Genomic DNA, 144,179 nt, shown 5'->3' with positions numbered 1-144,179 from the left:
AGGCTAGCACAATCACCGACTTGCCCAGTGACAGCTTGCACAGTCACAGGATTTTACAATCACAGTCTTGCACATTCACATCTTGCACAGTCACAGGCTAGCACAATCACAGACTAGCGCAATTACAGATGGTGTCTTTTTTTTTTTCTTTACCAAATAAAATTTTACAATTTGTTTTAAATTTATTCATATCTGACGACAGAATGGGCATCAAACTGTTCCAAATTATACAGCATTGCTAAGCAGCTGCAATGCTTGAGAAAAGTAAATAATTACCATTTGCTTTAAAAATAGAAAATGACATCTGTTTGTCAGAAACAAATAGGAAAACGATTTTTTTTCTAGTTGAAATTAGTTATTTGTTCTAGTTGAAATTAGGCATTTTAAAAGATACTACCATTTTTTGGTTTAGTGTATCTGTAATGAGTAAACCTCAAAGTTTTACAGGTACAGTGTATTCCTTAAAGAGCAACTTTAAGCGATACTCTTCCTGTTGTTTACATTCAATTTTGATAGAATTTTCTGTTTTGGTCATCACATCCTGGTGCCCTTTGAAACATTCTGATGTTTAAAGCACCCCTTTGATCTGGAAAGAGCTCTCAAAATCATGTCTACCACCAAGAGTGCAATCATTTACCTGCCCCCCCCCTGCAACACTGCCCCTAGTGGACTTAATTAAAACATTTATAGGAAATACCACATAAAACAAATGCAGTATTTCTTAGAGTGTTGTGGGTTAATAGTGTACCGTACCAGATGGACCAGCTGTATTGCGTCTGTATTTAGAATTTAAAAAGTTGGTATTACAAGTTGCCGTTCTTTGCTGGGGGGCAAAATTGTCAGGGACTGTTTCTCCTCACCGCGCTACAGCGAACCCAACAGGTCTATGACAATTGATCACGAACCATTCATCACCAGCAGTTCATCACGAAGTACAATTAATCACCAGCGACAATTCATCATGGAGGGTACATTATCATATCACAGCTGTTTAAAACGCTACAGGTGAAAATGACCGGTGCGGCGCTTGTAGGTAGTTCGAAATTTCGGCGCTTCTAGTGTTAAAATAAAAGTTTCAGAAGCAAACTTGTTATTTTTGTTTTGTTTATTTGCTTGTTTGTTTGTTAGTTGGGTGGTCATGAACTAGTAAAAGTTAGTACATTTTGGGTTTTATTTATGTAATTTGTAAGTGAATACGTACTGTATCTGTTATTTATGATTTGTTGTAGCTTTATTTGTTTTTAGCACAGCTGTTGTGATATATTGTGGCCTTAATCGGTGAGTTATTGTCTGTGATGAATTGTCGCTGGTGATTAATTGTTGGTGATGAAAAGTGCATGACAAATTGACGGGATACCGAACCCTACTGGCCAGGTGCCTGGTGAGCTGAAAGCAGACGCTTGTAAGGCTGACATCTAGAGACCGGTAGAGCACATCCAGACTCGAGCTCTTGGGTGTTAAGGTAATGACTTGGTCATGGGATTGGAGGACGCCCGCTGACCTTCTCTTGAGCTGCGCTGCGGTGATAGAGTGCAATTGAACATTTTAAATTGGGGAGAAAATACAAATTTCAAGTGTGATATTCATGAAACGGTTCTCCAAGGTTTTTAAAAGAAGCCAGTAGCAGTTTTAAGATATCACTGTGTTTTACTCTAGTGGATAGATGCTTATTAATGGATTGACTATTCTAATTTTTTTTTTCTAGAAATGGAAGATGAAAGGTCCGTCTATCCAGCACCAAGTCAGCGGGCTGTGTCTGGACAGCCAATCGGGTCTGGTGGCGATTAACCAGTGTCGCTCCGAGCTGGCCAGTCAGAAGTGGGAGATCCAGCAGGTCACGTGATACTGACTGAGGAGGGGGCCCACCTGAGGCTGTCTGGGGGAATAAGGGGGGCATGGAGCCACAATAAGGATATTGATTTATTTTGCATGGGACTTTAGTCTAACTACCCAGGTGAAAATGTGTTTCCAGCTTAAATAGTATGTGTTTTTTTAAATTGTGTAAATATTTTAATAACATTGAATAAACAGGCTGGGGTCAGAACCCGCTGGTTTGGACTGAATTAGCTGAATATCTCAAATAAAAGGACTTGATGAAACCCTGTTTTTTTTTTTTTTGGACTAGTTGTGTTTTTATTTTTATATAAATAAATTATTTACCATGTTTTATCCTCCATATTAAGCCTCCTCCCCACTATAACCCAACATACTGGTGACCATTGTTGTTGCTGTCAAGCCAATGATTTCTTTTCACCCTCCAAACCCAGATACTGAACCCTGGAGGTTACCCTGGATGGGTTAGTTATCAAGCTACTGAACCCTGGAGGTTACCCTGGATGGGTTAGTTATCAAGCTACTGAACCCTGGAGGTTACCCTGGATGGGTTAGTTATCAAGCTACTGAACCCTGGAGGTTACCCTGGATGGGTAAGTGTGGCAAAGTGGTTGCTGATAGTGAACAGGTGTATAACAGGTGCAGTGCTGGTACAATAATACAGAGAAACCAACAGACAACAAAGTACGGGTGAAATGGTTTGTTTATTATTTGTTTATAATCCAAGGGTCTGATGACTAGACAGTAAATAATAACGAGCTTGTAATACACAACTATGTGTACTGCACAGTATTGAAAAAGGGTTGCAGTCCCTTAAATAATATGCACAGTACTTACACACACAATCACCAGTCCAAAACGAGTGATCTCAGTGCTTGTTGTGCAGCACAATATAATACGTGCTTTATTTGTGAACAACAGTGATAACAATGTTAATCGTGACTGTAGTGCAGTGTTGATCCGGTTTGTGCTGCCCTTGGCGACAGCTCTGGATTTGTGTTTAGCCATCTAGTGCTATAATCAGAAAACACAGACAGTTACTAAACAGACAAGGAACAAACAAACAAAAAACACTCACGAATATTTCCAATACGCTTTCTCTGCGTCTGTTTCGGTCCTTCCAGTTTCTAACTATATTACTGACAGTATAACCTGTTTAACATAACAGTGAAGAACGGAGCAAGCCTGCGCTCAGGTCTTGTCCATTTCAAAGCAGTCAGAGGAGGGTAGAACAGTTAAACTAGGATTATAACAGATAAAAGCCAACTACATATTTGATATGTTATTGTCAATATTTGGAACAAGAAATACATTACATATGAAGCAACAAAGAGCATATTTTTATTTTTATAGTCCCTTTAAAGGGAGTGGACCAAAGTTTTGCACTACGCTACAATACATACACTGGTATGTAAACCATTACAAGTATCACATCAAGTCCTTAGCAACAGTAACATTTCAATGCAGAGTGATGTAATTCTGCCTGCAAAACCCAGCCAATGTTTATTGATTGAACCAGTCTGTTTCGTTTTGTTTACAATACAATTTTATCGAGGGTTTAGAAAGATACCATTGTGTTACCATTATAATAATAGTGTGGTGAGACAACTCTAGCAGAACCATTAGCAGGCCATAGCTCTACCAGCAAGGACAACACAGAGATTGGGAGCTTGCATTGAAACTTGTAGCACACGGCCTGGTAGCAGTATGCTATCGTCATCCTGCAGCTGGCACTGCGTATCAGTTCATATAGCATTAGTATGTCAAAAATGTGCCCACTGTGGTAGTCTTCTTGTGGCCCCCATTGTGCCCCTCTTCTTTTCAGGGTGGTTTGTATGATATATTTGGGGTCTTCGTGGTTTAACATTTAAACTGCTAATATTTTTTAAGTTTAAACATTGACAAAGATACGTATGTCTCCTTTGGTGTTTTTACACTAGGGTGTTCACAGTGTGAGGTTATTTATTCAAAGTCTATTTACACATAACTGTTGTACACATATAGGCTTATCCACGTTAATGTATGTGCATTCTAAAAAGGTGAAATAGATTTTAAGAGGGATCACTGAACACAGTTATATAAAACAGGCCAGGATGAATTGAATTTGTCCTTTTGTAAGTGTTTCCCATAGTAAAAGCCTTGCAAAGTGTTATACAGCACAGTGAAAGCAGGGTAAAGCATAGGTAAGCACTGTAAAGCCCAGTGATGTATGGTAAAGCATATTAAAATGTGTGGTAAATACATAGTATAACCATGGGAAAAATGGTAAATGACTGCTAAACTTTTATAAGAGGTCTGCCATTTCTCAAACAGGTCTTCAGCTCCCCTATTGTGCAGTAAATGGGGTCCAGGACACCCCATTAAACAAGGAGTTACATCACAGCAGAAATATCTTCCACTGTGTGATTTAAAAAAGCACTCAATCAGACATAGACCCAAAAGTCCTGCCAGTGATTAGTCCAGCCCGTTCCAGAAACTCAGCAGTGACTGTGCCAAGTATTGCTTCATAACATGAATAATGCATTGCAGATCCTGTCAAAACATAACTGAGCCACAGAAGAGTGATCAAGAAGTGAAATGGAGAATAGGGGGATTTCACTGGAGTAAACAGGCAACATTGCGATACATGCAAATTATGCTGAGAACACAAGAAACCTTTTCCTTGGTAGAATCTGCATTGGTCCCAGCAGTGTCAGCATCAGTCTTATCAGTCCCAGCTGTGTCAGCACCAGTCTTACCAGTGTCAGCAGTGTCAGATCCAGTCTCACCAGTCCCAGCAGTGTGAGCAGTGCATTTAGTAACAGTGAAGCAAACACACGTCTCTCAATGAAGGTATAAACCCATCTACTTATTAGTATGTATGAGTTCTATTCTTGTTCTTTTAACAGCACATATTCTGACAGTGAATAGGGTGATTTTAGGTTGCTGTTTTTGCTGGGAGATGAAATTTCAAATATCGTACAAGGTGGGCCACTTGGTAAAAAGAGTGAGCTGCTTATATTGCTTTGTAGTTTGCATTAATAGCCTCCAGGCTTAATAAGGCTTAATCACCTTCGTAACACAAGCAGTCTATTCAGGGTTTATTTTAGACGCAAATTAGATTTTTCCCTGTGTAAAAAACCTATTCCTATCTATGCCCCTGATACTATATATACACCTGGCGAGGCTGTCCAAAAGCAAAGAGATCGGTCTTTCAAATGAAAAAACTATATATGTTTTAAGTAAACTGTTAATATGGAAAGAATGAACTAAGTTAGGTTACTGTCAATTTCGTTATGCATTTGCTTCCTATTGATTAATGAAGGAGTTTCCAATGCCAGTTTTCGAATGTCATTCTTTCTTTTATTCCCACACTGTGTTAGGATCTCATTCTTTCTTCCATTCCTGCACTGTTAGGATGTCTGCAACCATTTGGAGCAGGTCTGGGTTCTGTTGCTCCAATCCTGCGGTACAGTAATCCTTCAGTAGAACGCGCTAAAAGGTGTCGGAAAATAAGTGTTATACTGGGGGGGGGTCTTATACTAAAAGCATATGCTTTTCATGCAGAAATAAAACACATTGTACATTACTGTACTTAAAATGTATTTCCTGATTACATTTATTGAACACTGCAGCGAATAGCTTGCACATAAACTAAAACAAAAAGAAAGTACTTTATAATAAAACTTCAATATTAAATGCAAAATATAATGCTAGTGCAGAGTCCCCTGTCCTAACCATTGTGTGTGTGTGTCTGTGTCTGTCCATGTACTAGCCCATGTCTGTGTGCTTGTCCATGTCCTAGCCCGTGTCTGTTCATGTCCTAGCCTCTGTGTCTGTATTTGTCCATGTCCTAGCCCCTGTGTCTGTGTGTGTGTCCATGTCCTAGCATCTGTGTCTGTCCATGTCCAAGCCCCTGTGTCTGTGTGTCTCTCCTCTCTCAGGTGCATCAATCAATGTCCTAACCCATGTCTGTCCATGTCCAAGCCTCTGTCTGTGTCTCCTCTCTGAGGTGTATCCGTATTAACCGCAGTCAGCCCTGTGATGAGAGCCTGCAGATAGACTGAGCTGCAGCCCTTTGAATTGGGGCTGGCCAGGGAGCTCACACTGTAGATCAATCCTACAGAGATCAGCACCCAGTGAGAAGAAGAGAAAGGGGCAAAGCCTTGCCAGACTGAACATTCCTGGGAGCAGTGGAGGGGATTTCTTAGACAATGCTGCCATCAAGTGGCAAAATAATGAAATGACAACCTAGTAATTTTTTTTTTTTTAGTAATAATAATATCTTTATTTTTATATAGCATTTCATACTGGACCATCATCACAAAGCACTTTACAGAGTAGGCTGTGAACAGTGTATTATATGCAAAGTCACTTAGAATAGAACATTGATTTAACATCTCATCTGCAGGAGGGAGCACAAGGAGGTTAAATGACTTGATTAGTGAGTGGCAGGGTGGGATTTGAACTGATGACCTTCTAGTTATAAGCCCTGGACTTAACCACTAGACTACACTGCCTCCTACCTTAAAAGAGTGCTTGCCAGGGTTTCAAAATCTGTTTTCTTACCTTGTATTAACACTATGAGGGTGACACGGGACAGCATGGTTAGGTAACTTGCTCAGAAAGGGGATTTTATTCATCCTTTCCCCGACAGATGTCAGGTAGGGCTTGCAGTCACCGTCTATGTGACCCTTGTCTCACCTTTTTTACTCTGTATAGATGGGATGGACTGCATTTAAATAACAAGGGAACCAGTCTACTTGGAGAAAAGATCCTCGAGCAGGTTCGGAAGCATTTAAACTAGAAAGGAAGGGGGGAGAAATCAACAAAAAAACAGAAGGGAGACCGCATCAAAACAAGAACAACAACTCAGGTAAGACAACCATTAAATGTATTTATCTAAATGCTAGAAGTATCAGAAACAAAATTCTAGAACTTGAAGCTACTGCACTAACAGGTAACTATGATGTGATAGGTGTTACAGAAACGTGGTTGTCTGAGAGTGATGGGGACGAATATAATATTTGTGGGTATACACTGTATAGGAAAGACAGGCAGGACAGAAGAGGTGGAGGGGTAGCGCTATACATAAGAAACAGTCTTGAAGCCCAGGTGTTAAACCTGGACAAAGAAAATAAAACCGAATCAATATGGGTCAGAATAACAGACAAAAATTCAAAAGGCATAATAATAGGAGCATGCTATAGACCGCCAGATTCAGATGGTGAGCACAATAATCTGTTATACAATGACATTAGAAATGTGTGTAGCAAAGGAGAAGCCATACTAATGGGGGATTTCAACTTCCCCCAAATAAAATGGGAAAACCCGGTGGGTAGCACGAAGGATGAAATAGAAATGGTGGAAATGACAAATGACTGCTTCCTAACACAATTTGTCAAGGCACCGACTAGAGGGGAGGCATGCCTTGATTTAGTCTTTTCAAATAACGAAGATAGAATAACTAAAACAGAGGTCAGAGAACCACTGGCAAACTCAGACCACAACATGGTCTCATTTGAAGTGTTTTTTAAATCCCCAAAAGTAAAGACTAAAGCTAAGGTTTACAATTTTAGAAAAGCAAACTATGAAGGCATGAAACAGAGACTAACAGAAGTAGATTGGAGTAAAATAGAGAAAACACCCACAGAAGAAGGATGGTTGTTCTTCAAAAATGTAGTACTAGAGGCGCAAAACAATTATATCCCTAAAGTAGACAAATCTAAATGTAAAACTAAATTGCCAAAATGGTTTAATACATCAATTAAAAAAAATATTCAGCGAAAAAAGGCACTTTACAGAGCATTAAAAAAGGACCAAAAAGAAAGTACGCAGAAAGAGTACACAGAACTGCAAACGCAAGTCAAAAAGGAAGTTAGAAAGGCCAAGAGAGAAATAGAAATGAACATTGCTAAGGGAGCTAAAACCAATTCCAAAATGTTTTTCCAATATTACAACAGCAAGAGAACATTCAAAGAGGAGATTAAATGTTTAAGAGATACAAATGGCAAAATCGTAGAGGAAGAAAAAAAAATAGCAAATATGTTAAATGATTACTTTTCACAAGTTTTTACAAAGGAAGATACTGACAACATGCCCCACATGTCATCCAGTTCCTATCCAGTTTTAAATAACTTTAGCATAACTGAGGCAGAAGTGTTAAAGGGACTAGGAGCTCTTAAAATAAACAAATCCCCTGGGCCGGATGAGATCCTCCCAGTAGTACTCAAAGAAATGAAAGAAGTAATTTACAAACCGCTAACCAAGATCATGCAGCAGTCTCTTGACACAGGGGTGGTACCGACAGACTGGAAAATTGCAAACGTAATACCGATCCACAAAAAGGGAAACAAAACTGAACCAGGTAACTACAGACCAGTAAGCCTGACTTCTATTATATGCAAACTTATGGAAACTATAATAAGATCCAAAATGGAAAATTACCTTTATGGTAACAGGGTACTGGGGGACAGTCAACATGGTTTTAGGAAAGGGAGATCGTGTCTAACTAACTTGCTTGATTTTTTTGAGGATGCAACATCGATAATGGATAATTGCAAAGCATATGACATGGTTTATTTAGATTTCCAGAAAGCTTTTGACAAAGTCCCGCACAAAAGATTAATTCTCAAACTGAACGCAGTTGGGATTCAAGGAAACGCATGTACATGGATTAGGGAGTGGTTAACATGTAGAAAACAGAAAGTACTGATTAGAGGAAAAACCTCAGAATGGAGTGTGGTAACCAGCGGTGTACCACAGGGATCAGTATTAGGTCCTCTGCTATTCCTAATCTACATTAATGATTTAGATTCTGGTATAGTAAGCAAACTTGTTAAATTTGCAGACGACACAAAAGTAGGAGGAGTGGCAAACACTGTTGCAGCAGCAAAGGTCATTCAAAATGATCTAGACAAGATTCAGAACTGGGCAGACACATGGCAAATGACATTTAATAGAGAAAAGTGTAAGGTACTGCACGCAGGAAATAAAAATGTACATTATAAATATCATATGGGAGATACTGAAATTGGAGAAGGAATCTATGAAAAAGACCTAGGAGTTTTTGTTGACTCAGAAATGTCTTCATCTAGACAATGTGGGGAAGCTATAAAAAAAGGCTAACAAGATGCTCGGATACATTGTGAAAAGTGTTGAATTTAAATCAAGGGAAGTAATGTTAAAACTGTACAATGCATTAGTAAGACCTCATCTTGAATATTGTGTGCAGTTCTGGTCACCTCGCTATAAAAAAGATATTGCTGCTCTAGAAAGAGTGCAAAGAAGAGCGACCAGAATTATTCCGGGCTTAAAAGGCATGTCATATGCAGACAGGCTAAAAGAATTGAATCTGTTCAGTCTTGAACAAAGAAGACTACGTGGCGACCTAATTCAAGCATTCAAAATTCTAAAAGGTATTGACAGTGTCGACCCAAGGGACTTTTTCAGCCTGAAAAAAGAAACAAGGACCAGGGGTCACAAATGGAGTTTAGAAAAAGGGGCATTCAGAACAGAAAATAGGAGACACTTTTTTACACAGAGAATTGTGAGGGTCTGGAATCAACTCCCCAGTAATGTTGTTGAAGCTGACACCCTGGGATCCTTCAAGAAGCTGCTTGATGAGATTTTGGGATCAATAAGCTACTAACAACCAAACGAGCAAGATGGGCCGAATGGCCTCCTCTCGTTTGTAAACTTTCTTATGTTCTTATGTCTCAATTGTGTCAAGGCTTAAAAATCATTCTTTAACTTGTCTACCCTTCATCTACACTGATTGAAGTGGATTTAACAGGTTACATCAATAAGGGATCATAGCTTTCACCTGGTCAGTCATTTCATGGAAAGAGCAGGTGTTCCTAATGTTTTATACACTCAGTGTGTATATATATATATATATATATATATATACTCTATATATAACTTCGCGCCCTGGACCAAGCAATAATGCGGTCGTTACTCCTACATTATGGTGTATTGAATAACATTTTATTTTTTCCACTCTAATAGCCCCTCGCTCTCCTGGCTCCTCCCCCAAACCCCCTGGCACCCTCAGAGTCATTCTCCTATCCCTGGGCCAGAATCACCTGCGGGAAACGCTCATTGGACCTCTGGGCTGGCAATCATCTCAGTAGCACAAGTCATTATTGTCCAGGACTGCAGGGGGGCTAGCACGCTACACCAGACCCTGTACCCCCCTGGACTAGAGGCAATCGTCCGTGAAGGTACTGGAAATAAATCTTTGAGCTGAATCGAAAAGTTCCCAAAAACTAAAATTACCCTGGGACTCCTGAGGTCTCCCACATTAAACTTGGATATACTGAAAAATTTAACATTGTACAGTCTCAGGACAGGCTGGAACGACAGCGTTGGCTTCTTTGGACACTGTGGAAACTCTGTGTCCTTACGACAGGAATGCTTCTCTTGACTACGGCCCCTCTGATGCTGGAGCTCTTCAGACGTTGAGTCTGCAACATGGGCCGAACGTCTGACAGGCTTGGGTACTCACTGGGACCTTCTATCCCCCAGTTGCATCTTGAGTAATCTCTGACCTGTGCACCCAAGGGTCACCACTGGACAAGGGGTTCCCAGCTTCATTCTACCGGGTCAAGGGCAGAAGGTGTTGTGACCTCTTCCTCCCGGTGCTCCCAAGGGCCACCGTACATCCTGGGCACAAGGGTCCTCCTGTTCCCCTGATCAGTATGGGACATCCTGTCCTGGTGCAGAAAGTTTCAATGGGCAACCCGTATTCATAACTCTGTAAACCACATCAGAGAGGACCTACAGGACTGTGAGGGAGGACTCATCAAAGGACTCCCCGTGAATGTTGGGCAGACGTCCCACATTGTCTGCAGGGGAATAAAATCCAGCCCTTATCCCCCGGTTGATAACGCTTCCCAGGGCTCAGACATCATACTGGCGCTTCTGTCTGTCAGATTCCTTCCGAATGTGCTCCCGGGTGAACTAATGCACTTTATCCAGATGATCTTGGAGCTGGTGTATATTCCGGGCCCTGGGCCCCGGGAGGGGACCTCCGACGGGAGGCGCGCCCATACAGCAGCTCGGGTAGGTGTGCGCGCTCCCGCCAAAAGGATTATGGCAGCAGGAGTACATCCTGTTGTCTGGTGCACTGCGCTCCGGTAAGCCATTAGTCAACAGCTGCAGACTGAGGTCCCAGTCTCTCTGATGTTCCTGCATAAACAGGACAGTTGGACCTCCAGCGTGCGATAATACCTTTCGACCGATACCATCGCTCTGGGGGACACAAAGCTGAAGGTTACTTGTCTTCGAATGTTTAGCAGAAGTTGGCAAATCTCTTAAAACACCTGAGCTGGGAGTTACGACCCTGATCGCTGTGTAATTGCGGTTGGAACGCCAACTTGTAAAGAAACTGATTTTTTGAACTAAAAATCTTGGCTACAGGAGTAGTTCCTATCGGGATAGCAAGTCCTGTCAGACATTTCGCAATTGACCCCTAGATCGGTGCAGCCAATGTCATTGGGGCCCAAGGAGAAGACATCTTGATACTCTTTAACAAGTTGTTGCAGTGCCACCTGTTGTTGTTCCATGAGATGTTCACTGCCCCGCCTACACATCTCTTCCAATACTGCTGGCATGGGGTCTTCTAGGGTAGAGAGGTGGGACATAAGGACCCCTACACTTGGCTGCTTCTGCACTAGCCCCATGCGAAACTGCTGCCCATGTGGACCCAGCATCAGTCTGTCTTCATCAAGATCTAGTCAGCTCTTTGATGCGCGTAGAAAATAGAGCCCCAGAATCAGGTCATCCTGTATTGGGGCTACCCAGGTGTCTTGGTCCACACTTACATTTCCTAGCTGTATTTGGAGTTTAATTCTCCCAGCCACTTCCGCGCGAATAACTGTAACCGAGGCTCCTGTGTCTAGAAGGCCCTGACAGTAAATGCCTTCAACACAGCAGCCAACGTAGAGATGATCGCTGTGCCCCCGCTGGGAACCACAGCGTCCTCCCCCTTTGTCAAGCGAGTTGCGAGGTGGGGGGTGTGGTAGGTAAACGTCGTATCCACCAAAACCCCCCTTGCGGAGTCAGTCTCAAGATATAAGGACACAGAGATCCCTATTCCATCATAGGGGTGTGGTAGGTACACACCACCATGCGCCCGCTGGATTATACCCCGGACGACCTCTTCTGGTCATGCTCCACCCCACCAGGTTTGCGAGGGTGGGGTAGCCAAACATTAACGGCCATTGCGGACGGTAACGTGGACATTCAATATGCACATAAACGCAATCAAATTTTGAATGGGTTGAAAGCCCTAAGCATTCGTCTGATTATACCAATATCTGTGCGATAATTCCGATGCGCTAGTTCCCACTGCGCACTGCTGGCTCAAATAGTGTCGGAGTAACAGTCCACTCTGGAGTTGGGTACGATAGTACAAACGTACAATAGTACAGAACCCCAACCTTTCGGAAAAAAAAAAAATGAACTTTTTTGTCTGTCAATATGTCATAGTCAACTGGCCTTTAAAGAATTTAAAGAAACCTATATAGTATTTCCTTGTGATACAATACTGTCCGTATTCAATAAAACAGTGGCGTTATCAGTTAATTAATTTGAAAACTCGGCGCCTAGCTATGGAGCCAATTGTGTATTTGAATGGTCCTTATGTATGTGTGCAGGATATATTGTGTGGTCTCGTCTGTTGTCATATCGGTACATACTGTGGCAACACCAATGATAGCAGCTTGTCGGGGTAATGCCATTTACTAATGGTGACTGTCCATCATTCTGCATTCTCGCTTGGCTGTTGTGTGCAGTTGCTATATTGGTAGTGAATGCGCAGATGGTTTTGCGAGGCACAAACAGATTTGCGAATTGCTCAAAAAACTGCTATATTCCAATGTCTCGCAACTGCTTTGTGCCATTTTGGAATATCTCTCATTTTGTGCCAAAGCACAAATTTAGCGAGGGGATTGCGCAAAGATCGAAGATCAGGCCCCAAATATAATGTGCCTTGGCTAATGCAATAATAAACAAATGTTTGTATTACACAATGTACAGGAAAAGTTTTGCATGTAGATAGAGCATGCGTGATCAACTGTGATGAAACTTTGAACGTTTGTCGGGAGAAAGCTCTGGAGACCAACACGTTGTGGAGACCCTCAGATAGAGGAAGCCTGTTTATTTAAATGATCAGGGGTCCCCAAACCTTTGGAAAAAATCGATTTTATGTGACGGCACAGGGTCTCAGAGCCGGTGGCCATGCAAGTTGCGATTAGTATGCATACGTTGCTCCAGAAGATTTCCGGCCTGCAGTCCCAGGTCCTGGACCGGAGTCCAGGCCTCTAGGTGTCCAGATCACCAAGCGTGGCTTCTGTCGGCACTGACAGTTTCCGTGCTGACCAGGACTACGACTGTTCCGGGGTGCGCCCAATCTACGCGGCCAGTGGTCACGGTGTGGAGGAGATCCTGCAGCACCTCTCCAGGAACTAGGAGGTCGTCGAGAGAGGTAGTGCGCGTTCCTCCTCTCACCAATGCGCAAGGAGGGATGGGGACGAGGTTCAGCCAAGTGGCGCCGCGACCCCAATACGAACATGTCACACAGACGGTCTGCCACGGTCAAAGGTGTCGTTCAAGGAGCTCTCGGTGTTGTGACAAAGTGCCCACCCCTGTGTATATTATCTGTTATGTGTTGCGTGTGGTGTGTTTAAATGTTGGTGTATAGACATTGGTACACGGGATATAAACGGGTCTGTGTAACACGAGTGTTTAAAAATGTATATGTGTATTTAGGCACGAGGATTGCACAGCACTTCACGTGCAAGTAAAATGTAATAATATGTGAGCACGGGGAATTGCACTTTTTAATTCACGTGCTGGGATTCAAGTGAATAATTAATTGGTAATTGAATCCCAGCACAACAGTATATATAGATGCACGTTGTCACATACTCGCGGTTGGGTGTTCGATGAGTGGAGAACGGGAGAGAGAGAGAGGAGTAACTTAAATATATCAATTGCTATTGCGTGCTGGTGGGACCAGCACGATACTTGTTTATTTAAAACTCACCGTGTTTGTCAGTGTGTCTGTCCGTGCACCGTTTTGTTAAGTTTAGTCTGTTTTTGTTTGTCTATTTATTTTGGCGTAGAGTGCCGTGTCCTGTGTTTTCGTGTTTGTTTAAACCTTTTATTTTGTAATAAACCGGCGCCAACAGGCGTCTTCATCATTTCATTTCACATCGTCGTGTTTTGTGTATTTCATTCCTTTTCCTGGTTCTGACGCCGCCCACTTCGGCCGTCTCTGTGACAGTGCTCCAGACCGAAGTGGCAGCCTTGCTGTGACGCGCGATTGTCTCGCAGACGCATTCGGAGAGTGGTTCTACTCGAGATGAGCTTATGGTAAAAGACCATGGTTTCTCCCGCCCACCTGGAAAACGGGGTTTCTCACCTGGTTTCTGAAAGAAAGGGTCAAAGACTTGTGACTCCATGTCACGTACGACGGTAGGAGTTGTATGGTGCCACCTTAACTCTCTTCAGTTCACAGCACAAGTGTAAGGGTAATCAAGTGTTGTTCCGTCGCACATGTTCAAAAAGGCTCGACGACAAGCCAGAGAAGTACGCTAGAGACATGCGATAGGAGTGGGGAGGAGTCGACGTTCCTCAGTCTCACTACTTAATGGACCTGCTGACCAATTAGTTAAGGGTAGTACCCAGTCGCACCGGGTGTGGGACCCGGAGGGTAGTCACACGGTTCTCAAGCCACGTCACGTATTAGCATACACCCCGATGACGACCTGAGCAGATGCTACACGCGTATGGACAGGACTCCTCTAGATGTGCAACCGGGGAACAAAACACCGGTCGTTGGTGACACAGACTACCGTCGTCACCATAGTCGGTAGCTGACACAACTGGTAACGTCTACACCGGGCGATATCCGCACCGAGTAATGAAAGGCCAATAGGTAGGCACCGTAAATGCATTCCGGTTACATCCCAAACGCAACAGGCACTATTGGCTGACAGTGTGCCCCGTGTGTACGGCGGCCCTGCGATGGTGGAGGATTCCCTCTCACCTGTGCCAAGGAGTGCGAATGGGAGTGGTCTACAACCGCAGGGTGGTGACGAGGTTGGGGCACAGTCTGCGAAGGCATAGGAGTCAACGGGACCTGCTCGAGCCGTTGGACGTCCCTGCATGTAAATATGCTGGAGCTGCAAGCAGTGTTCCTTGCCCTCCAGCACTTCCTACCCATGGTGCAGAACAGACATGTGCTGATCCACACGGACAATACTTCAGTGGTGGCATATGTCAACCACCAGGGTGGCCTTCGGTCCCCGGGGTTGCATCACCTAGCCTTCAGGTCTCTGATTTAGGCTCAACGGAACCTACTGTCCCTTCGGGCGATGCATGTTCCGGGGGTGGAGAATCAGGCGGTGGACCTCCTCTTGAGGGAGGGCCTACATCCTTCAGAGTGGTGGCTCCATCCTCAGGTGGTGGAGCGCATTTGGGAACGGTTCGGGAAGGTGCAGGTCGATCTCTTCACCTAGAGCGCTCCTTTATGTGTTCCTGCCTCTGCCATTACTCCCGGCCTTTCTCGAAAAGGCCCGGCCAGAGAAGGAGTCAGTTCTCCTAGTGGCCCCCAGGTGGCCCAGGAGAATCTGGTTTTCTTCCCAGTGCCAGCTATTGAACAGTCCACCCTGGGAGATCCCGCTTTGCCAAGATCTCCTCAGCCAGACAAGAGGCACACTATGGCACCCGGAGCAGGGCGGGTTAGAATGCCAAGTTTTTAATTTATTGGAATACTTACTTTTGCTTTTTTTCATTTCTTTAATTAACCATTGGTGTCCGATTCAGATTCATTCAATATCTCACGTATACTTCGGTTTCCCAAAAGTTCAACATTTACATAAATCTTGTCGGTCATGTTTATTGCGATAAATTCCAATATGCCTGCCGTTTTTGTTTTTAAATTCTAGTGATATGAATATCTTCCAGTGATTTGCCTGTTTTTGATAATGTAATAGCAACACCCCCATGTGACCTGTTTTGACCAATCAGGATAGAGTATTTAAAATACCCATTTTATAATTAAATACAGTGTAGTTTTCAGTAAGTGCAAATAATACTACTAGAAAACAATATAAACTAGGATGCAACAAGTTAAGATTATGATGCATGGTGTTTTGTATTGTATATTGTCACCTCATGCAGTTTTTGATAGATAATTGCATTGGGTTTTACGAGCTGTCAAGGTGGTCATGCATGCACGGTCACTGCAGTTTGTAATGGCTTCTTTCTAAACGATGTATGTATAGCACTGGCATGAACATAAAACACTACAGAATGAAACTAGGGGTTAACAAATAAAATACAAACACAAAATATGACACAGTCCAACCTTTTCACACAAGAATCCGCTACACAGGCAATATTTAAAGAGCTCTTTTGCTGAGCCCTGCCACATGCTTTTTTTATTTAGACCATGTTTTAAAGGAATGCCTGTCAATGTTAGACAGTAAATAGTTGTAGATATTGGCAAAGAAATGGACGTAGAATCATTTTGACGCAAACTTGAGAAATATCTTCCTTTCACCTTTAGCCTTTAATGGAAAAGTATGTTCTTCAGATCTCCTCTCTTACTGTTGAGAAATGTTTTAAAAGTTATTCTAGCTTTAGAAATGAGCTGTGGTGCACCTGTCTGTTCATTGTGTAGCTCTCAAGTGTTTTGGAAGAAGCGTGAAACATTTCAAATTGCACACATGGAATGGAAGCGCTCAACAGGGAACCTTTATGGAATGATTTCATTTGCTCCACCCCTTGTATACAGTACAGGATCTAATGACAGACAAAGCCCTTGCCTACACACTGTGCAAATCTTTCTAGCACGCCTGTCACAGTCCATTACCCTACCATCGCTATCTGTAAAGTAACAGACACAAGCAGAGGGGCTGCAGTTCACTATTTTGCCACACTTTATAAATCCAGAAAATAATGGCAGAGTAATTATAAGGAAATTATCTGTCACAGTTACACTGTTGCTACCTGATGTATAAGAGGTCCAGGTGCTGTTAAACTAGAACACTGAAGACACACAACACACACATATCCAGGTCGACGACAATTATATCTACATATATATATATACACATATAATATACACACACACACACACACACACACAGTACTGTGCAAAAGTTTTAGGCAGGTGTGAAAAAATGCTGTAAAGTAAGAATGCTTTCAAAAATAGATATGTTAATAGTTTATAATTATCAATTAACTAAATGCAAAGTGAGTGAACAGAAGAAAAATCTAAATCAAATCCATATTTAGTGTGACTACTCCTTGCCTTCAAAACAGCATCAATTCTTCTAGGTACACTTGCACAAAGTCAGGGATTTTGTAGGCATATAGTCAGGTGTATGATTAAACAATTATACCAAACAGGTGCTAATGATCATCAATTCAATATGTAGGTTGAAACACAATCATTAACTGAAACAGAAACAGCTGTGTAGGAGGAATAAAACTGGGTGAGGAACAGCCAAACTCAGCTAACAAAATGAGGTTGCTGAAGACAGTTTATTGTCAAAAGTCATACACCATGGCAAGACTGAGCACAGCAACAAGACACAAGGTAGTTATACTGCATCAGCAAGGTCTCTCCCAGGCAGAAATTTCAAGGCAGACAGGGGTTTCCAGATGTGCTGTCCAAGCTCTTTTGAAGAAGCACAAAGAAACAGGCAATGTTGAGGACCATAGACACAGTGGTCGGCCAAGGAAACTTACTGCAGCATATAAAAGACACATCATGCTTACTTCCCTTCGCAATCGGAAGATGTCCAGCAATGCCATCAGCTCAGATTTGGCAGAAAACAGTGGGACCCCGGTACACCCATCTACTACTGTCTGGAGAAGTCTGGTCAGAAGTGGCCTACATGGAAGACTTGAGGCCAAAAAGCCATACCTCCGACGTGGAAACAAGGCCAAGCGACTCAACTGTGCCTGAAAACACAGGAAATGGGGTGTAGAAAAATGGCAGCAGGTGCTCTGGACTGATGAGTCAAAAATTGAAATATTTGGCTGTGGCAGAAGGCAGTTTGTTCGCCGAAGGGCTGGAGAGCGGTACACAAATGAGTGTCTGCAGGCAACAGTGAAGTATGGTGGAGGTTCCTTACAAGTTTGAACATAAGAACATAAGAAAGTTTACAAACGAGAGGAGGCCATTCAGCCCATCTTCCTTGTTTGGTTGTTAGTAGCTTATTGATCCCAAAATCTCATCAAGCAGCTTCTTGAAGGATCCCAGGGTGTCAGCTTCAACAACATTACTGGGGAGTTGATTCCAGACCCTCACAATTCTCTGTGTAAAAAAGTGTCTCCTATTTTGTTCTGAATGCCCCTTTGTCTAAACTCCATTTGTGACCCCTGGTCCTTGTTTCTTTTTTCAGGCTGAAAAAGTCCCTTGGGTCGACACTGTCAATACCTTTTAGAATTTTGAATGCTTGAATTAGGTCGCCACGTAGTCTTCTTTGTTCAAGACTGAACAGATTCAATTCTTTTAGCCTGTCTGCATATGACATGCCTTTTAAGCCCGGAATAATTCTAGTCGCTCTTCTTTGCACTCTTTCTAGAGCAGCAGTATCTTTTTTATAGCGAGGTGACCAGAACTGCCCACAATATTCAAGATGAGGTCTTACTAGTGCATTGTACAGTTTTAACATTACTTCCCTTGATTTAAATTCAACACTTTTCACAATGTATCCGAGCATCTTGTTAGCCTTTTTTCCCCACATTGCCTAGATGAAGACATTTCTGAGTCAACAAAAACTCCTAGGTCTTTTTCATAGATTCCTTCTCCAATTTCAGTATCTCCCATATGATATTTATAATGTACATTTTTATTTCCTGCGTGCAGTACCTTACACTTTTCTCTATTAAATGTCATTTGCCATGTGTCTGCCCAGTTCTGAATCTTGTCTAGATCATTTTGAATGACCTTTGCTGCTGCAACAGTGTTTGCCACTCCTCCTACTTTTGTGTCGTCTGCAAATTTAACAAGTTTGCTTACTATACCAGAATCTAAATCATTAATGTAGATTAGGAATAGCAGAGGACCTAATACTGATCCCTGTGGTACACCGCTGGTTACCACACTCCATTCTGAGGTTTTTCCTCTAATCAGTACTTTCTGTTTTCTACATGTTAACCACTCCCTAATCCATGTACATGTGTTTCCTTGAATCCCAACTGCGTTCAGTTTGAGAATTAATCTTTTGTGCGGGACTTTGTCAAAAGCTTTCTGGAAATCTAAATAAACCATGTCATATGCTTTGCAATTATCCATTATCGATGCTGCATCCTCAAAAAAAATAAGCAAGTTAGTTAGACACAATCTCCCTTTCCTAAAACCATGTTGACTGTCTCCCAGGACCCTGTTACCATATAGGTAATTTTCCATTTTGGATCTTATTATAGTTTGCATATAATAGAAGTCAGGCTTACTGGTCTGTAGTTACCTGGTTCAGTTTTGTTTCCCTTTTTGTGGATCGGTATTACGTTTGCAATTTTCCAGTCTGTCGGTACCACCCCTGTGTCAAGAGACTGCTGCATGATCTTGGTTAGCGGTTTGTAAATTACTTCTTTCATTTCTTTGAGTACTACTGGGAGGATCTCATCCGGCCCAGGGGATTTGTTTATTTTAAGAGCTCCTAGTCCCTTTAACACTTCTGCCTCAGTTATGCTAAAGTTATTTAAAACTGGATAGGAACTGGATGACATGTGGGGCATGTTGTCAGTATCTTCCTTTGTAAAAACTTGTGAAAAGTAATCATTTAATATATTTGCTATTTTTTTTTTCTTCATCTACGATTTTGCCATTTGTATCTCTTAAACATTTAATCTCCTCTTTGAATGTTCTCTTGCTGTTGTAATATTGGCAAAAACATTTTGGAATTGGTTTTAGCTCCCTTAGCAATGTTCATTTCTATTTCTCTCTTGGCTTTTCTAACTTCCTTTTTGACTTGTGTTTGCAGTTCTGTGTACTCTTTCTGCGTACTTTCTTTTTGGTCCTTTTTTAATGCTCTGTAAAGTGCCTTTTTTCGTTGAATATTTTTTTTTAATTGATCTATTAAACCATTTTGGCAATTTAGTTTTACATTTAGATTTGTCTACTTTAGGATATAATTGTTTTGCGCCTCTAGTACTACATTTTTGAAGAACAACCATCCTTCTTCTGTGGGTGTTTTCTCTATTTTACTCCAATCTACTTCTGTTAGTCTCTGTTTCATACCTTCATAGTTTGCTTTTCTAAAATTGTAAACCTTAGCTTTAGTCATTACTTTTGGGGATTTAAAAAACACTTCAAATGAGATCATGTTGTGGTCTGAGTTTGCCAGTGGTTCTCTGACCTCTGCTTTAGTTATTCTATCTTCGTTATTTGAAAAGACTAAATCAAGGCATGCCTCCCCTCTAGTGGGTGCCTTGACAAATTGTGTTAGGAAGCAGTCATTTGTCATTTCCACCATTTCTATTTCATCCTTCGCGCTACCCACCGGGTTTTCCCATTTTATTTGGGGGAAGTTGAAATCCCCCATTAGTATGGCTTCTCCTTTGCTACACGCATTTCTAATGTCATTGTATAACAGATTATTTTGCTCACCGTCTGAATCTGGCGGTCTATAGCATGCTCCTATTATTATGCCTTTTGAATTTTTGTCCGTTATTCTGACCCATATTGATTCGGTTTTATTTTCTTTGTCCAGGTTTAACACCTGGGCTTCAAGACTGTTTCTTATGTATAGCGCTACCCCTCCTCCTCTTCTGTCCTGCCTGTCTTTCCTATACAGTGTATACCCACAAATATTATATTCGTCCCCATCACTCTCAGACAACCAAGTTTCTGTAACACCTATCACATCATAGTTACTTGTTAGTGCAGTAGCTTCAAGTTCTAGAATTTTGTTTCTGATACTTCTAGCATTTAGATAAATACATTTAATGGTTGTCTTACCTGAGTTGTTGTTCTTGTTTTGATGTGGTCTCCCTTCTGTTTTTTTGTTGATTTCTCCCCCCTTCCTTTCTAGTTTAAATGCTTCTGAACCTGCTCGAGGATCTTTTCTCCAAGTAGACTAGTTCCCTTGTTATTTAAATGCAGTCCATCCCGTCTATACAGATAGTCCTCGTTGTAGAATGTGGTCCAATGATCAAGATAGGTGAAGCCTTCCCGTGTGCACCACGTCTTCAGCCATGCGTTTTGATTAATTATTTCCAGCTGTCCATATGGTCCTTTGCAAGGTGCCGGTAGTATACCAGAAAATACCACAGTTTTGGTTTTCTCTTTTAATTTCCTTCCTAGCTCTCTGAATTTGTTTTGCAGGGATTTTGGTCTGTCTCTTCCAATGTTGTTTGTACCGATGTGGACGACTACTACCGGGTCGTCTCCTGTTCATTCTAGGAGCCTGTCCACGTTCTCAGTGATGTGCTTGACCGAGGCTCCCGGAAGGCAGCACACTGTTGTAGTAAGGGGGTCCAAACTGCGAATTGAACTTGCTGTGTTTCTCAATATGGAGTCCCCAACAATCATGACCTCCCTTCTTTTTGCTGTCTGGTCACCACTGTCAATGGGATCCTGGATGTTGTTCCTTTCATTCTCTTGTTGTTGGTTCTGCTCATCAAAATTCTGAAGTGACTCAAATCTGTTGGTTGTTTTGATTTCTGGTGGTTGTGTTTGATGAAGTTTCTTTTTTTCCCTGCTTCTGCCTACCTGAACCCAGCTGTTCTGACCTTCTATCTCCCTGGTGGCTTTCATTCTGTTAGGGGTGATGCAGACTTCCATGAATTGTGGGTGTGCCAGTTCCTCCTGTTGCTGTCTCACTTCTTCCAGCTCCATTTCTAGCATACTTACTAGTTTATGCAAGTTCTGGATCGCGCGGCACTTTACGCACACTTGGTTTAGCTCCGCTGGGTTTTCTCTGATTTCCCACATCAAGCAGGTGTCACAGATTACTGGCTTGAAGACCATGTTGAGGGTTTTTTTTTTTGAAGTTTAGTTTCTTCTGCAGCCGTCAACCTGCTTTCAAACTGCTTCTATACTGCTCTGTACTTTTCCACGCCTGTACTTCTCCCACTTGCTGTCGCTTCCACTCGCTGTCGCTGGGAAGACTGCCTCATTTAACTGCATTGTTCTGCTGTGCTGTCGGCTCCTCCCCTCGCCCGTGTCTCAGAACGGCGCTGAATTTGAATCAGCTGCTCCGAGTTTCAGCTTGTTTGTTATCAGAAAAACACACGTGGCTGTTTGACTTTGAGCTGCTGCTGTGTTTCCCCAATGTCCTCTGTTTTCTGATTAAAGCAATTCAAGATGCAATTTCTCCTTTCTGCTTCTAAACTGTTCTATACTTTTCCATGCCTGTAGTTCTCCCACTCGCTGTCGCTGGGGCTACATTTCTACAAATGGAGATGGGGATTTGGTCAGAATTAATGGTCTCCTCAGTGCTGAGAAGTACAGGCAGATCATTATCCATCATGCAATACCAGGCATCTGATAGGTCCCAAATTTATTCTGCAGCATGACAATGACCCCAAACATTATAGCGAAAGTCATTAAGAACTATCTTCAGCGTAAAGAAGAACAAGGAGTCCTGGAAGTGATGGTATGGCCCCCCACAGAGCCCTGATCTCAACATCATCGAGTCTGTCTGGGATTACATGAAGAGAGAGAAGCAACTGAGGCTGCCTAAATCCACAGAAGAACTGTGGTTAGTTCTCCAAGATGTTTGGGCCAACCTACCTGCCGAGTTCCTTCAAAAACTGTGTGCAAGTGTACCTAGAAGAACTGATGCTGTTTTGAAGGCAAAGGGTGGTCACACCAAATATTGATTTGATGTAGATTTTTCTTCTGTTCAATCACTTTGCATTTTGTTAAATGATAAATATAAACTATTAACATGTCTATTTTTGAAAACATTCTTACTTTACAGCATTTTTTCACACCTCCCTAAAACTTTTAAACAGTACTATATATATATATATATATATATATATATATATATATATATATATATATATAAAATTAACCTCTTACTGGGCACTCAGCATGTCTATAACGTCCTAGACAAGGTTTACACCAAAGAGATTTGTTTTTTTATTATTATGTATTGAAGTTTCAAGCTTTAAGGTGACATAACTGGTCTACTGTTCAGCCAGGTGAGAGCCCTACTCTGGTATTTAGTGTGTGAGAACACTGACCTCCAGAGTCCACGCCAGTGTCCTCTTGTGGGAGGTATGTAAAGTAATTTAGTAAATACAGGAACCTCTGATCAGATCAGTACTTGTTGTTTCGTAAACCAAGAGGCACGGCCTGCTATTAAGTTTTTCAAGTTACATGATGCGCTTTCCATATACAAACGCGACCACTATCAGCAAGGCTGACAAAACATTTGCTGTTTCCCACCTGAATCATGTAACTATTTTATAAACATGCGCACAACACGCATCACCTCACGCAACACTTTGAAACCAAACCTCTCCAAGCACATAAAGTGCTTGAGTAGCACAAAAATGAAGCAATTGTGTTATGAGTACTGTACTGTACGGTCCAATCAGCACTCCCAAAACGGGTATGATCTGCCGGTGCACCACTAGTATGGCCCGCCCCCTGCGGAACGTCTCGCGTTCAATGATCAGCAGGACCAATGGCCGTCCAACGTTCTGGGGCTCCTTCAACGGAGGCGGGCCGTTGCTAGGGGCGAGGTTAGGTTGAACTTGCCCCTGGCATTTAGTGCGTGAAAGAAATTGCTGTTGTTTCCCAGTGGAATGTAAGTTAGGTTATCTGTTTTTCAGATTGTAAAAAAAAAAAAAAAAAGGAAACCTGTTTTAATTTATTTTTTAACATCCCTCTGGGGCCAGAGCTGAAGTTAAGGTAATTTCGTTTTCTTGTTTATTGCCTGTGTAATCATATTTTTAAAAATGTAATCTTTATATTTCTGGTGCTAGAGGAGGCGTAGATTGCTCAGAGTTGGACTGTAAAAATGAAATAAAATTATCTGTCTCATATTCGGCATTGGGGGAGTAGCAGCGGGATTGCCGGTTTAAAGCGCCTAATGTGCATATTTCTGATCGTTTTTTTTTACTCAACTGAGCCTTTGCTTTTCCGTGCGTTTACTGTAGTTAACGTTCCGAAGTAGTCGCGTACCCTGTACACCGACGACTTAGCTGAATGAAATCTTGACTGTACAGTACTTTCTACCCTTTGGTTTCGGTATATGTGTTCAATTTAAGATTAGTTTTATAAAAAAAAGCATGGATGTACCTTCTTTAAATGCGCTTTCTGCTTCAGTTCAGGGTGTACGTTGACGAGACTGGGTGTAGAATAAGCAAACAAGCAAGATTTACAAAACAATGCGGTACAACTCGCCTGAACATTGGGTCAAGACTTGGTCCCGGACTTGGTCTCTATACTGGGGAGGATGCCTCCTTTGTCTTCATCGTGAGTGCTATGTTACTGCAGAATTGTACATTAATCTTGTTGGTAGTCTGAAAGCAATCTGTGATCCTACTAGTTTAATAAAAAGCTTCTCATCTCGGAACAATGTGAGGTATCCATCTGTATGTATAGTCTTAAAAGTAATGCCACTCTCCTGAACCCAGTGAAGGTAAACCAGCATATTCTAAAAGCACAACATACACTCCATTCAGTAATTTGTGATGTATAATAGAGTAAATGTATTGGCCTGTATTCAGTTATTTGACTTCACCTTTTGTCAACAGCAGAGTGTACCATCGCGGTGTGTAGGCATTCATTTTCCATTTAGTCTAGGTCCTTCTCAAACACAAATGTCAGTTGGTGATTTTAATGGGGTCTTTTGGCCTTTGTGCCAGTCTAGGTTGAGACCATTTAACTATACACTGTGATCTGAACAGCATTGATTCAGGTATATGCTATTTGTCAAATACAGGATCATGAATACAAACAATCTGATAGGTACCGGATCAATGGCAAAAACCCCATTAAACAACTGAAGCCAAATCACAGCGCAAATAAATGCTGCACTGACCATGCCAAACTCTGAACTGATAAAACTGAATGATTGATCAGCTGAGTAGGAAATCTGCAGTCAGTCTCCACAAGCAGGTGTGTCTGGTGTGTATGTATTCCCTTACTCTACATCATGTAGTAAGGCTATGTCTGTATAATATGTGGATCATTTTATTCAGACATATTATTTTTAAAGGATGCAGGGGACTCCATGCTGAAGAGGGTAGCTGAAAGCATTGTCAGCACATTTCTGTATAATGACATTTCAGATATTAATGTTTACAAATACCTTTTATGCTACTTGAAAGTGCAGTCATTCAAAACACAAATATAAAGGCTTCAGTCTGGGCTCCAATGTAGAATTTGAAGCTCCAGTTCCAAGTCTTGTTGTGCTCCCCGCTCCACCAACAGCATCCTCCAGTGTACAGATTTTAAACTGTATTAATAACTTGGCAGACAGACGCATAGCCACCTGTTTCGTCCTTGAGCTGACGTCTTCATACCTTCAAACAGGTCATACCCGAGGGATGACATTAACCAACACAGCTGTGCTTCCTATCAAAGAACAGGGGAAGCAGTGCGTTTATTTTACTGTGCTTTCAGGATGCACAAAGTTCTGTCTTTCCTCTTTTGAGCAAATGCTGGGGATCCAGGTTATTGGAGATGAGAATGATAATGTCTTGGTCGGATCATTACTGTGCAAATGCAGGCCTGGAGAAATTAATCTCAATGCTACTTTGGCAATACAGCAGGATATTGATTATCTTTTTATATCAAGTACTGGGAGATGAGTGAGAGCTGTTTTCTAACCCTTTCTCTCTTTTCTGGCAACCCATAATAGTTTTCTTTACTAACCCACAATTACATCTGTTGTGTGGATGGAAACTGTGCATTTTTGTGGGCTACTTTTTAGAACAGTTTGGGTTTATACATGACGTGTAATAACTTGATACCTTGCACAGCATCCACAGCAGAAGCTGCACCTGGTTTTCTAAAAGTATTTTCCAGAATCTGGAGGCGCATATCTAGCAAGAGACAATGCAGGTATGCAAAAAAAAAGTAAGATACAACCTAAGAATGTCCAATATTTGAGAACCACATTGCATTATTTACAAAAAAAGAATATACAAAGTTGTATACTGCAAGTATACTTGTGCCAAAGTAGGACAGTATAATGGTACCAATAGTATACTAAAACCAGACAATTTTGGCACAAGTATACTTGCAGTATGTTACTTTTTTGTAAGGGGTGATATTGGATTCTGATCCAAACTTATTTATACCCTCTGTTAAATGCTGAACACTATGTGAGGTGAAAAATAACAAAAAAGAAATAATAAATGTGCACGCATTATATATTAAAATGTGCAAGTGTTGTTTATTAAACATATAAGTCAAATACTAAATACAGTACACCCTCACCATAACAACCCTGTTTGGGTCCAAAGCCCTTTGTTGGCTAAAAATAAAATAAATAAATCAATCAGTGTTGCTTTGCCATGCCGGTTGCATAGAGTTGACGAGCCAACATCAGCAGCAGTTTTTTTTTTTTTTTTTTTTTTTTTTTTAAATCGGTATTTAATTGTATAATGAAGGCCATATAGCGAGGATGTAGTTTATCTACATTGGGCTGACGGTTTGGACCCGAGGCTGTTGCTGCACTCGGTACTGTAAGTTACAAGCAAACACCATACAGTTCCAGTCAAAAGTTTGAGTACACTTGCTGGAAACTAGGTTTTTTTCATAATTGACAATGTTTTACGTCGTGTACGTTTCTGTAAATAATTGAAAATGAAAACATGTTACAATATACAAAACAAAACATAAGGAGTATCAAAGCAGTGTTCAAGAAAATTGAAAATTGTCTCTAAATCTTGGATTCCTCAAAATAGCCACCCTTTGCCTTAATAACAGCCTCACAAACACAAGGCATTTGGTTAACAAGTTTCAGCAGGAAACCACCCAACATGTCTTCCCAGCTTTTCTGCAGCAATTCCCAGAGATGTAGGGCACTTGTGGGTAGCTTTGCTTCGACTCTTCTGTCCAGTTTGTCCCATACAAGTTCTATGGTATTGAGGTCTGGAGACTGGGCAGGCCAGGTCATTAGATTGAGTTGTCCTTCACTTTCCTTCTTTGCCAGATAGTTCTTGCACAACTTTGAGGTGTGTTTCGGGTCATTATCTTGCTGAAGAATGAAGGACTGCCCAACTAGCTGTAATCCTGATGGAATGGCATGCCTCTGAAGTATGCTATGATAGCCATGCTGGTTGAGCTTGCCATGGACTTGGTAAAGATCACCAACTCTGTCACCAGCAAAGCAACCCCAGACCATGACACTGCCTCCTCCATGCTTGACAGTGGGAAGCACACATGCAGAACTCATGTGCTCACCCTCTCTGCGTCTTACAAATACTCTGCGGTTGGACCCAAATATTTCAAATTTGGACTCATCCACTCCTCAAATGTCCAGTTTCTATGTTTTTTGGTGGGTGACAGAGTTGGTGATCTTTACCAAGTCTCTTCCTCTTATTCTGCTCTCTTAACAATGGTTTCATTGCAGCAATTCTTAGGCCAGCTTCACTCAATCTCCTCTGAACAGTTGATGTTGAAACATCTGTTTTTCTAGTAGCATTTAGCTGAGCTTGTATTTCAGGGGCAGTTAATCGCTGGTTTCGCAGACTTGTGAACTTGTTCTCTGATTCTGAGGTCACCCTTGGCCGGCTTGACCTTGTTCAGTCGTCATGAGTGCCAGTTTCTTCAAATCGTTTGATGGTCTTGGCCACAGCAGTTACAGACACTTGCGAAGTTCTTGCGATTTGTCTTGAAGATTGACCTTCATTTCTTAAAGTAATTACATTTTTCTTTGGCAAAATAAGCTCAGTTAAGCATTTTCTGCTCCTTTACATTCAGGAATGACAAAATTGTGCCTATGCTACCATATTTATAGTAATCATGGACCCTCACCTGTTAACAATAATTGGTGACAAAAGGGTAATTAGGTAACATGCTAGTTAACTCAGAGAACATCTAACAAAGACACTTTTATACTTAGGCCAGTGTTCTAACACAGTGTTATACACATTTCAGACTTTTAACTGACTTGGGCTTCAGACTGAAATCCCCTTGCTTTAGGTGACCATTTCATTGAAATTGACAAGATTTGCATTTTCATTTAAAAATTACATTTTTGAATGCAATTCGCTTATGATTATCAGCTTATATAAGTAAATGTATCATATAATGAAATATTAATTGTTTATAGGTAAGTTTATATAGTTAAAAGCATAGATAATCATGAAAAACCTGGTTCCAAGCAGGTGTACTCAAACTTTTGACTGGTACTGTACATTTAAAATAATATTACCGGTACATTTTATTAATCGCATAAAAGAAATGAAAAAAGCAATGTCAACATGCTACGTGCTAAATCTAAGTCAGTGATAATAACTATCTTATTCGATTTTTTTTTTTCTTTTTTTTTTTCCCTGGGTTGGGAAATAACATTAACAATTTAATAAAGGTAACAACAAGATAACAGAATGTGAATCTTGGTGAACAGTGTACTGTAGTTTGTTATTCCAGTTTGTAACTTTGTTAAAAAATAAATAAATAAAAAATGGCCTTCAATATAAAAGTATATATTTTGGCTGTTGTAGTGTCCATTTTAACCTTCTCTTACTTGGAGCAGACGCAGTCATGTCAAGAACATAAGAAAGTTTACAAACGAGAGGAGGCCATTCGGCCCATCTTGCTCGTTTGGTTGTTATTAGCTTATTGATCCCAAAATCTCATCAAGCAGCTTCTTGAAGGATCCCAGGGTGTCAGCTTCAACAACATTACTGGGGAGTTGATTCCAGACCCTCACAATTCTCTGTGTAAAAAAGTGTCTCCTATTTTCTGTTCTGAATGCCCCTTTTTCTAAACTCCATTTGTGACCCCTGGTCCTTGTTTCTTTTTTCAGGCTGAAAAAGTCCCTTGGGTCGACACTGTCAATAACTTTTAGAATTTTGAATGCTTGAATTAGGTCGCCACGTAGTCTTCTTTGTTCAAGACTGAACAGATTCAATTCTTTTACCCTGTCTGCATATGACATGCCTTTTAAGCCCGGAATAATTCTGGTCGCTCTTCTTTGCACTCTTTCTAGAGCAGCAATATCTTTTTTATAGCGAGGTGACCAGAACTGCACACAATATTCAAGATGAGGTCTTACAAGTGCATTGTACAGTTTTAACATTACTTCCCTTGATTTAAATTCAACACTTTTCACAATGTATCCGAGCATCTTGTTAGCCTTTTTTATAGCTTCCCCACATTGCCTAGATGAAGACATTTCTGAGTCAACAAAAACTCCTAGGTCTTTTTCATAGATTCCTTCTCCAATTTCAATATCTCCCATATGATATTTATAATGTACATTTTTATTTCCTGCGTGCAGTACCTTACACTTTTCTCTATTAAATGTCATTTGCCATGTGTCTGCCCAGTTCTGAATCTTGTCTAGATCATTTTGAATGACCTTTGCTGCTGCAACAGTGTTTGCCACTCCTCCTACTTTTGTGTCGTCTGCAAATTTAACAAGTTTGCTTACTATACCAGAATCTAAATCATTAATGTAGATTAGGAATAGCAGAGGACCTAATACTGATCCCTGTGGTACACCGCTGGTTACCACACTCCATTCTGAGGTTTTTCCTCTAATCAGTACTTTCTGTTTTCTACATGTTAACCACTCCCTAATCCATGTACATGCGTTTCCTTGAATCCCAACTGCGTTCAGTTTGAGAATTAATCTTTTGTGCGGGACTTTGTCAAAAGCTTTCTGGAAATCTAAATAAACCATGTCATATGCTTTGCAATTATCCATTATCGATGTTGCATCCTCAAAAAAATCAAGCAAGTTAGTTAGGCACGATCTCCCTTTCCTAAAACCATGTTGACTGTCTCCCAGTACCCTGTTACCATATAGGTAATTTTCCATTTTGGATCTTATTATAGTTTCCATAAGTTTGCATATAATAGAAGTCAGGCTTACTGGTCTGTAGTTACCTGGTTCAGTTTTGTTTCCCTTTTTGTGGATCGGTATTACGTTTGCAATTTTCCAGTCTGTCGGTACCACCCCTGTGTCAAGAGACTGCTGCATGATCTTGGTTAGCGGTTTGTAAATTACTTCTTTCATTTCTTTGAGTACTACTGGGAGGATCTCATCCGGCCCAGGGGATTTGTTTATTTTAAGAGCTCCTAGTCCCTTTAACACTTCTGCCTCAGTTATGCTAAAGTTATTTAAAACTGGATAGGAACTGGATGACATGTGGGGCATGTTGTCAGTATCTTCCTTTGTAAAAACTTGTGAAAAGTAATCATTTAATATATTTGCTATTTTTTTTCTTCATCTACGATTTTGCCATTTGTATCTCTTAAACATTTAATCTCCTCTTTGAATGTTCTCTTGCTGTTGTAATATTGGAAAAACATTTTGGAATTGGTTTTAGCTCCCTTAGCAATGTTCATTTCTATTTCTCTCTTGGCCTTTCTAACTTCCTTTTTGACTTGCGTTTGCAGTTCTGTGTACTCTTTCTGCGTACTTTCTTTTTGGTCCTTTTTTAATGCTCTGTAAAGTGCCTTTTTTCGCTGAATATTTTTTTTAATTGATCTATTAAACCATTTTGGCAATTTAGTTTTACATTTAGATTTGTCTACTTTAGGGATATAATTGTTTTGCGCCTCTAGTACTACATTTTTGAAGAACAACCATCCTTCTTCTGTGGGTGTTTTCTCTATTTTACTCCAATCTACTTCTGTTAGTCTCTGTTTCATGCCTTCATAGTTTGCTTTTCTAAAATTGTAAACCTTAGCTTTAGTCTTTACTTTTGGGGATTTAAAAAACACTTCAAATGAGACCATGTTGTGGTCTGAGTTTGCCAGTGGTTCTCTGACCTCTGTTTTAGTTATTCTATCTTCGTTATTTGAAAAGACTAAATCAAGGCATGCCTCCCCTCTAGTGGGTGCCTTGACAAATTGTGTTAGGAAGCAGTCATTTGTCATTTCCACCATTTCTATTTCATCCTTCGCGCTACCCACCGGGTTTTCCCATTTTATTTGGGGGAAGTTGAAATCCCCCATTAGTATGGCTTCTCCTTTGCTACATGCATTTCTAATGTCATTGTATAACAGATTATTGTGCTCACCGTCTGAATCTGGCGGTCTATAGCATGCTCCTATTATTATGCCTTTTGAATTTTTGTCTGTTATTCTGACCCATATTGATTCGGTTTTATTTTCTTTGTCCAGGTTTAACACCTGGGCTTCAAGACTGTTTCTTATGTATAGCGCTACCCCTCCTCCTCTTCTGTCCTGCCTGTCTTTCCTATACAGTGTATACCCACAAATATTATATTCGTCCCCATCACTCTCAGATAACCACGTTTCTGTAACACCTATCACATCATAGTTACCTGTTAGTGCAGTAGCTTCAAGTTCTAGAATTTTGTTTCTGATACTTCTAGCATTTAGATAAATACATTTAATGGTTGTCTTACCTGAGTTGTTGTTCTTGTTTTGATGCGGTCTCCCTTCTGTTTTTTTGTTGATTTCTCCCCCCTTCCTTTCTAGTTTAAATGCTTCCGAACCTGCTCGAGGATCTTTTCTCCGAGTAGACTAGTTCCCTTGTTATTTAAATGCAGTCCATCCCGTCTATACAGATAGTCCTCGTTGTAGAATGTGGTCCAATGATCAAGATAGGTGAAGCCTTCCCGTGTGCACCACGTCTTCAGCCATGCATTTTGATTAATTATTTCCAGCTGTCCATATGGTCCTTTGCAAGGTGCGGGTAGTATACCAGAAAATACCACAGTTTTGGTTTTCTCTTTTAATTTCCTTCCTAGCTCTCTGAATTTGTTTTGCAGGGATTTTGGTCTGTCTCTTCCAATGTTGTTTGTACCGATGTGGACGACTACTACCGGGTCGTCTCCTGTTCGTTCTAGGAGCCTGTCCACGTTCTCAGTGATGTGCTTGACCGAGGCTCCCGGAAGGCAGCACACTGTTGTAGTAAGGGGGTCCAAACTGCAAACTGAACTTGCTGTGTTTCTCAATATGGAGTCCCCAACAATCATGACCTCCCTTCTTTTTGCTGTCTGGTCACCACTGTCAATAGGGTCCTGGATGTTGTTCCTTTCATTCTCTTGTTGTTGGTTCTGCTCATCAAAATTCTGAAGTGACTCAAATCTGTTGGTTGTTTTGATTTCTGGTGGTGGTGTTTGACGAAGTTTCTTTTTTTCCCTGCTTCTGCCTACCTGGACCCAGCTGTTCTGACCTTCTATCTCCCTGGTGGCTTTCAGTCTGTTAGGGGTGATGCAGACTTCCATGAATTGTGGGTGTGCCAGTTCCTCAAGATCCTGTTGCTGTCTCACTTCTTCCAGCTCCATTTCTAGCATACTTACTAGTTTATGCAAATCCTGGATCGCGCGGCACTTTACGCACACTTGGTTTAGCTCTGCTGGGTTTTCTCGGATTTCCCACATCAAGCAGGTGTCACAGATTACTGGTTTGAAGACCATGTTGAGGTTTTTTTTTTTTTTTGAAGTTTAGTTTCTTCTGCAGCCATCAACCTGCTTTCAAACTGCTTCGAAACTGCTCTGTACTTCTCCCACTCGTTTTCGCTTCCACTCGCTGTCGCTCCTCAGATCGCTCCTCAGATCGCTCCTCTCCAATTGAAACTGGTGCCTGAGGTAACCTTCACAGTTGCCAAGTCCGCTTATAATAAGCAGAATTGGGCTTGTTTTTGAGAGTTGCTGGTTGGAACTTGCATAAACACCCATACTCTAATATGGGTTCGCTTGTTTTGAAAGGCAGTGTAGCTTTATTTTGCTTGGCAACACTGGTAACCTTCCCCATCTGTCTCACAGCAGGTAGCGCCAATTTTGGGAAAGAACTAATACTGCACTTCAGTCCGTTTCATCAGTATCTGCCACCTCCCTTTCAAGTGCCTTAGCAGCTGTCATCCGTCTGAACAGGTAGAGTTTCTAAGCCAGGGTAGTATACACAGCATCACCTGATCCCCTATATGGTTTATTATCTGAAACGTCTCCACCGGTTTTCAGCCATGGTGATCTGCAATACCTGTTGGTCAGTTTCATTTTATACCTCTGAGAAAGGTGTACAGTACTACAGTAGAAACTGCTCACATGTGCACAAAACTAGGGAGTGATAGTATTTAGCAGTCAAAGTGCTGTCACTTTCAGATTTCAGTGAGACTGCAGTTTTGTGTTGAATTCATAAAGTAGCTTAGCAATATTTTTGTGGAATGCAACTGTGAAGGCAAAATCAGTGAAACAGATGAAGACGTCTATTGCATATGTTTAAGATGTTTCAGGTTGAGTTAGAGCTTAATTAACCACACCTGAGCTTAGACGTATATCGTAGACACTGCATAGTTCCTCCAGAAAAAAACCAAGAAACCAAAAAATCAAACAAAACATTTACCAAATATCATTTACTGCAGACAACTGCTTTATTGTCCCAAATTGCAGGGTTGTGTATGGGAAATGTACGAGTGGGGATATTTACTACGTTAGTGCAGAAATTAATTCTAGCCTCTCAAAAGAAAATATTATCTAATACTCATCAGTTAAAGTAAGTAAATTAAAATACCATAATTAATATCTTCAGTATTTCCATTTGTTCTGTCTATTGTATATAGCTAATTTAATATTTTAAACAATGTTCCCCATTAACTTAATAGGTGTCATATCTTAACAGTATTTTCAACGTCCAAAACAAATTGGATTATTCAGTTTAAAAGTAAAATTACTCTAGTTTTATTTCAATGTTACAAAAGTTCCGTGCACCAGAAAATTCAATAAGTCGTCAAATAGTTACCAAACTTTAGTTTAGAAATAGTTTGAGTCTCGTACCAAAGTTGTTCACTATCGGTGGTTCCAAAGATTTTGCAAAGTTCATAGATTTTGTTTCCAATGGTTTAAAAGATGGTTTCCTTTTTTCCTTGTGACTTCTTCAAATAACTTTATTCATGGCAATGGCTTTGTGAGATTGTTGGTAAAAATGTCCATCAGGATACAAGCATAAAGCTTTCTTTTTGTAGGAAGTTGGACACAAGCACGGGTTCCTCAAAACAGGTCAGATGGCAGTCTGGAAGCTTTCAAAGGTCTTTCATCCTTATTGCTTGTAGGTGTGCAGAGCAGATGTTAAGATGATTAATGAGAGAATTGAAACTAAGGGAAAAGCACACATACCTTCAAAAAACAAGCAGTTCTCCAGTCGCATAGTTATATCCAATTTATTGGTTACTTTGAACATAAACAGAATTGATCATTAGCTGTTACAACACCACTATAAAAACAAGCAGTTTTCCAATCGCATAGCTACATCCAGTTTATTGGTTACTATGAAAATAATCAAAATTGATCATTAGCTGTTATAATACCACAAGTAAACCAGTCTTTGAAGTGTCCTCCAAAGACTAATTGTTATAAGCAGACCATGTTTGTTTATTCCAAACAATAAAATGAAGCTTCCTACCTCCTTGAAGTCCTTAAAGCTAAAAACGCCATTTTGTTTAGGAAAAGACAGCAATCTGTCATGAAAAAAGGCTTGCAAAATATCCTGATGAATGTAAGGTTTAAAATATTAAGATTGTTTTCAGGTATTATCATTCAGTCAATTTTTTTTGTCGTATTATTGTACTGTAAGGTGATGAACATAATAGATATACAAATGCACCAAAAAAAAAAAAAAAAAAAAAGCATATTCCTTTTGTTGTGATATCGTAAAAATATGTACCGAGATGCTTGTGAGAGATGTTGGGGGTTCATATATAGAGGCTGTACACTTTTAAGAAGAAAGGCACAATGGGATATCAGCCGAAAACAAATGCTTAACTCTTTGCAGTCCTTTTATTCAGCACTTGTCAGGTGTGTCAGGTCCAATTTATTTTCACATGCGCTGTTTACTTTACACGATGTGAAAGGGTGGTGGGTGATTCAGTGACACAGGAGACAGACAGGTGTAAACACCACACAGGTGCTCAGTTTTACTGACAGGGTGCTTTCACTTTTTAGCCCACAGAAGGCGCTGTTGACCGTGGTCTGCCTACCAGCGATAGTAAAAACAAACCATGGGAATATCAAAGGCAGTACAGTTCAAGTGCGAACGACACTTCCAGGAGCTCAAAACAATAATTAAAAGCCAAAGGCGAAAGAAAAAAGGAAAAGAAAACACAGTAATCAAAACTACAAATAAAAGGTGCTGCACTCAGCAGCGTTACCCCAACCGCCGCTATCCGCACGACCCGGGTCTCCGTCCTACTCTACTGTGGTCCCTCCACCTATACACGTTCGGCGTCTGCCCAAAGATTCCCTGATCTCTACAATCCTTCTCGTTTCAATTTATTATTTATTTCGCTTATTTTTGTTTTGCCGGCTGTGCTCGGTCCGGCAGCCCAGCTTCCGCCAGCTTGCTCGTTTCCTCTTAGAGGGGGCAGCCTGAGGGAACACAGAGCGTAATCTTTATAGGGCCTGCCTCTCAGCCACTCAGAGAGAGGGAAAGCCACACACCCTCTCTCCCACCTCACCGTGACACTGCCATGACCGACAGGCGGATATTGTAAGGCTGCTGCTCTCTTCCTGCAGCACTATGAGTACATCAGAAGAGTCGGCACAGGTCTCCCCTGTTACACACTTGCTGTTTAAAAAATGTTTTTTTCAGAGTACAACAGGTTAAAAAGGCACTGCATGGCAAAAGAACATCAGCACTGCATCTCCAGACAAGCCCCACCCCTTATTTTTCACATACCTCTTTATAGACGTGCATACTGAAATCCTCTCCTGATCGCTCGTTTTATCATCAAACTCCTCATTAATGCAATCCAAGTCATTATTTTATTACTATAACTCAAAAAGCTCTGCAGATGTCTATGATATTCTTTGAGTGCTGGATGCGGAAGCAGCTGTCTCCTTTGTTTGTGTCTGTGTTATCTATGTGGTGCATGGGGCTACCTTTATTGCTCAGATACACCCCTTTTTTTTTGGCTTCATTCGGCCATTTTCTCTGCTTTTTTCTGAGAAAATACGACTAGAGACCTGTGCTTTGTCTTTTTGATGATGTCGAACAGGGTCCAACGTCAGACTGGAAAGGGAAAATTGTAATGTCGGACCTGGTCCATAGGACTGCAAAGGGTTAAGTGCAGAGGTGCTGGATTGTTACACTCTGGGTTCATGCAACAGTTATGATGGTGACCAAACGTGTGCGAGTGCTGTGTTAAAAATAAATTTAAAAAAAGGTTAAAATGAACAGTAGCATTCAAAAAATGTAGAAAAGCAAAAAACAAAAAGATATGTCTTAACAAAATACCCTGGAAACGAAAACAATTTAAATGAAGCAATAAGCTCAATAATTAAGCTAAAAAGGAAGTGGAAAAGGTTACTGTTTTATTTTATTTTTTTAACTGCAATAACCCTACGTTATCTTTCCCCAGTCAAATCGTAGAGTACCTAAATAAGCACAGTAATTTACCATTAGAAAAACAGTAATGAAAAAGAAAATGTAGAACATAAAGAGCAACCAGATATAGTCAACGAAAGACAACACATTATTGAAATTCTTTGTCGTATTATATGTTTAAGGTAAGGCAAGGTTTATTTTTCCGTTAAAAGTGCTCCTGGATATAATGTTCTGCCGCCCGGCTGTACAGAATTCCTGTAGAGAACCCTTTATTTATATATATATATATATATATATATATATATATATATATATATATATATATATATATATATATATATATATATATAACAGTTACCACAGAAATGCTGATTAAGACATTTTGCTGCCTATTTGTGGGGACTACATACAGTTTTAAGTTGAATTAGGTTTGCTGTAAAATGTGAAATTGCTTCAAATGGTAATCTTTTCTTTTACCTGTCTGAATGTTGGATTTCAAAACCAGTCTAATTCCATTTGAACTTGTTTTGCTACATCTGTAGTGTTTAACCTGGGGGGAGGGGGGTGTCTGTGTTACTGGTACAGTTGCTTAGAGACAAGTGCAAAGGTTTACAACCTGAGGAGTTCCATGAAAATGTGTGAGGTGGATAGAGAGATGTGTGACATTAGTAGCCACTGCAGCCTTGCAGAGGCTTGAAAACTGATTGATTCATAATTTGGGTGATGCAGCAAGTAGCATAAAACAGGGTTAACTGGATTACAGTTCTCATGAAACCTACCTGGATATTACTCCTCTGTAGGGGGGAGCTGCTGTCTGCTGGCTGGTTTATCTGAGAAAACACCCACTCCTCCACCTCTTCTGTCTGTTCTATAGTATTGTCACTGATGTTTCTCTGTGGCTAATTGGGGCACAGGATGCTGCTGTCTTTCTTTAGAATCCCTAACTGCTCCCAAACAGCTCCCAGCTCCCAGCTTCATCACTGCAGTGTGCAATTTGGAACATTCTTTCTTTCTTTCTTTCTTTCTTTCTTTCTTTTTTTCTAGCATAGAGAATGAATGCTGTCATCCACCCCCCACCCCACCCCCCAAATCCAAACAGATCACTACCTTCACTATCAGCTTGTACCAAGTTCATTAGTATTTCAATTCAAAATTAGGAAGCATTTCTGTTTTGTCCTTCACCACTGTACTGTACTGACTAGGGCAATGTTAATTATTTCAACATGAACAAACCATTAATACATTTTAAACTAGATTCATATTTTAGGTTTAGGATTAGGTTGTTGACCTAATTTCCTTTCAGTTAAAACTACTTCATTGAATGTATATTTTTTCCATGATAGTTGAAAATCTGTGGCATAGACAGTTTACACTAAATAAACACGTTTGTTGCGTGGGGGGGGGGGGGTGTATTTATTATTATTATTATTATTATTATTATTATTATTATTATTATTATTAATCTTGGTCTTTTTTAAGGTTAAATGGATTTCATTGTGAAAATAGTCTAGCAAACGCCCATTGTGTGAGTTTGAAGTATGTACAGTAACAAATGTTTTGAGGGTAAGTACAGGGCTCTCCAAAACTTTTTCCCATTGAGGGTCCAGGACTCTCAACTGAAGAAACTGATGGTCCCAGAGGAAATGTTGGGGGTCCCAATAAAGTACAAAGTAGGATTACCAGATTTCCAGAGTGAAAAATCAGGCCAGTTTTTTCTTCAGTTCATTGATGTCATAGCAACTCGGAAGCAGTTAAAATAACTGTACAGTCAACTCTCAATTATCCAGGTTGCGGATTAACTGTGCTGCAAAAACGGAAAAATACAGATGTACTGTACACATTCCATTATTAGGGCAGCAACTTTGAGCCACTGTGACTGCAAACAAGTCGGCAAGTAAACACATGGTTTTAACAATTAAACAACAACTTGACATAGTTGAGAAGCTGGAAAAAATGTGTCCTGTAAAACAACTTTCAATAGAATATGGAATTGTTTCTAATCTACCATACTAGCACTAAAAGAAGCGCACTCTCACACATTCAAGGTTTTAATGCTAACTGGCAAAAGGACACTTGAAACTGGGTTCTAGTTTGATGCATCAATTCACCAATGTGTAATCGAAGCTCGGGAAATTTAAGCACAGGTGGTCAATAATCTATGCATTGATTAATTGTTGCACTCCTAGTGAACAGACGGTTGATTTAAAATAAATAAATAAATAAATAAACAGGAAGAGTTGATTCTTCAAGCGGTTTATCTAAGAGGAAATCAATGAAAAAATCAAGGACGGCCGACTTCTTTAAGAAACTGTAAAGTAAGTACAGAGTACTATGGGGTTTATTTTTTATTTTTTTTATACGTGTTTTTGCATTATCCATGTTAATTATCCCAATTCTGTGGAGCTGACTGTATTACCATTTCAAAATGTAATATAATGGCTGTGTTAATCAAATCACAAAGGCACTAACTTAGAAGGCTAACTTACCTGGTGGCACTTCCAAGATACAGTTACACAAACTGGACATGGTTCAAATTAAATAGAATATGAATTAACAAACACATAGTCAAAATGATTAAATAATTAATCCATAGGATGTTTATTTTATTTTTGAATAATATATTACTCTTCTGTTAACTTGCTGAGCATACTGTACTTATTAAAAATGTGAATACAATAGCAAAACCGGGATGATTTTAACACTTTTACTGTTTCTGCCTGGTACAAAATCCCACATCTGTAACCCCAGTACAAAGTCTTAATGTTGTGGTACATGCTTTTTTTTTCTTTTCTTTTTCTTTTTCATTAAGTTTTGTCAATTTCAAAAAAACAAACACTAAAAGCCACAAACAGAATTTGTTTTTCTGTCTAAAAGAACAAAGAACAAAAAGGGATAGCAAATGTATACTATGGATGTCAGTAAAATACGCAACTGTATTTTATCGCACTGAAATAAAAGTGAGTATAACCATCTCGCAAAATGTAGTAAAGTAACAACTTCCTAGAATCCTCATCAGTGATAATCGTCTTTATGACAGGCTTTATTTTCAGAGTTTGAGACTGTATAAGATTGACTAAGAACATACTGCTATGATCACTGGCTTTCCACGCTCTCAAAGGCACCTCTTGTATAGATTAGTACATTGTGCTAAGATGTTTAAATTGCAGATCATTTGCTACAATGAATGGCACTGAAATAAACAGGGGTTTACACAGATTCGAAACTTACACTAGTCCTGGGTTTCAGAATGCCCCTTATTTGTGTACATTATTGATATGAACAGGTGCAGGTAAGTCTGCTCTCAATAGATCACACTTCAGTAAGTCTCACCTGAGTCTGTAGGTTGGTTGCCGAGAGCTGTTCGTGCAGCTATAAGGGAAGGAATGGTATGTTTAGCAGGGGTTGCTCAAACTCCTGGCTACTGAATCATTTAAATAATACATTTCAGAGTATACATCATTGATGATAGTTTGGTAATCCAGGACTGGGTGCAGGGCTAGTGAGTTTTTAACCCTTTTCACCCTGGTACAGTAAATGCCTTGCTGAGGCCCAAACACACAGACTTTAATGTACTGAATATTTAAATATATTGTATTCACAGAAATTGTAGTGTTGACTGAAATTTGTGGTAAAACTATAAACCCATTACTTCTGCTTATAATTTGAATGTTTCCGTTATGAATACATGACTAGGAAGTCAATGGGGCTGCAGACTCCATTAGCTCTCATTAGTCTTCATTTTCCATTTTAAACATCTACATCTCTGATTAATTGAACAGGTGTGCCATCTTAACTACTTTGAATGAATCAATGAGCTTCCTTGATACAGCTGGCTGGATTCTTGCCTTAAATTTGACTTTTTTTTAATAGTGTGCTGCAACTATAGTTTTAAAATATAGTATTCAATATATAACAAAAGAAAAAGCCAATTTCTTACTTGAGTGTGTGTGTGATTTCATTTTGCATTGTTTCCAGAGAGACAGACATTGAATCTCTATGGGCTTGAACTGCCACTTTTAAACAGCACCTTGTTTCAGGCGCTCCCTGAAGCCTGGATTTCACCAATGTGAATTGGCACGTTGTGTCTGTTTGCTGCTGGCGGACGCAGGTTGGCTGTTTTTTAAACAGGATGTCCCCATGCCATCACTGCGCTACAAGTTTTCCATTGACAGGGCTTTCATTCCCCATAAGGTGGCACATTATATTGATCTGAACATGTGGTTTCAAGTCAGTCTGGTTTTTAGGGGGATGTTTATGTATTGTATGGGTCTGTCTAAGACTGCCCTTAATTTAGTTTCAGTTAGTTCGTTTTTTTTTTACTTAGACCTTCTACTTGCAATACAAGAAATGGGGAGGTATATGGAGGTAAATAAAGTGACATCTGGTCATTCTTCAATATTCACAAACACATAAATAGTGGAAGGAAAAAAAATGTTGGTGGTTTATTACTAACATTCCGTAATGGCAATATTAAGAGTCTACTTGCATACTTGGTAATAATGCTGCATGGCTATAGGATCACTTGCTTTTATCCAGTCACCGTCTAGTTTTTACGAAACTTGTGTTTTATCACAGTTATACATGTCAGAATTTGTCCTTTGTATGTGTCACTTCTGTTTTTACCTAGTTAAGATTGTTTTTTGTGTACATTCTGCCTACTGTTCCTTGATTTACAGATGGTGCTTGATAGTGCTTTATTTCTTTTACATTTTGCATGCAGTGCTGGAATGTTGACTAGGCAAGCTTTTGAAACATTAACTGATTCAACATTTCTTTTATCATTTCTTTTTACTAAATATTGACTGGTGTATTGCAAGAGCTGAAAGAGGTGCTATCTTTCAATCAGTCCTTCTGTCACACTTGTTTCTTTGAAATGACAGAATGAGCACTGAATCGAAACTGTTATTGTTGCTGGGACCAAGGAGTCTATTTTACACTGAACAAAAATATAAACGCAACATGTAAAGTGTTGGTCCCATGTTTCATGAGCTGAAATAAAAGATCCCAGAAATTTTCCATACGCACAAAAAGCTTATTTCTCTCAAATTTTGTGCTCAAATTTGTTTACATCCCTGTTACTGAGCATTTCTCCTTTGCCAAGATATTCCATCCACCTGACAGGTGTGGCATATCAAGAGTCTGATTAAACAGCATGATCATTACACAGGTGCACCTTGTGCTGGGGACAATAAAAGGCCACTCTAAAATGTGCACACAATGCCACAGATGTCTCAAGTTTTGAGGGAGTGTGCAATTGGCATGCTGACTGCAGGAATGTCCACCAGAGCTGTTGCCAGAGATTTGAATGTTCATTTCTCTACCATAAGCCTCCTCCAACGTCGTTTTAGAGAATTTGGCAGTACGTCCAACCGGCCTCACAACCGCAGACCACGTGTAACCACGCCAGCCCAGAACTCCACATCCGGCTTCTTCACCTGCGGGATCGTCTGAGACCAGCCACCCGGACAGCTGATGAAACTATGGGTTTGCACAACCAAAGAATTTCTGCATAAACTGTCAGAAACTATCTCAGAGAGGCTCATCTGCGTGCTTTTCTTCCTCACCAGGGTCTTGACCTGACTGCAGTTTGGCGTCGTAACCGACTTCAGTGGACAAAATGCTCACCTTCGATGGCCACTGGCACGCTGGAGAAGTGTGCTCTTCACAGATGAATCCTGTTTTCAGCTATACCAGGCAGATGGCAGACAGCGTGTATGGCGTCGTGTGGGTGAGCGGTTTGCTGATGTCAACGTTGTGAACAGAGTGTCCCATGGTGGCGGTGGGGTTATGGTACAGGCAGGCATAAGCTACGGACAACGAACACAATTGCATTTTATCGATGATAATTTGATTGCACAGAGATACCGTGAAGAGATCCTGAGGCCCATTGTCGTGCCATTCATCTGCAGCCATCCCGTCGTGTTTCAACATGATAATGCACAGCCCCATGTCGCAAGGATCTGTACACAATTCTTGGAAGCTGAAAATGTCCCAGTTCTTCCATGGCCTGCGTATTTACCAGACATGTTACCCATTGAACATATTTGTGATGCTCTGGATCGACGTGTACGACAGCGTGTTCCAGTTCCCGCCAATATCCAGCAACTTCGCACAGCCATTGAGGAGTGGGTCAACATTCCACAGGCCACAATCAACAGCCTGATCAACTCTATGCAAAGGAGATGTGTTGTGCTGCATGAGGCAAATGGTGGTCACACCAGATACTGACTGGTTTGCTGATCCATGCCCCTACGTTTTTTTTTTTTTTTTTTTTTTTTTTTTTTTTTTTTTAAGGTATCTGTGACCAACAGATGCATATATGTATTCCCAGTTATATGAAATCCATAGATTAGGGCCTAATGAATTTATTTCAGTTGACTGATTTCCTTATATGAACTGTAACTCCGTAAAATCTTTGCGTGTTGCATTGATATTTTTGTTCAGTGTAATATTGCCAGGTATAAACTGTGGACACACGTTGCTATATAAATGCAAATGTTTCCCTTTGTCAATATCCATATAATACACTTGAGACAACTAACAGCAGGTTTAGGAGTTTAATTAGCTCATTAGTTGTTACCGGACAAAACAGAAGTTAACACTTCAGGAAAGTTAAAACAAACTGCTTATTCAAAGATTATACTGTAAAATGCAGAAATATACTACTTGAAAATGAAAGTATATGAACCTATGTGATCTGTAGCCATGCAAACCAAAGCACATTATAGTAACATCCTTCACCTAGGGTACACAATGTATGTGTATTGTACACATCATTTTTTGGGGGTAAATTATATTACTAATTAATGCTAACTAAGATTTTATTTTATTTTAAGAAAAAAAAATTGCCTAAAATATATAAAAATATTTAGCAAAACAAAAAATAAATCACTCAAAATGAGGCATATTTAAAATGTTTCCAATAAACAAATCAAGAAAGCAACATTTGTTTTAAAACAGTGCTGTGCCCAAGATCCAACCCCCCGACCTTGTGTCCAGAAGGGTCGACTGCCCACCGAAGATTATGACATTCTGCTACCTTGCCTTCACCTATCTCAAAAACTCCGAAACCTCAAGTTTAAGGTCCCATTTCTTTTTAAAGGCACAGTGCAGAACCAGTGGCAATGGCTGCAGAAACCAAAATATATAATTTTGTATTGATTGGCCACATTTAATTGACTGTGCCGTGCTTCAGTTTACACTTGAGCAGAAGAGTACATGCCCATATGTGATTGAGCATCTGTAAAATTAAAAAAAATGCTGAAAACTCTGTACAGGAACACATTGCTTTGTTCATAACTGACTGAAAAATGTGTATTGCACAAGGAGAGGCCAGGACAGACTGTTCTCAAATACATGTAACATGATCACAGATTTCCGAACGTACCCAAGTTACATAATCGGTCACCAGATCTGGCTGTGGTTGGGATGAAATACGTAGCAGGAAAGAAAACTCTTCAATTGCCCTTGAAGGTAAGTGTGCTAATGTGTCAAGCGAGTAACTACAAAATGGCATGAGTTTACCTTTTTTTTTTTTTTTTTTTTTTTTCTCAATCATACTCTTGTTGCTGTAATAGGAAGTAAAGCACCTAAAGACACTTCAAACCTGTCTGTTTATAGACATCACTTGACTCATTGTTGGCATTAAAATAAACAGGAAAACCAAAGAATTATATTACAACAGTTCAGAAAACCAAATGTACAGTTGTGAGAATCCTATTTATAGTCTTCCACTAACACAGTAGTTTAGTCTCCAAATAAAGGTGTTTTGAAAAGACCTGTTTTAGCATTTTGGCATTGGCATTTACAATAACGATAAAGAATATGTAACAGTTTAGTACCAGTCCAGCAATGTCATGTGAGAGTAATCCTATGTGCAGTACTCCAAAATTAAGTATAGTGTTTTACTGGCATTATAATAATAACCAGGGTAAGATATGAAGCACTGACAAAGGCGTGTTGACTGACTCGTTGCTATGTATTACCCGATTGTAATTTAAATAGCGCCCCTTTTAATGTAAACGCATAATTAATCCTCTCGATTGTTTCTTTCCTAATTGCAGTGTTATTTGCAAGACAGAATGTCTTTATGAAACCAACGGTATGTAGTGTAGTGACTACATCCTTTACACAGTAAAATTATCAATTTCCTTTACGGATTGTATAGCTAGACAAATAGTTTTGATCTCATTTCTTCGTCGTCAGAAAATATAATTTAGTTAAACGGCCGTTGTTTAAAATTTGCTAATTATAGCTTCATTAAAGGCAGGTAGCGTGGAAAGAAATAAACTAAATAATAATGAAATGTGTAATTAATGTAGCTTACACCTCCACCTTGAGCGCAGTACCTTAGTCTTAATTTTTCAGCATAGCAGAATGCAGTGCTTTGCCATTGTGCCTGTCTTAATTGCTTTTTTATTCTTTACGTGTTTACGACCGGCATTATTATATTTCACGGTATTGACTCGTACATGATCACACGAATTGCAGCAAAACTTTAAGAATACTATCACAACATCTTCTAGATAATCAGATTTATTTTAGCTCTGTCTTACTGAAATAATGTTTTTTTCTTTTTCTTTGTTCATGCAGCTGGCATGTTGAGTTTCAGCAGATACATGGAGTGAAGCCACATGATGAATAAATTCGCAAAAAAAATAATGGACATGGTATGTCTTCAAGTACTATACACAAATGTGTATTTTCAACTAATGTGTTGATTGCTTTTTCACCAGTTTCAAACGATTTCTGAAATGGTCGTTTTTTAAATAAAAGGGAAATAAAACAAAAACCATCAGTGTGACTTGAGATTTTTATTTATGTTTATAGGAGTATTTATACTTAACTCCCCTATTAGTTCAGTCATCGCCTTAGCCGCCGCCTGGAGTTCCCCTGTGTCTGCCTCTGTCCTGCAGCCTCTTCGCCAACTAGTTCTGGTAAAGTACCAGTATGGGCATGGCGTTCGCTGCTCGCACAGACATAAGAACATAAGAACATAAGAAAGTTTACAAACGAGAGGAGGCCATTCGGCCCATCTTGCTCGTTTGGTTGTTAGTAGCTTATTGATCCCAAAATCTCATCAAGCAGCTTCTTGAAGGATCCCAGGGTGTCAGCTTCAACAACATTACTGGGGAGTTGATTCCAGACCCTCACAATTCTCTGTGTAAAAAAGTGTCTCCTATTTTCTGTTCTGAATGCCCCTTTTTCTAAACTCCATTTGTGACCCCTGGTCCTTGTTTCTTTTTTCAGGCTGAAAAAGTCCCTTGCGTCGACACTGTCAATACCTTTTAGAATTTTGAATGCTTGAATTAGGTCGCCACGTAGTCTTCTTTGTTCAAGACTGAACAGATTCAATTTTTTTAGCCTGTCTGCATATGACATGCCTTTTAAGCCCGGAATAATTCTGGTCGCTCTTCTTTGCACTCTTTCTAGAGCAGCAATATCTTTTTTATAGCGAGGTGACCAGAACTGAACACAATATTCAAGATGAGGTCTTACTAGTGCATTGTACAGTTTTAACATTACTTCCCTTGATTTAAATTCAACACTTTTCACAATGTATCCGAGCATCTTGTTAGCCTTTTTTATAGCTTCCCCACATTGTCTAGATGAAGACATTTCTGAGTCAACAAAAACTCCTAGGTCTTTTTCATAGATTCCTTCTCCAATTTCAATATCTCCCATATGATATTTATAATGTACATTTTTATTTCCTGCGTGCAGTACCTTACACTTTTCTCTATTAAATGTCATTTGCCATGTGTCTGCCCAGTTCTGAATCTTGTCTAGATCATTTTGAATGACCTTTGCTGCTGCAACAGTGTTTGCCACTCCTCCTACTTTTGTGTCGTCTGCAAATTTAACAAGTTTGCTTACTATACCAGAATCTAAATCATTAATGTAGATTAGGAATAGCAGAGGACCTAATACTGATCCCTGTGGTACACCGCTGGTTACCACACTCCATTCTGAGGTTTTTCCTCTAATCAGTACTTTCTGTTTTCTACATGTTAACCACTCCCTAATCCATGTACATGTGTTTCCTTGAATCCCAACTGCGTTCAGTTTGAGAATTAATCTTTTGTGCGGGACTTTGTCAAAAGCTTTCTGGAAATCTAAATAAACCATGTCATATGCTTTGCAATTATCCATTATCGATGTTGCATCCTCAAAAAAATCAAGCAAGTTAGTTAGGCACGATCTCCCTTTCCTAAAACCATGTTGACTGTCTCCCAGTACCCTGTTACCATATAGGTAATTTTCCATTTTGGATCTTATTATAGTTTCCATAAGTTTGCATATAATAGAAGTCAGGCTTACTGGTCTGTAGTTACCTGGTTCAGTTTTGTTTCCCTTTTTGTGGATCGGTATTACGTTTGCAATTTTCCAGTCTGTCGGTACCACCCCTGTGTCAAGAGACTGCTGCATGATCTTGGTTAGCGGTTTGTAAATTACTTCTTTCATTTCTTTGAGTACTACTGGGAGGATCTCATCCGGCCCAGGGGATTTGTTTATTTTAAGAGCTCCTAGTCCCTTTAACACTTCTGCCTCAGTTATGCTAAAGTTATTTAAAACTGGATAGGAACTGGATGACATGTGGGGCATGTTGTCAGTATCTTCCTTTGTAAAAACTTGTGAAAAGCGCTGCCGACGCGCCGACGCTGCCGACGTGTATGCCTTCTTCAGCATCGCGTCCGTTGTCCTGTAAGACCTGGTGCAGGATCGGTGCTCATCCTGCCTGGGCAATTTTTTTGTTTGTTTTTTTTTTTTTTGTTTGTTTTTTTGTTTTTTTTTTTTTAAACTGCAGCGCTCAATGAGAAGCCTGCAGATGCTTTTTAAAATGACTCACTGGTGCCAAATCAGTCTGTGCTGGGATCGGCGTCGAGGCAAGTGCTGTTGGTGCCGAAGTTGGCAGTGCCGAGTGGACCTGTTTCAAGGTCGGTGCCGATGATGTCCAACCGGACGACTGGTTCACATCGATCGACCTACAAGACGCCTATTTTCACGTCCCGATCCGTCCAGTGCACAGAAAATATCCTTGCTTCACCTTTGAAGGCAACGCGTACAAATTCTGCATGCTGCCATGTGGCCTCTCGCTGGTGCCCCGCACATTTTCAAAGTGCATGGATGCTCCACTCAGGCTGCGGGGTATTCGGATCCTAAACTATCTGGACGATTGGTTGGTTTGCGCGCAGTCAAAAGCAGCTGCAGAGGCGCACACAAAACAGGTCATAGATCAAGTGGCGAAGTTAGGGCTCTCAATACATCAACAGAAGAGAAACTTCGTACCAGTCCACAGTGTTCCTGGGGATCAAACTGAACTCTGTGAGCATGCTTGCCTCGCTGTCGGAAGACAGGATTCGGTCGTTGGAGACTACTCTGCCTATTCAGAGAGCTCGCTCTCCTATAGGTCAAAGTATATCAAAGGTTGTTGGGGCTGATGGCAGCCGCATCAAGAATCCTTCCACAAGGGCTGCTGAGAATGCGCCCGCTTCAAGCCTGGGTGAATACGCTCAAGGTGCACCCGGTCCCAGATCGGTACAGGCTGCAGCGAGTGTCCAGACAATGCCGGAAGACATTTGAGTGGTGGCTCCGTTCTGGCAATCTGCGTCTTGGATTTCCCTTCGGATCCCCTCACAGAAGGGAAATGATCACTACAGACACCTCCAGCCTGGGCTGGGGAGTGGTCTGGAACTGGAGAGGAATAAGAACCGAACAAGACCCTCTGGGCTCTAGAGTTTTGCAGGCGGCATGCCCTTAGGCATCATGTGGGGTCTGATGCTATCGCCGTAGTGCTGTACTGTCGGTAATCTGGAGCCATGACAGCTTTGGTACAGCTTTCCCATTCGGTAATGGTTGTCATTCGAATTGAAAGGGAACGTTAAGTTATTACCATAACCCTGGTTCCCTGAAAAGAGAATGACAACCATTAACCTTTTGAGGTAGTGTGCCCAGCTGACCTCTGTTTTCGAAAGAAAATGGCGATGTGCTACTGTTAGGACGTCCCTCTTCATAGTAACTGGCAAAAACCACACTCAGTTTACTAACCTTTCACAAGTATTTGTCATGAATATCAGCCTCAAAGCTCCATGAAGTTGGCCCCCCTACAAACAGTACAAATGTTAAATTATACACCATTATATACTGGAATTCAACTAAACTTTTCTCATTTGTTTGTGCTACATTTGTGCTATTATGGTTTCTGAGATATTAACAATATTATTGTTTAGTGGAGTGACGTCACTTAGCCCCTTGCAATATAATAAAACAAAGTTATGCGGTAGTCCCGTTGATTTCTAACATATTAAATATCAAAATAAAACTTTATACAAACAGTAACAACGCTAAGTTCAAAACAGTAATTCAGTCTATATTAACAATGTGTAGTAAAATAAAACATTGAATAATAAACAAGACCACACCACTGCTTAACCTCATTGCCACCACAGCAGTAGGCAGGGACAGCGCGAGCACAGTAGAACGTTAAAGGTGCGTTCTTTTTTTGTAATTTACAGTTGAACAATTATCCATTACAAATAAGGGGAAACTGACGAAACTCTTAGGATTAAAAAACAAAACAAAACAAAAAAACACAACACTGCTACATCTGCGCTACCTACTTGACTCACCTTGCTGCTCAAGTTTTTCAACGCAGGTCGGGGCTGTTCTGTGATAAATGCGATCACCTGGAATCGGCTCCTGCTGATTCTGCTGAATAACGTGTATAGATATTTATTATGGGGGGGGGGGGGCGTCACAAACAAGCTTTTCAGACATTATTTGTAAAAAACAAACAAAAAAACCACATAGACAGAAATTGCATGAATTTGCTACAGCGTTATTCATCACCACATCTACTGGTAAGATTAGCCTCTAAACTGCGATGATATAGCAACTATTTTTCGATTGCTAGAAATATCAAGCGCATAATACTGTGTATACTGCATGATTATTGATTTGTGCCGAGATCTGGTGATATTGTGTTAAACTGTATTACACTATACTGCAGTTTTAGGCTGACTAAGAATTATGTCCGGGTTGTCTGTGGGAAAAGGTGGCAAACCTAATCTTTACGCGCGTGGTGTTTCTTTTAGGGCAGTGTGTCAGCGGCGTCTGACAGAAAACAAACTTCAAATCATTGATACATTGATAAAGGGCAGTAAATTAAAACAGCAACAGAATAGATGAACAAAACGCGGCAACTAAGTTTTCCAGTGAAATTAAAGTGGAGGGGCAGGAGCTGATTCCAGGTGATCGTATTTATTACAGAACAGCCCCGACCTGCGTTGAAAAACTTGAGCAGCAAGGTGAGTCAGGTAGGTTGCGCAGATGTAGCAATGTTGTGTTTTTTGTTTTGTTTTTTAAAACTAAAAGTTTCGTCAGTTTCCCCTCAATTGTAATGGATATTGTTCAACTGAAAAATACAAAAAAAAAAAAGAACGCGCCTTTAACGTTGTACTGTGCTCGCGCTGTCCGTGCTAGTGCTGTGGTAGCACTGAGGGTTAGTAGTGGTATAGTCTTGATTTATATATATTTTTTTAAGAAATACTTGTATTGCTCGATGTTTTATTTTACTACACATTTTTTATATTTTTAATATAGACTGAATTATTGTTTTGAATTTAGCGTTGTTACTGTTTGTTATTGTTTGTATAAAGTTTTATTTTGATATTTAATATGTTAGAAATCAACGGGACTACCGCACAACTTTGTTTTATTATATTGCAAGGGGCTGAGTGACGTCACTCCCCTAAAATAATATACAAATGGTATATAATTTAACGTTTGTACTGTTTGTAGGGGGGCCAACTTCACGGAGCGTTGAGGTTGATATTCAGGATAATAACTTGTGAAAGGTTAGTAAACTGAGTGTGAAGGTTTTTGCCAGTTACTGCGAAAAATGTGCTCATTTTAGCCTTAGAGGGAACGCTGACCGTCACTCATGACCAGCGTTCCCTCTAAGCTTTTTAGATACTGAGAAACTTGCTATTTTGACTGAGAGGGTAAATTATCAGTGAGAAACCTTCGGCCGCATATTAACTCTTTTAATCTATTTTGGTTGTTTTATTCAATTTTGAAATAATATTCTAACACCACTATCTCATCAATTTTACAGTTTGCAAGAACATCATTGTTCTGATTACATTTTACCCATTTGATATCACTTGATTTTTGAAATGGTCGATTTTTAAATGGGAAATAAAACAAAAACCGTCAGTGCAAGTATTGTGATTTGTATTTGTTTACCGGAGTAATTATACTTCTAAATAATGCAGAAATATTTAAATCAATTATACGAGGAGTTCAAAACGTTCGTTAGCAGGACCGAGCAGCACTCTCTATAGTGGCAGAATCGGCAGACGCCTGCTTCGCACACTCTATACCTGTAGATTTGATGGTGCCAGAGTGAACATTTGTCAATTTTTTCAGGGAGCATAAAGATACAATTTCAGAAAATACATTGCTGAAAGGACTGTTTTAATCTAATTTTATTTAATTATATTTAATTATAATAAAATCCAAGGAAAAAGCCACTCATAGGAAAACATCAAAAGAACAAATCGCTTAGTTTGCAAAACAGCATTTTAATGATGGATATGAGTTCTGGTCCAAGATTTTGTAGAAACAAACAAAAATCAAGCTATTTGGTCACGCTGATAGTCATTACGTTTGGAGAAAGTCTGGTGAGGTGTACAACGAAAAGAACACCATACCTACTGTCAAGCATGGTGGTAATCTTAATAATATTATTAACCCATAGGATTAATAATAATAATAATAATAATAATAATAATAATAATAATAATCATATTTTTTATGTTTTAATTTGATAAGATGTATGAAGGTTGTGTATAATTGTGTAAGTGAAGTGAAATCATGTCTAACTAACTTGCTTGATTTTTTTGAGGATGCAACATCGATCATGGATAATTGCAAAGCATATGACATGGTTTATTTGGATTTCCAGAAAGCTTTTGACAAAGTCCCGCACAAAAGATTAATTCTCAAACTGAACGCAGTTGGAATTCAAGGAAACACATGTACATGGATTAGGGAGTGGTTAACATGTAGAAAACAGAAAGTACTGATTAGAGGAAAAACCTCAGAATGGAGTGTGGTAACCAGTGGTGTACCACAGGGATCAGTATTAGGTCCTCTGCTATTCCTAATCTACATTAATGATTTAGATTCTGGTATAGTAAGCAAACTTGTTAAATTTGCAGACAACACAAAAGTAGGAGGAGTGGCAAACACTGTTGCAGCAGCAAAGGTCATTCAAAATGATCTAGACAAGATTCAGAACTGGGCAGACACATGGCAAATGACATTTAATAGAGAAAAGTGTAAGGTACTGCACGCAGGAAATAAAAATGTACATTATAAATATCATATGGGAGACACTAAAATTGGAGAAGGAATCTATGAAAAAGACCTAGGGGTTTTTGTTGACTCAGAAATGTCTTCATCTAGACAATGTGGGGAAGCTATAAAAAAGGCTAACAAGATGCTCGGATACATTGTGAAAAGTGTTGAATTTAAATCAAGGGAAGTAATGTTAAAACTGTACAATGCACTAGTAAGACATCATCTTGAATATTGTATGCAGTTCTGGTCACCTCGCTATAAAAAAAGATATTGCTGCTCTAGAAAGAGTGCAAAGAAGAGCGACCAGAATTATTCCAGGCTTAAAAGGCATGTCATATGCAGACAGGCTAAAAGAATTGAATCTGTTCAGTCTTGAACAAAGAAGACTACGTGGCGACCTAATTCAAGCATTCAAAATTCTAAAAGCTATTGACAGTGTCGACCCAAGGGACTTTTTCAGCCTGAAAGAAGAAATAAGGACCAGGGGTCACAAATGGAGATTAAAGGGGCATTCAGAACAGAAAATAGGAGACACTTTTTTACACAGAGAATTGTGAGGGTCTGGAATCAACTCCCCAGTAATGTTGTTGAAGCTGACACCCTGGGATCCTTCAAGAAGCTGCTTGATGAGATTTTGGGATCAATAAGCTACTAACAACCAAACGAGCAAGATGGGCTGAATGGCCTCCTCTCGTTTGTAAACTTTCTTATGTTCTTATGTTATTTTACTTCGTAGTCCCCACTCAAACAATGTGATATTACTGTGCATTTCTTACAATAGCTAAAGTTAGAGATGGAACCCATTATACATTCATCGTTGTGACTCGCAAGTTCAAGTTATGTAACTACTGTAGAGTGGTAAACTGCAGTTCTGTTGAATGTATGGGGAAACGGGCGTAGTAGGGTTGGGGGGGGGTTGGGGGAGAGTAGATAATGGCGACTCCTATCTTCTAAATATAGCACTACACCCCTGCCCCTTCCCTAAATCGATCCGTATTGGACTTTCTTTCTTTATTTCATTTAGGGGTTTAACATGCATCTTCTGCATTTAATGCAGGATTACCTTCTCCATTAGACTGAGTTCAAGTGATCGATTTCTTTTTCAAACTATGGCTGACTGATTTCCAATTCAGACTTGTTGGATTTTGATTTGCTGCCAATAAAATGAACAGGACTGATTTTATAGAGACACTTTCATCCAGGTCCCAGTGGCATTGGATGGTACAGGACCGAGTTTGTTATAACCCCTGGTTGTGGTCCTAAAACATGTTGCCCATTGGTGTGAAATGTGTTCCCTGTCTTCGACCACTCAGGTCTTCATCACAATTACATAGAATTTTTATAATAAATGTTTCTGAGCTCACAACAATGGCTTGTTATGTACTGTACCTTTGGGAGTGGGTTATCTCAGTACAACCACACACCATTGTGTGTGTTGCTGCTTTCTCATAAGCACCCTATATAAACAGTACTGAAGGGTGGTATTGATTTCTGTCATTGCGCTTGCTTGCTAGGATTTGAGATTTGTTAGATGGGTTAAGAAAGAAGTTCACTGTGTTGTGCAAACATTTAATATGTTTTGTGTTCCATTTGTTTTTTTGTTTTTTTTTTAATTTAAGGATAACACTTAAAACTTAATCTGTATCATTGCAGTTTGAGGGGATGGCTGATGTTGGAGGCTGGCCTGTAGTAATTAATACATTTAATTCTTACTCATTTGTTTAGAAGAAAACCATATTTAAATGAATTCCGAAGTGTACTGAATGACCCCCTCTGGATTCTGTTACACCAGGGTTCATTTGTACAGAGTGACCCACTCTGATGGATTCTGTTACACCAAGGTTCATTTGTACAGAGTAACCCACTCTGATGGATTCTGTTACACCAGGGTTCATTTGTACAGAGTGGCTCACTCTGATGGATTCTGTTACACCAGAGTTCATTTGTACAGAGTGACCCACTCTGATGGATTCTGTTACACCAGGGTTCATTTGTACAGGGTGACCCACTCTGATGGATTCTGTTACACTAGAGTTCATTTGTACAGAGTGACCCACTCTGATGGATTCTGTTACACCAGAGTTCATTTGTACAGGGTGACCCACTCTGATGGATTCTGTTACACCAGGGTTCATATGTACAGAGTGACTCACTCAGATGGATTATATGGATTATACAAATGGCAAAATCGTAGATGAAGAAAAAAATAGCAAATATATTAAATGATTACTTTTCACAAGTTTTTACAAAGGAAGATACTGACAACATGCTCCACATGTCATCCAGTTCCTATCCAGTTTTAAATAACTTTAGCATAACTGAGGCAGAAGTGTTAAAGGGACTAGGAGCTCTTAAAATAAACAAATCCCCTGGGCCGGATGAGATCCTCCCAGTAGTACTCAAATAAACGAAAGAAGTAATTTACAAACCGCTAACCAAGATCATGCAGCAGTCTCTTGACACAGGGGTGGTACCGACAGACTGGAAAATTGCAAACGTAATACCGATCCACAAAAAGGGAAACAAAACTGAACCAGGTAACTACAGACCAGTAAGCCTGACTATTATATGCAAACTTATGGAAACTATAATAAGATCCAAAATGGAAAATTACCTATATGGTCACAGGGTCCTGGGAGACAGTTAACATGGTTTTAGGAAAGGGAGATCGTGTCTAACTAACTTGCTTGATTTTTTTGAGGATGCAACATCGATAATGGATAATTGCAAAGCATATGACATGGTTTATTTAGATTTCCAGAAAGCTTTTGACAAAGTCCTGCACAAAAGATTAATTCTCAAACTGAACGCAGTTGGGATTCAAGGAAACGCATGGGATCAGTATTAGGTCCTCTGCTATTCCTAATCTACATTAATGATTTAGATTCTGGTATAGTAAGCAAACTTGTTAAATTTGCAGATGACACAAAAGTAGGAGGAGTGGCAAACACTGTTGCAGCAGCAAAGGTCATTCAAAATGATCTAGACAAGATTCAGAACTGGGCAGACACATGGCAAATGACATTTAATAGAGAAAAGTGTAAGGTACTGCACGCAGGAAATAAAAATATACATTATAAATATCATATGGGAGATACTGAAATTGGAGAAGGAATCTATGAAAAAGACCTAGGAGTTTTTGTTGACTCAGAAATGTCTTCATCTAGGCAATGTGGGGAAGCTATAAAAAAGGCTAACAAGATGCTCGGATACATTGTGAAAAGTGTTGAATTTAAATCAAGGGAAGTAATGTTAAAACTGTACAATGCACTAGTAAGACCTCATCTTGAATATTGTGTTCAGTTCTGGTCACCTCGCTATAAAAAAGATACTGCTGCTCTAGAAAGAGTGCAAAGAAGAGCGACCAGAATTATTCCGGGCTTCAAAGGCATGTCATATGCAGACAGGCTAAAAGAATCGAATCTGTTCAGTCTTGAACAAAGAAGACTATGTGGTGACCTAATTCAAGCATTCAAAATACTAAAAGGTATTGACAATGTCGACCCAAGGGACTTTTTCGACCTGAAAAAAGAAACAAGGACCAGGGGTCACAAATGGAGATTAGACAAAGGGGCATTCAGAACAGAAAATAGGAGGCACTTTTTTACACAGAGAATTGTGAGGGTCTGGAATCAACTCCCCAGTAATGTTATTGAAGCTGACACCCTGGGATCCTTCAAGAAGCTGCTTGATGAGATTCTGGGATCAATAAGCTACTAACAACCAAACGAGCAAGATGGGCCGAATGGCCTCCTCTCGTTTGTAACCTTTGTTATGTTCTTATGTTCTTATGTTCACTCTCCCATAAAGGCCAGTTTTGTGAAGCACCCGGGCTATTGTTGCCACATGCACAGTGTCTCCCAGCTCAGCCGTGGAAGACTGTAACTCCTTTAGAGTTGCCGTAGGCCTCTTGGTGGCCTCTTTTGAGAGCCACTGTATTCTTTGAGCGCTGGATACAGAAGCAGCTATCTACTTTGTTTATGTCCTTGTTATCTCTGTAGTTCATGGTGCTATGGGATACGCCCCCCTTTTTTTTCGGTTTCATTCGGCTCCTGTCGGTCTCACTTGGCCATTGAAAGGTTTTCCGGAGAAAAAACGACTAGAGACCTGCACTTTACGTCTTTTTGACGTTGTTGGACAGGGTCCGATATCGGTTTGGAAAGGGAAAATTGTAATGTCGTACATGGTTCGACATAGGACTGCTAAGGGTTAAAGTTGCTTATTGGGAGTTGGCTACCCCTCTGTTTTGTGTTGTCTGCAAATTTACATAGTGTAATGATTTATGTCTTGGTCCAAGTCATTTATATAGATTAAGAATAGCAATGGTCCCAATACTGATTCCAGTGGTACCCCACTTGTAACGTTACTCCAGTTTGATGCCTGGCCTCTAATTATAACTCTGTGCTTCCTATCGTGTAACCAGTTATGAATCCATGCAGCAACTTTACTATTTATTCCTACTGATTTAATCTTTAGATATAGCCTTTCGTGTGATACTTTGTCAAATGCTTTTTGAAAATCAACGATTCTCAGCTTGGGTATACTATCCCAATTGCTAATGGATACGATTTTTAAGATTTTTATTCGGGGAACACTTTTACGATTGCACCTTGGGCAGCTAATACTTTTTACCTTTTTGGTGGTGTGGAGTTGTTTCATGTGTGGCTGAGCAATTAGTTTGATACTTTTAATGCGCCTGTGACTACTGGGTCCATGTTGGATTTTTGCATTTTAATTGTAAAAGGTGGGAGCTAGTGTTTTATATGGTTAACTTACTTGTGTACAACTATAAACTTTCTGAGTTGTTTTAAAGAGGAGTTAGGTAAAGGAGAGGGGCTACTTACTACAGTCTAATCAATTTCATAAGCTGTCTCACATGGCTGTGGCCCAACACTCTAGTGCCCTTCTGATACCTGAATTGCAGTAAGGTTTTGGGCAGGAAATGAACTCCTCCTAATCTACTCTTTAGTTTATCTGACACTGTGTTTGCGAATACATTCACAGCATGCTGAATTTGTAATTATGTACTGCGGTTAAGCTATCACTCCTAGAGATTTAGAACTGCACTGGAATAAAACGAGCGATAAAATACACTTTCATACATTTTCCAAAAATGAAGATGTAATATTTCATAAGTATGAAAGAAATCTCACTAATAGCCAAAGGACGATTCCATATTTAAATTATTGAGAACAGACATTTTTGTTGCTTACTATTAAAATGTGTATGACCAAAAACGTTGTGTGTATCAGCCTACCAGTATATATATTCTCACATGGTGTTTCACATAATGATATACAAGTAAAAAGTATAACCTGTGATATGACATTTTATCTTTCCTGAAATACAATGACTGGTGAATGGGGACTTTCATTGTAGAAGAGAGGATCAGAGACTTGCACAGGCTACTACATTAAATTGGAGAGCTCTGAATTATTAGTACAGAATTTGGTGTTGTGCGAGTGCATCCACCATGTCAACTAGGATTACAGATGTTCATATTGTGAGCCAACTCAAAAGTTCACCACCAGGAGGTGTTTATGGCAGAATTGGTACGAGCCCACAGGTGTTGCCAGTAATGAACAGATAAACCTATGGGCAGCAAACGTGCCTGCCATAATGTCAAGGAGTTAACAGGCTGCAGGTGTGGTTAGGTAGGTGATTATGGTTTCACCATAGCTAGAGTATCATTAGCCTTAATTGGCCCACACCTGTAGCCTGTAACAGCCCAATGCCTGGCTGGTAAAAGAGAGCATGTGCCGCCAGTCTGGTAGGTTTGTTGTTTTGTTTTCTGACCTGAGAACATCCTGGGTTTATCTACAAAAGTGTCAGAATGGAATAACTGGAATCCGTATTGGATAACGCTGTGGTTCTTTGCGTCTGCGATTCCCTGTTCTTTACAGGGGCTACGAGGAACGGCCTGTCTGCTGCTGGGACTAACAAAGGACTGGACTGCTGGGTAGGAGAAGGGTTTCCTAAAGAAGCAGCCAAGCAATCTAGAAAAAAACCCCAACCCCCAGGTGGAATTACTTACTCACCAACTGGACATGGTTATTGGTCCAGTTGGTTTACATCAGCATTCTTTTGGTGGTTTTGTTTTGTCTGAAATCTTGTATGAACTGTTTATTTTCTTTTTGGACACGTCTCGCCAACACAGCTGGCATTTCAGTATAAGAGCGAGCCTTATTGAATGCCTTGTGGACTTTATTAAAAAACTTGCTTTATTTTGGAAACCACTGTCTGTTTTCTCTGTGTGCACCCACCCGCTCACAATATAAATAATGTAACTGCACTTTAGGATGGTATCTATATATATAGGAAGCCAATCGTTTTGTGTTTCTCAAATTATATATACACTTTAAACACGATCTTCCACTAAATGTGTACGTTTTCTGTATTAACAGGTTAGATACCCCACGTAGACTTGAACTTCAAAAACATTATTCTCTAAATGAAGAAAAGTTTTTGTGCCCACTTTCCCACTCAATATATTTTGAAAGATTGAAAGTCACCAAGCAATTTACCATAATAATATAACTTTGTTGAAGTCAGCCTACATACACGTATTAAACACTTATTTGCTGGACAGTATATGACATGTCTACAAATGGCATTTTTGAATGGAAATAGATTGGACAAATAGTGATTTTAACTATGCACAGACATAAATTATATTGACAAAATAATGTTTTTAAAATATTTGTTAAAAAAAAAAAAATAAATAAATAAAATAAAATACAATGAGCAATTTCCTGAATATAAAATGTATTTAATACAAATTAAATGTAAATATACATTACGATAAATGTCACATTTTTAAACAAATACTGTCTGCAATACACTTCGACAAATCAGATGACAGCATATTTAAACAAAAATTACTGTGTGCAATGCAATACCTGTTTTCATTTCTCAAAAAAATAGAAATGGTGTCCTGTCATTTTGGATGTATCTCCACAGAGAACCTTGCCTTTAAGTTCTAAGATTAGTGCATGCGTAGAAAGGCTCTAAAAGGCAAACACTAACTTATTTCCTGTGAGAATGGCACTTTGAGCCAAAATAAATAGATAAATAAAACTGACTAACACTAAACAAACTGTGATGAACAAACAGGTATTGTGCTGTTGTAAAAGCCAGTACACTTAATAATTGTTATTTCTTTTTAAAATAATGTTTTCCTCTCCCCACCCGTTGTCCACTCATGAACACACCCAACCCAGAGTGTGTGAAACGTGCATCTATATATACAGTTGTGCTGGGATTGAATTACTGATTTAATTATTCACTTGAATCCCAGCATGTGAACGGATTTGTGCACTCCCTGTGCTCACATACTATTACATAATTTATCTGCACGTGAAGTGATTGTGCAATCCTCTTTCCTACATACAACTATATATTTGAAATCACTTGTGCTACAGACCCATTTATATCTTGTTCACCACTATATCCATATATAACAGACAACATGAAACACAAAGATACGCACAGGCGGGGCACACTGCCACAACCCTACAATAGATACGTACCGTTGAGGTCACAGAAGTGAACTGTGGCCAGATCTCCCATATTTGTAAAAGGTGCGAGATGTGTAGCCTCTGGTTCTTCCAGTAGGTTGCCATTGTGCCACATGACTCTCACGGAAAGAGCTTCCAAACTCCACACAGACCGACCTCTGAGGCCTAAATCGAACCCAGGACCCTGGAGCTGTGAGGCAGCAACGATGACCACCGCACCACTGTGCCGTCCTTAGTTATGAAACAGAATCAGCTAAATTTGTCACCTGATAAAAAAAAAAAACACAACTTCAAGCCCTACTTGTGTGTGTTCGCGTTTACGTTTACTTTTTCCAAAATACTTGTTTTATTTTTTAGCAGTATGGACTGTTACTATGGGGCATAACATTATTTTAAAATAACATGCAGTGCATGGTGGGATACTATTGTATTCATTTCCAATGTTCATTGCGCTGCTAGGAATTGTAACCAAACTGTTCTAATAGTAGTGTGTGTACACATTACGCCCAAATAAACATGAAATGGTACTTCAATGTGGATGTTAAAGTTAGAGCTGGTGAATTTAAATGTTTTTGAGTACAGTTCTCGAGATCGGTTATGTAGTGTGGACAGGGCTTAAAAGTAAATATCCTTAATATTGCTGCCACCTACAGGACTGGAGTGTACCTTGATCAATGCTTTTATATTGCAGAACAGTTTTTTTTTTTTTTTTTTTTTTTTTTTTTAAACTAGCAAGTATTTTACTGTGACTGCTGCAGTGCAGTGTCAGTGCGTTCAGTGAATGAAAGACGAATTATTTTTCCGTCCAATGGATTTATTTTGTGTCTAGGATGCAAAATTTTGCATTAACACGACTTCTGAAACCACAGTATTACTTTATGAAAACATGTCAATGGCCACAGTTTTACTGTGAAGAAATGGCAAGGAATAAAAAAAAAAGTAAAAAAGGTATAAAATACATTGTCAACTTTATGTTCTATTTATTTCATGAATAAACAAAACATAGTTTAACTTGAACTGCTATTTGGCACCCTTTGTTTTCTAGTTAATTCATTGGGGTCAAGTAAGGCCTATACAATGTATTCTTTACTCCTAGAATTTTATTTTATTTTTTAACTTAATGTGTTACATATTGTAACGTCTTGATCTAAAATAAAGGCGCACACACAGGGGCCATGCCCCACTGCTATGCTGTCTCTGCCTGTGTTCTGAGCGGGGCTACAAGTTAACTTTTTAAGGCAGTAGTGAGGATTTGCTACCTGCCTGGAAAGTAGGTAGCAAAATGGGATAAGACTTATTGCAAGTGTTTTAACTGATGATTTACATTGGCTTGGGTTTTCTGGTTACTGTTAAATTGCCGTTGAGCTTTTCTATTGGAAACCTAAAACCAAAGAAATTTGGGGTCAATAACTGAAGCAATAATGTTGACTGATTTCATATAGTTAATTAAATCCAAACCAAAAACAGCAACTGCATCCCTGTGCTTACTGTACCATGCAGTTAACGATTTCCAGACTGTAGTTGTCCGCAAGTGACAAAAAAAACCAAGAGCAGGAAGTTTACTAGACAGATAAGTAAGTATTGCAGATCTGTGTTCATAAAACCTCATGGTTGATCGCTTCCTCATTATTTTATATCCTTAACAGTAAGGACACGCAGTCAAACCTGTCCTGAACAGCTGTGTATTGTTGAGGGTGTTGCATGGGCCCCCACATCTTCACGTCTTCAGAATGAGTACATGTTGTGCTGCACCACTGAACCCCTTTATTAGCTGTTGGTTAGCCTGCCCAGTGGAAATCTTTCATCCTTGAATTCCTGAATCAGATGTTACTAACTGAAAAACTTTGTTGGATCAGGTTTCATTTTAACACATTTCCGCTAATCTCACTGTTGAAAAAACCATTTTTCAGGAGCCCTTTAAATAAGACTAACCATGCAAATGGTTTATCACACAGAAAGGCATACAGTACTGAGATGACAGTTCAGGCAAGGTAATGGCTTTATAGAAAGATAAAAGGTCTGATTTTGTTTTGGTTGTGTGTCATAGGCCATGTGTGCTACAGTACGTAGCATGGCAATTGCATAGACTTGAAAAGTCTGTCTAAATAGTATGCATTCTACAATACATTCTGCTTTATTTTGACTTCAGTATGTAGTCTTTTAATAAACCTTTTAATTAAACATAAAATTACTCTTCTCTGTCAGTCTACTTTGATAACTGACTGTCAAGGAATTGTGAAGGTGTGTCTACAGATCTCACTCAAAATGTTGCCTATGCTGTGCAGTTGTGTGGGCACTGAATAGATTGTTATACTTGCTTTCTCTCAACAAGAATACTGTATATGGACTGTACATTTTTCCAGTTGGTTAAAAATGGTAGGTGGTTAGCTCAGTCTTCCTATTTAAAACCAATTTGAGTCTACCTTTAAACTCCTTTTCTGCAAAAGCTAGTTATCACTGTCCTGGCTGGGATTCAACAAATATAAAGGCTCCTGTAATTGTAGTGTGGATATTGGAATCCATATAACTATATTGGTTATGAAGTCATGTGGCAAGGCTTTCACTCTGCACTTAATTAACATGTTGCCTTAAGGCCATGGTAACAGGCTACAGCTCATAATGTAAATAACTGAAAATAAAACATTAACATCCTTTAATTGAATTTCAGCATAAACATACTTTAGCATTGAATGTCCATCTATCTGTCTTGTGGTACTTCCACTGTACATGTGAATGCCGCATTTTTACATGCAAAATGATAATCCGGAGAACCAGTGTATTTGTAAAAAAAAAAAAAAAAACAATTTGTGTGGACATTTGTTACCATAAGTTTAGTGTGGTGTCTGTCACATCTCTGCTGGGGTTTCCTCAAGCCTTAGTTTTCATCCTGTTCTAAATCTCATAGTTAAAAAAAACAAAAAACAAACACAGCAAAAAAAGCTTGGAACTTTTTATTTTCAGTGTCTATGAAAACGCAAAATCAAACTGTGATTCTCTTGGTCAACATCGATTGTGGATGTTGCCTAGAAAACTGTAACTCTTTTGTGCCAGTTTTTTTACATAGCTGCAGCCATCACAGTGTCAAACCCTCATATCAGACACCATTTGAGGTACAGCAGTGACTTCATATTAGCAGGCTTGTATAAACCCTGTATGCTATGTGTGTGGATGAGCATGATCTCGTTTCAGTATATTACCCACCACCCTACTTGTCACATGGTGGGGGCTGCTGTTTGTTTGCAGTTGTTCTTGTCCCTGTACTAAAAGTCACTAAGCATTGTAATGAAGACTGGCTTGAGTTCAAATACAAGACTTTTTTCAAATATTTCCTTCCTTGAGGTTTTGCTTGAGTACATCCCCTGGTTTACACTCTTTCTCTGCGTTGTCAGGAGTGCTGAAGTGTGAATTGGCGGTATTCTTGATTTGCCTTGGCAGAATTGGGTTGTGATACAGTGGAGCTGTTGCCACAGAGCCCAGCCTGTTCCTGCCAGCGCAGCAAGGCTGGACTTCGGCTTTGTGAGTTTAGAAACAGAAACTTGCTGACAAATGCTGACATTTTCTCATTCTCTACAGAGGTAACCAGGGCCTCCTTTGATGTAACTCAACTTGGGTTTTAAGGTTAGGTAGGAACCGTACATGGCATTTTTTTTCTGCTGAACAAAGTATGTTTTATAAAATTTGCTGACGGTTTGAAGTTAAAGTTTTCTGTTTCAAGTTTATGTATTGAAAGCTGTACTGGGAGAAACTGGCTGTATAGATAGTTTTATTGTAGCAACAATATTTGGGTAGCAATGGGTTGGAGTCAAACCAAACCAACTTTTTTTAATATATATTTTAAGAATCTGCTAACTTTATGTATGACATGACGTGTGTGTGTGTGTGTGTATATATATATATATAAAAATTTGTGCTTATAGAAAGTCTACACACCCTTTCAAAATTCACCTTTTGTTGTCTTATAGCCTGGAATTAAAATTGTTTTGTTTTTTTTTCATTTATATACACATCCTACCCCACAACTTCCAAGTGAAAGTTTGTTTTCTAGAAATTTGTAGAAAGTTCATTAAAAATAATAACTGAAATAGCTTGGTTGGATAAGTGTCCACCTCCTTGTAATAGCAATCCTAAATTAGCTCAGGTGTAACCAATCGCCTTCAAAATCACACACCAAGTTAAATGGCCTCTGTCTGTGTTAAATTGTAGTGATTCACATGATTTCAGGATAAATTCAGCAGTTCCTGAAGGTTCCCTCTGCTGGGTAGTGCATTTCAAAGCAAAGACTAAAGCATGAGCACCAAGGCTCTTTCAAAAGAACGCCAGGACAAAGTTGTTGAAAGGTACAGATTATGGGATGGGTATAAAAAATATCAAAGGCCTTGAATATCCCTTGGAACACAGTCAAGACGACTATTAAGAAGTGGAAGGTGTATGGCACCACCAAGACCCTGGCTAGATCAGGCCGCCCCTCCAAACTGGATGAGCGAGCAAGAAGAAAACTGATGAAAGAGGCTACCAAGAGGGCAGTGGCAACTTTGCAAGAGCTACAGGCTTTTATGACCAAGACTGGTCAAAGTGTGCATGTGACAACAATATGCCAAGCAGTCCACAAATCTGGCCTGTATGGTAGGGTGGCAAGAAGGAAGCCATTACTCAAGAAAGCCCACCTTGAATCCTGTTTTGAAGTATGCAAAAGAAACACTCAGGAGATTCTGTAGCCATGTGGCAAAAAGTTTTGTGGTCTGACAAAACTAAAATGGAACTTTTTGGCCTAAATGCAAAGCATTATGTTTGGCGCAAACCCAACACAGTGCATCACCCAAAGAACACCATCCCTATTGTGAATCATGGTGGTGGCAGGATCATGTTATGGGGATATTTCTCATTGGCAGGGAATGGGACACTTGTCAGAATAGAAGGGAAAATGAATGGAGCAAAGTACAGAGAAGTCCTTGAGGAAAACCTGCTGCCCTCTGCAAGAAAACTGAAACTGGGACGGAAGTTCACTGTTCAGCATGACAATGACCAAAAGTACACAGTCAAAGGTACACTGGAGTGGCTAAGGAACAAAAAGATAAATGTCCTTGAGTTAATCATTGCGAAACCGGCGATTAACTGCCCCTGAAATATAAGCTCAGCTAAGTGCTACTAGAAGTACAGATGTTTCAACAACTGTTCAGAAGAGATTGCGTGAAGCTGGCCTAACTGGAAGAATTGCTGCAAAGAAACCATTGTTAAGAGTGCAGAATAAGAGGAAGAGACTTGCCTGGGCCAAAAAACACAACTGGACGTTTGAGGAATGTAAGTAGGTCATATGGACCAATGCGTCAAAATTTGAAATATTTGGGTCCAACCGAGTATTTGTAAGACGCAGAGAGGGTGAGCACATGAGTTCTGCATGTGTGGTTCCCACTGTCAAGCATGGAGGAGGCAGTGTCATGATCTGGGGTTGCTTTGCTGGTGGCAGTGGGTGATCTTTACCAAGTCCATGGCAAGCTCATCATAGCATACTTCAGAGGCATGCCATTCCATCAGGATTACGGCTAGTTGGGCAGTCCTTCATTCTTCAGCAAGATAATGACCCGAAACACACCTCAAAGTTGTGCAAGAACTATCTGGCAAAGAAGGAAAGTAAAGGACAACTCAATCTAATGACCTGGCCTGCCCAGTCTCCAGACCTCAATTCCATAGAACTTGTATGGGACGAACTGGACAGAAGAGTCAAAGCAAAGCTACCCACAAGTGCCCTACATCTCTGGGAATTGCTGCAGAAGAGCTGGGAAGACATGTTGGGTGATTTCCTGTTGAAACTTGTTAACCGAATGCCTCGTGTTTGTGAGGCTGTTATTAAGGCAAAGGGTGGCTATTTTGATGAATCCAAGATTTAGAATCAATTTTCAATTTTCCTGAACATTACTTTGATACTCCTTATGTTTTGTTTGTTTTGTGTATATATATATATATATATATATATATATATATATATATATATATATATATATATATATATATATATATATAAATAATATAAAAAATTAATTAATTAAGCGCTGATAGAGCCCGTCGATGTGAGCTTTACCGTGTGGTATATGACCGCAGCTGGAGTTGAATCCTGAGCTGAAGGCGAGGGTGCTAACGAATGTCAAGGTCATCTACCACATGATAGAGCACGCATCAAGGGGCTCTATAGCTATTAGAAAATTATTTATTGCTTTATTTTCTCTTTAAAAACAAAAAACAAAAAAAACCCCAAAACTTTAAAACTTTTATATTTACATTGACCTTCTGATATTTCTCCAGTTAACATTCCGCTGAGGGAAATAGTCCCTAACATAATTAGAACAGAAAACCGACATACACGTAGAGAAAACGTTATTATTGTTATTATTGCTAACATTTATTTTTTTATTGGGGTCTTACTCTTTCTTGTTATAATTTATCTGGTCATGTACAATTGCTGAATAGTCCGTGTACTACTGAGTCTGACTCGAAACTTGTTGTTGGAGGCGGGGACTGTTTTTATATATATATATATATATATATATATATATATATATATATATATATATATATATATATATATATATATATATATAGCTGGGAGGGCTGTGTAAACTCCATGGTGCTGTTGTGATAATGTTTTCAATAAGGTCGTGCAGGATAGGTGGTCTTCAAAGAATGAGTGCAAAAGTGGAAAAGCAAAGGAAGTTGTGGTAGAATTAATTTTAGTAGTTTAGGTACACAGCGGGGATAAAGCATTGAATTATGGTAGTTCATGACACAGCACCTGATGCAGTGGTGATTCCAGAGTTGGCTTTATGCTAACATGCTTACTTGCTATGGAATAAAGCCAAATTCACCAGCTGTACCTCAAGTCTTATTGATAAATTACACAATAAACTAAGCACCACCAGAGCCCTTTCTGTTACAGCAAGTTCATTCTATCATTCTCGTCTTCCTTTTAATAAATTATTTCCTGTTAGAAATACACTGCTGGAGTTCCGTGTTCAAGTGTAAATATACCATGAGTGATTTGGCTGGGTCTGTTATTGTTGTCACAGTGAATAGGCTTCACTGCTCTCTATATGCCCTATTAGCACAGCAAGGCTGGAAATTCTTTCTGTTTTTTACTGGTGCTACAGGACATGCAGTAGGTTCATATCAGCAAGGTGGTGGGTTGATTGGATGGCCTAGAGATTGCTTGATTTGTGCAGTGTTTTTATATGTGGATCTTCAGATACTCCTTTTGAGAGTACAGCAGCCGCTGATATCTTTTTTTTAGGTAGCACTGCATGTTTGAGTTCCAGAGAAGTGCCCCATTTTTTAAGAATTTAATATCTAGCCAGAGAGTGTTTCGATGGAGCTGTTAATGTTGAATGTTATTTTAGATTTTTTTTACGAATCAATCAAATTTAACTTTTATTCAACTATGTCAAGTCAGTTGAGAATAAATTGCACCTCATCACTTGAAAATGGCATATAAAGAATTCTATTTATTTAATATTCTATTCATTTAATATGTTGATTCACGTGCGTCATGACAAGTAATAAATATTTTATGTATTTATTTATGTATTTATTTATTTATTGATTCATATTGTTTCTGGTGGCTAACTCCATCTTAGCGAACACTGGCTATAAGAACACTTCGCTTGCTTCTCAAGGGGTGTTCTCTTAGCCGTAGACTACTCTGTTTGTATTTATTTTTAATATCTAGATAAAAGCCTGGAGGTGCAGTGTGAGTAAGCATCTGCTTTTTTTCTCTTTTTTTGCCATTTTACAAAAAGCAAGGCTTTAAAGTTCTTATCTTGCTCAAACCTCCGCGTAGGAGGAGGGGGGAGATGAGAGCAAAACTTTCCAGCACCCTTCATTTTTAATAGGCAAGTCATCTCAGGCGAAAATAAACTGAATCTGCATTTTGATAACTATAATATAGTAACAGAGGGGACCTTGGGCCCTCGCTAAATTTGTGCCTCGCAAAAAAATAGTGCTTATGCACAAAATGAGAGAGATTCCAAAATGGCACAAAGCAGTTGCGAGACATTGGAATATAGCATTTTTTTGAGCAATTCGCAAAACCGTCTGCGCATTCACTACCAATATAGCAACTGCACACAACAGCCAAGTGAGAGTGCAGAATGATGGACAGTTACCATTAGTAATGTGGCAAGCTGTTATCATTGGTGTTGCCACAGTATGTACCGATATAAAAGCAGACGAGACCACAAAATATCTCGTGCACACATACATACGGACCATTCAAATACACAATTGGCTCCATAGCTAGGCGCTAGGGAGTTTTCAAATTTATTTACTGATAATGTCACTGTTTTATTGAATGCAGACAGTATTGTATCACAAGGAAATACTATATAGGTTTCTTTAAAGGCCAGCTGATCTGACATAGCTGTATGTTTTTGAAGTAAAATTTTTATATACACAATACACAGAAATGCATTCTGTTATTCATTCTACTAACCCATTTGAACATCATGATTAAGCCCAGTTTGTAAGTTTTGAGTATCGCCAGAATGGATTTTTTTTGTTATGCCATTTTTTTTGTAAGAATCATAATTAATTCTAAATACACTCCTAAAATGTTAATTGTAGCCTACTATGATTTCTCAATAAATGAAAAGTCTCTGTACAATTAGCAACACCGACATCTGCATAAAAACGGCCAGAAATGACAGTTAACAGAACTGTTTGTCTCGCCTCAGCTAACTTATAATTGGACTGCTGCAGAGAAAATACAGGTCTTTGATTGGTATCACCGGTCTGATTTTAGGAAAACATTAACTGCAGCTGCCCACCCCTCACCTGTAATGCACAGCAACCTATGGAATAGTCAAATAAAGCAATGGGCCACAAGATGGGTGTATGACGTATTTATACAATTAATTTACGGATGTGTGGCAACACACAGAGAAGGTAACAGACAGGACCCCACTCCCCTCATCATCCTTCTCTCAATCTACATTTCCCTTTGTTGGGCACACAAGCCATCGTCTTATATCTTATAGATTTTATAAAACAACAACTTGTGTGTCTAGAAAAAAAAACTGGTTTTCTGAATAAGGTGTCTAGAAGGTCTAGTATTTCCATAGTATCCTAATACTAAGTGGGTATTCGGTATCACATGTTCGGAATACTGGTATCCAGAATATGGACAGATTAATTTGGAATACCCTGTTTATATGGCATGGAATAGCTATTCAAATTTCCCACTATTCCGAATACAACTGGAATCCTGATAGAACAGGACAACTGGAACAGGTACCCAGATAACAATATGGGTGCAGTCAATTGTACCTACCATGCGCGGCAGGTGAGCGACCTCATAAAAACCCCACATTATCTCCTCACCGTTTGCTCTGGTACTGGGGAATTTAATATGTTCCTCAGCACGTCGCAGCAACGCGGTTATGACCCAGTCAAGGTGGCGGACACGGCTGACTAGGTGATCCCCACTGTATCATCTGCTACCTTCTGGAAGGTCCTGGTAGCCAGGATACACATACAGACAGACACTACCAATTGTTCAGAAAAGGCATGACTGCACAGGTTTGTTCTGGCCAGGTCATCATGCAGCATGTGGCATAGATGAATCGAGACGATACCTGGGCACGATTTTCTCATTGCTGAGCTCCTCATATGTGTGCCGAGGCCGGTGCACCCTTACAGCATATCTTCGCCTATGTCGGGGTTGCTGTTGCTGGGTGTGCGTTGCATCATTCACATACACATGTTGATGGACATGCTGCATGCTACCCACATTTCCCATTGTTGCCTGTTTGTAGTCGGTGCTAGAATGGTAGTGTGCGCAGAGTTAACTCAGTCCTTTTACAATCCTTATTATGAGTGTCACACATACATATTATTTTTGCACAGTGCAGAATGGCTTGTGATGCGCAAAAGGACGTTTCGAATATGGCAACTTAGCACAATTTCGGCACAAAGACCATTTGTGACACGCATACCCCTCTGCGCGGTGTGCAAACCGTTCGAATATAGGGCCCCTTGTCTCTGTTTCAGGTACAGTGGGATCAATGGGTTCTGATTTTAAAATGATCTCACCGTATTGTGTCACCTCGGTTTGATGTGGTTTATAATTATGAGCAAACTCCTGCTGTTTCTTAAGAATACAAATAAAAAAAAACATAAGCACTTGAAGATAGACATCTTTCTATACTGACTATTTAAAGGAAACTCCAAAAGATCTTATATTCTAAATGGGCTTATGAGTTTAAAAAAAGCACACAGGTGAGCATTAATCAAGTCTTCAGTGTTACAATTCAGCAGTGATATTTCACTGATATAAGCAAATAGACATTTTGTTTCTATACTGGTAACTGTTTACAAGAAACACTAATAGAGCTTTTATTTTCAAAATGGGCTTACAAGTCAATGGGATGAGGGAAATGTTTAAGTTGTTGGGGAGTATACAAATCCAAACAGTCCTTTTAAAACATTAGCTTCAAAATACATTTAAATTGCTTCCATATTTAGTTTAAAAGTTAAACCTGGCTACTGTATGCTGTATGTATTTGTCTAGGATCAATACTGTTTTTAATCAGAAAAAAAATTCAAAAAAAAAAATCAGTATCGTTCAACAATCAGCTTAATAATATATATATATATATATGACAGCAAATATAAACAGACACAATTGATCCAAATTTATTTTATTGTCTACCAAAACCAGCCAATCAGTGCTTTGCACCGACGAAAGCAACAAGTCCTGTATCTTCAACTCCAGTCAGCTTGACTGGAGCGCAGACACAGCATTTTTCACTAACAACAAACCGAGACACAGCCGTTCAGTAATATTGCTCTATTCAGATATCTAACACTGTCCAGATCAACTGTAAGCTGCTTTGACAAGCAAAAGGTATTTGCTTCATAGTTATTTGCTTTTGTTCTCTCATTATGTATGAGATCCTTTATGCACATTTTGCAGGACTATTTTCCTAAAACCTTACAAATCTGGTTTTCAATTATTTTTTTATTTTTTGTGAATTTTTTTCTAATCGTGTAGTTCCCTCTCGTTTTGAAAGCTTTAAAGTGTGGTAGTTGATCTTGACTTTCGATAGGGCCTTCTGCTCAGTACGCATAACTCCACAAGGTAGAACCTTCGATGGGCACTATTACTTAATTAGTATTGGTAGTTCTAAACATTTGAGCATTTATTACATTTAAGATGTATTGTTTTTTTAAAAGGGTCTGCAGAGGAAGTGGTTGTGTCAAGAGCTGATAGGCTGTTCTGTACTGTAGCGTTAGATCACAGCTAAGCCATTGACTACAAGACAGGACAAAGATTTCAAAAACGGTCCCAGCCTCAAGCAAAATAGCATGGATGGTAACAGTTGTGTTACATAAAATGATAGAAATGTCAGTCTTGATAAATGCTTGTGTGCAGTTGTTTCTGTTTTGAGAGTGTTGGCTGTTAGAGATGTAGGGAGTGTCAGTGTCAGGCCAGTGGTACAGCAGGAATCCTGTTCCTGTCTGTGAGAGCCTCGGAGCCGTGCACTTCACACCAGCCGGGATTATGTAAATAACACTGGAAATGTTTCAATTAGTAAAAGCTTTGGTATTCCAGCCCTTGCCTTTTTCCTCTCATGTGACCGCCCCTTGGTTTAATGGTATTCCGAACTCATTGTAAAGGTTAAATCAGCTGAAACCAAGCACTGAACTTTGGAGTAAAAGTAAACATGTCCATTGTGTTCAGAGAGCAGGATCTGAACAAGCCTCTGGAGGTAATTTGGTTGGGATTAAGCACAGATTGCCTTTGTTTAGATCATGGGATTTTTATTAAGATCTCATTTTGTATGTTTCATTTTCTTAATTTGATTCCTTTCTTGGAAGGTTAGTACAAAGTGTTCCAATCTCTACATTTAGTGTGTTTTTAAATTTGATATATTTAGCTATTTAGGGCTGGTACAGATCAGTATGTGTGCACCATGTCTCCTGTTAAACTTTTACTGCAATAGAGCAGAGAATTTTGTTAATCTACGTCTATTTTTGTTTTTCGATGTTGTACATTTTTTTAATGCAACTGTTCATTTTAACCATTTTTTTAACACAACAGTACTCACACACGTTTCATCACCACCACAACTGTTGCATGATGTTAGAGTGTAATAATCCAGCACTTGTTTTAAGCATTTGTATGTCAGCTGACAAGTGTTCAGCTAATATCGCATCACACCTTCCTTCTTAAAGGCGTACAGCCTCCATATATGAACCCACAATGTCTCTCACAAGCATCTGGGTACATATTGTTACGATATCACAACAAAAGGAATACGCTTTATTTTTTATTTTTTTGGTGCATATGTATAGCTGTTATTACTATATATCACCTTATAGTACAATAATACAACAAAAAATGAACTGAATGATAATATCCGAAAATAATTTAATATTTTTTAATACATTTTAGAAACTGCTGTGCACTGATTTAACACCTTGCTAGAATATGCAAGGCAAAACACGTTGTGATACATATGTCTCTCATTTCTATCAATTGCATAATTTCTGTTTGTTCGGATATTTTTCCGAGCACTAATTTATCATGTAAGGAAGTTTCAGTTGATCCATTATTTCAACCCTAGCCCCCTTTTTGGATAGAATCTTTCATCCTAATAGAGGTTTCGTCTTTTTTTCATATACTCAAATATTACTAAAACTAAAAAATGATTTTGATCCCTTTTCTTTTGCAACCAATGACTAATTTAAAACGTGTTAAGGGGACTGTGAATTATTAAACGTGTTAAGACACTATGTGACTTATTAAAGAAAATGCAAAGTGAATGACTCATCAGGGGAGAAGTGCTGCCAGGTTATCAATTGGTTTTGATAATTGCTTTTTACATTTTTGTGTTTGTGAATTTAAGAATGATGAGAACATGGCTTTTGGTTACAGTAGTTTCCTTTCATGGTGTCTGCAGGCTGTATTAAATCTGTCCCCCCTTTGGTAAGGTGGTGGTGTTGTTGTTTTTTTTGTTTTTAAATAGTGCTGTTTTAAAAGCAGAAACACAATCCGTTCTCCACAGGTACTAAACACAGATGAGGTAGTAACTGGAACCTGTTTAAGTGAGCAGGCCAACGGCTCTATAACGTCTTGTTCAACAGTGAAATTATAGAGCACATTAGTGCAGCTGAGCTCCTTTTAGCTTCCCTCTATTATATAGAAACTGTCTTGAAGGGTTTCAGTAATATAGACAAGATTGAGATGCCCAGAATTTTTTTACAACAGTAGTTATTAAACATACATTTTCCTGACTTTGTACATAGGAAAATTAGGAGGACCTACTTTTTGTCATTGGTGATGGGTCTGTTGTCCACTGCCATATATAGGATCATCTATCTAAATAGATGGATGTACTATTGATGCTCGTTGATCTTTGTATGTGTAGCAAGTCTGACAGCAAACACAAATAATATAGGTACTGGTGTCTGCATCTCTTTCACAGTTTTACATTGTACAAGAAGAAAACAGCAATATTGTTTGTGGTTTGTTTTTGTTTTTACAGTCCTTGTTTTTAATTTGACACTCCTGTCTCTGTCTCTTTAGCGTGTTCTCATGTCTTGTTCCCCTCTCCCCTGCAGACGGCACGCCGCGATGAATAAGCTACGGCAGAGCTTCCGTCGGAAGAAAGATATCTACGTGCCGGAGTCGAGCCGGCCTCACCAGTGGCAGACGGATGAGGAGGGCGTGCGCGGCAGGAAGTGCAGCTTCGCAGTTAAGGTGAGCTGCTTGGGGAAATCAGCATTCTTCTTGAAATGTTGACTGACTTAAACTTTGAGGTTGGTCATACATCACTATATGGGAAGCTTGTATGAGTTTATCCACTGCCACCTACAACAGGGATGGAAAAAAAACTCCAGTTGTAAAGCAGTTTCACGCATTCCAGGTTTAATTACGAGCCTGGTTAGCCACAGTGTATACATAACAAGGTCAGGTGTGTCTTACTAAACTCATAGTAAAACCAGGAGTGGCTCAAACTGCTATGCAATGAGTGGGGTCCTATTGTACTAAACCATTTAGGCAGGCAACTTGAGCCAACACTCAAGAGATTGCCTTTCTAACTCTACACATTCTGTAATTCCCTAGTCAAGTTAGATCGTGGATATTTACCCAGGATAGCAGCTAACTGCGCAGTGTGTGCATCAGCACTGAAGCAAATCTTTTTAGGTCTAATTTTAGCAAAACTGAAAGTATGTTTGTATGTAATCCTTATACATTATCTAAGCTTTGAATTTCTCATCTATTTAAACCATTGTTTGTTTGTCAGAACTGAAATATGTATTGAACCTTGTTTTGTTGTTGGAGCTTCAGCATTAAAATAATAAATGTGATTTTAGAATTGTACCAGTAGGTAGACTCTTTCCAGTTAATGCTAGTCCGTATTGTCGTGCTGCACTGTACACTCTTGTGTGCCGTCTCCAGGAGACCCTTGAAAACCAGACATGACATTTTATTCATCCTCACATTTAGAGAGAAGTAAGCATGAGGTGCACAGTTGACTGAAATTATATTAATGCTTTCCTTTTTAATGACATTTTGCTGGTGTTTATTAATTCAGAGAATAGGCATGCAATCTTTTCTTGATTGAATAATCTGTGATTGCTGTTGATTGGACCTATGAAACTCAGACTGAGGCTGAATGCTACTTAATTTTAGTTGGGCTGTTAGACATTCAGGATAATCTGCCAAGAGACTAATTTATTGCCAAAATCATTTAGTGTTTGTTGGCTGTTTTGTCCTATTGCCATCTGATAATAATGATTTAATATTGAGTGCTTACAAAGTACTGTAATGCTTTTAATTTTCTGCAAACTTCAGCTTAAGATTCATAAATGTAGAAGTATTAGATCAGAACTGTAGCTAACAGTAAAACTGTCCCCATTCAGTTCTGGGGAAAAAAAATAAATCACTTATTTGTAATAAATAATGTAGAAACAACTCAATAACTGATAATTTAATATTTATTTGGCTTGATTAGGTCTCTTACCAACAATATTTAAATTGACATGTTCCAAAGATCAACGATTTACTATGAACACACATTCATGCACAGATACCAGGAATGTTTCATTAATAATAGTATTTAGCCCACATCCAAGCACACAGCCTCAACTGAGGTGATGCAGACAATCCTAGAATATGTCACATTAAGCTTATTATAGATTAAGTATATGGCAAGTTTACTTTTAAATAAATTCTTCATACAACAATGAGGTAGATTACTTAGAGTTACTTCATCAAGTTTCACTAAAAGTTATTTCACACGCAAAGTGTGCTAACTAAATAATTAACAGTTCAAGTCTATGTGAATGTGTTACAATTAATTTAGTTAAGGAAAATGCAACTGGAATTATACTGACCGGTTCCTTGGAGCTTAGACTTTTGGTCTGCTGGTTTGGAAACTCAATCTGTTGAAGTGTCCAGTACAAACACTCCTCTCCGCAACAAAGTCTTCAATCCACTTTGGATCAAACTCGGCAACAAAGCTTTCAATTCACAATAGAATCAATAAACAGCTGCAACAAAGTCTTCAGTCCTCAGTATAGGATCCACAACAGCGCCCATCCGCTCTGTCCTCTTCGTTGAATCTTTAGCTACTCAGATAGCAGGACACAGTTTCTTTTGGATACTGTGGTTTTAGGTGTACAGCAGACCTAGACTAGTTTGTCTGATCAGTCACTGTAAGTTTAACCGCAGTCTTCTAGCCAGGCCTCAGTCTCATTTGCTTGTGGTTGTTGACTCACTGGTAGCTTGCTTCCTCATCTTTGGGTCCATTTCAGGTCCCATCTTGATTCCGTTTTTAGGCAGAGGCCCGGAGTTGCAGCTTTGCTTAGCAGAGTGACTGCACCTTGTTTAGCACTCGATGTGGATCGCAAAATGTTCAATTCCGCTTAGATTTTTATAGTCTTTTTCACTCTGCTGATTAGCTGTTTTCATGAGGTCATTTGTGTATCTTGCCTCTTTAAACTCCAAATCCTTTGATGTTTTAATGTCCTTTTCCACTGGGACATCACTAGTTTTAGGTTCATTTCCTCTACCTGCCTGGGTTTATTATGTTCAGGTGGCTGGGGTTGATTAGTTGATTAGCTTAATTAACAATCAATCAGCGCCCAGCCACCTGACATAAAAGGAGACCTCTGCTTCTCATTTGGGAAGAGGGAGCTGAGGAAGCAGGTTGGTTTTTTGGTTGTTTGGAAAGTTTGAATCCAGTGAAGGCATTGCCCAGCCTGGAAATTGTTATTTTTGTCTTTCTTTTTGTGTTTAAATCGCTTTGTTTTGGCCCTTGTGCCCTTTCATTTTCGTGTTTATTTATAAAAAAATAGTTATTTTTTTGAACTGCAGTCTGTCTCTGGGCCTCTATCCACTCGCCAGCCTGCCACAGGGGCGTTGATGAAATTCTCTGCATTTACGAGGCAACTCCTTTTGAGTTGCACATTTCAAACAAACATAATACATTTCTTACGCACTCTAAAACAGGAAGTTATATTCTATTTCTAGAACAGTTTCCACTTGATAGCATTTGCTTCAGTTACTTTCTTGAGTCATAAAGTATAATATTAGACATGTTAAATACTTATCGATTTCCATATACAGACGTCAATCTGTGTCGACGAATACTGCAACTCTCCAGATACGCAGTTCCAATGGAGACGGCACATTGCCGTACGCGTTGTATTGTGTAGGCTCGCAATAAGCAGTAGTTCCTTTTCAAATGAGGATCAGCTTGTTGATCTCCAAGACTTGCAACATTATCTTTGTTGTTGGCAGTTTTCCCACTGGGAATAGTTCCGTTGATTCGACATAACTCAGTTCAGCTAATGCGTTGCAATTGAAGTGTTATATAGTTTGTAAGTGTTCTTGTGGCCATTCTCTCGGAATCTTCCAAAAACGTAACTGACGGCTTTGCTTCAGTTCATTTCGTGCAAATACGTGGAAACAAAGACCCGCTTTCCGATTAATGCAGTATCCCGTCATTGATCCAGTCTCTCGTAGGACAGACAGCAGGGCCCTACCTCAGAACATGATTCTAGCCATTATTTAGAACACTGGTTTTTCCTTGCCTTCTGTGACTTCGAGTATGTATGCTCCCATGGCTTTGCAACTTTGTTCAGAGCAGTGTAGCATCCATTTCGTCCCTCCGAACTTCAAGTCAACTCTAGTGGGTGGAGACTACTTGTGCACACCTCCTTTGCAGTTAGCACGCATGTCTGGGCAGCAGCAGCAGCACACAGCAGAAGCTCGCTCACACTTCGAAAGTCAGTGGGTTTCGTGATTCTCTCTTCAACTCTGTGATTGGCTAGTCTAGTTATTTTGGGCAGTGCCTGAATCAATGTGAAGTGTCTTTCATTGGTTGTTCTCGTACCGATGTAGCCCCTTGTTCTCCATTGGTCCGCTTTTTCGACCCCCTGATGGCTGGATTTACGACAAAGACTGGTTTTCGTTTTAGTGTCAAGGTACTCAGAATTGTCTGGAAGTTGCCCTCAGCAAAACACTACTGGAGCCATAATGACTCATTCAATGACAGGTAAAGTTAAAAGATATAAGTCCAGCAGTTAGTTTACGACTCTTTCTAAAAACATTCTTTGTCAGTGGGGGAGTTTGTAACCAGACCAAGAAGACACAGATAATGATTTAAGATGCCCTCTGTATATTCCAATTCTGTTACTTTCATGCACAGAATGATATGATGACACCCCTCTGACGCTACACAGTTCATTCAAATTCACAGCCTCTCAACTCCTACCAAAGATTCTCAATCGGATTTAGATCGGAACTTTGACTAGGCCATTCCAGAACCTTGATTTTATTCTTCTTTAACCAATTTGAAGTAGATTTTGATTTGCGCTTTGGATCGTTGTCGTGTTGCATCGTCCAGTTGAGCTTTAAACCAAGTTTTGCAGTGATGGGTTTCTAATGATTTTACCATGTACTGGAACTAAATTTCCTGTGCCATAGAGAAAAAATGTCCCCATAGAAGATTACCACCATGCTTGACAGTAGGTATGGTGTTCTTTTCTTTGTACACCTCACCAGACTTTCTCCAAGTGTAATGATCAGTGTGACCAAATAGCTTTATTTTTTTATTTTTTTTCCCCCTACAAAACCTTGGACCAGAACTCATATACATCATTCAAATGCCGTTTTGCAAACTTTTAGCAATTTGTTCTTTTGATGTCCTTGGCCTGCGACCATTGAGACCTTCACCATGCAATACTCGTCCAATGGTTGAAATGGAAACCCCAGTCCCATTTGCAGCCAGTTCACTTTGAATATCTTTGGCAGTCAATCTCGGATTATTAACCTTCTCACAGTTCAACTTGTTCTTGGTGAAAGAACCTTCTTTCTTCCAGATCGAGGGAGCGTTGTGCCATGAGTCTTTTACTTCTTGATACTAGAAACAATAGTTGAAATTGGGATACTGAAATGCTTGGAAATCTTCTTGTATCCTTCTCCAGCTTTTTGACAATAAATCTTTTTCTGCCTAAGGTCTTCAGATAGCTCTTTACTTTTCCCCGTATTGACTTATTGATAATGACAGCAATCATCCTATAGATAACTATTTTATACTCTCTAAGAATGTTAATCTAATGTCCAACATGTTCTAGACTTACCTAGAATTAGGTTCTGCATTATTATATTTAAATTTTTAGCAGTACTTTTGAAATAGCATTTTTTGAGTTTTGCCAGAAAAATTGCTGAAATAAATCATTATAGACATGTATTTCTTGTAACTTTTTTTTTTTCTTCATCCACAAAAGCAAAACTTTTGCTACAAAAGTTTTTTTCCTAAATTTCTTTGTTTTTGAGAAATTTCTAGAAGTTATACATAAAGCCAGTCGGAGGGGGTCGGAACGCAATGTGACCAAGAGGACAAGTTTACTGGGTCATCTAGGGCAGATGCTACTCCCGCCCCTTTCAATATACCGGACATGTGGCACTCAAGCGCAGACATAGTGTGGGGCCAACATGACCCGTCACCAATGCACGCTCTGGTCCGGGCTATTGAAGGTAAGGATGTTGACTGCGCTGGATGGTAGTATTTCTGCACTTCAGTATCAAGGGGCATTTACTGTATAGGGTAAACCTAGCCACGGGCACAGGACAGCCTGTAAGACAATTATTGGTTCCCCCGTTTTTCTCTGCCTCAGGCTGGAGCATGATATCCCTTTTGTGGGGCACCTCAGAGCTGACAAAACAAAGGAACAGATATTGGCTCGATTCTTTTGGGTAAGACTTCATACTGATGTGTCAAGATATGTAGCCACATGCCCAGACTGCCAGCAAGTAGCGCCGGGTCGAGTGCACCCCACCCCTTTTGGTTTCAATGCCGATTATTTCCACCCCCTTTGAAAGCATTGCAACGGACATGGTGGGCCCTTTGCTACCTTCTGATTCTGGGTATATGCATATATTAGTGGCGATAGATGATGCAACGTGATACCCGGAGGCAGTTCCATTGAAGTCCACTAGTGCAGCTGCAATTGCCAAAGAATTAGTGCAGATTATGGTTAGAGTAGGGATCCCAAAGTAGATTTTGACTGATCATGGAACCAACTTTAAGAACATAAGAACATAAGAACATAAGAAAGTTTACAAACGAGAGGAGGCCATTCGGCCCATCTTGCTCGTTTGGTTGTTAGTAGCTTATTGATCCCAAAATCTCATCAAGCAGCTTCTTGAAGGATCCCAGGGTGTCAGCTTCAGCAACATTACTGGGGAGTTGATTCCAGACCCTCACAATTCTCTGTGTAAAAAAGTGTCTCCTATTTTCTGTTCTGAATGCCCCTTTTTCTAAACTCCATTTGTGACCCCTGGTCCTTGTTTCTTTTTTCAGGCTGAAAAAGTCCCTTGCGTCGACACTGTCAATACCTTTTAGAATTTTGAATGCTTGAATTAGGTCGCCACGTAGTCTTCTTTGTTCAAGACTGAACAGATTCAATTCTTTTAGCCTGTCTGCATATGACATGCCTTTTAAGCCCGGAATAATTCTGGTCGCTCTTCTTTGCACTCTTTCTAGAGCAGCAATATCTTTTTTATAGCGAGGTGACCAGAACTGCACACAATATTCAAGATGAGGTCTTACAAGTGCATTGTACAGTTTTAACATTACTTCCCTTGATTTAAATTCAACACTTTTCACAATGTATCCGAGTATCTTGTTAGCCTTTTTTATAGCTTCCCCACATTGCCTAGATGAAGACATTTCTGAGTCAACAAAAACTCCTAGGTCTTTTTCATAGATTCCTTCTCCAATTTCAATATCTCCCATATGATATTTATAATGTACATTTTTATTTCCTGCGTGCAGTACCTTACACTTTTCTCTATTAAATGTCATTTGCCATGTGTCTGCCCAGTTCTGAATCTTGTCTAGATCATTTTGAATGACCTTTGCTGCTGCAACAGTGTTTGCCACTCCTCCTACTTTTGTGTCGTCTGCAAATTTAACAAGTTTGCTTACTATACCAGAATCTAAATCATTAATGTAGATTAGGAATAGCAGAGGACCTAATACTGATCCCTGTGGTACACCGCTGGTTACCACACTCCATTCTGAGGTTTTTCCTCTAATCAGTACTTTCTGTTTTCTACATGTTAACCACTCCCTAATCCATGTACATGTGTTTCCTTGAATCCCAACTGCGTTCAGTTTGAGAATTAATCTTTTGTGCGGGACTTTGTCAAAAGCTTTCTGGAAATCTAAATAAACCATGTCATATGCTTTGCAATTATCCATTATCGATGTTGCATCCTCAAAAAAATCAAGCAAGTTAGTTAGGCACGATCTCCCTTTCCTAAAACCATGTTGACTGTCTCCCAGTACCCTGTTACCATATAGGTAATTTTCCATTTTGGATCTTATTATAGTTTCCATAAGTTTGCATATAATAGAAGTCAGGCTTACTGGTCTGTAGTTACCTGGTTCAGTTTTGTTTCCCTTTTTGTGGATCGGTATTACGTTTGCAATTTTCCAGTCTGTCGGTACCACCCCTGTGTCAAGAGACTGCTGCATGATCTTGGTTAGCGGTTTGTAAATTACTTCTTTCATTTCTTTGAGTACTACTGGGAGGATCTCATCCGGCCCAGGGGATTTGTTTATTTTAAGAGCTCCTAGTCCCTTTAACACTTCTGCCTCAGTTATGCTAAAGTTATTTAAAACTGGATAGGAACTGGATGACATGTGGGGCATGTTGTCAGTATCTTCCTTTGTAAAAACTTGTGAAAAGTAATCATTTAACATATTTGCTATTTTTTTTTCTTCCTCTATGATTTTGCCATTTGTATCTCTTAAACATTTAATCTCCTCTTTGAATGTTCTCTTGCTGTTGTAATATTGGAAAAACATTTTGGAATTGGTTTTAGCTTCCTTAGCAATGTTCATTTCTATTTCTCTCTTGGCCTTTCTAACTTCCTTTTTGACTTGCATTTGCAGTTCTGTGTACTCTTTCTGTGTACTTTCTTTTTGGTCCTTTTTTAATGCTCTGTAAAGTGCCTTTTTTTCGCTGAATATTTTTTTTAAATTGATCTATTAAACCATTTTGGCAATTTAGTTTTACATTTAGATTTGTCTACTTTAGGGATATAATTGTTTTGCGCCTCTAGTACTACGTTTTTGAAGAACAACCATCCTTCTTCTGTGGGTGTTTTCTCTATTTTACTCCAATCTACTTCTGTTAGTCTCTGTTTCATGCCTTCATAGTTTGCTTTTCTAAAATTGTAAACCTTAGCTTTAGTCTTTACTTTTGAGGATTTAAAAAACACTTCAAATGAGACCATGTTGTGGTCTGAGTTTGCCAGTGGTTCTCTGACCTCTGTTTTAGTTATTCTGTCTTCGTTATTTGAAAAGACTAAATCAAGGCATGCCTCCCCTCTAGTCGGTGCCTTGACAAATTGTGTTAGGAAGCAGTCATTTGTCATTTCCACCATTTCTATTTCATCCTTCGCGCTACCCACCGGGTTTTCCCATTTTATTTGGGGGAAGTTGAAATCCCCCATTAGTATGGCTTCTCCTTTGCTACACACATTTCTAATGTCATTGTATAACAGATTATTGTGCTCACCGTCTGAATCTGGCGGTCTATAGCATGCTCCTATTATTATGCCTTTTGAATTTTTGTCTGTTATTCTGACCCATATTGATTCGGTTTTATTTTCTTTGTCCAGGTTTAACACCTGGGCTTCAAGACTGTTTCTTATGTATAGCGCTACCCCTCCTCCTCGTCTGTCCTGCCTGTCTTTCCTATACAGTGTATACCCACAAATATTATATTCGTCCCCATCACTCTCAGATAACCACGTTTCTGTAACACCTATCACATCATAGTTACCTGTTAGTGCAGTAGCTTCAAGTTCTAGAATTTTGTTTCTGATACTTCTAGCATTTAGATAAATACATTTAATGGTTGTCTTACCTGAGTTGTTGTTCTTGTTTTGATGCGGTCTCCCTTCTGTTTTTTTGTTGATTTCTCCCCCCTTCCTTTCTAGTTTAAATGCTTCCGAACCTGCTCGAGGATCTTTTCTCCAAGTAGACTAGTTCCCTTGTTATTTAAATGCAGTCCATCCCGTCTATACAGATAGTCCTCGTTGTAGAAAGTGGTCCAATGATCAAGATAGGTGAAGCCTTCCCTATGTCCAACATGCTATAGCAAGTGTATAAAATATAAAAATACGTCCCATCAGGACATATTTTGTGATCACCCACATATGGATGGTTTGGTGGAACGTTTTAATCAGACCCTAAAATCAGACGTTTTGTAAACGAAGAGCAAAAACATTGGTCATCGCTTCTGCCCTACCTCCTTTTTGCAGTGAGAGAGGTGCCACAGAATTTGACAGGGTTCTCCCCCTTCGAGCTCTTGTATGGCTGACAGCCTTGCGGCATCCTCGATCTGTTGAGAGAGGGGTAGGAGGAGCACAAAGGCTCGTCCAAAAATGTAGAGCAGCATGTGCTCCAACTAAGAGATTGCATGGATTTGGTCGGTCCTTTGGCCCAGGACAACCTCAAATCTTCTCAGCACCAGCAACAGCAGCATTACAATAAAAATGCACTCATTTTAACCTTTCGACCAGGAGACAAAGTAGTGCTGCTGCTTCCCTCCTCAGAATCGAAATTATGTGCTAAATGGCAGGGGCTATATGAAGTGATTCAGGCTATAGGAAAGGTGAATTATGACAGCCCGATCGCCGTATTGAACATGAAATTTATTGTGTAAGTTTATTAAAGCCCTGGCAGGCAAGGGAGGCCTTCTTTATAGCCCCAGGTGATGTAGAGGATGATTTAGGCTGCTATCCAGCGATCCCTAGCACTAAAATCATTTTGATGGAGAATCAAATCAAAACAGCAATGGAAGCTGCGTAAGCTTATTGAGGAGTTCAGTGATGTTTTTTTTCTGACTTGCCCGGCAGAACTAACTTGGTTGAATATGACATTATCTCTCCACCAGGTGTCACAGTATGAGAGAGACCTTACCGGGTCCCAGAAAGTCGTCGAAGTGGCGTTCGCAAAGAGGTATAGGGCATGCTAGAATTTGGGGTGTATGAACCTTCCAGGAGCGAGTGGTGCAGTCCTATTGCCATAGTGGCCAAGAAAGATGGCACCAATCGCTTCTGTGTAGACTTCCGGAAGGTAAACGCTATTGCCAAGTTTGATGTGTACCCTATCCATTGGTTCAATAAACTTCTAAATAGACTGGGAAAGGCGAAGTTTATCTCTACTCTAGACTTGACAAAGGGATATTGGCAGAACCCCTTAACTCACAGTTCTAGAGAGAACCATATTTTCAACCAGTTCTAGAGAGAAAAACCATGCCGTTCAACCCCTGAAGGGATGTTTCATTTCAAAACCATGCCGTTTGGGTTACATGATGCGTCTGCTGCCTTTTGATGACGTGGTTATTTACAGCGGCACCTGGTGAGAGCATTTGGCTTTGGAAAATGGGCATTTGCGAAAACAGAGACTCAATATTTGGGATTTTTATTGGGGAATGGAAGGGTGAAAATCCAGTAGTCACCAAAATCCAGGCTTTGGTAGACGCGGCGATCCCCAAAACCAAGACTTAGGTGAGGTCGTTACTGGGATTAGCCGGTTATTACTGTCGCTTTATCTCCGAGTATGCAACGGTGTATATCAGTAAAAAGGTGCTCCCTCGGAAGAGCAACTACATAGTCAAAAAGAAGTGTTATGATACTGCCTGCTGGGACATTCATTTGATCTTGTCACAGACCACGCCCTACTCAATTGGTTAAGCACAATGAAGGATAGCAATGCCCGGATAACTCGTGGTATCTGGCATTGAAGCCCTTCATGTACCACATGGTACATCGTGCAGGGGAAGACAACCAAAATGTGGATTATTTTTCCCGGGAGGGGGCAGTAATGGGATAAGTAGGATATGTGGGATATGTGAAAAAGACAGTGGTTCTTGGTGGTAAATCTCCCTCCTGACATGTGAATATGCTAAGTAATGGGAACAGAGTACCCTAGACTACTTGGCGTGACACTGAGGGTTAAAATTAAGTCGTTTATTTAGAAAAGGGGCGGAGCTTTGGTACACTAACTCATTCACGCAGAAGGGAAATGATGTGGCAGCCACGGATTGGAGGAGCGACTGCAGTTGTTTACCAAGGGGTCATGAGTGACAGTATAAGTAGATGTTGAAGAGACGTAATCTGTTCCTTCGTTTTGGTTATTGGTAAAAGAACCCAGAAGGACCTGTATTGTGAATATACATATTGTAAGTGTTTGCTTGTTTTGTCTAATTGTTGCTTGTTGTTATTAGACGGCTAACTCGTTCCAGAGCTGTCACCAGAGGCCAGCACTAACCCAGAACAGCACTGCACTTGTATCACCATTAACTATTTGCACCACAGTCACCAATTCACTCACTAAGGGACTTGTGTAATGTGTTTTGTGTTTAATGTGGGGGTACAATAAATGGGACTATTATTTCGGGACCAATCCGGGGATTATAAAGTTAGTAATACATGCCGCTGTATTACTTACCAGCTTTATTGTTTGTTTTGCCATCAGGTTCTGCAGAGTTTGTGTGATAGTATGGAAAAATGCCAAACTGATTTCCAGGGCTTAAAAAAGCTTTGTCACTGCTACTAAAGTCTTGAAAAAGTCTGGAATTTTACTAGTGTCACAGGAGAATGAAATATTTCTGCAATAATTTTTTATTATTAAAAATAATTGATCTTAAGCGGTTCACCAACTCTAGCAGCAACTGTCTAGGCAATGTACTAGTAGCAACTTTATTGCTTTTGACCAAATCTTGTGAGGATTGCTCTGTGTAACACCCCTGACAACTGAAGCAATCCTATTCAGTCAGCACACTGGTAAGCACCCTGTGGCGCTTACTTCACTAGTGATGAAAACCTTTGAACATATTGTCAAAAGTGAGATTTTATCCATGACTCAGGACAAGTTAGACCCTCTCCAGTTTGCCTATAGGTCTAGGAGGGGGATGGAGGACGCCACTATCACCCTACTAAACCTAGTCCTGAGGCAACTAGAGGGGAATAAGAGTCATGCAAGACTGCTTTTTATTGATTTCTCTTCAGCTTTTAATTGTCTACAGCCTCATGCCCTTGCACATAGTCTCATGTCTAATTTCAACATGGATTTTAACACTGTCTATTGTCTAATAGATAGATCACAGAGAGTTCGAGTTAATGGATCTCTGTCTGGTAAGCTCTCCTCCTCTACAGGCTCCCCACAAGGTTGTGTACTTTCTCCACATTTGTTTGTCTTGTACACTAATGACTGCCAGAGTAACTACGAATCGAGACATGTTTTGAAGTTTGCTGATGTATCAGTAATTGTGAGCCTCCTACATGGAGAGGAACAGAGTCATGGCCTGGTTGTAGAAGACTTTGTCAGATGGTGTGACCAGTCTTTTCTACAACTGAATGTATCTAAGACAAAATAATTGTTTATTGATTTTCGTAGGAGGCCGACTCTCATCAAGGGTGAACCAGTTGAGTCTTCAGCAATATAAGTATCTGGGGACCATCATTGACAATAAGGTTACTTTCGATGCGAACACTGATCTCATAGGGTAACCAAAGATTATTCTTCTTGAGGAAACTGAGGAGTTTTATTGTAGACACTACACTGATAAAAGTGTTTTATTCTTTGTTTATTGAGTCTGCCATAACCTTTGCCATAGTCTGCTGGTTTGGCTATCTTAGTGTGAAAAACAAAAATAAACTGGGCAACATTGTCAAACAAAGCTGTAAGACAATTGGTGTTACTCTGCATTATCTTTCTCATCTGTATCAAGTATGAGTCTCCCGAAAGGCCCAGTCTATTTTACTGGACTCCCACCACCCTCTCTATGGCGAGTAACAGTTGTTACCTTCAGGGTACAGGTTTCGCCTCCCCAGGTGTGGAACTATTAGGTTCAAGAAATCTTTCATTCCATCAGCTAGCGATTTTTTAAATAAATGTGTACATATTGATGCTTAGCCACAGACTGTTGATCGCAATTACCTGTTATGAACTGACTTTGGGCAGGCCCCTTGCTTATTTGCACTTCCCTGATGGTCATGTGACTGGGTTGTTCTTGTTGTTGTTATTGCTATGCATGTATTTATTGCTGCTGTATTGTACTGTTGATATATGTTGTATGTTTTCTCTTGACTCCTGGCTGTAAAGCAAATTGCCCCTTGGGGATATTAAAGATTTACTCTACTCGTGACTCTGTCTGCCCCAGTGAAACGAACTGTAAAATTCTACTACAGCCATAATATATACATTCATATTGAAGGCTATGATTTTTTAATTGAAGTTACAAACTGGAATTGCAAGCTGCTGTACTCTGCTCACCAAGATTCACATTTTGTTTTCTTGTTGTTACCTTTATTAAATCGTTAACGTTATTTCCCAACCCAGGTAAAAAAAAAAAAAATGAATACGATAGTTATTATAACAGACTCAGATTTAAAAAAAAAAAAAAACACGCTTTCTGTAGCCCCTATGGTGTGTATAAACGTAACATGTTAACATCGCCTTTTTCATTTCTTTAATGTGGTTAATGAAATGTGCCGGTATCACGGGAAATAAGTTAGCTGGGAAATAAGTTAGTGTTTGCCTTTTTGAGCCTTTCTACGCATGTGCGAATCTTCAAGCTTAAAGGTTAAGATGTCTACTTTATGTCTATGAACTTCTATTCAGAACAGACTGTTATTGCGATCTTTCCAATGTGTCTAGTAAATTGTTTTACTCTTAATGTTGTCAGGATCTTTATTAAAAGCTAGAGTATGTGTGTTAAACATCGGAAACACGTTGTAATATTAATAACATGTTTTTCTTGTTATTATTTAGTAATAGGTTAACTTTAGGCTATATAGTCTGCAAAGTTTACATTTAATCACTGGCTACTTCATATTACAGGTTTTCTTCGTACAGTGCCATGAAAAAAGTATTTGCCCCCTGTCTGATTTTCTGCATTTTTGCGTATTTTTGACATTGAATGTTATCAGATCTTCAAACAAAATCTAATATTAGATAAAAGGGACCCTGAGTGAACAAATAACACAAAATGTTGATACTTATTTCATTTATTTATTAAAGGGAGATATGCAACACCCAATGCCCCGTATGAAAAAGTAATCGCACCCTTACTCAATAACTGGTTACGCCACCTTTAGCAGCAATAACTGCAACCAAACGTCTCCTGTAGTTATTGATCAGTCTCTCACAGCGCCGTGGAGGAATTTTGGCCCACTCCTTCATGCAGAACTGCTTCAACTCAGTGACATTTGTGGGTTTAAACTGCTTGTTTCAGGTCCTGCCATATCATCCCAGTGGGGTTTAGGTCTGGACTTTGACTAGGCCATTCCAAAACTTTACATTTCTTGTTCTCCAACCATTCTGACGTACACTTGCTTGTGTGTTTTGGATCATTATCTTGCTGCATGAACCAGCTGCGCTTAAGCTTCAGCTCACGGATGGATGGCCTGATATTCTCCTGTAGAATTCTGTGATACAGAACAGAATTCATGGTTCCTTCAATGATGGCAAGTCGTCCAGGTCCTAATGCAGCAAAGCATCTCCAAATCATGACACTACTACCACCATGCTTGACTGTTGGTATGAGGTTCTTACTGTGGAATGCCATGTTTGGTTTTTGCCAGACATAACGGGGCCCATGTTGGCCAAAAGTTCCACTTTTGACTCATCTGTCCGTAGAACACTGTTCCAGAACTCTTGAGTATCATCCAGGTGCTTTTTGGTAAACTTGAGAGGAGCATTTATGTTCTTCTTAGTGAGCAGTAGTTTTCACCTTGCTACTCTGCCATGAATCCCATTTTTGCCCAGTGTCTTTCTGATGGTGGAGTCATGAACACTGACCTTAGCCGAGGCGAGAGAGGCCTGCAGATCCCTGGATGTTGTTCTAGGGTTCTATGTGACTTCCTGGATGATTTTACGCCTTGCTCTTGGAGAGATTTTGGCAGGACGGCCACTCCTGAGAAGATTCACTACTGTCCCAAACTTTCTCCATTTGGACAATATGGCTCTGACTGTGGTTTGGTGGAGCCCCAGAGCCTTAGAAATGGCTTTGTAACCCTTTTCAGACTGGTAGGCATCAACAACTTTTTTCTGGAGGTCTTCAGGAATTTCTTTTGAATGTGGCATGATGTGCCTCTAGAACCTCTGTACTGATAACTTCACTCTGATGGTAAGGGCCAAAGTTAGTCAGATTTATATTGGGCAGGGCTGGCCCAAATCAGGCTTGATTGTTAACCAAAGTATTAAAACAGCGGACCCTACTTATCCCTTTAATTGGGTTGAGTTAACTAGGGGGGCAATAACTTTTTCACACCTGAAGATTGCATGTTTGATTACCTTGCACACCAAAGAAATGAAAAAAGCACCAACCTTTGGTGTCATTTTTTTCTCTGACTCCCTCTATATACTACTACAACCCGCAAAAAGATCTGACCAAGTTCAATGTGAAAAATGTGCAAAAATGCAGAAAATCAGACAGGGGGCAAATACTTTTTCACAGCACTGTACATGTACTTGCAAGTATTAGCGAAAGAGAAATAAATACAGTATGTGCATTATTTTGTATAGGGTTATGACAAGAAGAAATAATTTATAATTTGTTGGAAGATTTAATTTTATGTGCAATTATATTTGTGTTTAAAATGTAACAGTTTCTAATATGACATATTATTTATTATTTAATATTAGGTGATACATTTAATACCCAGTTTACTATGACGTGGCAAAGTCTCACTAGAGTTCTCATTTTAAGTTTGTAATCGCAGTGGATATTTATATTATGTTTTCTTGGTACAAATAATACAGCAAAAGAGAAATAAATACATGTATAATTTGTATGTGGCCCCTATTATGTTGGATCTCCTATCTGCATTGAGCCTGCTGCAAATTGTCAATTGTCATGCGGCCATTTTCCCCACAGACTCAAGACGTTTGCGCAGGTCCAACACATACCGGACGGTATTGGTCTAATTATCCTGCTCCTCCCACATCTCTCTGTCTGACCAGATCGAACAAGCCCCGGGGTCTCTGCCCATGCAGCAACTCAAAACCCCGTAGAAAACCCCCAGTAAAAACCCCGTAGAAGCCTGAGGTACCTCTCTGATAGCAAAGAGAAGGGGAGGAATTGGCTGGTCCCAGTAGCGCACGTCAATGTCGGTAAATCTGCGCAGCATGTTTTTGAGTGTTTTATTAAAACACTCCATAAGACTATCGGTCTGGGAGTGAAAAACAGAGGTCCCAGTGGTCTTAATCCCCAAAAGTTTACAGGTTCCATGGACTAGCTGTGACATAAAGTTGGTGCCTTGGTCGGTCAATATTTCCTTGGGGATTTCCACCCGGGAGAAAACCCTCATAAGCTTGTTGGCAACAGAACCTACTACATCCAGCCCCAGCTAATAGAACCGTGTCTCACTTTGGTCTTGTGTCTTCCCAAGTGACCCAAAGGGAGTAGCGTGAGCAAGCTGTAACAAAACCTAAAAAGGCTGAGAAATGAGCAACTATGAAGCACTTCCCCCGTCTGGGGTAATTTTTCAACACGGTACAAAAAGTCTTGATTAATTTCAAAGTGAGGGTAGATTGGCGGCACGTCTGGACCCAACCACACAGCTGCTTTGTCAAAGAGCCTGCCCAGCAAGTTGTCACACCCTTGCTTGAGTCGTAAGTCACGAGAACGAGCTTGAGCTAAAAAATCAGCTCCCATGGCTTCCAGCTCGGGATCAGGTCAGTCCTGATCAGAGGCAGCTGTGCTAGACCCCTGTGCTGGCTCCGCGGCCTCCCCCCCAAACTCTTCACCAATCGCCTTGCCCTTATCTGCTTTCAAGCAATGCGGTACTAGATATGGATGGTTCTTTTTGGCAATCAAAGTGAGAGTTACTTGTAGTCCACAGTTGTACAGCATGCTGTATGGGTCCTCTGTGTGTTAACATCGCTGGTAACATCAAAGACCACCTTTGCTTACTTTCTGTTTTTGTGAATAAATCCTGCGCATAAGTGCTGGCTTTTCAACTCCACCTCCATTGTCTCTCTCTATTGCTTAAACAGCGATTACCCATATGTGACATGAGCACCCTGTCACATATACACATAAAAGTTAATTTTATCCAAAGGTAGGCTGACACACAGAAACACTGCTGAACCTCCACATCTTCCTAGGCAACATGTTCAAGAGGCTCTGCTCAAGCCTGCAAAGATGAAAACTGGAAACCCTACGCTAGATGCACAGATGAACTCTGCATGCCCTACGCTAGATGCACAGATGAACTCTGCATACCCTACGCTAGATGCACAGATGAACTCTGCAAACCCTTGGCAGGAAGCAGAGTATTTAAAACAAGCTAATTTGCTCCATTGCCTTATCTTAAATAGTGTTTTATCTTTTATAAACGCCCCAGCGGCACAGGAGGAAATGGGTAATTACAAATGTACTATTCGGGTTAATTTTTCCCCAGTGACAGAATTACATGGTAATTGAACCCCTGTGCTGTGAAACAAATTTAAAATAAATAAATACATAAATGAATACAGAGTCAGGTTCCTAGTGATGCTTAACATTGCCTGAAATCCCCCTGCAGTGAAGGTTGTGCCACATCCCTCACACTCATTGTATGTTGCAGCGCTTCCCTTTCATTAATGAGGGCTGTAGCAGACCCGGCAGATAGGGTGAATCAAATGAGTAGCCACTGTCTACAGGAAGGGAGCCGACCAAGTGAGCTAACAAGATAAGGCGTGGTGAGGTGGAGATAGCGTGTGTTAGGTTTAATGGAGGTAAATGGCCGTTGTTCTCAGGCAGGGCTGCTTTCTCTGTAGTCATTTAGGTTAGAATCAGTAGTACCTGATATATTCTATACAGTCGTTTAGATATTTCTTTTTATGACATGACTTGTGATGCACGGAAAACGACAATACAAAACTGATGTAAAAGAACTCTGTAAAACAAATAAAAAACTATGAAATATGAAACACAGAATGTTGAAATTGCTCTTATCCATTTATTATACTTCCTACTTGCTAATGGAATTTACTCTTTTATAAGCAAATGTTTTTACTGTAAGTTCAACCTTTTGCTGCCGACGTGCTCTCATTTCTATACTATGATGTCAATTACAAAACACATCATATCTCAGCAGTCTAACCAGCAATCTGGTCTGGTCTGGTCTGATCCTCTCTTCTACAGTGAAAGTCCCCACTCACCAGTTATTGTATTTTAGGAAAGATAAAATGTCATATCACAGGTTATACTTTTTACTTGTATATTATTATGTGAAACTCCGTGTGAGAATATATATATTGGTAGGCTGATACACACACACGTTTTTGGTCACATACATTTTAATAGTAAGCAACAAAAATGTCTTGTCACAATAATTTAAACATGGAATCGTCCTTTGACTGTGAATCTTCCTTTGGCTATTAGTGAGATTTCTTTCATACTTTTTTTTTTTTTTTAAATGTATGAAAGTGTATTTCATCGCTCGTTTTATTCCAGTGCAGTTCTAAATCTCTAAAGAATTTCACTGCTTGAAATGGAAACTATCTATAGAAGTTCAGCGTCTGATAGCTTGAATGCAGTATATAATTGCACATAAAAAGAAATCGCATGACAAGTGATAAATTATTTATGCTTATGTCATAACCCATATACAAAATAATGCATGTATTGTACTTATTTCTCTTTCGCTATTATTTGCAAATATATTGCAAGTACATGTACAAAGAAAACCTAGAACATTAAGTAGCCAGCGATTTAAATGTAATCTTTGCAAACTACGTAGCCTAAAGTTAACCTGTTATTAAATTAAGTGAAAAACATGTTCTTAATATTACAACAACGTATTTTCCGTTTTTGCCACATATAATGTAGCTTTTAATAAAGATCCTGACTAACATTTTTAAAACAGTGTACAAGACACATTGGAAAGATTGCAATAACAGTCTGTTCTGAATTAAAGTTCACAGATAGAAAATGTCGACGGCTTAACCTTGTCTTTTAAGTTCTAGGATTTGCACATGCGTAGAGAGGCTCAAAAAGGCCAATGCTAATTTATTTTCCAGCTAACATTTCCTGTGACACCGGTACTGGGTACCGGGACTTATTTAATCTGCTTTTCATCCAACGTGGATGCATGTTTTTCAAATGCGCTTTCATTTAGCACAGTTCATGCTGGTTGTTTTTTGTTTTCTCATAGTGTTTCTGTTCTGTTAGCTACTATTGGCCACCATTAACGTCAGTATGATCACTGCATGTTGATTGGCCGAGCTTTTCATTCTGATCAGATTTAATTTTGGCATGAGTCACAAATCTCATTTCATTGCCCATTTCGCTTTGTCTCAGTGCTCATTCCTTGATCAACGAGAGAAGACCTTAACAGTGCAAAGTAATAATTATTTTCTTTAGTGCAGCGGAGAAACTGTCTGAAATATTCTAAATGAACATTTCTACACATGAATTTGAAGGCAAAAAGCCACATCAGGTTCTCCATAAATTACATTGCTGATAAATATTAGAAATAATGCACTGATTTACCACATTGCCAGAATTGGCATGAAAGTTTCTAAAATGGCAAGTGATGTGGGACAGTAGGGATTAACACTAATGAAGTTGTGCTTCATGCTTTTCAAACACAGGCCCAGCTTGCAAGGTACATGTTAGTGTACAAGTATAGTGATCAACATTTTGTTTGTTGTGATCCTAGTAGTAACTGTTATGAGGACTGCAATAAACAAAAACAGTGAGGTGTTTTTACTTTGTACAATGCCATCTTTTCTAAAACATTTTGAGGAGTCTACTTTTATACTGTTTCTGCCTAGAACATCTTTTTATAGAATTGATCATAGTAATTAATCTACGTAGAAACACAACAGAGAAACACACAGAATATATTATTGTAGGTTAAGTAATAAGTAAAAAATACATAAAAGAAACATGAATATATGTTCTAATCCATGGCTGCTATTGTAGCATGGCCAGGTCTTGTTGTAGGGGGTACCCTGGGTCTGGAAAGTATGGGGATGATTTCAGAGAACACTGTGGAGATTAAAATGGCCAAGTACATCATTAGTAGTACTAGTGCCTGTTACATAACAAATTTGAGGGGTATTTTAGCCCCTATTGAGCATTGTTTAACTTAAACCTCTTTGTATCATTTTTTCAAAGCACAGTTTTTTTTGTACCATTTTTTTTATATCATCATCCATTTTATAAGATGTCTTGAAACAACACTCCCTCTACAGCAGTTACTGCATAGCATAATATTTCTTAAAGCTTGTCATTTAAGTTTAACTTAAGTGTTATATTACAGTACATGACTGAATGATACATGCAGAGGGTACAACTCTTTTAGTATTTTCAGCCTCTTTGTTTATGGTCAGTTGATTAGAAGTGATCAGTTATTTGTGGCTTATTTTGTATTTAAGAACATAAGAACATAAGAAAGTTTACAAACGAGAGGAGGCCATTCGGCCCATCTTGCTCGTTTGGTTATTAGTAGCTTATTGATCCCAGAATCTCATCAAGCAGCTTCTTGAAGGATCCCAGGGTGTCAGCTTCAACAACATTACTGGGGAGTTGATTCCAGACCCTCATGATTCTCTGTGTAAAAAAGTGCATCCTATTTTCTGTTCTGAATGCTCCTTTGTCTAATCTCCATTTGTGACCCCTGGTCCTTGTTTCTTTTTTCAGGTTGAAAAAGTCCCATGGGTCGACATTGTCAGTACCTTTTAGAATTTTGAATGCTTGAATAGGTCGCAGTGTAGTCTTCTTTGTTCAAGACTGAATAGATTCAATTGTTTTAGCCTGTCTGCATATGACATGCCTTTTAAGCCCAGAATAATTCTGGTTGCTCTTCTTTGCACTCTTTCTAGAGCAGCAATATCTTTTTTATAGCGAGATGACCAGAACTGCACACAATATTCAAGGTGAGGTCTTACTAGTGCATTGTACAGTTTTAACATTACTTCCCTTGATTTAAATTCAACACTTTTCACAATGTATCCGAGCATCTTGTTAGCCTTTTTTATAGCTTCCCCAATTGTCTAGATGAAGACATTTCTGAGTCAACAAAAACTCCTAGGTCTTTTTCATAGATTCCTTTTCCAATTTCAGTATCTCCCAGTATCTTATCATATTCCCACAGTCCACTATTTATAAATGTATTGTGTACTGATATGTGTACATTTTAAAAGTATTTATTCATTGGCACTCAAATTGTCTCAAATTTTTAAATGTACACCCAGCTGTGCATATAAGGGTACCTGCACTTTTAGAGAATTTCACCTCTGATCTGAACACTGTCTGCATGCGCTTGCACTGTGCTGTTTTTTATTGATCTATTTTTTATCTCCTCTTCAGTACCTGGGCCATGTGGAAGTGGATGAGTCCCGAGGAATGCATATCTGTGAAGATGCTGTGAAGAGACTGAAAACGGTATGTATTGTCTGCTCCTCTTCCGTTTTCTGCCCAGCGGTGTGTGGCTGCACTGGTGAGAAGGAATGTGTGTTTTCTAGATGCTCATTCTTGGCTTAACCAACCCTTCCATAAGGGATTTAGGGAGAAAGGACTGGATTGCAACATTTAGTCAGCTATGCAGTAATATTCTACAGTTTAATCATGCAGTGCTCAAAGTCTTCCAGAGGCCTGGACCAGCAATACTGTCTGAGAGTGAGTGACCTGGCACCAGGGTATTTATCTACTGTATGTTACATCAAGTGTTTTTACACTGAGTAACTATGTTTATTTCCACATAGCCATCCTCTTTACTTGTGGTAGGGAGACATGTATAGTTGGGTTATGTTGGACCTAGGTCATTAAATCTGGTAGGATGTACATCTTCTGAGGGACAGTTCCTGTTACAAATGGACTATTTCAGTTATATTAAGTGTCTCAATCCTTTTGCCCTTATGCTGGTGTTTCAAACATCTTCTCTTACAAATGATGTGTGAATATGCTGTAGAGCCATTATGAACGATTCCCTCTGGTTGGTTAATGACTAGCAAGGTTTTGAAGGAGCATGTAGGGTAGATTAATTTATCATGTAAAGTGGATTTATTTCAAAGGAGTGGGCCTGCAATCCCACAGTCCTCATTTTTTCTATCAGTCCACATGAGGACAAAAACAAAGGTCCTCATCATTGACATCTCACCCAATATGGCTGTCATGTTGTGGACATCACCTTTTTAGATTTATGCAAGATGGACAGCACACTTTGAGATTGTTTCTTCACATTTGGTACACATTTTAACGATACATATACTTCCACTTTGTAGTCAGATACTGTATCTGTTTTACTTCATATTTACAAACCTTAGAAGCTATTCCCCTATAATGCCCCTGGGGAAAGGTATCATTTATATTCACCAAACAACTCTTTGTTGTTCATAACGTACAATTAAGAATGACATCAAATGTAAGGTTAGCTGTCTGCGATGAGTGGTACTGGCATCCTTATTTGTCTTAGGAAATAATGGATTGTGTGGTGTATTACAATTGTTCATGCCAACACACACTTCTGCACTACCCTGTTGAATGGTGGATGATTGTTAGAGAAACTGGCAAAGGGACACACTAGTGCAGGAGATAGTGCTGCCCGGAGCAAACACTGGTGAATATGATACTACAGTGATAGCGAGTGGAAGCGACAGCGTGGGAGAAGTACAGGCGTGGAAAAGTGCAGAGCAGTTTAGAAGCAGTTTGAAAGCAGGCTGACAGCTGCAGAAGAAACTAAACTTAAAAAAAAAAAAAAACCCTCAACATGGTCTTCAAGCCTGTAATCTGTGACACCTGCTTGATGTGGGAAATCCGAGAAAACCCAGCGGAGCTAAACCAAGTGTGCGTAAAGTGCCGCGCGATCCAGGACTTGCATAAACTAGTAAGTATGCTAGAAATGAAGCTGTAAGAAATGAGACAGCAACAGGATCTTGAGGAACTGGCACACCCACAATTCATGGAAGTCTGCATCACCCCTAACAGACTGAAAGCCACCAGGGAGATAGAAGGTCAGAACAGCTGGGTTCAGGTAGGCAGAAGCAGGGAAAAAAAGAAACTTCGTCAAACACAACCACCAGAAATCAAAACAACCAACAAATTTGAGTCACTTCAGAATTTTGATGAGCAAAACCGAGAGCGAAAGGAACAATATCCAGGACCCTATTGACAGTGGTGCCCAGACAGCAAAAAGAAGGGAGGTCATGATTGTTGGGGACTCCATATTGAGAAACACAGCAAGTTCAATTTGCAGTTTTGGACTACAACAGTGTGCTGCCTTCCGGGAGCCTGGACAGGATCCTAGAACGAACAGGAGACGACCCGGTAGTAGTCGTCCACATCGGTACAAACAACATTGGAAGAGACAGACCAAAATCTGTGCAAAACAAATTCAGAGAGCTAGGAAGGAAATTAAAAGAGAAAACCAAAACTGTGGTATTTTCTGGGATACTACCAGCACCTTGCAAAGGACCATATGGACAGCTGGAAATAATTAATCAAAACGCATGGCTGAAGACATGGTGCACACGGGAAGGCTTCACCTATCTTGATCATTAGACCACATTCTACAACGAGGACTATCTGTATAGACGGGACGGACTGCATTTAAATAACAAGGGAACCAGTCTACTCGGAGAAAAGATCCTCGAGCAGGTTCGGAAGCATTTAAACTAGAAAGGAAGGGGGGAGAAATCAACAAAAAAACAGAAGGGAGACCGCATCAAAACAAGAACAACAACTCAGGTAAGACAACCATTAAATGTATTTATCTAAATGCTAGAAGTATCAGAAACAAAATTTTAGAACTTGAAGCTACTGCACTAACAGGTAACTATGATGTGATAGGTGCTACTGAAACTTGGGTGTCTGAGAGTGATGGGGACGAATATAATATTTGTGGTTATACACTGTATAGGAAAGACAAGCAGGACAGAAGAGGAGGAGGGGTAGCGCTATACATAAGAAACAGTCTTGAAGCCCAGGTGTTAAACCTGGACAAAGAAAATAAAGCTGAATCAATATGGGTCAGAATAAGACAAAAATTCAAAGGGCATAATAATAGGAGCATGCTATTGACCACCAGATTCAGACGGTGAGCACAATAATCTGTTATACAATGACATTAGAAATGCATGTAGCAAAGGAGAAGCAGTACTAATGGGGGATTTCAACTTCCCCCATATAAAATGGAAAAACCCGGTGGGGAGCATGACGGATGAAATTGAAATGGTGGAAATGACAAATGACTGCTTCCTAACACAATTTGTCAAGGCACCGACTAGAGGGGAGGCATGCCTTGATTTAGTCTTTTCAAATAATGAAGACAGAATAACTAAAACAGAGGTCAGAGAACCACTAGCAAACTCAGACCACAACATGGTCTCATTTGAAGTGCTTTTTAAACCCCAAAAGTAATGACTAAAGCTAAGGTTTACAATTTTAGAAAAGCAAACTATGAAGGTATGAAACAGAGACTAATAGAAGTAGATTGGAGTAAAATAGAGAAAACACCCACAGAAGAAGGATGCTTGTTCTTCAAAAATGTAGTACTAGAGGCGCAAAACAATTACATCCCTAAAGTAGACAAATCTAAATGTAAAACTAAATTGCCAAAATGGTTTAATAGATCAATTAAAAAAAATATTCAGTGAAAAAAGGCACTTTACAGAGCATTAAAAAGGGACCAAAAAGAAAGTACACAGAAAGAGTACACAGAACTGCAAACGCAAGTCAAAAAGGAAGTTAGAAAGGCCAAGGGAGAAATAGAAATGAACATTGCTAAGGGAGCTAAAACCAATTCCAAAATGTTTTTCCAATATTACAACAGCAAGAGAACATTCAAAGAGGAGGTTAAATGTTTAAGAGATACAAATGGCAAAATCATAGATGAAGAAAAAAAAATAGCAAATATATTAAATTATTACTTTTCATAAGTTTTTACAAAGGAGGATACGGACAACATGCCCCACGTCATCCAGTTCCTATCCAATTTTAAATAACTTTAGCATAACTGAGGCAGAAGTGTTAAAGGGACGAGGAGCTCTTAAAATAAACAAATCCCCTGGGCCGGATGAGATCCTCCCAATAGTACTCAAAGAAATGAAAGAAGTAATTTACAAACCGCTAACCAAGATCATGCAACAGTCTCTTGACACAGGGGTTGTACCGACAGACTGGAAAACTGCAAACGTAATACCGATCCACAAAAAGGGAAACAAAACTAAACCAGGTAACTACAGACCAGTAAGCCTGACTTCTATTATATGCAAACTTATGGAAACTATAATAAGATCCAAAATGGAAAATTACCTATATGGTAACAGTGTCCTGGGAGACAGTCAACATGGTTTTAGATAAGGGAGATCTTGTCTAACTAACCTGCTTGATTTTTTTGAGGATGCAACATCGATAATGGATAATTGCAAAGCATATGAGAACATAAGAAAGTTTAAAAACGAGAGGAGGCCATTCGGCCCATCTTGCTTATCTCATATGATATTTATAATGTACATTTTTATTTCCTGCGTGCAGTACCTGTGAGGCGAGAGTGTATTAAATGGAATGTCCAGACAGTAATTTATGTGTACAGAAATAAAATAATTTATTTTTATTCTCTATACACAACAAAATGATTAAATAACAAAAGAAAACAAAATGGTGTGAGGGAAGGAGTGCAGGGGTGAAATCCAAAACAAACCGTGATGACTCGTCTTTAATTGTCTTCGTGGCGACCCATACATAAACAAAAAAAGACAAAAGAAATGTTAGTGTTTTTTGTTTTAAAAATCCCGCTGCACCAAACCAATCTCTCCCTCCACCCGTTACTCCTCCTATTTTACTTTCGGACCAACCCCGAACACAGTAGTACATTCCCTTTAGTATGTAATGTCCCGCCTCTGTAGTCAGTGGAACACCAATCCTCAACTGACAAGTGTCCTTATCCTTCACTTGACTCCAGTGGCTGGAATTTACATACTCGTACTTCCGCCCCTCACCAAGGTGCCGCCCCTCAAAAAGATGACTTTTGCCATGGTCACGAGATCTTGGTAAGGGAAGTCCCGAGTTGGTTTGATGCCATCTACTGTCGGGAGGCTGAATCACAGACCGAAAACCCTTTGACTCATCACAGTACCTTACACTTTTCAATACTAAATGTCATTTGCCAGGTGTCTGCCCAGTTCTGAATCTTGTCTAGATCATTTTGAATGACCTTTGCTGCTGCAACAGTGTTTGCCACTCCTCCTACTTTTGTGTCATCTGCAAATTTAACAAGTTTGCTTACTATACCAGAATCTGAATCATTAATGTAGATTAGGAATAGCAGAGGACCCAATACTGATCCCTGTGGTACACCGCTGGTTACCACACTCCATTCTGAGGTTTTTCCTCTAATCAGTACTTTCTGTTTTCTACATGTTAACCACTCCCTAATCCATGTACATGTGTTTCCTTGAATCCCAACTGCGTTCAGTTTGAGAATTAATCTTTTGTGCGGAACTTTGTCAAAAGCTTTCTGGAAATCTAAATAAACCATGTCATATGCTTTGCAATTATCCATTATCGATGTTGCATCCTCAAAAAAATCAAGCAAGTTAGTTAGACACGATCTCCCTTTCCTAAAACCATGTTGACTGTCTCCCAGGACCCTGTTACCATATAGGTAATTTTCCATTTTGGATCTTATTATAGTTTCCATAAGTTTGCATATAATAGAAGTCAGGCTTACTGGTCTGTAGTTACCTGGTTCAGTTTTGTTTCCCTTTTTGTGGATCGGTATTACGTTTGCAATTTTCCAGTCTGTCAGTACCACCCCTGTGTCAAGAGACTGCTGCATGATCTTGGTTAGCGGTTTGTAAATTACTTCTTTCATTTCTTTGAGTACTACTGGGAGGATCTCATCCGGCCCAGGGGATTTGTTTATTTTAAGAGCTCCTAGTCCCTTTAACACTTCTGCCTCAGTTATGCTAAAGTTATTTAAAACTGGATAGGAACTGGATGACATGTGGGGCATGTTGTCCGTATCTTCCTTTGTAAAAACTTGTGAAAAGTAATCATTTAATATATTTTGCTATTTTTTTTTCTTCATCTATGATTTTGCCATTTGTATCTCTTAAACATTTAATCTCCTCTTTGAATGTTCTCTTGCTGTTGTTATATTGGAAAAACATTTTGGAATATGGCATGATTTATTTAGATTTCCAGAAAGCTTTCGACAAAGTCCTGCATAAAAGATGAATTCTCAAACTGAACGCAGTTGGGATTCAAGGAAACACATGTACATGGATTAGGGAGTGGTTAACATGTAGAAAACAGAAAGTACTGATTAGAGGAAAAACCTCAGAATGGAGTGTGGTAACCAGTGGAGTACCACAGGGATCAGTATTAGGTCCTCTGCTATTCCTAATCTACATTAATGATTTAGATTCTGGTATAGTAAGCCAACCTGTTAAATTTGCAGACGGCACAAAAGTAGGAGGAGTGGCAAACACTGTTGCAGCAGCAAAGGTCATTCAAAATGATCTAGACAAGATTCAGAACTGGGCAGACACACGGCACATGACATTTAGTATTGAAAAGTGTAAGGTACTGCACGCAGGAAATAAAAATATGCATTATAAATATCATATGGGAGATACTGAAAGTGGAGAAGGAATCTATGAAATACCTAGGAGTTTTTGTTGACTCAGAAATGTCTTCATCTAGATAATGTGGGGAAGCTATAAAAAGGCCAACAAGATGCTCGGTTACATTGTGAAAAGTGTTGATTTTAAATCAAGGGAATGTTAAAACTGTACAATGCATTAGTAAGACCTTGAATATTGTGTGCAGTTCTGGTCACCTCGCTATAAAAAAGATATTGCTGCTCTAGAAAGAGTGCAAAGAAGAGCGACCAGAATTATTCCAGGTTTAAAAGGAATGTCATATGCAGACAGGCTAAAAGAATTGAATCTGTTCAGTCTTGAACAAAGAAGACTACACGGCAACCTAATTCAAGCATTCAAAATTCTAGAAGGTATTGACAATGTCGACCCAAGGGACTTTTTCGACCTGAAAAAAGAAACAAGGACCAGGGGTCACAAATGGAGATTAGACAAAGGGGCATTCAGAAAAGAAAATAGGATGTACTTTTCTACACAGAGAATCGTGAGGGTCTGGAATCAACTCCCCAGCAATGTTGATGAAGCTGATGTAACGATCACTCTGCACAACCGAGAAGCCGTTGTACTGTCCTCCCTAAGGAGATACTACTGGCCCAATATCTATAACTAGCTAAGTCAGCAAGTGTAACAGACAGCAAAAGCAGGGACGTCAAATGTATCAATTTCACAAACAAATGGTTTATTGTTGTAAACTATAATGTAATAAATGAAATATAATGACAACAACTTATTGCAGATAACAGTTATTTAAGTGGAAGATACAGGTGAGTAAGAAAGTAAAGTGAATTAAACAAACATCCAAACAAACTAACACTAAAGCGAAATGAATGCGGTGTCCGTGGGCCTCCAATAAACCCACACACACACACCCACACAAACACCACACCAACACAAAACCAACACACCGACAGGCAAAAAAGACAAAGGTGAATGATTATACATTGAAATCAATCACAAAGACAGTCTTGATGGCAATGGATGATCAATGAAATTTAGGCCTAAGAAGTCCAGTGAAGCAGTGCATATGAAATCCAAAGCAACAAAAGAACAAAACCAAAACTTCAGGAACCAAAGTATCAAAGTAAAGTAGAAAAAACCAGCAAACAGAAAAGGAATAATCTCACCAACAAATAATGAAGTCCTGAATAGAGTCTTGTACTGATGAGGATGGATGAAGGTTGATGAAAAAATAACGATCGTAGAAAATGGTGAATCTGTTGAGTAGTAGCGGGTTGAGTGGAGAACAGCAGTTTGGAAAATATCAGTAGAATCAGGAACAAAATGGAGACTGAACACACTAAGAAAAACAACCCCTAAACAGACCTTGAATAGCAACTAAACTTAAACAAGTAACAGTGTAAACAAAAAAGAAAGGTTTGGACAAAGTACAAGATTATCAAAAGAGTAAATGGATGCACCAGTATTTATCTAAAACAAAGTTAAAGTTACACTGTAATTAAGTAATATGCTGTTATTTGTAAAATGGATTCCTCACAAGAAAAGGGAGACCTCTCCTGGCCTAGCCAGCCAGCTTTAATACCGGTACTGGCTTCCAAGGAGTTCTGAGATTGGAAGGAGTGGATATCTGAATGAGCCAATGGGGGGAGAGGATGAACAGAGGGTGAAAGCAAGGAACTGTGGGAATTTGAGTTTTATCGTGGCCAGGCTACTGACCCTAATTAAAGGGACAGGTGGGTAAAACTTACACCCACATTATGGAGCAAGTGAATTGCTGCACTGACACCCTGGGATCCTTCAAGAAGCTGCTTGATGAGATTCTGGGATCAATAACTTACTTACAACCAAACGAGCAAGATGGGCCGAATGGCCTCCTCTCGTTTGTAAACTTTTTTTTTGTTCTTATGTTCTTACTTGGAATATCTTGGGTTCCTTTATTTTAATGAGTTTGTTCAGAGTGACCTGTGATGTTTCTTGTCAGTTCTCTGACATTGTGTCAGACTTGTTATATACCAGCAAGTCTGCTTTCGGTACCACAAGTTTTATTCATCTGTTTTTGTATGTTTTCTTTTTACTTACACACTGTGTTTAAGTTGCATCCTGTGTAACTCTTCATGGTATTCTGAAGGAGGCAGTAGCTGAAATTAACTTGTTTTGCACAGGCTCTTTTGTGTTTTTTTTTTTTTTTTTTTTTTGTAAAAAACTTTTTGCACACACTTTTCTAAGCAAGCTCTATTGTAATATTTTTCAAGATGCAGAATTTAGATTTATTTTTATTTTAGGGTTCTGAACTTATGACACTTCCTCTGCATGACTGTGGTCTCCTGAGAGTAAATAGTAAACACTCGTATCAAACAGGAAAGACTATACTGTGTGTGTCTGTGTGATTGCTAAAGCACGGGTGTCAAGGCTAGTCAACTGTCGAAAGTGTTGTAAATGGTTCAAGTAGCCCGTGCTTCACCCTCCTGCTACCATCTAAACTTGCATGGTTGTGCTGTAACAGGATGACATTCAGCAGGGAACATACCATGCAGGAGACTGTAATGTCTTTGTTCCGTGTGACCATAATGGCTGAATAGCAGGTCTCAATTCCCCCTGCATTCAAATGAAACTACAGCACCTCTTCACATCTCCGGCCATGCTCTTCACTTCTGCTTCATCTTGTCAAAACTATCCTGCGGCTTACCTGAGTGCGATCGCACTTCTGTTGGGTTGTTTGGTAACAACCCTACAGAGAGACCTTGTGCTTTGGTTTCGGGGTGAGATGGTGGAGTTGGAATCCAGGAATGTGAAGTTAGCAATTCCTATTCTGTTTACTCTGCAGTCTTGTGCCCTTTTTCATTGATTCGACTGTAAATGTAAACCCCACTTTGCTCTGTAGAGTTCAGTGATCACTACCCCAGCCACTGCACTGATCTGGGTATCCTGCTAAGCACTGTACTGGAGCTGGGTGAAGATATTCATAAAGCTGGGGAGTGGGTAACTGATTTACAGTTGTTTTCAAAAAAGTAAAAGCAATGAAATGCAAAACAAACAGCATTCTAACTGCAGAAGGTATGAACTTAAAAAATTGTATAAAAAATATCAGTAAGTAACAAACAGAAGATCTGAGGTTTCTTGAGAGAGTGGAGTGGACCATTAAAGTTATCAGAAATGTAAAGCCACTTTACTCATGAAGTCTACAAATCTTTCAACTGGGCCCTTAATAGCAGTGACTGCTCCTAGGCACCTGTATGGAACATTTCCCCCTCTTTGCTGTCCCCTGCTGGGGTAAATCCTCGGTGACTTGAATACAATGGCGACACCTATACACTACTGTCTTGTTGACTTATAAAAGTTTGCACAGTTTTTATCTCACTGACTGAATCGTTGAAAAATCCTGTCTTTCTATATAAGATCACCTAGTCTGCATTTACCTCAGAGCTTGAAACTCACCCTAGCTTCAGTTCCTGCAAGTGTGTTTAATGATCAGGAGCCAGGAGTTAGATGTTAAATACATTGTTCTTCCTTATAGCTAGATGAACAACTCCTATTCATAAACCTTCCGTCTCGGGTGTTAATTATTTATGCTGTGATCAGATTGACCAGGGTCCTGATTGTTCAAACTTACTGGCACCTTATCATTTCAGTAATATAGTAACAAGGTAAGTTCTGAAACCCGGGTCTGAGTGCAGGGCTGTGTGTGTTTCAAGCCCTGTTAACTTATTCCGCTCTAGATTTACAGTCATTAAGTAATCTGGCATTCATCCTTGCTGCTTCTTGTTTTGGCCTGTTATTGATTGGCCTAATGAAAGCTTGATATTCAGAGCCACTTGTCCAGTGTTTAGACTTTGCATAGACGTTTGTCCACACACTGTGAATTTAGGTCACCATGACCTATAAAATGCTTGGCTGATATCTGTCTTCAGTTTTGAGCAAGAGGGACATTACATACTCACATAGTGTAATAGCTAGAGTGGTTTTTAATAAATACTTTTTGCTGTTTGCTTGTGTTATTGTAGTCCATACATTGCTCTCTTAATTTATTTATTCAGACAAGTTCAAGAAGGATAGATCCTCACTGAGACCATCCATGGCCTTACTTTTGGTGCCCTATTCTTGTGACTGTAGGAGTTTCTGAATTTATTCACAGTCCTGCCTGTTCTGAATCGCATGCTTCAGGTAGAATTGAAGTGAGAGGTGCAGGCAGACAGGACTGGAGTGAGATCTGCAATGCATGCAGACAAGAAACAATGTTGGTAAAGGCAAACTAGCCTTTTATAGTGCCTGTAATCTTGTGTTGAAGTGCTATATTCTATATTTGTGGGTGATGAAGTGTGTGTGTGTGTAATAACTCCTATTCTGTTAAAGTACTGCTAAATGACTCAAGTTTAAGTAATACAGACCTGCAGCACCTTTTACCTGCTGGGGATGCCTAGGATTTCTGAGGAACCTGGGCTGAAGTATCCCTTTTAAAGAGCGCTAAACCAATGTTTGAATACATTTTCTTGTATTTTATTAGCACAAGCGATTATAATCACTGGTTCCCCATTTCACTGTTGATGAAAAGTTGCTGCTGCTTCCTAATCACTTCATGTGTTCAGACTTTCTCCAGTGGTCAAGCTGCAAACAGACTGTGTACCTACAGCACTGGAACCAGGATGTGCATCTATAGTGCTGAATTTTGAAGTGATGTACTTCACACAATACAAGGGGGAGCAGTAATGACTTAAGAAATAATACAAAATCAAAGAAATTCCAAAGCATTTCTTACTAGTCCTTATGTCTCTGCAGTGTATTATTATTATTATTATTATTATTATTATTATTATTATTATTATTATTATTATTATTGTCATTTTGCATACCTGTTAAGTTTTAATCCTAGTTTTTGTTCTGTATGTCTTCTCATTCATGAATTTCATGATTTAATATTTTGTGTTTTTTGTTTTTAAGCAGGTTAAAGAAAATTATTTATTATCTCATTGTACATTGCCCCATCTCTTTTACGTTGTTTGTTTTGAAACTGATTTTAAAGTCTTGCATGCCTGGTATTTCATTAACCCCTCAAGGAATCCAGCTTCATGCCATGATTTAAACCATCTCAAGTAAGATTAACAATTAACCAACTGGGAAAAAGTCAAAATCAATGTGTGCTTGAAAAATAGTTTGTTATTGGGGAACCTTAGGGATAGGTCAAGGTTGCTTGCTTTGGGATTAGATTATTCATATTTAAGATAATATTCTCTCCTGATCTCTTATACAGTGGCTGCCAGTATGTGACCAGTACACTGAGCTAAACTGCCTCGATCGAAGGGAAACTCTCACCTATCCTTGAGACCCGTTTCAACACTTTTTTTGTAATTAAATCTCAAGGTTTTCAATTTGCCCCCAGACATGACATGAGTGCTGATGTGGAATTTCTTGAGCTTTTGTTTTGATTTTTTTTTCTCTTCTGATTTTTTTGATAATTCTTTTAACCCAGTTACAGAATCGGACACCAAGGCTAATACAGCACCTGTTTATAACATGTAAGCCCACCCCGATCTTCAAGGTGTCCATGGTGTAAACCTATGGATTATTTGATTTCATGCCAAGTGGTGGAGGATGTGAAGTTTATTCAGAATTGTGCTTTTTTAAGGTTAACTATAAATCAAGTTGACAAACATGTGGCTAAGGCTTTTATTGGTGTAATGAGTTTCACTGTTTTTTTCAAAATATTATCTTCATAGCTTCAGAAATGTAGCTTTGTCCACGACGTGCAGTTCCGTGTCCACAGAAGGATGACAAAGTCATAATGACCTAGAACCCTCCCACCATCTGGGATAAGATACTCATTTCATAGCAGCTTGAGTCACTTCAGGTCAAACTTCTGTGAGACAGGAGCCATTTCCTTTCCTGCACACTCGTGTCCGGGTATTCCTAGGTTGTCATTTCAGCAACATCAAACTCATAAATGAGCAAGAGACAAGTATGCTCCCAGCTGAACTTCTAAAACCCTCCCAGCAGAAATAACTGTGCTGGTGCATGAGGGAGCCCTCTGCTGTCAAGCTTTGCTAACCTGGTTGTAAACGCTTCTCTTCAAGGGAACAAGAGCTGTTAGCTGTGCATGAGCTACACAGTGTCCTTCTTTGAATCTGTCCTTTCATTCTCTAGCTGGGGCTACAGCTTTTTTTAAACTCAACAAGGGGCTCGGCTCTGACTTAATGAGCCCCCCACCTTTCCCCCTCCTCTCCACTAACCTGCTAACCCTACCACCCCTGTTCACATGTGCCTGAAGCTGTGGGATGTTTGTAGCCTTCCTACAGTAATGTTTCTCCTGCCTTGTCGCCCCCCCCCACCCTCTGTCACTCCAGGACAGGAAATTCTTCAAAAGCTTCTTTGGAAAAGTAAGTTTGAATTTTCAGCTGGTGGTATCTGTGGATGATGGAAAAGGGTGGGGTGGGGTAAGGGGGGGTCACACCTTAAGCTCTCAAAAAAAAACAACATGCCAGTTCAGGTATGGTCTTTCAAAAGATGGTCTTTCAAAAGATTAATCTAGCTGTTGTCCAGTTCCAATAGTAAATATAAGCTGTGTGCACACAGACCTCTTCCTTTCCATGATTGTTCAGACTAGGGATGTTTAATAAACATTTAGAATTTTGTCTAAACATTTAAACATTTTCAGAAATATGCAACCAAATATAGGTTTTTAGCCTTATTTTTTACATAGTAGTAAGTTTACAATGTAGGCCAATATTATTTTATATTTAATGTGTTCACACATTCTCTTCCATATGAAATTAAATACTGTATCAATGCAGTCTTATACACAAAAACATGTCGCAGTAATTTCTAAAATGTATTAGAGGGCTTAAGGTAAATTTTGTGATTTGCTACAAACATTCCCAATCTGTTGAAGTTTAAACTTTTTGTAAATTAAACAGAAACCAAGGCCGTAGCTACATGAATGAGAAATGAGGCGATTAATACATAAACATAATATTATAGGTATAGTTTCATTGTTTTATCATGAATCCAAACTGCTCACCGATGATACTGTTGGTGAAAGGAGAGGTTTACCATGCTGTTTCCACAGACTCCTCCAGGAAATTCATTAAAATCCAGTTCCTTTATTTAGCTAGGTATGCAACTATTGAGAGCAAGTTCTTTTAAAGTGGTGACCTAGATAAGAAATTACTCAAAAGCTGGAGCAGTCAGTAATTACCATTGGGGTACAGCATTAAAACACTCAAGTCAGACACTTATTTTTAAGGTCAAATAAAACACAATCCTGTCAATTGGCCCTTCAGACCTTTTGAATCTGGCCCCCCTCTTTGCTGAGTCCTGATGCATCTGACAGGCAGCTTGTATTGTCAACCAGTCCGGTCCACATCCTCTGGAATATTGAGTTTCATCCATACACATGTGTATTCATACACAAGCCAATGACCAAAAGGTTCAGGAGTTGACAATATTTTTTTACCTGCTAAAATGTGCTTATTTTCTTCAAGGCCATTTTGACATACTTATTTGCCATCTATGTGGTCCTGTGTGCTTCAGAATTGTATTTGGATAAGCTACAGGTTCATTAGTGGCCCTAAAGGCTCCAAGAGCAAATCTGAATACATTTTACATTTATTGTAAAACATTTAAAGAGTTGCTGGCATCAGTACAGCATTGCGCCTCAGCAGGCTACAGCCTTGAGTGCACTGACGTTATTTAGAATTGTTGCTCAGAAGTGTCCTAGAGCAGGGTATGTGAGGTGTGGCTTCTTGTCCCCTTCCTCCCCATTCATCTTTCCACTCTCTCAAATGCATTGAAGGCATGAAAACCTCCAGTGGGAGCAGCTTGCGTGTGGTTGAAATGTGCTGGCCTGGTTTTCTTCCCTGCAGTGTGCTGCATTCTTCTATCTGCTGCCAGTTTGTGTGGGTAATCTGGGGAATGCTCCTGGCTCTCCTTCTTTTTTACAGATGGTGGGGGGGGGGGGGCTGAGCTACAGTGGGACGCAATCAGTAAGACACTTCACCCAAACTGGTTCATCTTTGTCTCTTACTTTTAAAGGCTGGAAAGAAAGCAGTGAAGGCTGTCCTCTGGGTATCGGCGGATGGACTTCGGGTCGTTGATGACAAAACAAAGGTCTGTATTGTGGTTTGTACCTAGAAAAATAGTATTTCTACAAATTAACTTACTAATTTGCAATGCTTGAAATATCTAAAAAAAATAGATTTAATTTTTTTCTCTGTTTCACATAGCTTTATTTGTTATAAAAAATGTCTAAATGGTGGTAAAGCGGGGTATCCAAACTTTTTAAGAGAGCCATACCAATGACAAAGGAGTTCTTCAAGAGCTAGGCTGAGGGCATTTTGCACTGGAGGTAACAATAGTCTTCCCTTGAGTCAGTCATTTTCCACTATGCGCTAAGTCCGCAGTACATATTTAATATACGAGTCAGTCAAAATAATGAGAGGATGGATAGTTAATATGACTTTATACTGTAAAGCCATAAATATTTACAAGGCTTTTTATTCTGCATTTTTGCATATGAAAAAAAGCACAAATATCTTAGTGCTGTACATTTCGGTATGCAATAAGGCCCAACAGGGTGTCCGTAAATATTGAATATATGAACGCCTCCGGGCGTTATAAGCCACGAGACAAACCCCCAAGAAGTCTTTATATTTGATGTATATGGACACCCTGAAGTGCCTTATTGCATTTATAATCCAGGTAAAGTGGTGGATTTGAGGAAGAAAATGAATAATTCATGTTTAGGACAAAAAAGTTAGTTTTTTTATTCAATATCCTTCAATAAAGTAGTCCCATTTATAACTATGAATTACACAGTAAGCTAATCTGAGTAAATTAATATAATTAAAAAACAATATCTATTTATTTTTGATATTGTGTACATTGCCATTACACCAGGGGTTGAGACAGCACAGATTTTTTTTCCTGTCACTGCAGACACACTGAGCAGAACAGACGGGAAGAATAAAAATAAATTCAATGACGTCTTGGATTTCAGCAATTTGTTCAGGGTCTGTGTCAGAGATGGGTTTATGTTGCATTTACAAACAGCTAAAAATATATTATTTGAAGTGACAGTCAGGATGAGTGGGTATAAATACAGCAAATCTATTTATTTATTTATGTATTGGTATTCTTTCTATTTTGACATCTTCCAGTTCATTTAATTGTTTTTTATCTAGGTTGGCATGTCTGATTACTACTTTTGATATTTTTTTGCTGGTAATTGGTTACTCAGTTTAATAGCTTTACTGTACATCTGTAACTGTAAACAAGATGGCTACCATTACTTTAAATTCTGTGAGGCAGCGCAGTGCTTTTGAATATGTGACAAGGCTCCAACTGCCCATATCCATCCAATATACAGACAGCTGGAACTTAGCTTGACCAATTACATTGCTTGTTTCACGTTCCATTTCCAGCCCTGGATTATATTGAAGTAATATACTACTACCAGTACAGGTCGGCAATACATTTTGATTGAATGTAGTTATGGCTTTACAGTATTTTGTTTAAATATAGCTGTTATAGGAGAAGTAAATGACTAAACAAAATAAATAATAGAAAATGTTTTTGAAGTTCATACTGCAAGTTTTACTCTTTTTTTTTATAGTATGTTTTTTAATTTATTTTCTGGTAAGTCGCAGAATCGCAGTTTAGCAGTTATTTCATTCAGACATTTTCTCTTGTTGTTGGAGCAGGGTTCTCGTCTGCGCTGTTGAGTGTAACAGGCCGTACTTGTTACATGGAAAAATGAAACTTGTAAATCAGGCCACTACGCTGTGTTTTCAGTTTGCGTAACGGCCAAAAAATAATAATAATCCTGTGAAACACTGTTGATTATTCCTTTATGTGAGAAATTTGTTTGCTTAAAATACTTGCTTCAGCTCTCAATACTCTTCAATGGGTTGGTTTTGACAGCATGTTCTTTAGTTTGGTGCATGTAATGTATGCAAAACGGAGACGAGATTGAACTTCACTGAACTTTATTAGCACATTTCTCCCCCCCTGTTGACAGATGAGACTAGATCCTGGGTGTGCCAGTTGCAGATTCTTTATTATTCTATCATAACTACGTTCCCTCTAAGACTTTCATTTAGTTATAATGCCAGACCCTACCATTTACAATACACATAAATATTTTATTTACTTTGCACTATAACTCTGATTCCTATTTAATAAATGCCAAACTTAGTCCCATGTGAAAAAATGTTACAGATGTCCTAAATTCTGAATAGGTTTGCAGAGATATTCATGTGCTGCATAATCCTTTACATTATTTTGACTGTGATGCATTTTTCTTTCCACTACAGAACAGTAAAGCAAAACTGTGCCAGTAGACAGTGCTATTAGTGTATGTTAATACTGTAGCGATCTGGACTATTTGTGTTGTGTTGTATGGTTTTGTGTCGCTGTTCCGTGTTTTGTCAATGTCCTGAGTGCCTGTGCATGTGAACGAGTGCACCTGTGGGGTGGGGGGGGTGCGTGATCGAGTCGTGGTCCCAGTGTGGTTGGAATGTTGTCCAATAAGTGTCTTGTTATGTCTAAATGTTAGATATTTTCGCAGAGTTTTGGGGTATAAAGAGCAGCTTGTACGCAGCTGTGGGCTGTGTTGTGGTGTGCTGACCTTCTCAATAAAACCTGAATGAGATCTTGATGTGGTCGCCTGCTTCCCTTTTTACCCCGGAATGCTACAATATTAATGCCTCCCTGACCAACCGCAGATCTAGTTGCACAAGATTGTACTAATGTGATTAAAAATATTAGTAGGATTGTACAACCACTACTGTGTTTAAAAAAAAAAAAATTACTGTGTTCTTTCACCTGTGACTACTGACAGTGAAATATTGCACGATTCTGACATTAAAACTCAATAAATCATAGTGGGTCAATTGCAACGAACTGAAAGCAGCGTACTAACTGGGAATGATACCGTGGTTAGTACGCAGCTCTGTACTACATTAGTATGCAAGTTAAATACCAATTGCAACAAACTCCCCAGCTGCGTACTAAAAAATTGCTCAATTGCAACAAACCCAAAAATAACTGATGTTGCCCTATAGAGGATACTAAGGATTAGACTAAATTAGTCTAACCCTTTCTATAGACCAGTGGTCCTCAAAGTCGTGCCTGAATGTGAACACATTTCTGGTGGGTCATAGCATGAGAAAATAAAGAAAGCTTTAAACACGTTTTCCAACAAAAGCGCCACAGCAGGCTGTTGACAGTGCTGCTCGCTTATGCTGTGCTTGTACCTATGCAACATTTTTTTTTTCCTTGAATGGCTTTTGCGATATGATCAACCAATTGAATATCTGCATTGTCTCGCAGAAGCCCAATCATAAGTTAGCTGGGTGGGACATAAACTGTGTCTGTTTCACGTGCAGGTACTGACAGTAAGTTTAACCAATAGAAGAGTTATATATCTGCCAAGTTTTACGAAGCTGTCCAATCATAAGCAAGCAGAGGCCGTTCACGGTATTCAGCGTGAAAAGTGAAGGCGAGTGAGCGCCAATGGGAAAGTGAAATGAAAGATCTGACAACTGTCCAATCATTCGTGAGCAGAGGCAGGTGTTAATATGCTGGGTAAGCACTGAATTACACTGACTGTTATTTAGAAAAATAATACATTTCAGTATTTAGAATTACATTTTTAATCTCCTATATTTTTTTATTTCACCAGACAAGGGAAACACCGTAGTATATTTAGTTATGAATCGACTTTCTCTGAAATTGTATTGGAGATGAACACCCTTCGCCTGTGTGTGGATTGCCTCGCCCTGTGTGATGCGCCTGCTTGCGGGAACCGAGATCGCTACTCTCTCTCTCTCTCTCTCTCTCTCTCTCTCTCTCTCTCTATATATTTTTTTTTTTACAGAAGCACTTCGGGCAAAGCATAGATTACAATTATACTGTATTTATTTTAAAAAATGAACACAGACATTACCGCTGCTATTGTCTTTTCAGTCAACAATCTTAAACCACACAATTCACAATGTAAAACCACACAGAATGGGTTTCATTTACATTTACTAGCTGCCCGTTACTTCTGTGTTTTTCAAAGAAAAAAAAATACTCCAACAAAAAAGAAGTGCTCAAATAGTATTTGAAGGTACGTGGATTCCCACCAAAAGCAGCCATAACACACAAATGCAGGTTTAATCTATTCCCATTTAACATTACAGGTGTCCGGATGGCAGTACATGTGGTTGCCTGAGCTAGTCTTTTTTTTTTTTTTTTTCTTTATGCATGTAACTTTTTTTTTTAAAATTTATTTGCCGTTAACATTGTCTGATAAGAGCAACTGACTCGAAATGAAACTGAGGCAGTGAACTCTGTCACATGATGAGGAGCTTAACTTCAACCGATCGTATTTCCTGCTAGGAGTACCACATACAATGGCTCTCAAAAGTATTCACCCCCCCTTGGACTTTTCCACATTTTATTGTGTTACAACATGGAATCAAAATGGATTTAATTAGGCGTTTTTGCCACTGATCAACACAAAAAGAGTCCATAATGTCAAAGTGAAAAATAAAATATATAAATTATTCTAAATTAATTACAAATACAAAACAGAAAACAATTGATTGCATAAGTATTCACCCCATTGAGTCAGTATTTGGTAGAGGCACATTTGGCAGCAATTACAGCCATGAGTCTATTTGGATAAGTCTGTACCAGCTTTGCACATCTGGACACTGCAATTTTTGCCCATTCTTCTTAGGAAAATTGCTCAAGCTCTGTCTAGTTGGATGGGGACCTTTGGTGAACAGCAATTTTCAACTGTTTCCACATATTCTCAATTGGATTGAGGTCTGGGCATTGATTGGGCCACTCCAGGACATTGACCTTTTTGTTTTTAAGCCACTCCAGTATGTTTGGGATCATTGTCCTGCTGGAAGATGAATCTTCGCCCGTCCCAGGTCTCTTGCAGACTTCAGCGGGTTTTCCTCCAGGATTTCTCTGTACTTTGCTGCATCCATTTTGCCCTCTATCTTCACAAGCTTTCCAGGCCCTGACGCAGAGAAGCATCCCCATAGCATGATGCTGCCACCACCATACTTGCACCAAACATAGCGCTTAGTGTTGAGGCCAAAAAGCTCTATTTTGGTCTCATCAGACCATAGAATCTTCTTCCACTTGGTCTCAGAGTCTCCCACATGCCTTCTGGCAGACTCTATGCAAGTTTTTTTTTTTTTTTTTCAACAATGGCTTTCTTTTTGCCACTCTCCCGTAAAGGCCAGTTTTGTGAAGCACCCAGGCTGTTATTGCTGTATGCACAGTGTCTCTCAGCTCAGCCGTGGAAGACTGTAATTCCTTTAGAGTTGCCGTAGGCCTCTTGGTGGCCTCCCTAACTAGTGCCCTTCTTGTCCGGATACTCAGTTTTTGAGGGCGACCTATTCTAGACAGATTCACAGTTGTGCCATATTCTCTCCATTTCTTAAATATGGACTTTACTGTGCTCTGGGGGATATTCAATGCCTTGTAAATGTTCTTATATCCTACCCCTGATTGGTGCTTTTGAAGAACCTTATTCTGGATTTGCTTTGAATGTTCCTTTGTCTTCATGGTGTAGTTTTTGTTAGGAAATGTACTAACCAACTGTGGGACCACCCAGAGACAGGTGTATTTAACCTGAAATCATGTGAAACAGCTTAATTGCACACAGGTGGACTCTGTTCAACTAATTATGTGACTTCTAAGGACAATTGGTTGCACCAGAGCTTATTTAGGTGTGTCATAGCAAAGGGAGTGAATAATTTAGAACAATTTGTAGATTTTATTTTTCACTTTGACATTATGGACTCTTTTTGTGTTGATCAGTGGCAAAAACGCCTAATTAAATCCATTTTGATTCCATGTTGTAACACAATAAAATGTGACAAAGTCTAAGGGGGGTGAATACTTTTGAGAGCCACTGTACACACACTGAATACGTCTTTGGAAAGCCCCGAGTATGTACTTTTAAACAAGCCAGGTAGGCGACTAATATGCGCATAACCACCGGGCTGAGTGTAAAGAGTTAAATAAATATTTGCATGAGTACAATATAATGGGTCATTTTTGTAAAACTATATTATCTGGCTGAAGAGTCAGGAACGTAATCCCAATTTATAACATCGTTCTTATGGGAAAATGTGCTAGATTTACGACGCTTTGACTTACAACGCGACTTTCAGGAACCAATTGTGTCATGTGCGAGGACTGTCATAAGAACATAAGAACATAAGAAAGTTTACAAACGAGAGGAGGTCATTCGGCCCATCTTGCTCGTTTGGTTGTTAGTAGCTTATTGATCCCAAAATCTCATCAAGCAGCTTCTTGAAGGATCCCAGGGTGTCAGCTTCAACAACATTACTGGGGAGTTGATTCCAGACCCTCACAATTCTCTGTGTAAAAAAGTGTCTCCTATTTTCTGTTCTGAATGCCCCTTTGTCTAATCTCCATTTGTGACCCCTGGTCCTTGTTTCTTTTTTCAGGCTGAAAAAGTCCCTTGGGTCGACACTGTCAATACCTTTTAGAATTTTGAATGCTTGAATTAGGTCGCCACGTAGTCTTCTTTGTTCAAGACTGAACAGATTCAATTCTTTTAGCCTGTCTGCATATGACATGCCTTTTAAGCCCGGAATAATTCTGGTCGCTCTTCTTTGCACTCTTTCAGAGCAGCAATATCTTTTTTATAGCGAGGTGACCAGAACTGCACACAATATTCAAGATGAGGTCTTACTAGTGCATTGTACAGTTTTAACATTACTTCCCTTGATTTAAATTCAACACTTTTCACAATGTATCCGAGCATCTTGTTAGCCTTTTTTATAGCTTCCCCACATTGTCTAGATGAAGACATTTCTGAGTCAACAAAAACTCCTAGGTCTTTTTCATAGATTCCTTCTCCAATTTCATTATCTCCCATATGATATTTATAATGTACATTTTTATTTCCTGCATGCAGTACCTTACACTTTTCTCTATTAAATGTCATTTGCCATGTGTCTGCCCAGTTCTGAATCTTGTCTAGATCATTTTAAATGACCTTTGCTACTGCAACAGTGTTTGCCACTCCCCCTACTTTTGTGTCATCTGCAAATTTAACAAGTTTGCTTACTATACCAGAATCTAAATCATTAATGTAGATTAGGAATAGCAGAGGACCTAATATTGATCCCTGTGGTACACCACTGGTTACCACACTCCATTCTGAGGTTTTTCCTCTAATAAGTACTTTCTGTTTTCTACATGTTAACCACTCCCTAATCCATGTACATGTGTTTCCTTGAATCCCAACTGCGTTCAGTTTGAGAATTTATCTTTTGTGCGGGACTTTGTCAAAAGCTTTCTGGAAATCTAAATAAACCATGTCATATGCTTTGCAATTATCCATTATCGATGTTGCATCCTCAAAAAAATCAAGCAAGTTAGTTAGACACGATCTCCCTTTCCTAAAACCATGTTGACTGTCTCCCAGGACCCTGTTACCATATAGGTAATTTTCCATTTGGGATCTTATTATAGTTTCCATAAGTTTGCATATAATAGAAGTCAGGCTTACTGGTATACAACTACAGAGACAAAGCAATTCTTGTATTTTCAGCAGTAGTGTTCTCTAGTATGCTGTGTGTTTTATGGAAAGGTTATAAACCAGCTCATTGTCATTATATATACTTTTACATAAAGGTTCCCAATAACTAGGTTAGAGGTTAACTGAATGACTTTGCCTAGACACTGTGGCTGAGAGGCATACATTGGTATAAACAAGAGAAATACAGGGGGTTCACAAATAGAAACACCACAGATATTCTGCACCTTCAGTACAATGCACTGTCTAATCCGTTTCATACAGTTCATATCAATGGCAGCATCCCTCTTCTGTATCATAAAAAAGCTACTTCTGCCTGGTGCAAGTAAGTTTGTCACAGTGGACTTTGATAGAGCTAATGGGATGTGCTTGGTGAACACGTTTTCAAAATGCTGATTCACAAGCAGTCTTTGCCTACTCTGTTTTTAATATTGATAGAACCAAGACATGTCATGAACTTTTGCAGAGTCCATTTCAAGTCAGTGGCAAGCAGGGTACTTTTATAAAGTGTGCGATGAAAGCATTTTAATAATGATAATGATTGTGTTTTTTTTTCTTTCACCTGAACAGGACCTGATTTTGGACCAGACGATAGAGAAGGTGTCTTTCTGTGCCCCAGACCGGAACTTCGACCGGGCGTTCTCCTACATCTGCAGGGATGGTACCACTCGCCGCTGGATCTGTCACTGTTTCATGGCAATCAGGGACTCGGTGAGTTTCTGACCTTTCCCAGCAAATAAACACGCTCATTCGTCATGCATGTACCACAGTATTTGCAAGCAGCATTCACATTATGCTGCATGATCTAAGCTTCCTTGCCTGTTCCCAGGGGGAGCGTCTGAGCCATGCGGTGGGCTGTGCCTTTGCCGCCTGTCTGGAGAAAAAGCAAAAGAGAGAGAAGGAGTGCGGGGTGACGGCTACCTTCGACGCCAACAGAACCACCTTCACCCGCGAGGGCTCCTTCAGGGTCACCACGGCAACGGAGCAGGCTGAGCGGGAGGAGATCATGAGGCAGATTCAGGATGCCAAGAAAGGTGTCTGTCTGGGTGATGGAGAGCACATGCTTTTCGTTCCGGAAAGAAAGTGCTCTGCATGCACTTCAAAAACACACAAGATATTAAATTAGCAAAAGGCTTTTATACAGGAACAATATGACTTTTACAGTTGTACTGTCAATATGGCGTAACTGTGAGTGAACCAAATTAGTGAATTATCAGATGTTGAAATTTCAAGCCAGAGCTGTTTCTTCTCTTAACATAATGTAGCTGTGGGAATAATCTTTCAGTCAGTGGAGTCTAAAGGGAGTTGAAAGTGTTTTTTTAACTATATACTAATCCAGTGATTTTATAGACCCACTTGTTAACCTCACTACATACAATAGAAATACAGGGAAATGAGGTTTATATTTGAGACACATTTATTGATGTTAATATATGTGCTGTCCACAGCTGAAGCGGATGTGAAGACCCCCACTCCCCCAAGTACAAACACAACTACTGCTATTGCTGTGGTGAACCCAACAGCTCCAACTCCCACCCATCCCTCTCCCTCCTCGTCCCCCCCATCCGCCGGCCCCCAGGACAACAACCCCAATGCCATCCCTCGCCGCCACGCCCCTGTGGAGGCCCTCGCTTGTCAGAGCTCCTTCCGAGGCTTCCCCGCCCTCGGCCAGAACACCTCCCCCTTCAAACGACAGCTCTCCTTGCGCATTAACGAGCTGCCCTCCTCTATGCAGCGCAAGTCAGACTTCCCCATCACGAACTCCGGTAAGGCATTGGGATTACCAAGGTTTCAAAATCCATGGTCTAGCCTCTTTATTTACACCAGCAGCAACAGACATGCAAATTTCGGTTCAGTGGATGCTGTATGTTTAATATGTATTCTGCATGCCTCCTGATAAGCTGATCCCTTGAAAGGTGTTATTGTGTAATTATCAATACTTTTATATTGAAATTATGGAATTGTGAAACACTAGCATCATTTGACGTTTATATAAAAGATAAATATCCCCTTTTGTCATATCCATACAAAGATTTCTGCAGCGAAGACCGCCAAAAAATGTATATCAGTCACTAGTTCAGAAATTCATGGGTTGAAATTAAGAACACATATCCCACCCTGTCATTCAGCATAGCAAATAAGCAGGTGCCACTGCACTTACTGGATGTGCTAGCACCTAACATATATCTATCTACACATACTTTATATATAAATATATATATATATATTATATATATTTTCGTAGTCCCCCCTATATATATATATATATATATATATATAATATTGACGAGACCTCACTGATATGTTACCCTTGAGACCTTTCTAAGGCGTCCATTCACCCCCCCTTGGACTTTTCCACATTTTATTGTGTTACAACATGGAATCAGAATTGATTTAGTTAGGAGTTTTTGCCACTGATCAACAGAAAAAGTCCATAATGTCAAAGTGAAAAATAAAATCTACAAATTGTTCTAAATTAATTACAAATACAAAACAGAAAATAATTGATTGCATATGTATTCACCCCCTTGAGTCAATATTTGGTAGAGGCATCTTTGGCAGCAATTACAACCATGAGTCTATTTGGATAAGTCTCTACCAGCTTTGCACATCTGGACACTGCACATTTTGCCCATTCTTCTTTGCAAAAATGCTCAAGCTCTGTCTAGTTGGATGGTGACCTTTGGTGAACACAACTCTTTCCACATATTCTCAGTTGGATTGAGGTCCGGGCTTTGACTGGGCCACTCCAATACATTGACCTTTTTTGTTTTTAAGCCACTCCAGTATGGCTTTTGCTGTATGTTTGTGGTCATTGTCCTGCTGGAAGATTAATCTTCTCCCATCCCAGGTCTCTTGCAGACTTCAGCAGGTTTTCCTCCAGGATTTCTCTGTACTTTGCTGCATCCATTTTGCCTTCTATCTTCATAAGCTTTCCAGGCCCTGATGCAGAGAAGCATCCCCATAGCATGATGGTGCCACCACCATGCTCCATGATAGGGATGGTGCTTTTTTTCAACAATGGCTTTCTTTTTTCTTTTCTCCTATAAAGGCCAGTTTTGGGAAGCACCTGGGCTATCGTTGCCATATGCACAGTGTCTCCCAGGTCAGCCGTGCAAGACTTTAACTCCTTTTGAGGATGGCCTGTTCTAGACAGATTCACAGTTGTGCCATATTCTTTCCATTTCTTAGTAATGGACTTTTTCCCACGGAGCACAGTATTCAATGCCTTGGAAATGTTCTTATATCCTACCCGTGATTGGTGCTTTTGAAAAACCTTGTTCCAGATTTGCTTTGAATGTTCCTTCGTCTTCATGATTTAGTTTATGTTAGGTAATGTACTAACCAACTGTGGGACCTCCCAGAGACAGGTGTATTTAACCTGAAATCATGTTAAACACCTTAATTGCACACAGGTGGACTCCGTTCAACTAATTATGTGACTTCTAAGGACAATTGGTTGCACCAGAGCTTATTTAGGTGTGTCATAGCAAAGGGAGTGAATACTTATGCAATCAATTATTTTCTGTTTTATATTTGTAATTAATTTAGAACAATTTGTAGATTTTATTTTTCACTTTGACATTATGGACTCTTTTTGTGTTGATCAGTGACAAAAACTCCTAATTAAATCCATTTTGATTCCATGTTGTAACACAATAAAATGTGGAAAAGTCCAAGGGGGGGTGAATACTTTTAAGAGCCACTATATACAGTTCCTATAGAAAGTCTACACCCCCTCAAAATTTTCACCTTTTGTTGCCTTCTAGCCTGGAATTAAAAGGCATTAAAATAGTTTTTATTTTCATTTATCTACACATCCTACCTCACAACTTCCAAGTGAAAAAAATATTCTAGAAATTTGTAGAAAATTAATTAAAATTAAATTAAAAATTAAAAATTAAATAAAAACTGAAATAGCTTGGTTGGATAAGTGTCCACTCCCTTGTAATAGTAATTCCCTAAATTAGCTCAGGTGTAACCAGTCACCTTCAAAATCACACACCAAGTTAAGTGGCCTCCACCTGTGTTAAATTGTAGTGATTCGCATGATTTCAGGATAAATTCAGCAGTTCCTGAAGGTTCCCTCTGCTGGGTAGTACATTTCAAAGCAAAGACTCAACCATGAGCACCAAGGTGCTTTCAAAAGAACTCCAGGACAAAGTTGTCGAAAGGCACAGATTAGGGGATGGGTATAAAAAAATATAAAGGCCTTGAATATCCCTTGGAGCACGGTCAAGACGATTACTAAAAGGTGAAGGTGTATGGCACCACCAAGACCGTGCCTAGATCAGGCCGTCCCTCCAAACTGGAGGACAGAGCAAGAAGGAGATTGATTAGAAAGGCTACCAAGAGGCCAATGGCAACTTTGCAAGAGCTACAGGCTTTTATGGCCAGGACTGGTCAAAGTGTGCAAGGGACAACAATATCCCAAGCACTCCACAAATCTGGCCTGTATGGTAGGGTGGCAAGAAGGAAGCCATTACTCAAGAAAGCCCACTTGAGTCCTGTTTTGAAGTATGCAAAAAAACACTCAGGAGATTCTGTAGCCATGTGGCAAAAAGTTCTGTGGTCTGAAGAAACTAAAATGGAACTTTTTGGCCTAAATGCAACGCTTTATGTTTGGCGCAAACCCAACACAGCGCATCACCCAAAAACACCATCCCTACTGTGAAGCATGGTGGTGGCAGCATCATGTTATGGGGATGTTTCTTATCGGCAGGGACTGCGGCACTTGTCAGGATAGAAGGGAAAATGAATGGAGCAAAGTACAGAGAAGTTCTTGAGGAAAACCTGCTGCCCTCTGCAAGAAAGCCGAAACTGGGACGGAAGTTCACCTTTCAGCATGACAACGACCCAAAGTACACAGTCAAAGCTACACTGGAGTGGCTAAGGAAAAAAAAGGTAAATGTCCTTGAGTGGCCCAGTCAGAGCCCTGACCTAAATCCAATCGAAAATCTGGGCATGACTTGAAGATTGCTGTCCATCAACACTCCCCAAGGAACTTGACAGAGGTTGAACAGTTTTGTAAAGAAGAATGGTCAAATATTGAGACTTATCCCAACAGACTCACAGCTGTAATTGCTGCCAAAGGTGCATCCACCAGGTATTAACTCAGGGGGGTGAAGACTTATCTAATAGGCACTGTGTGTGTGTGTGTGTCTATATATATATATATATATATATATATATATATATATATATATATATATATATATATATATATATATTATATATATATATTATATATCTATATATATATATATCTACAGTACCAGTCAAAAGTTTGAGTACACCTGCTTGAAACCAGGTTTTTCATGATTATCTATGCTCTTAACTGTATAAACATGTCTATAAAGACTTAATATTTCATTATATGATACATGTACTTATATAAGCTGATAATCATAAGTGAATTGCATTCAAAAATTTTATTTTTAAATGAAAATGTAAATCTTGTCAATTTCAATGTTTACCCAAAGCAAGAGGATTTCAGTCTGAAGCCCAAGTCAGTTAAAAGTCTGAAATGTGTATAACACGGTGTTAGAATGCTGGCCTAAGTATAACAGTGTCTTTGTTAGATGTTCTCTGAGATAACTAGCATGTTACCTAATTAACCTTTTGTCACCAATTATTGTTAACAGGTGAGGGTCCATTATTACTATAAATATAGGTAACATAGGCCCAAGTTTGTCATTCCTGAATGTAAGGGAGCAGAAAATGGCAAAATACGCTCAGTTAAGCAAAGAAAAAATGTAATTACTTTAAGAAATGAAGGTCAATCTTTAAGACAAATCACAAGAACTTTGCAAGTGTCTGTAACTGCTGTGGCCAAGACCATCAAACGATTTGAAGAAACTGGCACTCATGAGGACCGAACAAGGTCAGACCGCAGCCAAGGGTTACCTCAGAATCAGAGAATAAGTTCATTCGAGTCACAAGTCTGCGAAACCGGCAATTAACTGCCCCTGAAATACAAGCTCAGCTAAATGCTACCAGAAGTACAGATGTTTCAACATCAACTGTTCAGATGAGATTGCGTGAAGCTGGCCTAACTGGTAGAATTGCTGCAAAGAAACCATTGTTAAGAGTGCAGAATAAGAGAAAGAGACTTGCCTGGGCCAAAAAACACAGAAACTGGACATCTGAGTAGTGGAAGTCGGTCTTATGGACCAATGAGTCCAAATTTGAAATATTTGGGTCCAACCGCCGAGTATTTGTAAGACTCAGAGAGGGTGAGTACGTGAGTTCTGCATGTGTGGTTCCCACTGTCAAGCATGGAGGAGGCAGTGTTATGGTCTGGGGTTGCTTTGCTGGTGACAGAGTTGGTGATCTTTACCAAGTCCATGGCAAGATCAACCAGCATGGCTATCATAGCATACTTCAGAGGCATGCCATTCCATCAGGTTTATGGCTAGTTGGGCAGTCCTTCATTCTTCATCAAGATAATGACCCGAAACGCACCTCAAAGTTGTGCAAGAACTATCTGGCAAAGGAAAGTGAAGGACAACTCAATCTAATGACCTGGCCTGTCCACTCTCCAGACCTCAATCCCATAGAACTTGTATGGGACGAACCGGTCAGGAGAGTCAAAGCAAAGCTACCCACAAGTGCCCTACATCACTGGGACTTGCTGCAGGGTGATTTCCTGCTGAAACTTGTTAACCTAATGCCTCGTGTTTGTGAGGCTGTTATTAAGGCAAAGGGTGGCTATTTTGAGGAATTCAAAATATAGAGCCAATTTTCAGTTTTCTTGAACATTGCTTTGATACTCCTTATGTTTTGTTTTGTATATTGTAACATGTGTTTCATTTTCAAGTATTTACAGAAACGGATACGACATAAAACATTGTCAATTATAAAAAAAAACTAGTTTCTAGCAAGTGTACTCAAACTTTTCACTGGTACTGTATGTGTGTATGTATGTGTGTGTATATGTATACACACACACACACACACACACACACACACACACACATATATATATATATATATATATATATATATATATATATATATATATATATATATACTAATCTTATGTTAGACAATTAAATGTTATTCCACATTCCTTTTTGCGGTAGCACTGCTCTTTTCAAGACAACTGCTCTATTGTTAACATTTTTATTTATTTGCTTGGGGGATGTTTTTCCTGTTCAAGGATGTTTGTTAAGGAAGCAGAGTAGTGGGATAAAACAGTCACACCCCCAAGCAGGGGTGGTTTGAATACTTTTTGATACACCATGCATACATTTACAAAACTGTACATGCATAGTGCAAACATATGCATACAGTTTGAAACATAAGTAATTCATAATTATACATACTTTGTGTGTTAAAATGGTTTTCTGTTCAGTAAACGAGTTGTTCTTTATAGATTTGTGAAAAATTCATTATCCTCCATTCGTCCTCACCCTCACCAAAACACCCATCCATCCTCATCACCCCACTCATCCATCCTCACCACTCTAACACCACCCACCCATCCATCCTCATCGCCCCCACCCACCCATCCATCCTCATCACTGCCGCCCCACCCATCCATCCTTACCACTCCAACACCACCCCAACCATCCATCCTTACCACTCCAACACCACCCCACCCATCCATCACCACCCACACCCATCCATCCATCCGTAGGACACTCCAACACGACCACAACCATTATCCTCATTCACCCCATCCCACCAGCCATCCTTACCACCCCAACACCACCCCAACTGTCCACCAAACCCCCAACTGTCCACCATCCTCATCACTCCCACCCCACCCATCCAACACTAACCCGTGGGGTACCAACACTAACCCACCTATTCGTCCTCAGGGGTGAGGGGGTGACCCATGGATCCTTCACCATCCACCAGGTAGGGGGAATCCTCTACCACTCCCACACAATAACCACACTCAGTCATCCTCATAAGGGTGACCATGGCTGTGTCACATCCTCACCATCCCATCCCACCCACCCATACCACTCCAACATAACCCAGGGTGTGGATACATCCTAGCAAACCACCCATTATCATCATATAGACCACCCATCCATCCATCCGTAAGGGTCATCACCAACCCACCCAGGAGTCCATCATCCTACACCAACATAACAGGAGTAGACACATTCATCCTCATCTGCCCCATCCCACCCATCCATCCATCCATCCTTAACCCTCCAACACTAACCCATCCATCCATCCATCCTTACCACTCCAACACTAACCCACACATTCATCCTCATCTGCCCCATCCCACCCATCCATCCATCCATCCCATCAACCCATCCATCATCCATCTAACCCATCCATCCATCCATCCATCCTTACCACTTCAACACTAACCCACACATTCATCCTCATCACCCCCAACCCACCCATCCATCCTCATTTGCCCCCACCCCACCCATCCATTCTTACCACTCCAACACCACCCCATCCATCCTTACCACTCCAACACTAACCCACTATTCGTCCTCATCCCTGTAGGTAGGAATGTGGGTCCATCCATCCATCCTTGGTGGGTGAAGTAGGTTGGTGGGAGTAGTGCAGTGGGGGTGGGTCATCCAAGGTTGTGATTGGGGGAAAGGCACCACCCCACCCATCATCCTTAACCTGCGGTACCACGCCAACACTAACCCACCTATTCGTCCTAGGTAACCCATCACCCCCACCACCCATCAACACCCCATCATCACCACCCCACCCATGGGGGGTCCTTAGGTAGGAACACTAAGGTAGTGGTCATTCATCCTCCATCCTCCCCATCCCACCCACCCATTCATCCATCCTCTACACACCCCCGGGTGGTAGGTCACTACCCCAATCATCCAACCCATCATCCCATCCATCCATCCATCCTTACCACTTCAACACTACCCACACATTCATCCTCATCACCCCCAACCCACCCATCCATCCTCATTTGCCCCCACCCCCACCCATCCATCCAACACCACTCCACTCATCCACCCCATCCACTTCCCACCCATCATCCTAGGTATCACCCCCACCACACCACATCCATGTCATTAGGTAGGAACCCCACCCATGGGTGGGGTAGGTAACACGACCCAATCCAACACTCATAGCGGTACACCCACCCATCCATCCTCATCACCCCACCCCCACCCATCCATCCTGACCACTTCCAACACCACCCAACTAAGGTGGCACCCCAGTCACTCCACCCCACCAGCCATCCCTTACCACTCCAACACTAACCCACCTATTGGTCCTCATCCCCCCACCCCCACCCACCCATCATCCATCCTTACCACCCAACACTAACCCACTCATTCATCCCAGGGCGGGGTAGGTGGGGTGGGATCATCCAAGTGAGGGGGGACCCCCCACCCGCCCATCCTGGGGTGGGTTGGGTACCCCACCCATGGTGATCCATCATTGGGTTACCACTCCAACACTAACCACCACTATTGGTCCTCATCCTCCCAGAAGTCCCACCCAGGTATCCTCATCACCCCCACCCACCCATCCATCTATCCATAGGTAGACACTGAAGGGTTGGGGGGGCTGGGAAGATCCAACCACCTAGGACTCCAACACTAACCCACACATTCATCCTCATCACCCCCAACCCACCCATCCATCCTCATTTGCCCCCACCCCACCCATCCATTCTTACCACTCCAACACCACCCCATCCATCAGTGGGTAGGATTCTCATCCGTACCCCACCCCACACATCCATCCTCATCACCCCCGCCACACCCATCCATCCTTATCACTAGAACACCACCCCATGGGGTCCAGCCACCCTATCTCATCACTCCCACACCACCCATCCAGGTCACCCCCTCCTGGGGTTGGTGGGTGGATATTCGGAGTCATCCGTGGGGTAGGTATCCATAGTGAACTCCTCATCAACCCACACCCCATCCATCCATCCTTACCACTCCAACACTAACCCACCTATTCCTCATCCGCCATCATCCTCCCATCCCACCCATCCCACCCACCACCTCCACCCATCCATCCATCCATCCATCCTTACCACTCCAACACTAATCCACCCATCCATCCATCCATCCACCTAGAATGGGAGGTTGTGGTTGGGGGGTCCACACCCTAACACCCAATAGGAGTAGTGGGGTGGGGTGGGGTCCAGAACAGTCACCCATCCATCCTTACCACTCCAACACCACCCCATCCACCATCCATGGGGTGACACACTCCAACACCACCCCAGTCATCCCAACCACCCTCAGGTCCCAGAATGGTGAGGTTGTGACTCAACACTAAGCCACCTATTCGGGGGGGGTGGGGGTACATCCCACCCAAGGTAGGTGGAATGGTGAGGTTGTGATTGGGTGAGTAAGTACTCAGAGCAGGCCTCATCCTCCCCATCCCACCCACCCATAGGTAGTCCAGTGGTCACCACCCCCACCCGCCCAGTCCTCACACCCCCCCCATTTGCATCCATCCATGGGGAGCCGTACCACTCAAACACTAAACCAACTATTTGGGGTAGGGTGGGTAGTAGGATCTATCCTCTTCACCACCACCCCAGGTATCCAGGTATCCCATAGGTTCAAACACTAACCCATCCTTACCACTCCACCACACATGACCCAGACACATTCATGGGGGTCACCCCCACCCCACCCATCCATGCTCATTTGCCCCCACCCCACCCCATCCATTCTTACCACTAGGTAAGAGTACCCCCATCCATTTTCTCATAACCCCAGGACCCCATCCATCCTCATCACCCCCGCCCCACCCAGTGATCCTTATCACTCCAACACCACCCCACCCATGGGAGCCACCCTCAATCACTCCCACCCACCCATCCATCCTGACCACTTGTGATTGGTGGATAAGCCACAGTATTCGGGGTAGGGTGGGTGGGTAGGACCACACCATCACCTCACCACCCACCCACCCATCCATCCATCCTTTCCACTCCAGGTTTTGCCCACGTCCATCCACTAAGTAGGACCAGGCCATACCCACCCCACCTACCACCCACCATCCATCCACCATCCGACATCCATCCATCCATCCATCCTTACCACTCCAACACTAATCCACCCATCCATCCATCCATCCTTACCACTCCAACACCACCCCACCCATCCATCCACATCCGCCCCATCCCACCCATCCATCCTTACCACTCCAACAACACCCCACCCATCCATCCTTACCACTCCAATACCACCCCACCCATCCACCCTTACCACTCCAACACCACCCCACCCATCCATCCACATCTGCCCCATCCCATCCATCCATCCTTACCACTCCAACACCACCCCAACCATCCATCCTCATCACCCCCACCCCACTTATTCATCCTCATCTGCCCCACCCCACCCATCGATCCTTACCACTCCAACACTAACTCACCCATTCATCCTCATCCTCCGGTGGGTAGGGTAGGTGGGTCCAAGTAGTCACCGTCGGTCGGTACGCAGTGGTCATCACCACCCCAGGGAGGTATCCATGCCATCCTTGACCACTCCAACACTAACCCACCCATTCATCTTCATCGCCCCATCCCAAGGTATCCATCCTTACAACTCCAACAAATACCCCACCCATCCATCCTTACCACTCCAACACCACCCACCAATCCGTCCACAGGTGTCCGCCCCATCCAACCCATCCATCCTTACCACTCCAACACCACCCCACCCATCCATCCACATCCGCCCCATCCCATCCATCCATCCTTACCACTCCAACACCACCCCAACCATCCATCCTCACCACCCCACCCATCCATCCTCATCACCCCCACCCCACCCATTCATCCTCATCTGCCCCATCCCACCCATCCATCCTCACCACAACCCACCCATCCATTGTCTTCTACTTTATCACCTTCCACCCTGATTCTTTCCATGGCAGTCCCTGAGGTTGAGGGGGAAGCAGACAGTATCAGCTCTCTGTGCACCCAGATCACCACTGCCTTCAGCGCCCCGCCTGAGGACCCCTTCTCATCAGCGCCCATGTCCAAGCCAGGCTCCTCTCCACAGTCTCCTGCTCAAGGTACAACCTGCTTCTCCTTCATTACACCTTCGCATTAGTTTTGAGTTAACACTAATACCATTAACTAGGTAGAAGGAGTAAAATCTCTGCACTAAACAGCCACTAATTTAAGCTTCTCTGAGGCACAACTCCTGCCAGTTGTTTTTTTTTTTTTTTTTTTTTTGCATGTTTGAGGGGGGGGTTAGGGTTCTTGCTTGTGCTGGATTAACACCTTCCTGTTTGCTGCTCTAGTTAATGGTGCTGCCTCTGCCTTCCACCTGCCTGTTGCTAACCCAGTCAGCATTGCCGCTGTGGTGGCAGCAGCAGCACCACCATCACTGCCTGCCCGCGACACAAATCCCTGGACTGAGGGACCCAGTGCCACTGCTAACCGAGGTGAGCTCAACGGGGAGGAAAATGGGAGAAAGGTGCTGTGCTCAAAACGCTTGGAGCTCAGGGGGAGGTGGTTTATGAAGGCAAATGTTTGTTTTAAGAGAATATTAAACCCCTGGTCATTGCATGGGTGAAGGTTAACTAACAATGCATGCTGTTTTGGATTTGGTGTATTCACACTGCTATATACCTCCCAGCGTACCATGCGACACAGTTCTAGGAAGCCAGATAAGCCTGTGCATATGTGACTGGACATGTATTATTTGTTTTTGAGGCGCACCTTTCTTGATTCTAGGTGGAAATTGGGTGAATCAATCAGCAGTGGCACCTGTGCTTCCTGGTGCAGTCACACCACCATGCCAGACTCACAGGAGGACCCCCTCGGAGGCAGACCGCTGGCTAGAAGAGGTATCCAAGACGGTCCGAGCCCAACAGCAGTCAGGCGTGCCCCCTGTCGGTATGGCCATGTCTCTGCCAGCACAGCCCTTTCCTATCAACACCTTCATGGCTCCACCTCCAGCAGCTGTGCCTATGATCCCCCCGAGACAGCAGTCTGCCTTCCTCCCTCCTCCCCAGGGCTATTCTCTGACGAATGGGATCCCATACGGGCAGCCCAGCGTCCCTGTGGTGGGCATCACCCCCTCCCAGATGGTGGCAAATGTCTTTGGCACCGCCACACAAGCCCAGGTGATCTCACAGCCCTCTCCAGCTAACTTCCCCAAACAGTATTCGTTCCCCCAGTACGAGGTGCAATCCTACAAACCAGCTCAGCAGCAGCTGCAATCGCCACCGCAGCCAAATGGAACCATTGCCTTCAACGGAGCGGACAGCTGGAGCCAGCCCTCCTCGGCTCAGCCCATCGACCCCTTTGAGGCCCAGTGGGTGGCACTGGAGAGCAGGTCTAGGCGGCGCACCTCTCCCTCTCCCACAAACCCCTTCTCCACTGACCTACAGAAAACCTTTGAGATCAAACATTAAAAGGCAGGCAAGGAGTAGGATGCCCTCTGGTGCAGAGTGAACTTGTAAACTGGACAGTCATTAAAAAAAAATATATATAATCTAAATAATGTATATACTGAAGGTGGAAAATGGGATTTTGTTTTCTTTTTTTTAAATTCCCAAAAGCAGCATCCAAAACCTTTTTCCAACTAGACACTTGTGGATGCGTCTCAGCGACACTGATCGTGAAACTGATCCTAGAGTGGGATTGGTGGTGTAAAAGGACCCATGAGTGCCCTTAATGGTATGATCACCTCTCCAGTCCTTTGTTGTTATTTACACAGCCCCCTGCAGGTAGCAGTGGGATACTAAAGCCCCCATATCTAAGAGGATGCAGCACTGAACAGGACACTTGAGCTTCCATGCTATGTTTAGAGGTTTAAAAAAAAAATAAAATGGAGAGAATTACAAAATCTTTATTTTTATGCATTTAGTATATTTTAAATGGTTATGGAATTAAACAGAGATCAGTTGTAAGTAATCTTGCCAAAGGGGAGGATTAGCGATGTGAAATGTGTATGCACAGAGATTGGTTCATCACTGATTCGATTGTAAATGGGGGGGGAGGGTATTTTTGTTGTTGTCCCGTGATTGGACACCATTTACTGTAAGTAGTTTTAAATTGCAGCAACAATCATGACCAGTAATCTAGCACCTCTATATTCTACTCGGAGAGCAGTATTGTCACAATGGATTGAAACCAGAAGCAGCATTGTCTTTTATTTTCACTTTATTTTTACTATTTCCTTTGCCCCAGAGTCTATTTTGTGTAGTCTTAATGTCTTTTGGTGGATTTTAACACTAGTGTCAAATTGAATGCTATCTGTGTACATTTTTGTTTAGTTTTTTTTTTCTACAAAAGGATGTATAAAAAGAAGTTGCACAAAAACAAATTCAATAATAACTGTAAAAATGGGTACAGAATTATCTGCAGCTACAACCCCCAGAATCTTCTGAAACCTCTGTTCACCTTATTCCATGTGGTTTATAAAACCCTTCTATTGTTTTTTTTCAACAGATTGAATAAAAGATGGTGGCAGAAACAAACCTCTGCAGTTTGGGTTTATATATATATATATATATATATATATATATATATATATATATATATATATATATATATATATATATACTTCTATAATGAAGAGTTTAGATGCAAAAACGGATACAGCCCTTTAACACTGGGGTGTCAAACTCCAGTCCTTGAAGGCCACAGGGTCTTCGGGTTTTCATTCCAACTTAAGCTCTCAATTAACAGAATTGATCTAATTATTTGTTCAAGTAGACATATTTAATAGTTTTTACAGTTTATTTTAAAAATGCACATGATTCAAGGTACACTACCTATGAAACATTTTGAAGCCTGAAGAGAAGTGTTAAATGTGTCCAGTTAATCAAATAATTAGACCAATTACGTAATTGAGAGCTTGTGTGCAACGAAAGACAGATGACACTGCTGCCCTCCAGGAACTGAGTTTGACCCCCGTGCTTTAGCAGAAAGGGTTCACTTGGACCTTTTGGCGCCCCAGGTAAATTTAGATAAATTATTTCCCGCTCAGCTTTAAATCTGGAGCTAAGAGTCCTACATCACTATGCCCAACACTCAGAAGCAATGGGTCAAGAGATTAGGATAGCGGACTGCAATGTCCAATTGGCTTCAAGCATGTATATGATCCCCCTATCATCACCCCAGACTAATAAGAAAGACAACACTTCAAATGCTCTGCTAAATGGATATTAACATTTATTTCCTTATTTAAACCGCATGAGACAGCCCAAGCCAACCTGGAAATGTGCTTTTGTAGAAAAATGAAATTAGTTTTATTGATTTGCAAACATTTTACTTTACAGTGTCTAAAATCTGGGTTACATGACATAACAGCAAGTCCAAAACCGCACCGATATCACCGCGAAGGACATAGCAGCGCCGACCACTACAGTGACTGCCCATGACAGCACTACGACATCACTGCGACGGACATTACAGTGACTTCACAGCACTACGACATCACCGCGACGGACATTACAGTGACTTCCACAGCACTATGACATCACCGCGACGGACATTACACTGACTCCGCAGAGCTACGACATCACCGCGACGGACATTACAGTGACTCCGCAGAGCTACGACATCACCGCGACAGACATTACAGTGACTCCGCAGAGCTACGACATCACCGCGACGGACATTACAGTGACTCCGCAGAGCTACGACATCACCGCGACGGATATTACAGTGACTCCGCAGAGCTACGACATCACCGCGACGGACATTACAGTGACTCCGCAGAGCTACGACATCACCGCGACGGACATTACAGTGACTCCGCAGAGCTACGACATCACCGCGACAGACATTACAGCGACTGCACAGTATAATTGTAAATCTCGAAAAACTACTCACTTCTAAATCTTTCGTAGTCATCTTTGTATTACTTTAGTATAAATACATGTTAATTTGGATTCATATGTTGTTTTTTTCGGACTTTATGTGAACGAAAAGACACACATTTGCCCATTTTCCCATTGGAAATAGTGATATTTTGAAATATCACTGTCCTGGTCACAAAAGCAAAGTTTGTGGGGAATAATAGCCATTTTCTATACTTTTGAGGCATAAGCAATTAGGAAATAACACTTACTACCCAGGAACACAAATTGTGTTACATAGTGTTATATGTATATGCAATTAAAAAAATGCAGTAAATATAATTTCATTAAATAAATTAAACTGCGTACATCAAATTAATTTTATTTGCTTTTTATCCACTCATTTTTGCATTGTATAATTAATTCTACTAATAAAGAACTAACTTTTTCTGTACTTTATTAGCTATGGATATTCATCAGCTGTATGGTAGTGGTAAACAGCACAAGACCAACATGTGGCCAAGATCAGCAATCCCCAACCACTACCACAAGGCAGCTTTTCCTGGAATGCAGGAAAGAACTCAAAGGTTTTTAAAGAACGAGCATAAACTATCAATTATTTTTTTATTTAGAAATTGTTTTTAAATAAAGTGATCTGGCCATTTTGTGTTCTTTATTTTAGTTTGTTATGGTTTTTGGTGACTAGCATCTGAGGGTCTGGTAGATGGTTATGTTCAAATGCCAAGGGTGACCTGCGCTTTGGATCCAGCTGCACTCCAGATGCTTCTGCAGCTGCACTCCGTAAAGAAGTGCTGAACGAAACATCACCTGAAGAGCCGGACCTGGTGTGCCTTATTGCACCAGGCAACAAACTCTCGAAAAACACCATCCAACAAGCAGGAAGGAGTTTGCCAACTTTATCTGTTCAGCCCAAGGTAGATGAAATAAGGTAAGAAATTGAACAGTTTTTAAAAAAATCTATTTTTCTTAAATAAATAAATGCATACAATGTTCTTATTCTGTTTTTAAAAGGCAGTGGTAATTGATTTTCTAAACGGGCTGACAGTGGAGTTCCCAAACCAAGACATGTTGTGACAAGAGTACCATCGCGTTGCAGCCAGCATGAATGGAAGGTATGTAGGAGCAATTGTGAATATTTTTGACGTTTAAATAACCCACACCAATTAGCAATTGGTTATTATTGATGATGATTTTTTTTTTCTCTTGGTGGTTTATTGGTTTAATCACTAGATTGTGCTTTTTTGTGACAGCTCTGATATTAACATGATATTAGTACTGTCCAATAAAATCTCTTTTAACTCTTCCTACAGGTACCTGTGCAATGTAGATCACTTCCCTGCAAGGAACTCTGACCTGTGGTGCCATGATGGGGTACATCTAACTGGAATGCCCATCTTTGCCCAAATGATCTGGTGTGGAGCTTACTTTGAGCTGAAAGTTCCATAGGGGATCAAGCTCACCCCTGCTGCACCCAGACGTGCAATCTGCAGAATGACCCCACGGCTGGTGGTGAGAGGGACACCAGCTGCACCACCACAGAGATGAGATCCTTAAGAACATAAGAACATAAGAAAGTTTACAAATGAGAGGAGGCCATTCGGCCCATCTTGCTTGTTTGGTTGTTAGTAGCTTATTAATCCCAAAATCTCATCAAGCAGCTTCTTGAAGGATCCCAGGGTGTCAGCTTCAACAACATTACTGGGGAGTTGATTCCAGACCCTCACAATTCTCTGTGTAAAAAAGTGTCTCCTATTTTCTGTTCTGAATGCCCCTTTGTCTAATCTCCATTTGTGACCCCTGGTCCTTGTTTCTTTTTTCAGGCTGAAAAAGTCCCTTGGGTCGACACTGTCAATACCTTTTAGAATTTTGAATGCTTGAATTAGGTCGCCACGTAGTCTTCTTTGTTCAAGACTGAACAGATTCAATTCTTTTAGCCTGTCTGCATATGACATGCCTTTTAAGCCCGGAATAATTCTGGTCGCTCTTCTTTGCACTCTTTCTAGAGCATCAGTATCTTTTTTATAGCGAGGTGACCAGAACTGCACACAATATTCAAGATGATGTCTTACTAGTGCATTGTACAGTTTTAACATTACTTCCCTTGATTTAAATTCAACACTTTTTCACAATGTATCCAAGCATTTTGTTAGCCTTTTTTATAGCTTCCCCACATTGTCTAGATGAAGACATTTCTGAGTCAACAAAAACTCCTAGGTCTTTTTCATAGATTCCTTCTCCAATTTCAGTATCTCCCATATGATATTTATAATGTACATTTTTATTTCCTGCGTGCAGTACCTTACACTTTTCTCTATTAAATGTCATTTGCCATGTGTCTGCCCAGTTCTGAATCTTGTCTAGATCATTTTGAATGACCTTTGCTGCTGCAACAGTGTTTGCCACTCCTCCTACTTTTGTGTCGTCTGCAAATTTAACAAGTTTGCTTACTATACCAGAATCTAAATCATTAATGTAGATTAGGAATAGCAGAGGACCTAATACTGATCCCTGTGGTACACCACTGGTTACCACACTCCATTCTGAGGTTTTTCCTCTAATAAGTACTTTCTGTTTTCTACATGTTAACCACTCCCTAATCCATGTACATGCGTTTCCTTGAATCCCAACTGCGTTCAGTTTGAGAATTAATCTTTTGTGCGGGACTTTGTCAAAAGCTTTCTGGAAATCTAAATAAACCATGTCATATGCTTTGCAATTATCCATTATTGATGTTGCATCCTCAAAAAAATCAAACAAGTTAGTTAGACACGATCTCCCTTTCCTAAAACCATGTTGACTGTCTCCCAGGACCCTGTTACCATATAGGTAATTTTCCATTTTGGATCTTATTATAGTTTCCATAAGTTTGCATATAATAGAAGTCAGGCTTACTGGTCTGTAGTTACCTGGTTCAGTTTTGTTTCCCTTTTTGTGGATCGGTATTACGTTTGCAATTTTCCAGTCTGTTGGTACCACCCCTGTGTCAAGAGACTGTTGCATGATCTTGGTTAGCGGTTTGTAAATAACTTCTTTCATTTCTTTGAGTACTACTGGGAGGATCTCGTCCGGCCCAGGGGATTTGTTTATTTTAAGAGCTCCTAGTCCCTTTAACACTTCTGCCTCAGTTATGCTAAAGTTATTTAAAACTGGATAGGAACTGGATGACATGTGGGGCATGTTGTCAGTATCTTCCTTTGTAAAAACTTGTGAAAAGTAATCATTTAATATATTTGCTATTTTTTTCTCTTCATCTACGATTTTGCCATTTGTATCTCTTAAACATTTAATCTCCTCTTTGAATGTTCTCTTGCTGTTGTAATATTGGAAAAACATTTTGGAATTGGTTTTAGCTCCCTTAGCAATGTTCATTTCTATTTCTCTCTTGGCCTTTCTAACTTGCTTTTTGACTTGCGTTTGCAGTTCTGTGTACTCTTTCTGCGTACTTTCTTTTTAGTCCTTTTTTAATGCTCTGTAAAGTGCCTTTTTTCGCTGGATATTTTTTTTAATTGATCTATTAAACCATTTTGGCAATTTAGTTTTACATTTAGGTTTGTCTACTTTAGGGATATAATTGTTTTGCGCCTCTAGTACTACATTTTTGAAGAACAACCATCCTTCTTCTGTGGGTGTTTTCTCTATTTTACTCCAATCTACTTCTGTTAGTCTCTGTTTCATACATTCATAGTTTGCTTTTCTAAAATTGTAAACCTTAGCTTTAGTCATTACTTTTGGGGTTTTAAAAAACACTTCAAATGAGACCATGTTGTGGTCTGAGTTTGCCAGTGGTTCTCTGACCTCTGTTTTAGTTATTCTATCTTCGTTATTTGAAAAGACTAAATCAAGGCATGCCTCCCCTCTAGTGGGTGCCTTGACAAATTGTGTTAGGAAGCAGTCATTTGTCATTTCCACCATTTCTATTTCATCCTTTGTGCTACGCACCGGGTTTTCCCATTTTATTTGGGGGAAGTTGAAATCCCCCATTAGTATGGCTTCTCCTTTGCTACACGCATTTCTAATGTCATTGTATAACAGATTATTTTGCTCACCGTCTGAATCTGGCGGTCTATAGCATGCTCCTATTATTATGCCCTTTGAATTTTTGTCCGTTATTCTGACCCATATTGATTTGGCTTTATTTTCTTTGTCCAGGTTTAACACTTGGGCTTCAAGACTGTTTCTTCTGTCCTGCCTGTCATTCCTATACAGTATATACCCACAAATATTATATTCGTCCCCATCGCTCTCAGACAACCACGTTTCTGTAACACCTATCACATCATAGTTACCTGTTAGTGCAGTAGCTTCAAGTTCTAGAATGGTGTTTCTGATACTTCTAGCATTTAGATAAATACAATTAATGGTTGTCTTACCTGAGTTGTTGTCCTTGTTTTGATGCGGTCTCCCTTCTGTTTTTTTGTTGATTTCTCCCCCCTTCCTTTCTAGTTTAAATGCTTCTGAACCTGCTCGAGGATCTTTTCTCCAAGTAGACTGGTTCCCTTTTTATTTAAGTGCAGTCCGTCCCGTCTATACAGATAGTCCTCGTTGTAGAATGTGGCCCAATGATCAAGATAGGTGAAGCCTTCCCGTGTGCACCACGTCTTCAGCCATGCGTTTTGATTAATTATTTCCAGCTGTCCATATGGTCCTTTGCAAGGTGCCAGTAGTATACCAGAAAATACCACAGTTTTGGTTTTCTCTTTTAATTTCCTTCCTAGCTCTCTGAATTTCTTTTGCAGGGATTTTGGTCTGTCTCTTCCAGTGTTGTTTGTACCGATTAACGTGTTAATGATTTGCTTTAAAGTTCTTATCTCATTAGTGACTAACAATAATGTATTTGTGTTAGCCAAAACCTTCTTATTCCTGACTGGTAAATTGTTTGTAACTTTTATCAACTATTGTTGGGTACTGAGCATTTAATGTTGCACTCTGCTGACCAATCTTGACTGGTAAATTTCAATTGCATTTGAATAATTATATGCAATACATTGCCTGCGGAAGTTTGAAAAACATGCTATGGTGTTTATATAGACTAGTGAAATGTTGATAGCCTTTGGCTTTGATTCTGTATTGGTGCAGTTATTTTTTGTCATAGATAATTTTAAATTTGACAGATTGGTCAACCTGAATTCTAAACGCAATAGCATTTGATAACTGATATCATTTATTGAAGAAATATGTATAGTGTCTGTATAGGTGTGTTTTTTCTTCTGTCTAATATAAATAGTATATATATATATATATATATATATATATATATATATATATATATATATATATATATGGATTTTAGGGAAACATTGAAATTGATTTATTAGAACTATCTGCTTGTCTGGTGCTCTATTTTGTTCTGCTGTTGTAAATCTTAAATTTTACCAATATCAGTATGCTTATTTAAATTATATAAACCTTAAGTTTATGTTGGGGCAGTAATAGGGCTTAATAGGGGTAAGGTTTTACTCTACTGATAGGTCCTAGTGACGATTTGTGTAATATTAATAAATGGTTAGTCAAAAATTAATGACTACTTGGCACCCAGGAAGATTCCATCACACACCGAAAAAGAGTAAACACAGCATAGTAACTGGATAGGGGTGTCTAGCCTGGACTACATGCAGTCACATGACCGGGGCAGTGCGTAGCCTACAGCGGAGTGGAGCATCGTCTACAGGCAGAGGGCAACGAGACACCTCATGCACCAAGCACCCGAGGGCGCTATGTGAACTGATGTACTAAACACCTGCCTATCGAGCATGGTGCGCACAGAGTACCATAAGCACTACGTGCAGGCAGTACAGGGATGGGACCCTGACATGGACCTGGCTTTGTGCATTAGCACTGAAGCACTGCTTACACTGCGTTGAACACTGGTAAGTGTTAACGTAGTGTGTACACACACTAGCATTGCAGCAAGGGTATTAACACTGTGCACCGTGCGCCAAGTACCGTGGGCACCTTGTGCATCGCGTACTGTTCAGAACTTTATGAGCACTAGTGTAGTACCAGTTTATATGTGCACCATGCACTATGTACACCACGTGCACCATATATGCCGAGCCCCCTGTGCACAGAGTATCCTGTTTTACACTGGGTACTGTGCAGCACTGTGAGCTATACGTAATATATATAGCTGTGCAGCACTGTGAGCTATACGTATAGCTATATATAATTTATATATAAATAAATTGTATAACAAATTCACTACAGGAGGCAGATGGGCAATATCTGCAAATAACAGCTATGTCCTATTTTAGCTACTGCTGTGGCCAAAAGATTTGCATCACACTATAGAATTAACTAATTTTGCTTTACAAAGTCGAATGAAACCTGCTAAATAATGTTTCTTTAACACTTTGAATTCTCTGCTATGTCATCTTGTAGTTTCTTTGATTTCATGATTTTAAATAAAATATGTTCATATGTTTTATTTTTTTTATTTTTGTATTTCTCAATCCTAAAATACATGATGCAAAACTTTTGGCATAGCTGTATAGATGGTCTCTGCTAGTTTTAGAGACCTGTTTTCTTTAATAATCCATTTAGTGCCACTTCAGCTCTGAATCTGACTTCAACAAAGTCAGTCATTGGGATCAGATAGCTATCACTATAGTCCTCTGTGATGTTCGTTTATCCAAACTGTACTGTGTCATGTCACTGCAGCATAGCAGAATTTGGAATACCACAGAAAGAGCATGGCATAGAGATTCCACTTGACTAAATGTTCTTTCATTAGCTGTTTCATTAGCATTGAGGCCGCTGCATGCTCGCTCCTCACCCTGCACTTTGAGCTGGAGTTGCCGGTGGTCCCTCTCCCTCCCGTTGGAGGCAATGCAGGTGTAATGGCCAGGGTCCTCACGGCTCAGCTGGCTGATAATTAGGGAGCCATCTGCCTGTTGGGTATGTCTGCACACAGAGAGAGAGAGACAGAGAGAGAGCGCTTTAGACACAGAACACACACTTAATTAAAAGTTTCTGAGGTTCAGACAGGATAAATACGCCCTCCGTCTTTCAGTTATTACTAGTACTTTACTACTTCAGGTCATATGTTTCTAGTGGTATCCGCACACCTCGACCACCACTCTGCTCTCAATTCCTCGTTCCCTCTAACTGCTGGTTGGGTCCTCTGCACTTTGATACATCTGAGGCAGTCCCCAGCCCAGAGGCACAAGGTTACACCACAACTGTCCTCTTATTGCTGCCTTATGTTGAATTTCTGCACCATAAAAGCAGTGCACCAATCTTCAATTGTGACAGGGTCTTTCTCAGGTCACACGTGTGGGTAGCCGCTGTTCAAGCATACAGAGAGACAGAGGTGGTGTTGAAACGCCGGCACAGGTGCGCAGGTTTTATTCTCACACCAAACAGAAAACGAAAGTAAAATAAAGGCGGTCATGTGACGTTACCAGCGATGGTAACGCACAGAGGACAAATACAGCAAACTGTACAAAAAGTGCAAAATAAAACACAATACCCCAAACTATAACTCAAAAGGCGCCGTGAAAACGGCAGGCCTTGCAGCAGCCCCGAGCAATCTCCCGCGGATGTTTTTAAACTGACGGACACTCGGTCGAGACCCGCCCACGTGCTGATTGAGGACCAGCACAGCCAATCACTTGCTGCCCTTCCTCAACCAAGCATAGCAGGCAGCAAGTCTCAATTGAGCGCCCGTCTGTAAACAATAATACAATCAAACTAATCAAGTCCCAAAACGACACAAAATAAGCCCATTCCCACATATAAACCACACCAACACTAATTTACCACTGTGCAGGTAAATCGCACTGCCACACCAATATAAAATAAACAACCCTCAGTCTCTGCTAGAGAAGTGAATGACAGAGATCTGGCCTATAGATCGCAAACCTGACCCTACACATCTATCCAGGTCTTATAAGTATTGTTCCTTATAACTGAACCCATTCACGTAGATGAAGAACCGCATAGATGGACAGGTCTGCGCCCAAACCAACTGATGGTTTATTCTGACACATCAGCAAAACAGAATACTGTATTCACTATAAAAAGAATGGGATTCTAAAGGCAGTGACCCCTGCATCTCAAGCTATACTTCACCACTCTGCAGCTACTTCAGTCCCTCCTCTGGACTCCTTACCCGGGGGAGCTCAGGGGCGCCCGCCTCTCCTCCACTCCACTGTAACGCTGGGAGAGGGGGGCACCTTGCAGGGCAGTCTCACTGTCTGCTCGGGCCTTCCTTTCACTGTTGAGGGTCCTGACTTATCTATACTCAACCTGGGGGGAAGGAAAGGGAGAAACTGCTTCAGTTCAGTCATCCAACTCCCAAACAAAGCATGCCCAGGAGAAAAGGTCTGTTTGTGCTCACATCATATTAGAACAAGAGAACTGCTCATTGGAAGGGTTTGTCTAATTTATAACCCTTTACAGCCCTACCTAAACACAATGGTTTGCTATAAGACCAATGTGATATGAGTCTTGTGACAGAGATCGAATGATGCTTGGTTTTAGATCTCCTTCCCGACCTGTGAGGGCACTAGAAAGAAGGAAGAGAGTAACCTTAAGCAAATGGCAAGACAATTTATTCCATAGGTTAGGTGGAAGTCGGCCATTTAGGAAGGGGGAGAAATTGGGAAAACACTGCAGCTCAAAGTCAAACAGCTGCATGTGTTTTTCTGATAACAAACAAGCTGAAACTTGGAGCAGCTGAATCAAATTCAGCACCGTTCTGAGACACAGAGAAGGTGAGGAGCCAACAGAACAACGCAGCTATAAAAGAGGCAGTCTTCCCAGCGACAGTGAGTGGGTGAAAGAAAAAAAAAAAAAAAATTTAACATGGTCTTCAAGCCAGTAATCTGTGACACCAGCATGATGTGGGAAATCCGAGAAAACCCAGCAGAGCTAAACCAAGTGTGCGTAAAGTGCCGCACGATCCAGGACTTGCACAAACTAGTAAGTAATGAACTAGTAAGAAATGGAGCTGGAAGAAATGAGATAGCAACAGGATCTTGAGAAGCTGGCACATCCACAATTCATGGAAGTCTGTACCACCCCTAACAGACTGAAAGCCACCAGGGAGATAGAAGGTAAGAACAGCTGGGTTCAGGTAGGCAGAAGCAGGGAAAAAAAGAAAGTTCATCAAACACAACCACCAGCAATCAAAACATCCAACAAATTTGAGCAACATCAAAATTTTGATGAGCAAAACCAACATTAAGAGAACAAAAGGAACAACATCCAGGACCCTATTGACAGTGGTGACCAGACAGCAAAAAGAAGGGAGGTCATGATTGTTGGGGACTCCATATTGAGAAATACAGCAAGTTCAGTTCACAGTTTGGACCCAATTACTACAACAGTGTGCTGCCTTCCAGGAGCCTCTGTCACGCACATCACTGAGAACGTGGACAGGCTCCTAGAACGAACAGAAGGTGACGCTGTACAAACAACATTGGAAGAGACAGACCAAAATCCCTGCAAAAAAATTCAGAGAGCTAGGAAGGAAATTAAAAGACAAGACCAAAACTGTGGTATTTTCTGGGAGCCCTAGGAGTTTTTTCTTCATCTAGACAATGTAGGGAAGCTATAAAAAAAGGCCAACAAGATGCTTGGATACATTGTGAAAAGTGTTGAATTTAAATCAAGGAAGTAATGTTAAAACCGTATAATGCATTATTAAGACCTCATCTTGAATATTGTGTTCAGTTCTGGTCACCTCGCTATAAAAAAGATATTGCTGCTCTTGAAAGAGTGCAAAGAAGAGTGACCAGAATTACCAGAATTATTCCGGGTTTAAAAGGCATGTCATATGCAGACAGGCTAAAAGAATTGAATCTGTTCAGTCTTGAACAAAGAAGACTACACAGCAACCTAATTCAAGCATTCAGAATTCTAAAAGGTATTGACAATGTCGACCCAAGGGACTTTTTCGACCTGAAAAAAAGAAACAAAGACCAGGGGTCACAAATGGAGATTAGACAAAGGGGCATTCAGAACAGAAAATAGGAGGCACTTTTTTACACAGAGAATTGTGAGGGTCTGGAATCAACTCCCCAGTAGTGTTGTTGAAGCTGACACCCTGGGATCCTTCAAGAAGCGGCTTGATGAGATTCTGGGATCAATAAACTACTAACAACCAAACGAGCAAGATGGGCCAAACGGCCTCCTCTCGTTTGTAAACTTTCTTATGTTCTTATGGAGCTACGGCACCCAAGCTCACTGACCTGGACGGTAGACGGCGTGGCATCCGAGGAGGGCGAGGGTATAAACAGGGGATGTAGCTTCATTGATCTGTTCCCTTGTAGATGGTTAGCAACAGCCTAGAAGGAGCCTGTAATTTGTGAATAAATCGTGAGTGTTCTGAGTGTTCGTCTGTCTTATAACATTGTTTGTTTGTTTTGTTTGTTTTTCAAAGAGTACTCGCACGATCCAGAGCTGTAGCCACAGGCCAGCATTAACCCAGGCATCAACACTCACTTTTCACTTTGGAACTGTCTTTGCACCACGAGCATTTAATTCACACACTGTAGGAACTGTGTCTGCGTTTGTGATTTGTGTGGGTGAGGAAAGACGGGACTTTTGGTTGCTGGTCAAACCCGTGGGATATTACAAACAGGAGTGATACATGCCGCTGTACCACTTCCATCATCGTTATTGTTTGCAGGTTTTGCCATAAGGGTCTGGACATTATAATCATTAATAAACACCTTTGCACCTGTAAATCATTTGTCTGTGTAATTAATCCACTCTGCACTGCACTCACCTGCACGTATTCACCACTTTGCCACACGTGGTGTAAGAGTGGGATGGACTATGCAGCACTGTTGATGCTGCTGGAGCAGCTGGACAGCAGACAGGAGGTGGAGGAGAGATGGAGAGAGGAGAGGAAAGGTACACCATGCTGATCTAGAGGGTTGGGCTGGCGATACCTCCCCCAGTATAAGCAGAACGGAGGATGACTGCGCCAAAGGCAAGGGTGCACAAAATGACAGTGGAGGATGACCCAGAAGCATACCTGGTGGCGTTTGAGCAGTTGGCTACCAGCATCATGGCCCCGACAGTACTGGGCAAGTCAAGTAGGACCCTGCTTGATTGGTGAAGCTCAGGCAGCATACCAGGTGATGGGCGATGACGACGCCTCTCAGTACGACCTGGTAAAACTGATCTTTCTCCGCTGTGTTAATAATCCAGAGGAAAGGTTCAGGGAGTACAAGAGGTCCCCGAATATACTCCCCAGGGTGGTTGCGCAGAAACTTTGTGACCACATGGTACACTGGCTCACCCCGGCGCTAAAAACAAGCGCGCAGATGGGTGAGACCATAGTGATTGAACAGTTGTGCCATGTGGTCGGTGCCGAGACCCAAGCATGGATACGGCGCCACAACCCAGACACCCTGGAACAGGCAGTAAAACTCATTAAGGACTTCGCGGACTCCCTGGTATCAGCCCAGATGGGGCTACTCACTGCGCCAGTTCAACGAACCATCTGAGTCCTACCTCCTCCCTCTGCTCCACCAACCCTACCATCGGGACCGGGTCAATGACCTCCTAGAGCACCGGCCCTAATGGGCAACCTTGCCTCCCCTCTATGGAGACCAAGGTTGGCCCCCAGCTGGGGTAGAGGTGCTACCTCTGTCCCGTTGCTATACCAGCAGCGGGAGACACCACTAACCACTGTACTCTCCTTTCCTCCTACCTGTTCTAGGTGCCATCAGCCGGGTCATCAGGCCAGATCATTCCCATTTGCGATGGAGTGTGACGTGGCCGTATGCAATCTGGCATCTAAAACGGGTAAGCGAGAGAAAAATGGTCGGGAGTGGCCTTGTATTGTTAATGTGATTTTGGGTAATGTGAGAACCCATGCATTAGTGGATACAGGGTGTGGTCAGACATTAATTAGAGCATCTCTCTTGAGCGGTGTGTTGTGGCAGCCACAAGGTCAGGTGGCAATCTCCTGTATCCATGGAGACACGGCAACATTCCCCACAGTTAAAGCATATTTATTGGTCGGTCCGATAAAACGTCACCTGGTAGTTGGGGTGGCGGAAAGGCTACCACATCCAGTTATTCTGGGTCGAGACTGGCCAAACTACAAAGAAATTATGGTGAAATTAATGGCAGTCCTGACCATACATGTAAATGTGGCAGAAAAAGCCGAAAGGGAAATGATTGGTAATGTTTTCCCCTTTCAAATGGAAATGTTTTCTCCACTGTTCCGCCTGAGAAAAACAAATAAAGAGAGAAGGTTGAGGAAATGGGAGGGAGCATTAATGAGACAAGGCTGGGGGCTGGTAGGAGCCTGCTATAATGGTGAAAAACGCCAGTCAAACGGGGTCGGAATGCAGTACCGAGAGGGCGAGGTTGCTGGGCCATCAAGGGCAGATGTTACTCCCTCCCCTCTCAATATACCAGACATGTGGCACTCAAATGTGGACATAGTGTGGGGCCAGAAAAACGACCACTCATGATGCACATGTGGGAACAGGTCCGGTTGATTGAAGGTAATGATGTTGAAGGCGCTGGGGCACTAGTATTTCCACACTTCATTATCAAGGGGCAATTACTGT

The 144,179-nt window shown here is 40.3% G+C and overlaps 2 protein-coding genes across 11 annotated transcripts in view; both read left to right on the top strand.

Annotated features, from left to right (window-relative positions):
* The window catches only part of LOC121329532 (polypeptide N-acetylgalactosaminyltransferase 16-like), a 101,832-nt gene extending 99,734 nt beyond the window's left edge, over window positions 1–2,098 (top strand). For all 3 annotated transcript variants that reach the window (XM_041275141.1, XM_041275140.1, XM_041275142.1), the window contains one exon: window positions 1,706–2,098. In XM_041275141.1, the coding sequence (XP_041131075.1) occupies window positions 1,706–1,843 (138 nt within the window). In that variant the 3' untranslated portion in view covers window positions 1,844–2,098. The remainder of the gene's footprint in view (window positions 1–1,705) is intronic.
* A 21,460-nt stretch (window positions 2,099–23,558) lies between these two features.
* On the top strand, window positions 23,559–130,292 carry LOC121329747 (protein numb homolog). 8 transcript variants are annotated; one of them, XM_041275489.1, is made up of 12 exons: window positions 23,559–23,707; window positions 44,870–44,946; window positions 72,769–72,907; window positions 94,051–94,125; window positions 106,637–106,669; window positions 108,324–108,398; window positions 116,440–116,580; window positions 116,699–116,903; window positions 117,318–117,635; window positions 127,738–127,878; window positions 128,110–128,253; window positions 128,546–130,292. In XM_041275489.1, exons 3-12 carry the CDS (start codon window positions 72,782–72,784, stop codon window positions 129,226–129,228), a joined length of 1,941 nt encoding a protein of 646 aa, XP_041131423.1. In that variant the 5' UTR covers window positions 23,559–23,707; window positions 44,870–44,946; window positions 72,769–72,781; the 3' UTR covers window positions 129,229–130,292. The 8 variants fall into 8 exon arrangements, with proteins under 8 accessions (XP_041131423.1, XP_041131419.1, XP_041131422.1 ...); XM_041275485.1 differs by lacking the exon at window positions 44,870–44,946 and adding an exon at window positions 24,125–24,274; XM_041275490.1 differs by lacking the exon at window positions 23,559–23,707 and adding an exon at window positions 43,573–43,750.
* The last annotated feature ends 13,887 nt before the right edge of the window (window positions 130,293–144,179 follow it).

The sequence above is a fragment of the Polyodon spathula genome, chromosome 17, assembly GCF_017654505.1.
Source record: "Polyodon spathula isolate WHYD16114869_AA chromosome 17, ASM1765450v1, whole genome shotgun sequence".
Lineage (NCBI taxonomy): Eukaryota > Metazoa > Chordata > Actinopteri > Acipenseriformes > Polyodontidae > Polyodon > Polyodon spathula.
Note: the sequence above shows the minus strand (reverse complement) of the source record. Positions and strands in the feature narration are given on the sequence as shown.

Bases quoted from the DNA above. Each gene is read 5' to 3' on its own strand.
- LOC121329747 (XM_041275485.1), top strand. From the start codon at position 24,255: ATGCCTCCTTTGTCTTCATC. The intron at 106,670-108,323 runs GTAAGTTTGAAT...TTACTTTTAAAG, and splicing joins TCAAAAGCTTCTTTGGAAAA to GCTGGAAAGAAAGCAGTGAA. The intron at 128,254-128,545 runs GTGAGCTCAACG...TCTTGATTCTAG, and splicing joins CAGTGCCACTGCTAACCGAG to GTGGAAATTGGGTGAATCAA.